Source organism: Triticum aestivum, chromosome 5B (assembly GCF_018294505.1).
Source record: "Triticum aestivum cultivar Chinese Spring chromosome 5B, IWGSC CS RefSeq v2.1, whole genome shotgun sequence".
In the NCBI taxonomy this organism is placed as follows: domain Eukaryota; kingdom Viridiplantae; phylum Streptophyta; class Magnoliopsida; order Poales; family Poaceae; genus Triticum; species Triticum aestivum.
In genome coordinates, this window is record NC_057807.1 from 491,052,026 (window position 1) to 491,196,204 (window position 144,179).

The 144,179-nt window shown below is 45.9% G+C and overlaps 6 protein-coding genes and 1 long non-coding RNA gene across 9 annotated transcripts; 3 read left to right on the forward strand and 4 right to left on the reverse strand.

Annotated features, from left to right (window-relative positions):
* Window positions 1-20,249: 20,249 nt before the first annotated feature.
* Window positions 20,250-22,659, forward strand: LOC123112726 (uncharacterized). 3 transcript variants are annotated; one of them, XR_006455653.1, is made up of 4 exons: window positions 20,250-20,500; window positions 20,593-20,759; window positions 21,068-22,287; window positions 22,403-22,659. It is a non-coding gene; the product is annotated as an uncharacterized lncRNA (long non-coding RNA). The 3 variants fall into 3 exon arrangements; XR_006455654.1 differs by having other exon boundaries at window positions 21,068-22,233; XR_006455652.1 differs by having other exon boundaries at window positions 21,068-22,659.
* Window positions 22,660-26,028: 3,369 nt separating this feature from the next.
* Window positions 26,029-28,145, forward strand: LOC123112724 (2-alkenal reductase (NADP(+)-dependent)). The gene is made up of 5 exons (XM_044533797.1): window positions 26,029-26,366; window positions 26,612-26,789; window positions 26,991-27,157; window positions 27,282-27,364; window positions 27,476-28,145. The coding sequence occupies exons 1-5, from the start codon at window positions 26,142-26,144 to the stop codon at window positions 27,852-27,854; spliced, it is 1,032 nt and encodes a 343-aa protein (XP_044389732.1). The 5' UTR covers window positions 26,029-26,141; the 3' UTR covers window positions 27,855-28,145.
* LOC123112725 (alanine--tRNA ligase-like) lies at window positions 28,134-29,051 on the forward strand. Its single transcript, XM_044533799.1, has one exon. The coding sequence runs from the start codon at window positions 28,440-28,442 to the stop codon at window positions 28,827-28,829; it is 390 nt and encodes a 129-aa protein (XP_044389734.1). The 5' UTR covers window positions 28,134-28,439; the 3' UTR covers window positions 28,830-29,051.
* Window positions 29,052-29,341: 290 nt separating this feature from the next.
* On the reverse strand, window positions 29,342-35,428 carry LOC123112727 (uncharacterized). The gene is made up of 5 exons (XM_044533800.1): window positions 35,106-35,428; window positions 34,323-34,426; window positions 30,681-31,514; window positions 30,437-30,580; window positions 29,342-30,342 (listed from the first exon to the last, which is right to left on the reverse strand). Exons 1-5 carry the CDS (start codon window positions 35,176-35,178, stop codon window positions 29,959-29,961), a joined length of 1,539 nt encoding a protein of 512 aa, XP_044389735.1. The 5' UTR covers window positions 35,179-35,428; the 3' UTR covers window positions 29,342-29,958.
* A 4,815-nt stretch (window positions 35,429-40,243) lies between these two features.
* LOC123116570 (ornithine decarboxylase) lies at window positions 40,244-41,656 on the reverse strand. Its single transcript, XM_044537512.1, has one exon. The coding sequence runs from the start codon at window positions 41,471-41,473 to the stop codon at window positions 40,244-40,246; it is 1,230 nt and encodes a 409-aa protein (XP_044393447.1). The 5' UTR covers window positions 41,474-41,656.
* A 52,678-nt stretch (window positions 41,657-94,334) lies between these two features.
* LOC123116571 (uncharacterized) lies at window positions 94,335-96,942 on the reverse strand. Its single transcript, XM_044537513.1, has 3 exons — window positions 96,786-96,942; window positions 96,069-96,172; window positions 94,335-95,121 (listed from the first exon to the last, which is right to left on the reverse strand). The coding sequence occupies exons 1-3, from the start codon at window positions 96,823-96,825 to the stop codon at window positions 94,336-94,338; spliced, it is 930 nt and encodes a 309-aa protein (XP_044393448.1). The 5' UTR covers window positions 96,826-96,942; the 3' UTR covers window position 94,335.
* A 6,586-nt stretch (window positions 96,943-103,528) lies between these two features.
* On the reverse strand, window positions 103,529-105,052 carry LOC123116572 (ornithine decarboxylase-like). Its single transcript, XM_044537514.1, has one exon. It carries the CDS (start codon window positions 104,861-104,863, stop codon window positions 103,634-103,636), a length of 1,230 nt encoding a protein of 409 aa, XP_044393449.1. The 5' UTR covers window positions 104,864-105,052; the 3' UTR covers window positions 103,529-103,633.
* Window positions 105,053-144,179: the final 39,127 nt, after the last annotated feature.

The following is a 144,179-nucleotide window of genomic DNA, read 5'->3' on the forward strand; positions in this document are numbered from 1 at the left end:
CGTCACCGTTGTCCAGCCGAAGCCTCTTCCCCGACGACGTCGTCCACCGCAACAGCTCGACGTCCCTCGTCCACCTCCCCGGATGAGGATTCGTCGTCCATCTCGCCGTCCAGCCGGTACAGCCGCCCCGTCCTCCACCTCCAAGGAGCTGCTCCAACGATCGCCTCATCTATCGCGGCTGCTCCATCCCCACAGCGCTGCCTTAACCTGCTCCACCAGAACCGCAGCATTCTCACCGACTCCTCGGACGAAGCTGAGGCCTACTCGGCACCACCAAAGAGGTTGTACACTCATCGCATCGCACCTTCTCCTTAACTCGACCTCCCGGCACCGACGGTGCTCCATCCTGCACCCCCATGGAGCGGCTACCTTGAAGCTGGCGCCACGGGCGACATCTCCACGATGGCTCTCCCCCAGTGCGAGGCCTCTTCGGCGGCGGCGTCCATACCAGCCGGATCTGCTGCTGCTGCTCCGGCTCTTGCTCGATCCCTCGCTCGCCCAGCTGCTGTTGTTCCCCCCCTCGCTCGTGCTGCTGCTCTGCTCCGATTAAGCCACACTTCAGTCGACTGAATCGACTTTTGGGTCAGCCAATTTTCAGGGGTTGGAGGGGGGGCTCGCCGGAGTTAAGGAAGAACCACCCGCAGTGGGAACGCGGGCTCGCCGGAGAGGTACCCCACTATCTATCTTAGGGTTCAGGGTGGGGGGCGGGGGGCCTAGAGGGCTGGCCGGGGTGGCGAGTTGTTTCGGGGCGGCGAGGCGGCGTTGGGGCCGGCGGTTCGGCCGGTGGTGGCTGGCGGCTCAGGGGGTGCAGGTTGAAGATGAACTGCAGGCCCTCCCTAAACTACATGTCAAGTGCCTCTCTGCTACGATTGCGTTCAGTTTCGACAATAGCATTCAGATTCCACAGTAAATTTCAGTTTCGATAGTTAAGTTCAGAGTCAACAGTTTTTACCTCATCTGTTCTAGTCAGGTGGTTTTTGGTGATGTTAACTTTACATCCATTTTACATCATCTATTGGAGATGCTATTAGATCCCACTTGATATTGGCGATGTCTATCTTGTGCTGCTTCAGCCTTGACGTCTTACGGCTCACCGGAGCTGCTCCAACGACAGAAAGATCCATCACAACAGAGCAGTGCCCTGGACGCCGTCTACAGATTCCTTAGATCTTCCTCCACACCTCCGACAGCCACGTCTGCCTCAACTGCTTCAGCGACCAACCCAATGATGCTGAGGTCAACACGGTTACGGCAAAGAGGTTGTACACTTGTTGCTTCACTTATTACTATACATTCACGTCGATCCATTAGGGCTATTTTGGTTCAACGGAAAAACATAGCAATAGGGAATTTTCCAATGGCACTCTACTATTCAATTATTCATGCATTTTGTTGAAAGGAATGAAGCAAAACATCCACCTGGACCTACTTTTCAAAATCCTATGCATGAAAACAAGACCAAGTGCATTAGTGCCAGAATAACATTCTAACTGTACACGCTTTCATATGGTTTCTCTTTGTTTTGGTCATGTTTCTTTGCATTCCTCTGCTCTTCCAATTCCTGTAAACGAAACACCCAAGTTGACAGAAATCCTGTGTTTACAAATGATCTGTTTACCATGTGCATTTTCCTATCCTATTCCGGTGTTTTTCCTATCCCTGCATTTTAAGAATCATGCAAGCAAATGAGCCCTTACAGAATTACTTCAGTCACAGGTACGTGTCGAAGGGAACTTTGTGTGGTTTGTCCTGCTCCTGCCGCGACGTTGTCCACCTCACCTGAGCTGCTCCATCGACAGAAGCATCCACCAAACCAGACATCACGACTCCTGACCATCTTTCGCCGCCTCAGATCTCCTTCCCTGCCGCCGGCACCCACCCCAATGGCGTCACCATCATCGACTCAGCAGATGAACCTGAGGAGTACACGGGTCCACAAGAGAGGTCGCACTCTTTTGTTTCTGCTTATGTTATGCATTGCTTAAACTTACCTGCTACTTTTCGTCCTGTTCAGCTCTTGGACTCCCAACTCAGATCCAAATTAATGTTCAAACTTGAGTTCTATATTAGTTGTGGGGCACATATCAAGGCAGCAATGAATAGTATGTCTGTCTAATATCTGGTTCACCTAGGGTATGCCTATGTTGTTCATCTTGGGTGGGAAACAAATAGTAAAGCATTCATCATCTGTCTTTTTATTAATTTAAAGCAATCATCAGCCTGCTATCATTATTTTTGGATCCATCCACTGGTTGTTACCATCACTCTAAATTTCTGCATGCCCTCTGAGGGAGTCCGGGACTAGGGGGTGTCCGGATAGCCGAACTATCATCATTGGCCGGACTCCAAGACTATGAAGATACAAGATTGAAGAATTCGTCCCGTGTCCGGATGGGACTTTCCTTGGCGTGGACGGCAAGCTTGGCGATACGGATATGTAGATCTCCTACCATTGTAACCGACTCTGTGTAACCCTAGCCCTCTCCGGTGTCTATATAAACCGGATGGCTTTAGTCCGTAGGATGAACAACAATCATACCGTAGGCTAGCTTCTAGGGTTTAGCCTCCTTGATCTCGTGGTAGATCCACTCTTGTAACACACATCATCAATATTAATCAAGCAGGACGTAGGGTTTTACCTCCATCAAGAGGGCCTGAACCTGGGTAAAACATCGAGTCCCTTGTCTCCTATTACCATCCGCCTAGACGCACAGTTTGGGACCCCCTACCCGAGATCCGCCGGTTTTGACACCGACATTGGTGCTTTCATTGAGAGTTCCTCTGTGTTGTCACCGATAGGCTTGATGGCTTCTTCGATCATCAACAATGACGCAGTCCAGGGTGAGACCTTCCTCCCCGGACAGATCTTTGTATTCGGCGGCTTCGCACTGCGGGCCAATTCGCTTGGCCATCTGGAGCAGATCGAAAGCTACGCCCCTGGCCGTTAGGTCAGATTTGGAAGTTTGAACTTCACGGCTGACATCCGCGAGGACTTGATCCTCGATGGATTCGAGCCACAGCCGAGCGTGCCGCACTGTCACGATGGGCATGATTTAGCTCTGTAGTCGGACAGTATCCTGGAGGCCGCACTTAAGTCTGCTCCGATCTTCAATTCGGAGCCGGCTGTGCAGATTGAGGATGGATGGCTAGACACCGTCTCGGGGGCTGCAATCTCTATGGCGATAGAGCCGAACACTAATCTGTCCCTCATGAAGCCCGTGACTCCGAGGTGCCGGACTCCTCGCCGGACTCCGAGCCTCCCGCACCCCCTCCAATCGAATCCGGTTGGGCGCCGATCATGGAGTTCACCGCCGCGGACATCTTTCAACGCTCACCTTTCGGCGACAACTTGAGTTCGCTAAAGTATCTCTCGTTATCAGGAGAGCCCTGGCCGGACTGCGGTCAGGACGGTTGGGATGCGGACGACGAAGAAATTCAAAGCCCACCCACCACCCACTTAGTAGCCACTGTCGACGATCTAACCGACATGCTAGACTTCGACTCCGAAGACATCGACGGTATGGACGACGATGCCGGAGACGACCAAGAACCAGCGCCTATCGGGCACGGGAAAGCCACCCCAACTCACAACGTATACATGGTGGATACACCAAAAGGAAGCGATAATGAGGAACGACGGGACGTGGCGGAGGACAACTCCCCCAACAAACAACCAAAACGGCGATGCAAGCGCCGCCCGAAGTCCCGCCTCGATAAAAACGGCACCCATACGGACCCGGCCCTAGAGCAGGGCGAAGTAGTGGACGGCGAACATGCCACCAAGCAACCATCCGAATATGACGAACTGGGCAAGCAACCCATCCCCGGCGAAAACAAGAGCCTAGACGACCTCACACCGAACACATCACCAGAGCATAAGAACCTTCATAAAAGGCTCGTCGCTACTGCAAGAAGTTTGAAGAAGCAAAAGCAGAAGCTCAAAACAGTGGAGGACGCACTCAGAATGAGATGGAGCAAAGTACTCAATACCGCAGATAAATATGGTGCCAGTCGCCAGGCAAAGAGCTACCCGAAGCGCAAGCTGTTGCCCGAATTCGACGAGGAGGCCTTAGAGCCCCCGCAGTCAAAAAAGAAAGAGGCCGCCTGGCCGGATAGATGACCAGATGACAGGCTAAGAGCAGCAAGGGGCTCCGCACACAAGCCGGCACACGATCAGCATAAAGATCCTCGGAAAAAGGATGACCCGGTCAGGTCTATCTATGGGCCAAAAAATAAGACTCCAAGAAGCAACACAACCCGCCGAGCGTTTGAAGACAATGGCACACCCAAATACAGGGGCGCCGCACACCCACTATGTTTCACCGACGAGGTACTGGATCATGAATTTCCAGCGGGATTCAAACCCGTAAACATAGAGGCATATGACGGAACAACAGACCCCGGAGTCTGGATTGAGGATTATATCCTACACATACATATGGCCAGAGGAAACGATCTCCATGCCATAAAATACCTACCCCTCAAGCTCAAAGGGCCAGCTCGGCATTGGCTCAAAAGCCTCCCAGAAAATACCATTGGAAGTTGGGAAGAGCTCGAGGATGCGTTTCGAGCAAATTTTCAGGGGACTTATGTTCGCCCTCTGGATGCAGACGATTTAAGTCACATAACTCAACAGCCCGGAGAGTCAGCATGCAAATTCTGGAACAGGTTCCTCACCAAAAAGAACCAAATAGTCGACTGTCCGGACGCCGAAGCCTTAGAAGCCTTTAAGCACAACGTCCGAGACGAATGGCTCGCCAGACACCTCGGCCAGGAAAAGCCAAGAACAATGGACGCACTAACAAGCCTCGTGACCCGCTTTTGCGCGGGGGAAGACAGCTGGCTAGCTAGATGCAGTACCAGCGACCCGAGTACATCCGAAGTCAGGGATGGAAATGGGAAATCACGACGCAGAAAAGATCAGCGCCGGAATAAGGAAAATGGCCCAAATAGCACGGCGGTCAACGCCGGATTCAAAAGCTCTCGGCCGAATAATAAAACACTGCCCCTCAAGGACAACAGTGACGAGCTATCCAACCTAAAAAAAATTCTGGATAGGCTATGTCAAATACATAGTACCTCCGGGAAGCCTGCAAACCATACCCACAGACATTGTTGGGTCTTCAAACAGTCCGGCCGACTTAATGTCGAACGCAAGGGGCTCGACACACCAAGCGAAGACGACGACGAACCCCACAAGCAGCACGCCGGAAAACATAAGACTTTCCCACTAGAAGTCAAAATAGTGAACTCACTTCATGTGATAACACGAAAACACAGTGCGGCACCTGCCATACCAGGACACCGTCCGCAGAATTGGGATAAACCCTACCAAAATTCGCCGTAGCAGCACTTCCTTCAAAGGAGTGACGCCAGGCCTTTAAGCCAATTGAACAGGCTTTGTACCACTAGAGGTTGTGTTCGGTTCATCCGACAACCTCCGTCGCGAAAAGCTCACTCCCCATATCGCCCCATTTCACAGTGGCCCTCAAGCACTACGGGAACGCGAAGCTTTCTCCCGCTTTAACACAATGACACATTACGCGTCTCTTACGCTTAAAATGCCCGGTCCACGCGGCATAATCTCATTAAAGAGTAACTCCGAGTGTTCCTCGACCACGGAGAACGTGAGGCCGCCTTGACAGCCACACACTAATCCGACCTTGCAGGTCAAAGCCCCTAAAAACAGGTCATTCAGACCATGGACACGGTTAGGCGAGTCCGGCGTAAATAAACAAGGGGCTTCCCAGCCGCATACCCCTTTACAAGGGGTTGCGCGTATAAACGATGAGAGCCAATAAAGCTCAACTTTATTCATCTTCCAAATTATACTTTATTTTAAATACATCCTTTGCACGCTATTTCTTCCAAACTAAGTCCTTCTCTTTTACAGATGAAGCACATGCTACACCCATCCAGGATACAGCACAACGGAGACACAGGCGCAGACGTGCAGCAGGGACCCGTTGCAAGGATTCTTTTCAGATTAAGACCCTGCGTAAATCTTTCTTACTGTCTCTTGTTGATACACATCCCCCGGTTTTCTACCATAACCGAGGAGGAGGCTGGCGTTTTGGCATCGGCCGCGTCAGAAGTTCCCACCCGTACCTAGACACTAGGGGCTTAGGGCATTGTTCTGCCCGGTATCATAAAGACCGAACACCTCAGGGAGTGTTCAGCGTCTCGAGTTAGGCCTTATATGCATCAGCTCCGAATCATGTCTTTGGTCAAATGTTGGGTTTGCCCGGCTCCTGTGTTTTGCTGCCTTACGTTCCGCTCCATCGGCTAACACGGCACCAGGAGAACTACTGCGATTGTGCCCCGGTTCGGCCGGGCGAGCACCTCAGTAGAGAAAGCCAAAAACTGACTGTCATGATATAGCGAGAGACTGGTCAATCACTCGATCGACTATTGGAATGTTTAGAATTCCTCCGCTTTGACGAAGGACCGCTTCCCAGTCAGGCACATACACGCCCCGAGTTCGGAGAGCGCGGTGCCTCTAGGGGCTATATAGTAGCCCCACCTTCGAACTCCTATGGCTAAGTGAAAGTGATAAAGCATTATAGTCCGGTTGCCTAGTTTGCTACGCTATCACCTCCTTCAAAAGGACCAAGACGTTGGATTAAGTGTGAAAAAGCGCTTTTCTTTTTGCAAACACCCCTGCACCATGTGCGTGGGGGCTGAAGCCAAAGACTGCCATCTTTCAGGTTATACATACATATACGGCCGCACAGGAGATAGTTCAATACTTGAACGCACAAGTATAAAAAGCTATTGCATTATAAACATGATCTCACAAATCATACACGTCATTTGAACATGAAATCTTTCGAGCACTGCGACTCTATTAAACGAGCGCCCTGCAGGACTTCCTCAAAATAGTGCTCGGCGGGTAATCGGCTTTTGTCCGAACCCCGGGATGCAACAGCGGTGGCATCCATGTCCACCCAGTATGTCTTCACACGGGCGAGAGCCATCCGTGCACCTTCTATGCATGCCAATCGCTTCATCGCCTTGATATGTGGCACCGCCCCAAGGAATTGCTGCAACAAGCCAAAATAACTCTTCGGCTTGGGCCTTTCCGGCCACAGACGAGCGACCACATCCGTCATGGCAAGTCCGGACAATCTATTCAGCTCAGCCCACTCAGCCAGCCGATCAGCCAACAGGAGTGGACGCTCCGGACTATGGAATTGAGACCAGAAAAGCTCTTCCATTTCGTGATCCTCCTGGCTTCAGAAGTGCACGACTGCGTCCGCCGCACTCACCGCCAAATCCAGATAAGGATCCTCCGCACCACACAATTGGCCCAACTGAGCATACTTCGGATCCGTAAACTTCCTACGCAGTAGAAAGGGCTTTCCAGCCGCAATGTCTCTGGCCTGACGCAGTTCCTCCTTCATAGCCCGCATCGCACCACGGGCATCCTTGGCTTCGGCGGCGGCCTTCTTCAGGTCCTCTTGCTCCACTCGGCGTTCTCCTTCAAGAACCTCACAGCGGTCGGTAGCATCTTTCAATTTCAAGGCCATTCCGGCCATCTCTTCCCTGCTTCGGCAGTGAGCAGCCTTTTCGGCTTTTAGCTCTTCCGCTGCCTTCGAGGCAGCCGCATCACTTTTCCTGGCTTGCTCCTTGGCTCGAGCAAGCTCTGCTCGAAGGTCTTCCACAGCAGCGGCACCATCTGCATCAAGCATACAAATTGTAAGGAATGAGCGTTAGCTCCCTTACTAGGCGACCGCGGAGCAACCACCTACCTTGTGACTCATCAAGTCGTTTATTGACCAGCGCGATGTCTGCATCCGCAACATCGAGTTGCCTCTTCAGCTCGGCAACTCCATAAGTCCGGCTGGCCACCGAACGTTTTGCCACCTGCATAGGAAAGGCGACATTCTATAACTGAGATTATGATCCTTGGCACGCTGTCGCTTTCGATAGCATACCAAGTCTCAGGGGCTACTATCTATACAGGGCGCACTTCATGTGCAAAACTGTCAAAAGGTATGTCATTTTTTGCGTACCTCAATCCCCATCAGCAAGCTTCCGACGGCCTCATACAACCCGCTCTCGGCGGATGAGATCGTTTCAATCACCATACTCATTAATGTGCGGTGATCTTCTGAGATAGACGCCCTCTTGAGCAAATCCTGCAGCTCCACCGGCCGTACTCCAATGGGTGCCGGACTCTCCGGCCCCGCCGGACTCGGGGAGACCCTCCGTGACGACACCTCAGGGTCGTCCGCCCCGCCCGACGGGGCGGCAGATGGAGGCGTTTCGCTCTCCATCATCTCCGGACGAAGGTCCCCCAAAGATGAGCTCTGCTGAGATGGGATGAGATTCGAACTACAAGGTGAAAACTTCGGTTACCTTAGAAATAAAGCAGGGGTGTCCCCTATTACAAAATCCCCCCTTTTTTTACTTACGGCTCGCTGGAGGGCTGATTCCTCTGGGGAGACTGTGCGGCTGGGGCTCTTCCCGGCGCAGGACCTTCCGACGCAGATTTCCTTCCCCGCTTTGAGGCCTTGGCCTTCGGGTCTTCGTAAGCGGTCCTCTTCTCCCCCTGGAAGGAGGAATTCTCGATTCCCCCCTTATTGAAGGCCTCCTTGGCAGAGGTGGTAGTTTCCCTGTGCCCCCCTTCGCTCTCCTCCAAAGGCGCAAACTCCAACATTTTGACTAACACGGGATCCGGCGTGGTCTCAGGGAGGGGGGGCGAACACCGTATCAGTTTTGCTTGCGCTATCCACTCCTGTCCGAGGGATAGCTGGTTAAAAGGCAAACCCATGATAAATAAATGGACAATATGTCCGAACACAGGGCTACTTACTTGAGTATCCGGGCGATTGCAGCTTAGGCCAGCGTCCTCGGTCAAGTCCGGACGCATCTCTTGTGATTCGAAGAACAGTTTGTACATCTCCGCGGGTGTCAAACCCATGAAGTGTTGGAGAGCTCGTGGCCCCTCCGGATTAAATTCCCACAGGTGGAGGGGGCGACGTTTGGAGGGCAGATGGCGCCAGATCAGCATAACCTGTGCCACTACGACCAGATTAATCTCCCTTTCTTGGAGGCCTCAAATCCGGTCCTGCAATAGGGGTACGTCTTTGGACGGCCCCCAGTTAAGCCCCTTGTTGACCCATGACATCAGCCGTTGTGGAGGGCCCGAGCGGAAGACGGGCGGCGGCCTCTGCCTGCTGCCCCTGGGAGCGGTGATATAGAACCACTCCTGTTGCCACATGCCGAGCTCCTCCTGAAAAGAGCCCTCGGGCCATGGAGCATCGGCCCTCTTACTTATAACCGCCCCGCTGCACTCTTCCTGACGCCCCTCGATCATCTTCCACCCCACGTTGAAGGTTTTGAGCCACAAGCCAAATTGAGGGGTAGTGCGGAGGAAGGCTTCGCAAACGACAATGAATGATGAGATGTGGAGGATGGACTCCGGAGCCAAGTCATGGAATTCCAGCCCATAGTAAAACATGAGCCCCCTCATGAAGGGATCCATCGGGAAGCCTAAACCCCGACGGAGGTGAGACACGAACACGATGCTCTCGCTGGGCTCGGGAGTAGGAATAACTTGCCCTCGGGCAGGCAACCTATGCGAAATCTCGTAGGTCAAGTACCTGGTGTCTCTCAGCTTTAGCACGTCCTCTTCCGTGACGGAAGAGGGCATCCACCGACATCGTAGGTAGGAGCCGGACATTATCGAAGGTCGAAGGTACCCGAATCTGGAGCCCTGGGTGTTGGAACTCAGGGCGAGGGGCGGATTCGATTGAGGATTGAAGAAAAAGAACGGGCCTTGGTCTCATTATAAAGAGGAAGAATACCAAGAGCCGTCCCCATGACCGTTTGGAGCCCGTCTTCGATGGAGGGGGCGTGGCATTGGGCGCGGTTGGGTTACCCACGTCCGTATTTATGAGAACCCCGGAATAAGGGGAACACGATCTCTGCTTCGACAAGACGTGCCAAGGAAACCGCTTCGCTAAACACGCTGAGAGCCGGACACTGTCCTGGTGTTCACAATCTTCCATAAATTATTCGGAGGAGGAACCCGCCTTGCAATGCCGAAGACAATATGCGCGCCGGACTCGTCGTCATTGAAGCCTGGTTCATGGGCTACTGAGGGAGTCCGGGACTAGGGGTTGTCCGGATAGCCGAACTATCATCATCGGCCGGACTCCAAGACTATGAAGATACAAGATTGAAGACTTCTCCCGTGTCCGGATGGGACTTTCCTTGGGGTGGAGGGCAAGCTTGGTGATATGGATATGTAGATCTCCTACCATTGTAACCGACTCTGTGTAACCCTAGCCCTCTCTGGTGTCTATATAAACCGGATGGCTTTAGTCCGTAGGACGAACAACAATCATACCATAGGCTAGCTTCTAGGGTTTAGCCTCCTTGATCTCGTGGTAGATCCACTCTTGTAACACACATCATCAATATTAATCAAGCAGGACGTAGGGTTTTACCTCCATCAAGAGGGCCCGAACCTGGGTAAAACATCATGTCCCTTGTCTCCTATTACCATCCGCCTAGACGCACAGTTCGGGACCCCCTACCCGAGATCCGCCGGTTTTGACACCGACACTCTCCTTACATAATCTCACCATATTTTTTCGTATGCATGTCATATATTGTACACAGTCATGTTGAACATGTAGAGAAAAAGAGAAGAGTTTTGCGCGGCAATACAATGTCATGCAGACATCGCTCCATGGTGGGTTCAATGGCAAACCCTCCCCACCCCTCTCCAGATTGTAATCCAGAGGAAGGTATCTTTTCTGAGGTGGATTCAGACGCCGCTGACCACTCCTATTTACCCCCCAAGGTGTTTGCTCTACCTTGGCATGATGATGTTAGTCATATCATGCATATGTTGCCTTGCAGTGCCTACTTTTCACATCATATATGACATCTGCTTAGTTTAGACATGTTCTGTAATGCCACCTATTTAGTTTCTATATCATATATGGGAATTATGCAGTCTCATGTCTTTTAGCCAGCCATAATATATGTGAAATGTGCAACGCCATCCTGTTTAACCAGGCATCATATATTAGAATGATATCTTGCCCATCTTTTTCTTCATTACATTTCCATTTGTCGATAATGTTTGTACATTAAACTACTCTTCCTGTGAATCGGCCATTTGGGTGGGAGATGGAAAAATCTAGAGTGAAAACAAGGCCTTCAGAGCAGACAGTGCTACCTGTCGAAGCAGATCTCTTGTTGGGTCCCGATAGCTCCTCAGAGATGGATTCAGAGACAGATGACCAGTCCTATTCCCCTACTGAGGTGTATGCTCTAACTTGGCACGGTTATACTGCTCATATCATGCATACGGTGTCTTGCATTGCATAGTTTAGACATCATATACACAATATTCAACACCATGTTCTTAGTTCAGACATCATATCGAATGCCCTCTGTTTAGCATATAAATCACATATGTGAATTAAATGATGCGATCCTGATTACTTAGATAACATGTAGGTGAATTATTTCATGCGATCCTGTTTAGTTATTCATCATATTTTTGAATTATGTTATGCTATGCTATCCAGTTTAGATATACATCATATATGTGAAATTATGTCATGCTATCCGTTTTAGTTAAACAATATACATGTCAACTATTTCATGCCCTCTTTTTTCCACACTATCTATTGCATCTGTCTCTCATACAATGCCTGTACATTCAACTATGTTTCTTGTTTATCAGCCATTTGAATTGGAGCGGGTGATGCCAGTATCTAGTGGAATAAAAACACGGTCTTCAAATAAAACAGTGCTACCTCTTGGTGGAGATAGCACCCCGGTTGTACATGCACAAGAACTAGCCCTACCACACATAACCCAAACTCTCGCAGATTGTACCCCTACTGCGATGGACAGAGAACCATCTTCACCCAATCTAACCCCAACCCCAGCCGATAGTAACCCAGTTCCTGTTGACACAACACCATCTCCACCACAGAGATCCCAAACAAGAGCAGTTAGTAAGGCAGCTCCAGTGCCCAAAGGGCCAGTACTATCATGGCGAACCCCAACTCCACCAGTTAGTATCCTGTGGAGGAAGCACAACCAGCCAGTCGTAGTTTAGCATCTATCGCATTTGATGTTGTTAAATCATATGTGCGTATCTTCCCATCTTGGAAATATTATACTGAAGATGAAGGAAAATGCCAGTTGCAGGTGTTTGTCCAGGAGTTATGTGTAAGTAATGTTATTCATGGCAATTACTTTGCTTCGTCCCATACATCCTACCTACATGATGGTTATAATACAGCAAATTTTCTCATTTTTCTCTATAGAGAAGGACCGATTTGGAAACTCAGGATGAGGTAACCTGTGCTAATACCTCTACTATCTTCAAGAATGCTTGGCGGCAGTATCGGAATTACCTGAAGAAAACGTACTTCACCGGCAAAGAAACTCATCAAATTCCCTTATGTTCTCCTGAGACACATTTACTGGACGATGACTGGGAACGCCTTGTTCGGTACTGGTCCCGAACCAAGAATGTGGTAAGGTTTATGAGCTCAATTTCTATTTTTAAGTATTATATTCTTGCGTCTTACTGTACTCTGTTCATGTAGAACAAGTGCCTAAACCTGAAGAACAATTGTTCTAATTTAAGATTCCATTGCTATCATAGTTCAAAGAAGCGCTAGGCGTTAATTGTGCGTTTTGCCACCGCCTTGCACTTTACTGACCAAAGCACATGCTTATGCGTAGTTATGCACAGATTAAGCGTAGTTATGCGCAATGCGTTTTGCCAATGCCTAGAGCCTAGGCGCACTTAAGCGCTCGCTTAGGCGCGCCTTTTTTAACTATGATTGCTTTGCTCTTGTATCACTGTATTTACTGATACAAACTTATTTTTAAATTGAAGGATCCAATCGAAACTCCAATGGCACAGCAGGTATGTTCACGCATGTTTCGTTAACAGGTTTGCTCTTATCAATAGCTCTTTTGATTTCAATTTCAATTGTGTATACAGTTGACTTTCATACCATGCACATTACTAGCATCACAACAGAGCCACTAGTGTTGTTGTACATGTAGACCCGTGGTACCCATCTGAAATCTTGTTGTGCCGTGTAGTTTCCCATGCTTTGTATTCTTTCACTGCTGCTTTGTCTGGAACTGATATGATTTGAACCGTGTCTCTATTTTGATTTGGAAAGACAATGCAGTGACCATAGGACATAGATATATGTTTGTTTGATGCTTTTATTATGTACTAGTACTTGGCAATAGAAGACTTGGTAGTTTAATCCTGTCCACCTTACTAATGAACTAGTTCACCGAAATGAGTTTCATATACTAGTACATGCTAAACTTGTTATGTGTCTGCTTGTTTCTTCTTTTAGAATGCTGACAGAATATTGGGGAAGAGTGCCTTATTAAGCAATGGTAAAGGAAGTAATGCAGATAAGGTTCAGGATAGTGACACATCCTTGTTGGTCTCCAACAAAGCTGATAAAACAGCTAAGGAAGACTATCTTGAAGACAGCGAGACAACCCCAAAGTCCTGTCTTGGTTTAGTGTTCGAGTTACTGGCCACTACCGCATGCACAAGCTATTCAAACTCACTGTCTGAATCAGTTCGGTTTCTTGAGTCTCAACTACAAGCTGAAAGACATCGATCAGCTGTGCTGTGACAAGAAGCGGAAGGACTGCGGAAGTCCCTGGAGCATTCAGATGCATACTTTCTGGTGCAACAGCAAGCGTTGGAGGATTTTAGCGCCAAACAGGACAAAGCTAATCAGCTTGCTAAGCTTATTGCCAGCATGGTGGATACCCAGGATAACGTTTCTTGAGCTCTTCTGAAGTTGTTTCAGTTATGCTCTTGTTTTGCTGCCGTGTTTATTTGCACTGGTGGCCAATTTTGATGGCCAGTGTATGTAATATGCTGCTTTTTTCCCTATATTTGCACTAGTGGCGAACTTTGATGCCCAGTGGATGTAATATGTGTAATAGCGGTAATAGGCTAGCCTTACTTGCTTGCTTATTTATTTCCTTTATTGTCTTGTTTAGTTGTTTGCTTGTAGTCACTGAAGTTCTTTTTCTGTGTTTTTCTAGTGGCCACAATAGCCTATTTTTGGTAACTAGGCCAAAATAATCATGGCAACACATGGACTGTTGTAACTATAGGCCTCCTGCAGGCCGTATGATCCATGGGCCTTCGTTCCGCCGTAGGACCATTGGCCTTCTATATGGGCCGTAGGATCCATCGGCCTTCTATACGGGCCATAGGGATCAATGGGCCTTCTACGAGCCGTAGGGTCCATGGGCCTTCTACAGGTCGTACGATCCATGGGCCTTCTACGGGTCGTACTATCCATGGGCCTCATACGGACCGTAGGATCCATGGGCCTTCTACGGGGCGTATCATCATTTCGACAATCATGGGCCGTACTATTCGTGGACCATAACGGCCCGTTAATAGGCCGTATTTGATAACTCTATGAAAACAGCCCAACGAGTTTTTTTACATGAAAACGGCCCAACTTATTAACGGTCCGCAAATGGGCCGACTGTAACGACAGACTGAATTTGGCCCACAAACATAAAATGACAGTAACGGGCCGTATGTAACCGAATGTTGCAAGTGAGCCCAAGAATCAATGGGCCCTGAGAAGGCCGGAAGATAACTTGGGCTGGAAACGGTCCAATGGAATAACGGGCCATTAATGGGTATAAAGTGATACACTGTTCATTACGGGCCAGTTTCACCATGGGTCGTTAATGGGCCAAGAGTTACAAAGGTCCTCATATGGGCCAAAAGAAGTCATGGGCCACACATGGGCCGAAAGTTAAAACGGTCTGAATCATATAGGAGAGCCCAAATGACGCTACTGGGCCTAATTCGGATAGGGCGTAATGGGCCCTGGGTTAGCAGGCTGTAAATGGGCTATATGCGAACAGGCCATTAACAGGCTTTCCGTGGGCCGGCCCGCCACCTTTTGACCAAGTCAAACGGGTCGGCCTTTTCACAGGAATGGGCCTCTATTGGGCCATGCCACATGTCGCTGTATCATAGGCACCTTCGGTCCAATGAGCGGATGACATCTGTCCCAACGGTGAGCCGACACGTGTTTCCTCCAGCCAATGATGATTTTACACGTGGAAAATCCCCATTGGTCAGGGCTGTTAATGGGTTATCGGATCCAAAACCCGACCCGATAGATTAACGGCGTTCCGTTACGGTGGATGCCACATGTCGGTCACCCTTGACGAAAGCACTTATGTGACGCGCGATTTATTGTCATGGAAGTGGACACTTCCATGATGATAATTTTGGTAATGTCATGGAACACTTCTACGACAGCACAAGTATGACTATCTTGATTCTGTCATAAATTTGTCATGGATGTACATGCATGACAAAAAACTTGACCTACTGTGACAAACACGTATCATCACGGAAGTGTATTTTTTTGTAGTATAGGGTCGAAGATGAGGGAGATCTTCGGGGAGAATAGCATCTTGGATGATGAAGAGAGCATTCTCATTGAATTGATTATCCATGGCTTCTCTAGGGGTGAAGTTGCTTCGGTCATTTGGATAGAAACCTTCTTCAATGATTCTCCAAATATTAGTATTCACATGATTTAAATGACGCTTGAAGCGATACACCCAAGAATCAAAGTCCTCATTTTTCACAATCTTAGGAGGAGGGCCGGCATGATTTAAATGAGTAGAGGGAATTGGTCCTCCATAAGTTGGAGGTTCCACATGGCCAAAGATGTCGGTGCCATTTTGACCACTAGTAGAAGGACCCTTTTCACTATTAGCTTCCCCCTTGTCGGAGTTAGCATCTGTCACCTTGTTAGTGGGATCATCCACTTTCATAGGCGAGGTAGATAGTTTAAGTCCTTCTAAGAATTTATTAAACATGCTTTCAACCTCGGTCATCATGGAGGTTTTCAATGTGTCCAAAGCCACATTAAATTCCTCACGAGAGACCGCGGTTCCCCCATCGGTCATAGACGAGCTTGAATTCACACCGGAGTGCTCCTCCCCCCATCTACGGTGTCAACCATACTCTTCGGACAGAAAAGTCCTTAATAAAGAGACGAGGCTCTGATACCAATTGAAAGGATTGATATAGTTGACTAGAGGGGGGGTGAGTAGGCAACTAACACTATTTAATCTTTTCTTTACCAAATTAAACTTTGCATCAAAGTAGGTTGTCTAGATATGCAAGTAGGTGAGCAACCTATATGATGCAACAACAATTAGCACACAAGCAAGCATGGGATATAACACAAAAAGCTTGCACAAGTAAAGGCACAATATAACCAAGAGTGGAGCAAGTGAAGACGAGGATGTGTTACCGAAGTTCCTTCCTTTTGAGGGGAAGTACGTCTCCGTTAGAGCGGTGTGGAGGCACAATGCTCCCCAAGAGGCCACTAGGGCCACCGTATTCTCCTCATGCCCTCACACAATGCGAGATGCCGTGATTCCACTATTGGTGCCCTTGAAGGCGGCGACCGAACCTTTACAAACAAGGTTGGGGCTATCTCCACAAATTAATTGGAGGCTCCCAATGACACCACGAAGCTTCACCACAATGGACTATGGCTCCGCGGTGACCTCAGCCGTCTAGGATGCTCAAACACCCAAGAGTAACAAGATCCGCTAGGGATTAGTGGGGGGAATCAAACTTATCTTGGTGGAAGTGTAGATCGGGGCCTTCTCACCCAATCCCGAGCAAATCAACAAGTTTGATTGGCTAGGGAGAGAGATCGGGCGAAAATGGAGCTTGGAGCAACAATGGAGCTTAGGGTTGGAAGAGGTAGTCAACTAGAGGAAGAAGACACCCCTTATATAGTGGAGAGACAAATCCAACCGTTATCCACTTAGCCAACCCGTGACTTGTGGTACTACCGCCCCAGACCAGCGGTACTACCGCAAGGGATCACGGTACTACCATGATGGACTATGGTACTACCGCTGCTACAGCAGGCGCTAGTCCAGGCCAGAGCCGCAAGGGCTGAGAGCGGTATTGCCGCTGGCGCGGTACTACCGCTCCCCCTAGCGGTACTACCGCAAGGCTGGAATGGACTAGCCTGGGAAGGGCGCGGATGAATAAAAATACATCCGTGCCTACTTCCGCTAAAAATCAGATCGTGCAAAAATCCGACACGGTACTACTACACCTGACGTGCGGTACTACCGCACAGGGAGCGGATGTAAAAAATTACATCCGCCCCTACTTCCGCTCATGTTGTTGTGCTAGATCAGAACCACGGTACTACCGCGCGCATGGGGCGGTACTACCGCGCAAGGGCGCGAATGTAAAAAATTACATCTGCCCCTACAGCCGCACAAGCGGCTGGGTCTGGTCAGAGGCCACGGTACTACCGCTCCTTACGAGCGGTACTACCGTGGGCACCTACGGTACTACCGCAACGGCGTGTGGTACTACCGTGGGGGCCTGCGGTACTACCGCTCTTAAGAGCACTAGTACCGCATGCCTCAGAACAGCAACACTAGGAATCCTTCTTTTTGCAAAAATGAAGAAAATGGAAGATGCTCCAAAGTGCAGAGGGAAAGGCGGTGTAAAGGAAGAAAACGTGTACGTGATGATTCCATCCGAACCTTTCCAACGCGGACCCCCTCTTAATAGTACGACTTTCCTACGACTCACACCACCGAAAAGAACCGTAGAAAAGCGCCGTCTTCAATAGTCTTCGAGGGGCACCAAACCATCTTGTGCCTAGTGACGAATTGTCTGAGATACTCAAGGCACACGATTAGTCTGCAAAAGCATTGTCATCAATCACCAAAACACCTTAGGGATAAATATGCCCTTACACTTGGGATCTCGAATGACCAGACCTTGGTCTACGACAAGATCGGATGGAAAGTTGATGGTAGGGAAATTTATATCCCACCCACCTAGCCGCTACGGTCGAAGATTTAACCGACATACTCGACTACGCCTCCAATGAGGCAACCGACATGGATGCATATTTCGGTGATCTGCCTGGCGCTCCCAAATCCAACACCGACAACTGGACGACTACCTCCACCTATGACATCTACATGGTGGACACACACAAGAACGATGAGTAAAAGGAGGGGAAAAGGATGCCTCCAGATGCTGACAAAAGCGTGGTAAACGCACTGGTAGAGGAGACGCCGGTAACAACAATATGGGCAGTGGCACTCCTGGCAATAAATACCATCTCGGATGGTGCCGGAGACTAGGACACTAGCGATGGCGCCAATGGCCTGGCCAATGGCGACGACCCCATGCCCGATCAGGGCGACGACACCACAAGAATGGAGGACTCCGAGAACCTTTATGATCCCAATGATAGCAACTATATGCCTGAATCAAAGAGAATGTTAGCCTGGGTCTGGATGAGTTCGTGGTCCTCGAGGATTTCCTCGCTTTAGAAGCTTTGCATCGGATGCTCATTGCTTCTGCCCACAGCATCAAGAAGGGGCATGAGAAGCTTAAAGCCAATCAGGATACACTCAATGACAAGTAGGTGGAGGTCCTAGCAATCGAGGAAGATATCGAGAAAAGACATGCGGACCAAAACAAATCCTACCCATGACGTTGTCTACTTCCAGCATTCGATGGCGAAGTGGACGACAACCTACCCTATCAGCATAATCAAGCTGATTAGCTGAACCGCCCTCCTTGGGGGCGGAATAGACCTAGGGGCGGGCTTCGAGACCCCCCTGCAATCCCTCACCGTGAAGGCAGAAATCTGATCCCGTCCGCTCCACCATATGATTTGCGCGGTAAATTGACCGCACAGCCTGCTCCGTCACGATCCATTTATGGGCCGAGAGACCGCACACTACGCCGAATATCAAGCATGGCTTGACAAGCATGACAGGACCCGAGATGATAGCCATGCTCAGACAACAACAAACATCCGACAAGCCGTAGCTCGGGTCCGAGGATCGGCACACCCGATGTGTTTCACAGACAAGGCCATGCAACATCAGTTCCCTGAGGGCTTTAAACCCGTCAACATCAAGCAATATGACAAAACAACTAACCCAGCTGTGTGGATCAAAAACTTCCTTCTCCACATCCATATGGATTGAGGAGATGACCTCCACGCCATCAAATACCTACTATTGAAGCTTAAAGGACCAGCGAGGCATTGGCTCAATAGCTTGCCCGAGAACTCTATCGGCAGCTGGGAGGAGAACCAACTTCCAGGGGCCCTACATTCGGCCTTCGGATACCGACAACCTGAGTCACATCAAACAACAACCTGGCAAATCTGCCAGGAAATTTTGGAATCGGTTCTTGACCAAGAAAAAATCAAATCGTTGACTGTCCAGATGAGGAAGCAATTGCTGCTTTCAAGCACAATGTTCAGATGAGTGGCTGGCCTGACAGCTCAGACAAGATAAGCCAATAACCATGGCGGCTCTCACCGCTTGCATGATACGGTTCTGCGTAGGAGAAGACAGCTGGTTGGCCCGCAACGCTAGCCATGTCGACGACCCTGGCATCTCCGAAGTGTGCGATGAGAATGGGAAGCAGAGACGCAACAAGGACAACAAGCGTCGGCATAAAGGCAACAATAGTGACACTGATGAGGTGACTGTGAACAGGGGCGGAGCCAGGATTTGGACATGAGGGGGGGCGAAAAGCCGACGTTCACAAAATTCATGGACTATCACAATATTTTAAGTCTCACGATAGCGTTGATGACAAATCATAGAATATTTGTTTGAAACTACAAAAGAATAGTACATTTTTTTTAGGGGAGAATAGTACATTTCTATTAACTTACTAAGCTCTACGACCACCAATGTTGAACAAATTGATAACGTGAACTCCTGTATGTTCCTTACCATTATAGAAAATCATGCAATGTCGAAGAAAATCATTTTGTTTCAAAAACCTGTGTTGACTAGGCGAAGAAGTTCGTTCGGTTGTCACGGCCTACACTAGAAGATTTATGACCAACCATAGTAATCTATCAACAAGTTAGTATGTTGTAGTTTTACTTGTTTAAAATTATCCAACGGTCAAATCGGCAACCGAAGACGAGATTTTTAGCTTTAAATGGTTGCAAACATCTAGCTAGAAATGGGCAAGTTGATGGACGTGGAGTAATTAAGCTCGAGCTCAAATGAGCTCGTTATCCTGGACGTTCGACAGTGCATCTGGATCTGAGCCATCTGTTTATACGAGCGTTGGAGTGGCGCTAGAAAAATGCACACTGTAGATAAATACATTCGCAACAGGGCTGAGGTTGGGCCAGAGTTAACATTGGGGTCGGCGTCCGTTAGTCCCAGCGGAGGTGGGACGTGGATCAGAATCTCGTGTCCCTGCTTGGTCCATGGCCCTGGAAGTTAGCTTTTCCGTCGGGTGGGGACAGGCAGACAAATTGATTGCAGGATCCAGAGTGTTCTCTGCCCAGAGCGGTGCTCATTTGGAAACAGGGGAGTCTTCGGCGGAGAGAGAAGAGCGCCGGCGGCGATCCACCATGGAGTTTCCGATGCATTCAAGCGGCAGGTACGTAGATCTTTGTTTCCCTGGTGGTTTCGTCGCAAATCTTACCCGTATGGCTTTGGTGGCTGAAAGGATTTGATTTTGGCTTGAATCAGATCCAGTGTCCTTGAGGAACTAGGAGAGAGCTTGGTGCAATGGTGCCGGCCGCTGTAGCGCCTGGGCTGAGGGGAGGTGCTACGGTGGAAGAGCAACAGGTGTAGCAGCCAGGAGCGGTGGATAGCGCTGGTGTGCAGGAGGGATAACCGCCTGGTTGGACCAAGAGGTTAGTGTTGGATTTGTATTTCAATCAGTAAAATAGGAATTTACATAATAGTTGGAATGAGTGGGTAAATCCTGCCATTAGAACAACTAGTGATGTTGCTGTCAGCAAGCAGAACCGTGTTTACTGAACCCAGGCAGTTCATATGAGAAAAATGTTGATTGTCGATTTGAGGGAGTTAATATGTGAATTTGCTACGTTTGCAGTGATATTCAGGGAATCATGCTTACTGCCCATGAGACATTTCATATAAGGAAATGCTGGTTACTGAAATCCAGGCAATTAATATGTGAAGTTTGATGCGTTTGCAGGCTGGGGATTAGGGCTGAGGCACCGAGAAGAACACCCTGCCCAAATCGCGTCAGTGTGTTTGAGAAGGCTATTCGGAGTTATGCCGACAACCCAGCCGAGAATGTGATCACACCAGTGCTTGGCACTACTTTCAGACTCTTTAGGTTAGGCTTATGACTTCTATAATTTGTACTCATGGGCGAAAGGCTTCGGCATCCGATATGAGAAGAGCCGGCTGAATGTCGAGAGGACGAATGCATGCAGGAAATAGTGTTAATTTAGTTAATCTCAGGAAGGGAGTGTCGTGCGGATGGCTTTAGGGAGGGACAGATCCCCACAAGTCTCAGAACTCTCCACGGTGAAGATGAATCCACATGCCCCTGGATGGAACAAGAGGTAAGCCTGATGCTTGTTAGTTCATTCCACCGTAGGACATAGGAGGCGAATTCAGTATGACAGGCAGGTGGGATGATTTAGCGTAGTAATGGATGTGCAAAAAGAATTTAGGTATGGCCAGGTAGTTGGTGTTGAAAAACCATCATGTGGAATGGAAAGGAAGTTTGTGTGGGTTGTAGTATGGTGAAGCACATGCCAGTTCCTGGGCTGAAAAAATTGTACAGATGTAGATGCAGGCAAGTTCTGGCATTCCTGTAGGTAAGAGCCACAAAATTTTAGTTGCATTGCTAAGGCATGTTTTGATTGATCGTATTTGCTGTCAAATTTAGTATGTTCGGCCGTAATGAAGCAAAAAAAAAGCGGCTGTTGCAGATTGAGGACTGGATGGAGCTGTTGCACCTAGTAGAGCCCCGTGTCCATCGCACGTCAGTGCTTTCGAGAAGGCAGTGCGCGGTTATGCTGAGAACCCCAGTGCTGCCGTATCTTTGAGTATGATTCTCTTTGAATAATCATAGGTTTGGTCTAACTGAGGAGTTCCCAGACTACGCTCGTTGTAGCTAAGAGTGGCAGACTGTCATCATGCTGACAGAGGATGGACGGCTTTGTTTGGCCAGAGTCGAAGGACTCAATCTCCATCTGTTGTCACTGATGGCGAGCATCGATGGGCTCGTAATATGGACACATGAAAGGCTCCTAGATCTCGAGAAGTTTCTTGCGCCGGAAGTGGTGGCGACATGTATCTATGGAGTACAGTATTCACCTCTGGCAGCCTATGGTTCTATGGTCTGCTGTAAGTCATTTTTATACTGAGATGGGCAAAGAAATGCGAGAACATGTTTAACTGGTAGAAACTGTTCTCCTAGTGTTGTTTGAACTTGCAGATATGTTTTTGCTGATTTTTTTGCCTAACGAGTAGCTAAAATTGGCTCCGCTGATGAAGTTTACAACCGCCTGTGCAGGTACCTAGGTCATGTTCTTCGTCATCGTGAAGCACAACTTACTCATGCAGGGTGCTCAATCTCTTGCCATGCCTGGTGATGCCGTAAATGCTAGGCAGTCAGTGTGGCTGAAACAAACTTGTACTGCCAAATATCAGCATCAACTTGCAAAAATGCGACAAAATAATCATGCGATGTCATCTTTAGTGATTTCTACAGATGTTATCCGACTGTGAGTTGCTTGGTATAATGCATGTCATCATGTCAGATCGTGTTGATGAGAAGTGCCTGTTCAATTTCAATGGATATTTGTTTATGCATTGTGCTTTCTAGATATGTGTTGTTCTATACTCTGCCATTGTGATGGCGAGGCAGTTCTGATGCCAAAAATTTGTGCTGCTGATTAAAATCCTATGAGGATGTTACACTATGCTCTGCTATCCGAGGGTTCGAAAATGTGATGGTTTTTTTTTTTCTCCAAAGATTTAAAACTATGTTTCAGGCTTTCAGCCGGATTTAGAGTTTTGGGTCCATCCCGAGGAGTGCTAGCATTCCAACTTCAGGAATATATCCCCACCTGCATCAGGAATCAACAGATAGCAAAGATGTTTGTGATCCATCCCGACTGATGGTGTTCGTTTACTTGTGTCTCTGTCCTCCCTATATTTCAGTGAACAATTTTGCATATTTCTTGTTGTGCAAAATGGATCCAGGTGCCCGTGGGCTAAAATTGTGATAATATTCAACACAAATAGATGTCGAGAGGTAGAGGTAGTGTTCCAAATGGAACTAAGAGGAGATCGCGACAGCACCACCATTGCTGGCACACAATCAACTCATGATTTCAGCACACATGGATATTATATTTTTGCTAATTTTCCTTTTATCAATCCTACACCCAAGGCAAAAATTGCCGTCTCTAACTCGCCTAAGTCGTAACAGCCATTTCTTGCTGAAAATTATTAGCAATAGCGACGTCCAAAACTACATCAAGCAGTACAGCTATGAGGTTGATTGCCACCAAAGCAGGCCGCGCATGCTGGAGGTTCGTCAGTGCTGCTTGCCTGGCGGTGAACATGGTGCTCCGGTGAGAAGATTGCTTCAGGCTCCTGAAAAGATCTGTCCCATGAAAGCCTACGCTGGAGAAAGTTGGCACCAGGAGGGCTTGAAGATCGTACTGAGGACCCACGGAGAACTGAGCGAGCTACTTAAGTATCAGTAAATTTCAGGAAGCCGCAGAGCTCAGCCTGCGAAAAATGCGAATCGGCTAAAAGGGGTCAAAAGTGTTGATCGAAAAAAGCATATAAAAAAACAGTCAATTTTTTAATTCAACATTACCACTTTGATGACGCACTTGTAGAAACGAGATCCAGGTCTGGCGCCGTCGACGGAGACGAAGGAGATGGCGCGCCGGCCGCAATCTGGGCATGGCACCACCGCACCAGCGGCAGGATTTCTTCAGGTGCTGACGACGGAATCAGTTGAGCTGTTGGTGCAGACGGGCGGGGATCGCCATTACGGGTCCGAACTGGAACAGAATCCATGTACGCGGTACAGGACGTGGGCCCCGACCTGAGCCATCAACCACAATCCCTACGCCGTCTATGCACGGTTACTGCCATGTGTGGGCCAGGATCAGAAAACAAATTTCTTTACGTTGCTCATACGGAGAAGTATACACACGGGAGCGTGGATCTCGGTGACTGCGGAGGGATGGGATATCGGTCGCATATGAGCTCGAGCGCAGGTAGGCACTTTCGCAAGTTGATACTCTAGTTGAGTCCGTTCTTGACTAGAAAATACTATATGATAAAAAAATCCATCATTGTGCATGTATTAGACACATCAAATAAGTCATTTTTTTAGAATACACACAAACATGTCATTTATTAAAGAGCAGAAAGGTCACACAAATAAGTCATGTCGTGGGTTGAAAATGCACAAGATACTACAGTTCATGAAAGCATGATAATTATTAATACATACGTGTGCGTAGTGTTACCTGCTGCCAATATATTAATCATGGTCATCTAGCTCCGACTTCTAGCTGTATTCATATTCAATCCTGCCCATCGACATTGGACAAGATCCTCGATAGGCCTTGGCGCCTTGCCAAATTAATGGCACCTCAGATAAACCCGCAAATCACTCAACCCAGAACTTATGGGTTATAAAGCAGGCCGACAAGATCGCAGCCGATAACCCAGGCAAGGGCCAGCCTCGTAGTGAGGATGAGGATGAACCCCCAAGGCCAAACAATGGAGGCCAAAATAATTCCCTCCCAAAGTAAAGGATGTAAACATGATTTATGTTACTCACATGCCTAAGGAGAGGAAGCGAGCACTAGGTGATGTTTACGCATTGGAGCCCGTAGCGCCAAAATTCAACGCCTGGTCGGCTTGCCTGATCACTTTTGACCGATGAGACCATTGACGAGTGATATTTTTACACTCATTCACCTTTGTTCAAACCAAGATATTTTATTTAAAAAGAGGTATTCGCTCTGACGACTAATGAATGCAAGGGCTCCACAAATCCTCTCTTTGATGTGTTTTCATAGGAAATGGGCTAGAAAGGGAAGAAGTCACGTGTGGAAAAGGAAAGGAAGGAGAATGGAGGAAGAAGGAATCCACAAAAGGCGTTTATGCGGAAACAGAGCAAAAGACGGTGTTCCATGCGCGCTTGTATGAGCACCCGTATGGCATGAAAACTGAGGCAGGTCATCCACCTGAGCAACTTTTATAAAGGGGACCATCTTAAAATACAACGAGGGAGGCCAGAACGGAGCGTCTACAACAACCACATCACCATCATCTTCATCCCTAGCCGCGGCCATCTCCATAGCCACCATCACCACTATAGTGCTTCCTCATTTAGTTCATACTTGTAATCGTGCATCGCACAATTCATCCATTGTATGATTTGCAATCAATCAATCTTCAAGATGTGTCCTTTAGTGTTTTCTTCTTGCGATCTGATCTACATGCTTGAGTAGTTCGGTAAGGTATGGAATGAGGCATGAGCCTTGCAACTCTCTATATTAGTCTCTTTTCTCTTGTTTGATTTTGTGCAAAGGAGCATATACTCAGATAAAACTACTCTACCTTTGGTTGAAGATAATCTTGACGTCCATACAAGGCTCACGTGAACACCATCAATGTTTGACGTGTCACAACATCACAACAATCGTATACCAGATGGTCCAGGTGAAACGCATCGTGAACCAGCCACAGTAGATCGAGTACAAAATAGAAAGACAAGAGTTAACTCGTGAATGAAGAACGGTGCGGCAAGACGCGCGTCACACTCTGGCCCCCTCTTCTTCACGCCGCACGCATTAACACACGTGACTGCTGTGTGGCTCGCATGAACACCACCGGTGGACACCAATACTGCGACGTGTAACAACGTCACAACAAGCTCCGGCCAGATGGTCCAGATAGGACGCACCGGGAGCCAGCCACATTAGACCGCGGGAGCCAGCCACATTGGACCGCGTACCAAAATAGAAAGAGAAGAGACGAAGAGCGGCGCGGCAAAGACGCGCGTCACGGTCTGGTGTCGTCCAACGCACAACGTATACCTCACAAGTCCGGCCCGCTGACAAATCTCCGGTGCGGTCCGGTCCGGTCCGGTCTTCCCCGGCCCGCGCCTCACGCATTAAAAGCGCGCGCGGCTGCTCCCTCACTTTCATAGTACTCCATATCTACGTAGACTACTGCAGATCACCAACTCATCGGCGCGTCCGAGGAAGGAAGCAATGGCGGAGGTGAGCAACAAGAGGGTGATCCTGAAGCGCTACGTGACGGGGTTCCCCTCCGAGGAAGACATGGAGCTCGTCCCCGCGACGGCGCGCCTGGCCGTGCCGCCGGGGTCGGCCGCCGTGGTGGTCAAGAACCTCTACCTCTCCTGCGACCCCTACCTGCGCAGCCGGATGTCCGGGAACGACGAGCCCAGCCACGTGCCGGACTTCGTCCAGGGGGAGGTACTGCCGTCCTTTAATTTGTTTTAACCTAGCATCAAACTTGTTGGATCTGTAGCTTGTGGTTCGCATGAGCAGAACTTGCAATAGCTACTCTGTTACTGTTTCACGGAACAAGGGACAGCCGACAGTAATCTGATCGGCAGTTCTGTACATGGATTCAGCCTTTTCTTTTTCTAATCTGAATTTTTCCCCACCTGAAGCTGAAGGCATGACAATTTGCTGCCTCCGTACGTGAACCCTGCCAGGTTTTAACTACTTTAGGCGTGAGCAAGGTGGTGGAATCCGGGCACCAGGATTACAAGCCCGGTGATCTGGTGTGGGGATTGACAGGATGTGAAGAGTACACTTTGATCACGGACCTGCAGTCACATTTCAAGATCAACCATCCTGAATTGCCGCTTTCATACTACACAGGAGTTCTTGGTGAGTTCACTTTTATTTGTCACAAGTTAACCAGGTCTGGTTATCATTATACTCCAGTAATTTATTTGCTATTCTGAAACCGGAAAGTTATGGTTTCATTTCTTCGTAGACCTTAGTCTGCTATAGAATCAATCAAATGTAACCTTGGCTGCTATACTGGCTAGTATATTTTCTCTGACTGCTGGAAACTTGATAATTCAGGCATGCCTGGCCTTACTGCCTATGTTGGATTTTTTGACGTGGCCAAGGCAAAGAAGGGCGACTATGTCTTTGTGTCGGCAGCGTCAGGTGCCGTTGGACAGCTTGTCGGGCAGCTTGCCAAGATCTCTGGCTGCTACGTGGTTGGTAGTGCCGGTTCTGATGAGAAGGTTTGTGCCTACTCATTTGAGCACATCGCCAGACAATGAGTAGTTCTGTTCATACTGATGTAATTATGTCACTGCTGTTGGCAAAACTTTCTATTTTGTTGGAATAAATTTGCCTTCTCCTCAGGTCAACCTCCTAAAAACAAAGTTCGGGTTTGACGATGCCTTCAACTACAAGAAGGAGCAGGACCTGGACGCCACACTGAAGAGGTTAATTGCAGGGCCCTTCCCTAGCTACCATATACTCTTGCGATTCTTCTAACTTCCAATGAACAGGGCCAGATAATAAAGAGTTCTGCGTGCCATGATACTTGCTTTCAGGTGCTTCCCGGAGGGCATCGACATCTACTTCGAGAACGTGGGCGGCGCAATGCTGGACGCGGTGCTTCTCAACATGAGGATGCACGGGCGGGTGTCGGTGTGCGGGATGATCTCGCAGTACAACCTGGAGCAGCGCGAGGGCGTGCGCAACCTCTTCTGCATCATCACCAAGCGCATCCGCATGGAGGGGTTCATCGTGAGGGATCACTACGGCAGCTACAGAAAGTTCGAAGAGGAGATGGCCGGCTACCTCAAGGAAGGGAAGATCACCTACGTGGAGGACGTCGCCGAGGGCATCGAGAGCTTCCCGGCGGCGCTCATCGGGCTCTTCTACGGGCGCAACATCGGAAAGCAGCTGGTGGCCGTCGCACGAGAGTGACGTCGCATGCCAGGAGCCCTCCTGGATCGAGAAGTACTGCTGCGCGTTCAGAGACCAGAATTCAGATACAGTATATGTAGAGAAGTACTTGGTCCGGCTTTGCTGGATTCAGGTGAACCAGGAAGCTGGAATGAACTATAATCTTTGCTAGCTACTACTATATTAAATAAAAATAGGGATTGATGGTACTCATCCTGCACTCTTGCCGCAGCCCAGCAAAGGGCCAGTTTAGGCGACGCATTGTATAACACACAAATTTTGAATTACAGAAGGGATCCCATTACAGAAACATAACAAGTGCTTCATCTGCACCGCCCAATCTTCACAGAGAAATCAATGACCATGACTTGCAGGGCCGGGTTAGCTACCGAAGAGAACCTTCAGAATCCGAGTACGTCCCGTCGGCCGTCTCCAGAATCCGAGATTGTATAGTATGCGTTTCCCCGGCTTCCGTTTTCAACTGGGTTTTTTAAGGGTCAAGAAAGAAAAAGAAAAACTAGGGTTTTGCCTGCCGACACCGCCGCCATCCACCTCTCCTCCTTCCGAGCATCTACGGTCGCCGTCGCCGCCACCGCCGGCCCTCCGATGGAGGGGCCGCCAGATTGGACGGCCGCCCGGGACCGGGAGGTTTTCATCAACTACTTCGAGTCCAAGTCATGGCCGTCGTCGTCGAGCCCCTTGGTACCCGTCGACGACCCCGCGACCTTGTTCGCCAACGCCGGGATGAACCAGTTCAAGCCGGTATTCCTCGGCACCGCCGCCCCCGATTCGCAGCTTGGCAGCCTGCGCGGCGCCTGCAACAGCCAGAAGCGCATCCGCGCCGAAGCACAACGACCTCGACGACGTGGGGAAGGAGGAGGCCATCGGGTATGCGTGGGAGCACCTGTCGGATTCTTGCCTTCGCTCCCCCTTTTGATGCTAGTTTCTACCACACTGCTGTACCTCTGCAGCAGATTATGGATCGGTAAAGTTTAAGTGAAAAGTTTAGGTTCTCTTTGGTGGTTTCAATGGTGAGTGAGATTAAGCTTGTGTTTTTGTGATGATGATGTAAGTAGACAGTAAGCACGAGATGATGCAAGACGAGGGTCTGTGACTTATGTGGTAATCTTGTAGTAGTTTTTAGTTTGTCTTTCGCACATGTTAATCCATTGGAGAGAGCTGATATGCGATGATATATACAAAGTTGCAGTGAGATTTTCATGTCAATCAGTTTTCGGTTTGTCTAACTCGCCGTCAAATTTATGCCTATGGCCAGTCCTGTGTTGGTCAGTATCATTGCGCGCGTTCATCGGTCTATATGCATATGCGCCTTCTATCTTTGTTTAGTGTGCAGTTTCTATTTTTTTTTTATTCTAGAAGCATGCGACTTGTAGCCTATGTGCATGACGTTGTGGCACACACTATGTACTACTATGTTTCATAGCTTTGAACACAAGATGCATATTTTGGTAAGGCAGAGAGGCAGGTAGGGTTCTTTCTATAGGTTACCAAAGAGGATACATGTACAAATGTCTTCTGCATATGAACATAGACGAATAGGCCATGTGGGGCTACGAATCAAGCATCAACCTTCCATCGTGGCCAACTGATACATGAGCAAAATATATCCTCACAAGACTATGAACTTGAACTAATATCGTTTCTACACAGCCAAACAGACTTGAGAACAACAGTGGCACCAACATAATGTGCATAATAAGAGAACAACAAGACTTAAGAGTACCCACTGGCCACTGTATAACAAAAAAAATGCAAAAATATGCAGTAAAAAATAAAAAATGTGACAAGCTATGAGAAGGTATTCAAGGAAAGCAATCCTAGAACAGTCACAACCATAACATGTTTACAACAGACGATATCAAACTAAACAGAGTAATCACGCTCATATCAGATCACATCTAACCAGTTGTTCTCCCGAAACCGCACTTTTGTCTCACTTCATGTTTGAAAACACCCATATTCGAGAAAGGAATCCTTGACCCTCATCAAGCCCTTCAAAAAGTGGGAGTGTATAGGTTTTACCTTCACCTAAAGCATTTTAACGTAGTAGAAATTAACATATAAGTAGGACACTGTGTTACTATATCGTCAGATAACCTGGCATCTAAAGCTCAACAACATGGCACTGGCTGCAAGGCTCCACAACAGTGAACTTCACTTTCGGTGGAACAATTCCCTCGATGTATGTCTTGATAGCCAAGAGCCCGCGACGAGCTTCCAAGATGGCATCCCTGCGCATGCGGAAGCATTTGCCAGATCTGTTGACAGAACACCTAAGGTAATCATATCCTTCCGTGGTGTCCAATGTAAGACACTCAAGTGACTCTGAACTCTCAAGAATATGACAGGTTAGCTCAACCAAGCTCTTTGCAGAGGAGAAACCAGCAATAGTCACATTCTTGAGCTTGTCATGGCGGTGCTTCGGCATCTGCCTCCGACCTGAAGGATCTGCCAAAATGGATGGATGTTGCATGCTCCCCTGGAACCCCTAAAGATGACAAGCAGTTCTACCATAGTTAAGTGATCTATTTGAAGCGCAGGATCTGGAAAGGAAGATATCTTTGCAGGGTGAACAAACTTACATTCAAGAAGAACGTCTCCAATGAAGGAGAAGCATCAAAAAATGATATCAGAGAACAATAATCATAGGCTGGGGCCGCAGCAAGTTTAACAGTCAAGTGCTTGAGGAATGGAAATTTGCTACCGACCATCGGTGTATTGACCGTCTGCATAAATAACTCAGATTAAAAATGCAAGTGCATGGCTACTGTAATATCATAATACCCATTTCAGTAGTCCATTGTCACCAGAAAATTCGTAGTATACCTCAAAATATGAAAATACAGAAAGTGTTTCAAGATTTGGCAAGGTGGACGGAAGATTGGCACGAGCCTCACAGACAGCACCATGACAGTGCATGTCTAGGGTCTTCAATTGCAATGCTTCTCCAAACGAGAGTTGTACTAGCCGCTCACCACTAAACCAAAATTTGGACAAACATTGAGCTTCAATCTCTATTGTCTGCAGCCTCTTACATGCAGACACTTCAAGGGTGATGAGCCGCTGCAGCAGGGAAGGTATCTTCAGTCTAATTATCTTGCTGCAATGGCTGAGTCCCAACTGCTGCAAAGCAAAAGAATTGTCCAGAAGGCAGGCTAGCTCATTTCCTGTAATATGGACATAACACAGCGTAATTTGAGTCAAACTTCTCAAGCCAAGTCCGACTGTTGGACAGAACACACACCTGGAAAGGAACAGACACCGAATCGAGTTTCCACTTCCTTCAGATAAAAGTGACCATGGGAAGTTGTACCTTTTATGGCCCACAGAAGGAATAACAATGAGTTCTTCAATCCCAGGTGTGACGGCAATCTGAAGCCAGCGATCAAGAAAACAGACCCTGGTCTTGTTATCATAGAACTCAATTCTGACTTCCTTCACACCAATGCCTGGGTGTTCTATCCAAATTCTGTCAACTTTGTAGGTGAGATCTCTTGCTTTACCATCCTTTTCACACACATCTTCATCAATGCCTAGTGTTTTTTTACTGAAGGTGAGGCTGGTATGGCGTCTCCAGGAATGCATAAAGGTACGAGAAACGCAGGCAGCTCGAGCAGCATCTTGCATTGGCATTAGTGAATGTATATGCCACCAGATGTCCTGCATGTCATGCACACATGCGGAGACAGAAACAGAACATAAGCAAATGATTATTTCAATTGGGGAAAGAAAAACAATACGACCATTTGATGTACATTGTACCCTAGTTGGTTGCACAATGTGCAATGCAATACAGAGTGAAACTATTGTCCTTTTTGTATAATTGACATACAAAAAGAAAATCATTTAGAGACTAGTTTAAAACAAAGTACTTCAACAGTGCAGCAAAGTATCCCACTTATGCCTTTCGTGAAATGGATCGTTTTCCAACTTATGCTATCCTAAGAGCAACTCCAACACGCCGACCCATTTCGTCTGCGTGCGTCCGTTTGGGTCGGCGGGGATAGAAAAGTGGGCCCAACGCACTGACCCAAACAGACACGCGTCCGCTTTTCGTCCGCCTGCCGACCCATTCCCGGCCCAATTTTGAGCCTCATTTGCGTCGGCGCGGACACGAAATGGACGCGCGCGGCGCCCACCTACTCCTCCCTTGGCCCGCTAGTTGGTGGCATATTGGCCCTCCTCTCCCACCCAATATCGACAGCAAACCCTCGCCCTCCTCAGCCACGTCGCCGCCGCCGCCCATTTCCGGTGCCTCTGCCAGCAACCTGTGCCGACACACCTCCCCCCAACGCCGCCACCTCCCAAGTCGCCGCCAACACCGTCTAGCCGCCGGGGCACCGAAGCTTCCCACCCCCACCTCCCGACGCCACCGCGAGCAGGAAGTCGCGTCGCCGCCCCGGCCAGCTCCTTCGTCCTGACGCCGGGACGCTCGTCGGATGCCAGCAGGCTCATCGGACGCCTCCAGCCAGCCACCTAGTCCAAGGGAGGCGCGCGTCTCTTCGCCGGCCAGCTCCTTCGTCAACGCCCAAAAACTGTTCGACAGTTTGCCAAGGTACAAAATGGACTCCGCCGATGAGTTCTTTTTCCACAATTTCCTTTGCGACTCCGTTGATTCCTCGTCCGACGATGAGGAGGAGATCTTGGCTGCCGTGTTGGTCCATCACCACCTTAATAGCCAACGGCCGTTGTTTCGTGGCTCGATCCTGGGGCACCTTCCGGCGTTGAATCGCAACCGAGAGAGCGGGCATTTCCTTCTTTGGAACGACTACTTTGACACAACCAACCCGTTGTTCAAACATCAGAAATTCCAGCGGCGTTTTCGTATGAGTAGGAATCTTTTCAACCGTATTAGAGAGGGGGTAGTCGGATACGATGACTATTTCGAGTGCAAAGAGGATGCCCTTGGAAAGATTGGCTTCTCATCTTATTGGAAATGCACTGGAGCCGTCCGGATGCTTGCATACGGAGTGCCCGGTGATCTCATTGATGAGTACGTCCGTATGAGCGATTCTACATGCCTACACTCCATGTACAAGTTCTGCAAGGTTGTGATTGTTGTGTTTGGCACTGAGTACTTGAGAGAGGCGACTACTCAAGATAGAGCCCACTTGTTGGCGCTGAATGCCAGCAGGGGCTTCCCAGGGATGCTGGGCAGCATAGACTGCATGCACTGGGAGTGGAAGAACTACCCTTCTTCTTGGCAAGGGCAGTATAAGGGCCATGTCAGGGCTTGCACTGTCATACTTGAGGCCGTGGCCTCACAAGATCTCTGGATTTGGCACTCTTTCTTCGGCATGGCCGGATCACACCATGATATCAACGCGCTTCAACGCTCGCCGGTGTTTGCAAGGCTTGCCGAAGGCAACAGCCCGTTGGTGAATGTTACCATCAACGGCCACAACTACAACAAAGGATACTACCTAGGTGACAGTATCTATCCTCAGTGGACCACTATTGTGAAGACAATCCCCAACCCTGTCGGAGAGAAGAGGAAAAGATTTACCCAAGAGCAAGAGAGTGCTAGAAAGGACGTCGAGCGTGCCTTTGGTGTTTTGCAATCTCGATGGGGCATCGTTTCCTGCTAGGACTTGGAGCACCAAGAAGTTGTGGGAGGTGATGACTGCTTGTGTGATCATGCACAATATGATCGTAGAAGATGAGCGTCCGGAACGTATGTACGATCAAGGGTTTGAGTTTCAGGGTGAGAATGTTGTGCCTGAGCATAGAGGAGCGGCAACGTTTGAACAGTTCACCCAATTTCATCATGAAATGCATGATTGGAAACTCACATGCAGCTGCAAAATGATTTGGTTGAGCATATGTGGGCTCATGTTGGCAACCAATAGATGTATCTTCTTTTCACATGTATTTGAGACAATTTAATTTTTATTCGGCTTGTAAAACTATGCTTGCATCATTTGGTTTTGAAACTATGTTTTATTTGGTTGTGAAACTATGTTATTTTTTATATGTTTGCTTGTGAAACAATGAAATATGTGTGCATATTTGTTGAAAAAAGGGCGGCCAGCCGGCCACGCCGACAAATATGGGTTGGCGTGTTGGGCACATTGCCGACCCAAATCAAAAAGAGGGCGGACGCCGAGCGGACGGCCGACCCAAACGGACAAATAGCGGACAAAAGCGTCATCCGTTTGGGTCGGCGCGTTGGAGTTGCTCTAAACATGCATACTTGCCATGGTTCTATGTTCACTCATATGTGGCTATGATCATGTGTTTTAGGCTTTTAGAAAAATCCAAAGGACAGTACAGAAATCTCATATGTAGCTTTTCACCTTTTTCTACAAAAGAAGAATATACGCAAAGAGAAGGAATGTTCTAATCGTGTTACTTGCCAGCAGATTTATGTTTCATCACTATAAATTAAACGTACAAAAAAACAAAATGTTCGACATTGATAATTTACTTGCAGCACAGTTCTTCTGTCATCAGCATCTTATCACATACCTCCGGAAGACTCGGCAGATATTTCATTCTTCTGCCACCTTCAGAATTACCATCTTGCTGGAGGGCTGGTGACTTTCTTTTAGGCACTGAAGAAATCAATCCACCTGCAACGCACGATGCATAGTCATAGACAGCTTGCGCATTGACAGAAGAAATCAGCAAACTCAAAACACATGGAAGCACATGGCGAAATCCACTGTGTTTCTCTCATTCAATTTTGGTCAACAATAGTAATGGTTTCAGTAATATCCTGGTACTCCAATCCCTTCAAATCCCCATTTATCCTCAACCCACTAGGTAGGGGTAGTGTATTGGGTATTGAGAAAAATGCACTAGAGTTTGGGGATTTGTGGGGAAATATGGGGATGAAACATGTGAAATACACTAGAACCAAATGGTGTTTTGGGATATGTGGGGATTTAGGGGTTTGATCGGGATAATCCCCACCAATTCCCTAAAATACACTATTACCAAACAAGGCCTTAATTTGTTGCTGCTGACAACCCAAATTTTATTTGTTCGGAAGTAAACAGGCATACGAACTAAACGAGAGAATAATCTTGCTATCACCAAAGCAAGAATTCACGCCCAAACGCGAACGGAATCTGGCATTGCCAGCCGTGGAGCAATATTGAATAAGACTATCCCCTTCTCGGAAGGGGGACAGCATACGAGGGCACGCATGTACAGAATATCGGGGGAGGGGGGCGAGGAGCTGAGAGAGAGGCGGCGGAGGCGGCGGCGGCGGCGGAGGCGGCGGCGGCGGCGGAGGCGGCGGCTTACCACGGACTCGCGTTTGCCGGCGGCGCCGCTCCCGCTGCATGGAGATGATCCGCTGCAGCGCCGGAAGCCCCATGATCGATTCGACGCCGACGACGCCGCCCTTGGCCGGGGCACGAAAATCGTTCCCCTCTCTCACCCACCGCCGGCGTCGATCACGCGATTTGTTTTTCACCGGAAAAAGAAGAGCCCGAATCTAAACCTCGACTCTGAATCCAGAAAGCGCGAGGTGGATGAAATCCCTGCCACGACCACGAGTCCAGGAAGAACGCGAGGCGTTTGGCCGCTGCACAAGTGGGTCCTCCCAAAACATGTGAGCAGACGATAGTTTGGCTTCTCCCTACGGGTAAAACACATGGGCTGTCACTGAAAATTCACATATGGATTTAGTTTGATCGCTCAATTATGGCTAAGCTAGGTCTTACTTTAACAAAAGGTTAATAATTTGTCACTAAAAAGGTACTCTCTTTGTCTCATAATATAACATGTTTTTTGACACTACACTAAGTAAAAAAACATCTTACATTATGGGACGGAGGGAGTAGAATAGAGTTGTCCGGTTAATTAACGGAAATCCGGGCGAAAACCGTTACAACACACCCACAAGAAAGGGTACCCGGGCGACCTGACACCAACAAGATCACACACACCATCAAGAAGAGGGCACCGTCGAGGTTGCATGCATTGTCATCGTCATCACCTCTCCCCGAGCAAGCGACTCCGACTTCGCCGCAGACGACCCGTCAAGACCCCTTCGAACGAACAACACACGGCGACAACTCCAATTTTTCTGATGCGCTTCATTGGAGAAAGTTGCACGCCTCGCACCAACCTAGCCCGACACAACCTCCAAAGAGCACCGTCCGCTCAAACCACCCTCATGGGGTCATCGTTGCCGCAAGGGCCCCGCTGCACACAGCTCCAACTTCTCTGTCATAGTGAGAAGCAAGCATACACACACTAGTTTGCGAATCGGGCCGCCGACATCAGAAGGACAAGCAGCGACCCGGCTCCACACTCCATCATCGTCGTCGCCACACACGTCGCAACACCAACCACTCGCATCACCGGCTGGGCACCTGCCACCCGTGAGCCGTGCAAGTTCATCCCAATTGAAGGGCGGGGAAGAATCACCGGCCTTCAAAGCAACAACAAGAATGCAGGCACGGAAGCGGGACCGCCACCCCGCCCCGACTCGTCGAGAAGGATCTGCAAGACCGTGGCCCCGAAGCCTACCGACGACGTCGCCGCGGCTGCCACTCGTCGGAGACTCAGCCTCGTGGTCGCCACACCCCGTAGCCGTAGTGCCGCGCCACAAGGAGGCGAGCCTCCCCACCGCGAGATCTTGCCGCTGCAGAGAGGCCCCGCCGCCGCCATCCGTCGGCCGAGCTTAGCCCGACGGACTCCTCCGACAACGGCGAGGGAAGGTAGGGAGGCGGAGAGGGTTGGAGACGGCGCTCGATTTGGATCCGCTCGTGCTGTCGTGGAGGCAACGCGGGAGACGGGTGTTTTGGGACACTCGATCTGCACAAACCGGCATCGCCATTCTTGCTACAATCTGCGTCACGCCTTTGAATGAATTGCTACAACCGGTAACACAGCGAGGTGCAACAGGCAGCATGGCGAGCTGAATGAATTGCTACAACGGGTAACATGGCGAGCTGCAACGGGCAGCATGGCAAGCTGCGTTGGCTCAGCAGCAAGACGTTTTTTTATGGAACCAGTCGATTTTGTTGTAACCGACAAGCCAAGATGTTGCAACGGCGAGCTGCGGCTGACAGGCTGCAACCAACGAGCGTCAGCACCAGCGAATGGCATAACAGTTCAAAATGGTGAACGGCATAAAGAGAACAAATTAAAGGAGTAAAGAGTACTCGCCGTAACCAAAAAACAAAAATATGCAGTTCAAAAAAATGTGACAGGCTATGAGATGGGATTCAAGGAAACCAATCCTAAAACAATCACAACACCACAAACCAGTTGTTCTCCCAATACCACACTTAAGTCTCACTTCCCATTTGAAAACACCCAGATTTGAGAAAGGAATCCCTGGCCCTCATCAGGCCCTTCATAAAAGTGAGGGTCTACAGGTTTCACCTTCACCTAAAGCCGTTGCATCTAGCCCTCAACATGGCACTGGCTGCAAGGCCCCACAACAGTGAACTTCACTTTAGACGGAACAATTCCCTCGATGTATGTCCTGATGGCCAAGAGCCCTTGCCGAGCTTCGACGATGGCATCCCTGCCCATGGGGCAGCCATAGCATTTGTCTGATCCGTTGACAGAACACCTAGAGACACTATCTCCGTTGGTGGTGTCCAGTGTAAGATATTCAAGTGACTTTGTACTCTCAAGAATGTGACATGTTAGCTTAACCAAGCACTTTGCAGAGGAGAAACCAGTAATAGTCACACTCTTTAGCTTGTCATGGTGGTGCTCCGGCATCTGCCTCCGACCTGAAGGATCTGCAAAAATGGATGGATGCCGCATGCTGTTCCACACCGCCTAAATATGAGTTAACAGTTCCACCATAGTTAAGTGATATATTCGAAGGGCGAGATCTGAAAAGGGAGATATCTTTACAGGGCGAAGAGACTTACATTCAGGATGAATGTCTCCAATGAAGGAGAAGCATCAAAAAATGATATGAGAGAACAATAATCATAGGCTGGGGGCGCAGCAAGAACAACAGTCAAGTGCTTGAGGAATGGAAATTTGCTACCAATCATTGGTGTACTGAGCATCTGCGTAAAGATCTTGGATTAAAATTATGCAAGTGCATGGCTACTGTTGTAATATCATGATACACAATTTCAGTAGTCTATAGTCACCAGAAAATTCGCAGTATACCTCACTGTGTGAACATATAGAAATAGTTTCAAGATTTGGCAAGCTGGATGGAAGATTGGCACGAGCATAACAGAGAGCACCACGACACTGCATGACTAGGGTCTTCAATTGTAATGCTTCTCCAAACGAGAGATGTGCTAGGTGGTCACTGATAAACCGAAAATTGGAGAGACATTGAGCTTCAATCTCTATCGCTTGCAGCCTCTTACAGTTAGACACCTCAAGGGTGATGAGCCACTGCAGCAGGGAAGGTATCTTCAGTCTAATAATCTTACTGCAATACATGAGTGCCAACTGCTGCAAAGCAACAGAATTTTCTAGAAGGCAAGCTAACTCATTTCCTGTAATACGGACATCAAACAGCTCAAGTTGAGTCAAACTACTCAAACCAAGTCTGACTGTAGGACAGAACACACACTGGTAAAGATTCAGACACCGAATCGAGTTTCCACCTCCTTCAGATAGAAGTGAACATGGGAAGTTGAACTTTTTTTTTGCTCACAGAAGGAATAACAGTGAGTTCTTCAATCCCAGGTGTGACGGCAATCTGAAGCCAACGATCAAGATAATAGCCCTGTTAATAGGCCCTGTTAATACAATCCCTTTTCTGCCATGTAACACCTGCAAAATTTTCTACCAACAATCTGAAGCCAACGATCAAGATAAACAGCTCTAACAAAGCGTGCCTCTAGAGAGAAATCTTGCGTGACCTATACTCTATTATTCATTTGATTTTGTTGTCTTACAAAAGGAAACAGTAGTGGTGGCTCTCCGGCAAGGATCGGCAAAACAAATAGAGGTAGCAATCGAGGTGTTTGATCGTGCAAGAGGATAGGCACGTCTAGAGCGACGCGTCACAAACACCTGATGGAGCACATCAGTGGAAAAGCTCTAGCGGTGCAGTTGCTTCAGCCGCCTGTGAAACAAAATGCTTCTTTAGTATGTTTGAAAACTATGTAGTTTTATGATATCACATGGGAAGTTGTTTTGTATGTAGGTGTTTCCCTCCACCTTGCTATTTCGAGTTTTACTTTATTTTGATGTTTAGTTGGTGACTGTTGTATCAAGCTTTGAATGATTTCAATGACGAAAACGAGGATCAATCCCTTTCTTCAAGAAAAAAATGGGGAGTTTGGTCGCCACATTTACCCCACGTGGTAGATCGGAGGTGATCTACCGAAAGGTGGCATGCAAGTGAAACTTACAGTGTGGCGCGGGATACACATGATATCAATACTTACCCCACCTCCCCTACAACATCAAGTAGACCAAGGGCGAGGAAAAACCACATTAAGAAGGCAAGGAGAGAAGGTGTTTGCGCTGCCATTGCCTGGATGGCCCTACCAACCATACTACTGAAACTAATAAAGAAGATAATCATTTAGACTACTACATGCCAACAATTATTCCCTAATCCAAACTCGTCGGCCCTAGTAGAGTAGACCCAACCCAACATATCAACCAACCTAACAAGCACACCTTTCACGTAATCATGCTTTATGCCGACTAAACATTTGCTAATGTGGAAAGTTATATAATATATATATATATATGTATATATATATATATATATATATATATATATATATATATATATATATATATTATGTGCTCTTTCCACTTTTGTGATGTTCTTAGCTGGTTTTATGTACGGGCTATTGACCATAAGATTGCTCCAGGTCTTAGGTGCTAGTTTTATCCTAATCATGCCATTTCCAATTTAATTATTCAAAGTTACATATTATGTGCAGTTGCCAACTTGCCATGTTGTGAGAGGGTGGATCTTTGTATTATTGACAATGAGATTGGTCGGTGGTTAATAATGTACAAGTTGACGGTTTCTTTTTATCTTTAATTTAACTTTCAATGGGCTTGCACCGGATGAATGTGAGGGAAAAGAGAAATATACTCTACTTATTATCTCTTAGTCAGATTTGTGAACAATTAGTTCGTTTATTTAGACTATGTCATTTTCACCTTAATAATTCAAGGCTATATGGATTTGTATATGACACTGAGCTTGGTCCGTGTTTGTTAGTTTATTCAGATCATGCCATTTCCTCCTTTATCCAAAGTTATATATTATATATTATCCATAATCCGTCGGCTGTCAAACAAACGTGAGCCCTTAAAGCTTGGAGGAGACATGAGCTTAATTACAAGCAACTCCGTTTATACGAATAAAAATTACAAAAATACATGAAACTTATTAACAACATGTATGGCACGTTCATTCGCCAAAAAAAAGAAAACATGTGTGGCACGTTGTCCATATTTTAGTTGTTTCTGACCTAGCTAGAGTAGGCTAAGAATATTGTAAGGTCGGACATGGAGAAGCCGTTGAAATGAGAGCCGGAGCCGATCGAGTAGGCGCCCATGTCGTCGAACACGAGCCAGTCCCCCACGCTCATCTCCGGTAGCCGGTACCCTGTCACGACGGTGTCAAGTGAGTCGCCCGTCGGTCCGAACACCGTTGAAGTGTACGTCTCCTCGCCGGTGCTTGGGGCGGCGAGCGGTCTTGGGCGCGGCACGTAGTCGTCCATGAGGACGCAGTTGAGGGAGCCGTAGAGTCCATCGTCGATCCAGTACTCCCGCACCTCGCCGCGCGTGCGCTTGCCGATGACCCGCGCCGCCAGCGTGAAGGCCGTCTCAGCAAAGTACCGTCCCGGCTCGCCGATGACCTCCACGCACGGGAGGTCGCCGAAGTGCTCCGCCAGCGCGTCGCGGATGACCGCCGCCGCCTCTTCGAAAGTGGTGCCTCCTGCCATGAAGCCGCCGCCGACGTCGAGCACGCGCATTGCCGGCATGCCGAGCGCGGCGGCCGCGTCGAACGCCGCGCGCGCGGCCTCGATGGCCCCGCGGTACACGTCGGTGCGGGTCCCTCCGCTGCCGATGTGGAAGGACACGCCGGCCACGCCGAGGCCCGCGCGCTGCGCGGCGCGGAGCAACGGCACCACCTCGTCGGCGTGCGCGCCGTATTTAGTGCCGAGGTCGACCTTGGCGTCGCCGTTGTCGGGGCCCTTGATGCGGAGGATGAGCTCGCAGCCGGGATGGCAGCGCTTCACCTTGGCCACCTCCTCCTCGGAGTCGTACGTGGTGAGGTTGACGCCCACCTGCGCCGCGTACTCGATGTGCTCCTCGGGCTTGCACGGGTTGGCGTACACGATGCTGCCCTGCTCCACGCCGAGTGCGAGCACGGCCTCGATCTCCCTGCGGCTGGCGCAGTCGAACCCGGCGCCGAGGGCGGCCAGCGCGCCGAGCAGCGCCGGCTCCGGATTGCACTTGACGGCGTAGTACGCCCGCACGTCCGGGAGTGCGCGGCGCCAGCGCATGTACAGGTCGACGACCCTGGCGAGGTCGAGGACGTAGAAGGCGCTGCGCACGCCCGAGCCGGCGATGGAGCGCATGAGGCTGACGGCGGCGTGCTTCTCCATGAGCGCGTCCCGCTTGTAAGGGAGTACTTGCTTGTCCTTCACCCCCGGCGCCACCAGCACCGCCTGCATGGGACTGCTTCCAACCATGTCGACGGCGACGACGTGATCACACACTTAAATACGTAGTGAAAGAGTGTGATCACGCGCGCGTACGAGTACTTCAAGGTTTCTCAACCTAGCTTGCTAACCTGAGGTTGCTCGAGCTAGACGCCAACGCGATCGAGCAATGCAAGTCGACTACCGATGCCAAATGCAGATCGAGGAGGTGGATCGATGGCTTGGTCGAATGCTTGTGTTGCCTGGCTGAGATGAACTCGGCGTGGGTGGGTTATATATAGTGCGCGGGGCCGGGGCTAGAGCATATCCAACATGCGCCGGATTTTAGCAGCGCGCTGGAAAAATCGCTTTTTTTTTAAGCGCGCGCAGCCGGAATGGGCGCTCTAACAGACACGCAAAAAACGCGCGCGCTAGCAAAACGGCACCGCGCGTCGCTTATTTCGTGCGTCCGCTTCCACGCGCTGGATAGGAGAGAGAGAGAGAGAGAGAGAGAGAGAGAGAGAGAGAGAGAGAGAGAGGTGGTGACGCCGCGACGACTTACCACGGGCTCGCGTTTGCCGGCGGTGTTGCTCCGGCTGCATAGAGATGATCCGCTCTAGCGCCGGAAGCCCCATGGTCGATAGGACACCGCCGCTGACGCCCTTGGTCGAGGCACGAAATCAGTCTCCCTCTCTCCCCTCTGCCTGTTTCGATCGTGCGATCTGCTTTCACCAGCAAAAAAAGAAAAACTGCCAATGTGTATGTCGTACTGATTTTTTCCTGGTGTAAGTCACTTTTTTGGGTGATCAGATCTTCATCCAACGGCCAAGATCATGATGCCACTATTCACTGATTCCTCCTTGTCGGCCGCCATCTCTCAGCCCAGCGCTAACAGCAGGCCTCCACCACCCGCACCGGTAGTGCTCACGCGACCGCCTCGCCACCCGGCCCAACCCTCAACCCCCCCCCCCCCCCCCGGCACCGCAGTGCTTGCCACCGCCCTCAAGGCCATCCCTCTATGCCCCTCTCCCCAACCTCCTGTTTTGGCGTCGGCAGCCCCCGCACCTGTTAATCTCCTTTTTCACTATCGTTCTCAGTGTCGTCCCTGTCTTCGATGAGGTCCCGGTTCGGCTTTATCGTCAACAACGCAACTCGTGCTTCCTTCTTCCTTCGCAGTCAAAATTGACTTACACAGAAAAAATCCAGTCCATGTACATATAATTTGTTCACCACGAAGGAACCCTAGTATGTTATGAAGTTGAACTTCTATAGGATTTTGACACTATTATTAATGATGTTTAGCGAATAAACTAGACTTATCCACGTACTTTCAAATACTCCCTCCGTCCAAAAATACTTGGCACATAAATGGATAAAAATGGATGTATCTAAAACTAAAATATGTCTAAATACATTTATTTTGCTGATAAATATTTTCAGACGGAGGGAGTACCTTGGAACAACAACAACGCCAAGACGTCGAAAATGAGCAAAATCGGCGGAATTGTGCAAGTGGCTAGACACGTCGCCGAGTAGGTGTATGTCCGACTGGATGTCGGACCACCACAGAGCTGTCACACTTTCTATTTTGATTTTTTTAAAGATCATATCTATTATAAAATTTCATCAGAAGTACAAAGCATCCCAAGCATAATAAAAATTACATGGAGATTCCAAGTCCACCGAACGACCGGTATTGCCGCCAGAATGAGTCACCGACACGTCACTGTCGTCACTCCCCTACCGGAGCCGGCTTGACCTTGTCGATGACAGTCGAAAAGTCTTCGTGCATGTGCCCCTAATGAAGGACCAGCACCCTGGAGTCGTAGTCGCCGCCGTGGAACCCTTGCATAGATTACAAGCACCCGACACCAAATCTCACCACATGACGAGAAATCCTACCTCGCAACTCCAAGGACGGCAAGAATCTACGACGGAGCTCCGTCGACCACCTCCAGACGGATAAACTCGAGGAGGACTGGAGCCTAGAGGAAAAACTGAAAGAAGAAGTGACGCCATCCATCCAAGCGCTGCACCTGCAAGGACTAAAAACTCTAAGCTAAACTACTAACAGGAGCGAAGGCACCGAGATTCTCCTCCCAGCCACCGACTGCCGAAGTGGTAGGCAGACGGGAGGCAAATCAATTTGCCATAGCCGTCTAGGGTTAGGGGAGGAAAACCAGGAGAGAGTCTTCTGTTATGAATTTTATGTTGAATTAACACTAGTGGAAAAAGGCCAATTTGTCCCGGTTCCAGAGGCCCATTCGTCCCGGTTCTGGATCCGAGACTAAAGGGTCGGGACTAAAGCCCATGACCTTTAGTCCCGGTTTGCTCATGAACCGGGACATGTGGGGCTCCACGTGGCCGCTGCGGCTAGCCCCGGCAGGAGGGCCTTTGGTCCCGGTTGGTAACACCAACCGGGACCAAAAGGCATCTACGCGTCAGCGGCTCAGGAGCTCGGGTTTTTGTTTTTTTAGGGGGGGGGGGGGTTGGGGGTTTTGGAGGGTTAATTTAATTAGGGGTTTCATATATTGTGTTACTAGCTAATAGAGAGAAGTGACCTCTCTTATCTCCGTGCTTGGTCGACGCTACGTACTATACGTATAGAGGACTCGACACGCTAGCTAGTAAGAAAATGAAGGAAATCATTAAGTACATAAGATCGTCATGAACATATACAGAGAGAAGTGATCGACCTCTCCTTCTCCGAGAGATTGGTCGAACAACAAGTTTTCGTATATCTATCCGACGCTACTAGCTACATATATACAATATAAGATCTGTTATAATCCTTAATATCTGAAGTCAAGTTCCACATGGTATCCTCCGGCTTTATTGATGACGTGGTCAAGAGAGAATCCCGCCAATTCCTCTTGAATTGCTTTTATGCGATCATGTGGTAGGAGCTCATCCCGCAGCTGCCAGATCTAAATCGAAGAAGAGGGTCAATACATGTGTATGAATGAAACTCAACACAAATGATGGTAATAAAATACAATTGTGAATATTTTTGCTTACGCACTTGATATTGTTTTTCAGAGTAGCCCCGCTTATTCTTGGCCATCTCGTTGTAAATGAACTCGCAAATGTAGTATCCACAGAAATCATTTCCTTGTTCCTGCCACAAGCATTTTACAAGAAATAGAGGTCAATGAAACTGATAAGCAAGCATGCTAAATGGTATTGATGAAACTAGCTAGAATCAATGGGAGATGCGCGGAACTAGGTAGCAGTACTTACTTTCGGGTGTTTAAATGTCAGTTCGGTCGGCAGTCCTGGAGAAATTGCGGTGAACTCTTTCCAAAACCTGTCAGACAAAGAAAATAATTACTTGATATCAGGAAATGAACAAAGTTGCCGATATGGTGCGATAATGATTGATTGAACTTACTTCTGGAGTATTCGAGTCATGTCTGCATAGTCCTCAAGATCTTTTCGTCTCGAGTCTAAGACGGTTACTTCTCCCTTCTCAAGCTTAATCACTAGGAGAATAAAGTGGAAGCTACGCACGCATGCACAACTCATCAGTTACATGACTATAACCTCAATTAATAATGAAAACAGAATATGCACAAGACAGTAACACTCACTTGAAGTTGTAAGGAAAGAATATTTTATCTTTGGTTTGATTTTTGAGCAACGATTTTAGCAAGTGGTCCTTGGTTTCTGTGACATTCTTTTGAACCATCCATTCATGTATGACATTTGGGTTAATGAACCCAATGTCATAGATTTGTGCTTTTCTGCATTCGAGGATCTTCAATCTGCATAATATAGTGAGAATAATTATATATACATGCAATGAAAGAGCTGAGATGTATATAGAGAGACTTAATTACAGAAAGTAGTACTTACAGACAGTAGCAAGCCAGAAGTGATTTGTCGAGGGCCTTTTGATTGTAGAACTGGAAAAACTCGTCAAAATCAACAGTTAATAGTTCTTGGCCAATGAAGTCGTGGTCCTCTTTAATTCTCATCGACAAAGCATCCTTCCCAGACTCGCTGCAGGTTTTCATGTACCAATTATGGAGTCTTCGCATCATCATTGTTACAGCAAGAGTTCCATCTTTGACGAGAGGCTTCTCGTAATGGTATTTGAATTCGTCCACCTCCATTGTATCAAAATCTACATCGTCGGGCAAGTAATCACCAGGATTGGTACCGGGCAGCAGCGGCTGATTTGCGACGATATCGCTAGACACCTTGAGCGGGGGGAATGATTGGTTCTCCTGTTCTTTGAGCTGGGGAATTTTTTTTCCCACTTCTTCGGTATTTTAACCTTTTGTCAGTTGAAGTACTTCCCGACTGGCGTGCTTCTTGCAATGTCTTTTTAAGACAGCGGAGATGGTTGTTATCCGGCGAACACGATGGTGGTCGCTTCATGGCATTGATAGTGCGCTTCGCTTTCACCAAATCTATCTTCTCCTCCGGAGGTGGATGTTTCATAGCTCTTCGTGTTTCAAAAAAGTCCTTCACTTGGGCTTGAACAATCTTCGCGTTTTCCTCCACGGTCATCTTGTATGGTAACTTCTCTACAGGCTTGAGAGATGGACCGAATCTGTATTGCCTCCCGCCTCTGGCTGTACTGCTAGACGCCGGAGTGGCAGCGGCTCTCTTCCGTTGCTGCCGACGAGTAGTAGAAGGAGGCAGAGTGGTCCGGCGCGCCGGAGCAGCCGGAGCGGCGGCGTTTGTGTTCTGCCGTTGCCGACGAGGCAGAGGAGGAGGCAGGCTGCTCGGACGCGCCAAAGCAGGCGGAGAAGGAGGCGGAGTGCCGCCCTCACACGCCGGAGAAGGAGGCAGAGTGCGCTGATCACTCGCCGGAGGAGGAGGAGGCGGAGGCGGAGGCGGAGGCGTGAAGTTCCGAAGCTTGATGTGCTCCTTCCTCCATAGACATGGAGTCTTCAGAGCAAGACCCAGTGATACGTCCATTTTGCATCATGTTTTCCTATTGTTATTTATGTTGTTTTATTGTATAATAATGCTTTTTTGAGTAATTCTAATGCCTTTTCTCTCATAATATGCATGGTATGTACCAAGGGGGAGAATTCTGGCTGCTGGAAATCTGGACCTGAAAAAGCTACGTCAAGCTACCTATTCTGCACAACTCCAAATGAGCTGAAACTCCCCGAGGATTTTTATGGAATATTTAAGGAATATTGGAGCAAATAAGTACCACAGGAGGGCCACCAGGTGGGCACAACCCACCTGGGCGCGCCAGGAGGCCCAGGCGCGCCCTGGTGGGTGTTGCGCTCCTCGGCCCACCTCCGGTGTCCATCTTATGGTATATAAGTCATTTTGACCTAGAAAAAACAGGGGAGTACATTCGAGACGAAGCGCTGCCGCCTCGAGGCGGAACTTGGGCAGGAGCACTTTTATCCTCCGGCGGAACGATTCCGCCGGGGGAACTTCTCTCCCGGAGGGGGAAATCATCGTCATCATCATCACCAACAACTCTCCCATCTTGGGGAGGGCTATCTTCATCAACATTTTCACAACACCAACTCCTCTCAAACCCTAGTTCATCTCTCGCGTTCAATCTTTGTATCAAAACTATAGATTGGTGCCCGTGACTAGTAGTGTTGATTACATCTTATAGTTGATTACTATATGGTTTATTTGGTGGAAGATTATATGTTCAGATCCATTATGCTATTCAATACCCCTCTGATCTTGAGCATGTTTATCATTTGTGAGTAGTTACTTTTGTTCTTGAGGTCACGGGAGAAATCATGTAGTAAGTAATCATGTGAACTTGATATGTGTTCGGTATTTTGATGGTATGTATGTTGCCATTCTCTTAGTGGTGTCATGTGAACGTCGAATACATGACACTTCACCATATTTGGGCCTAAGGGAATGCATTGTGGAGTAGTTATTAGATGGTGGGTTGCGAGAGTGACATAAGCTTAAACTCCAGTTTATGCGTGATGTCTACTACACAACCTTCTTCTTGTAGACGTTGTTGGGTCTCAAAGTGCAGAGGTTTGTAGAACAGTAGAAAATTTCCCTCAAGTGGATGACCTAAGGTTTATCAATCCATGGGAGGCATAGGATGAAGATGGTCTCTCTCAAACAACCCTGCAACCAAATAACAAAGAGTCTCTTGGGTCCCCAACACACCCTGCAATGGTAAATTGTATAGGTGCACTAGTTCAGCGAAGAGATGGTGATACAAGTGCACTATGGATGGTAGATATAGGTTTTTGTAATCTGAAATTATAAAAACAGCAAGGTAGCAAGTAATAAAAGTGAGCGGAATCGGTATTGCAATGCTAGGAAACAAGGCCTAGGGTTTATACTTTCACTAGTGCAAGTTCTCTCAACAATAATAACATAATTAGATCATATAACAATCCCTCAACATGCAACAAAGAGTCACTCCAAAGTCACTAATAGCGGAGAACAAACGAAGAGATTATTGCAGGGTACAAAACCACCTCAAAGATATTCTTTCTGATCAATTCATTGGGCTCTTCCTATAAGTGTCACAAACAACCCTAGAGTTTGTAGTAAAATAACACCTTAAGACACACATCAACCAAAACCCTAATGTCACCTAGATACTCCAATGTCACCTCAAGTATCCATGGGTATGATTATACGATATGCATCACACAATCTCAGATTCATCTATTCAAACCAACACAAAGTACTTCAAAGAGTGCCCCAAAGTTTCTACCGGAGAGTCAAGACGAAAACATGTGCCAACCCCTATGAATAGATTCCCAAGGTCACGGAACCCGCAACTTGATCACCAAAACATACATCAAGTGGATCAATAGAATACCCCATTGTCACCACGGGTATCACATGCAAGACATACATCAAGTGTTCTCAAATCCTTAAAGACTCAATCCAATAAGATAACTTCAAAGGGAAAACTCAATCCATTACAAGAAGATAGAGGGGGAGAAACATCATATGATCCAACTATAATAGCAAAGCTCGCGATACATCAAGATCGTGTCGACTCAAGAACACGAGAGAGAGAGAGAGTGAGAGAGAGAGAGAGAGAGAGAGAACACATAGCTACTGGTACATACCCTCAGCCCCGAGGGTGAACTACTCCCTCCTCGTCATGGAGAGCGCCGGGATGATGAAGATGGCCACCGGTGATGGACCCCCCCTCCGGCAGGGTGCCGGAACATGGCCCCGATTGGTTTTTGGTGGCTACAGAGGCTTGTGGCGGCAGAACTCCCGATCTAGATTATTTTCTGGGGGTTTTGTATTTATAGGAGAGGTTGGCGTCGAGAACAAATTAGGAGGACCCACGGGGAGTCCACGAGGCACAGGGGCGTGCACTCCACCCTTGTGGGCCCCACGGGACTCCCCTTTGATAAATTTTTTCCAGTATTTTTTTTATTTTCCAGAAAAAATCTCCGTTGATTTTTAGCGCATTCCGAGAACTTTTATTTCCGCACAAAAACAACACCACGGTAGTTCTGCTGAAAACAACGTCAGTCCGGGTTAGTTCTAACCAAATCATACCAAAATCATGTAAAAGTATTATAAACATGGCATGAATACATCAAAATTATAAATACGTTGGAGACATATCAGCATCCCAAGCTTAATTCCTACTTGTCCTCGAGTAGGTAAATGATAAAAACAGAATTTTTGATGTGGAATGCTACCTAACATATTTATCAATCTAATCTTCTTTATTGTGGCAAGAATATTTAGATCCATAAGGTTCAAAACAAAAGTTTAATATTGACATAAAAATAATAATACTTCAAGCATACTAACAAAGTAATTATGCCTTCTCAAAATAACATGGCCAAAGAAAGCTTATCCCTACAAAATCATATAGTTTGGCTATGCTCCATCTTCATCATACAAAATATTCAAATCATGCACAACCCCGGTTTAAGCCAAGCAATTGTTTCATACTTTAGTATTCTCAAACTTTTTCAACTTTCGTGCAATACATGAGCGTGAGCCATGGACATAACACTATAGGCGGAATAGAATGGTGGTTGTGGATAAGACAAAAAGAGGAGATAGTCTCACATCAACTAGGCGTATCAATGGGCTATGGAGATGCCCATCAATAGATATCAATGTGAGTGAGTAGGGATTGCCATGCAACGGATGCACTAGAGCTATAAGTGTATGAAAGCTCAAAAAGAAACTAAGTGGTTGTGCATCCAACTTGCTTGCTCATGAAGACCTAGGGCATTTGAGGAAGCCCATCGTTGGAATATACAAGCCAAGTTCTATAATGAAAAATTCCCACTAGTATATGAAAGTGAAGAAATAGGAGACTCTCTATCATGAAGATCATGGTGCTAATTTGAAGCACAAGTGTGGTCAAAGGATAGTAGCATTGCCCCTTCTCTCTTTTTCTCTCATTTTTTTGATTGGCTTCTTTGTCCTCTCTTTTTTTGATTGGCTTATTTGGCCTTTTTTTATTTCCTCACATGGGACAATGCTCTAATAATGATGATCATCACACTTTTATTTACTTACAACTCGATATTTAGAAAAAAATATGACTCTATATGAATGCCTCCGACGGTGTACTGGGATGTGCAATGAATCAAGAGTGACATGTATGAAAGAAGCATGAAAGGTGGCTTTGCCACAAATACGATGTCAACTACATGATCATGCAAAGCAATATGACAATGATGAAGCGTGTCATAATAAACGGAACGGTGGAAAGTTGCATGGCAATATATCTCGGAATGGCTATGCAAATGCCATAATAGGTAGGTATGGTGGCTGTTTTGAGGAAGGTAAATGATGGGTGTATGGTACCGGCGAAAGTTGCGCGGCACAAGAGAGGCTAGCAATGGTGGAAGGGTGAGAGTGCGTATAATCCATGGACTCAACATTCGTCATAGAGAACTCACATACTTATTGCAAAAATCTACAAGTCATCAAAACCAAGCACTACACACATGCTCCAAGGGGAAGGGTTGGTTGGAGTTAACCATCGCGCGATCCCGACCTCCACACATAAGGAGGACAATCAAAGAGATACCTTATGCTTCAAATTTGTTACACAATGGTTACCATACGTGCATGCTATGGGACTCACAATCCTCAACACAAGTATTTCTCAAATTCACAATTACACCACTAGCAAGACTCTAATATCACCATCTTCATATCTCAAAACAATCATAAAGAATCAAACTTCTCAAAGTATTCAATGCACTTTATATGAAATTTTTTCTTATATCCCTCTTGGATGCCCATCATATTAGGACTAAAATCATAACCAAAGCAAATTACCATGCTGTTTAAGACTCTAAAAATAATATAAGTGAAGCATAAGAGTTCATCTATTTCTTCAAAATAAAACCACCATCGTGCTCTAAAAGATATAAGTGAAGCACTAGAGCAAACGACAAACCACTCCAAAAGATATAAGTGAAGATCAATGAGTAGTCGAATAATTATGCAACTATGTGAAGACTCTCTAACATTTAATAATTTCAGATCTTGGGATATTATTCAAACAGCAAGCAAAAAAAATGACGCTCCAAGCAAAACACATATCATGTGGTGAATAAAAATATAGCCTCAAGTAAACTTACCGATGAACGAAGACGCAAGAGGGGATGCCATCCGGGGCATCCCAAAGCTTAGGCTCTTGGTTGTCCTTGAATATTACCTTGGGGTGCCTTGGGCATCCCCAAGCTTAGGCTCTTGCCACTCCTTATTCCATAGTCCATCGAATCTTTACCCAAAACTTGAAAACTTCACAACACAAAACTCAACAGAAAACTCGTAAGCTCCGTTAGTATAAGAAAATAAATCACCACTTTTGGTACTATTGTGAACTCATTATAAATTTATATTGGTGTAATATCTACTGTATTGTAACTTCTCTATGGTTCATACCCTCCGATACTACTCATAGATTCATCAAAATAAGCAAACAACACATAGAAAACAGAATCTGTCAAAAACAGAACAATCTGTAGTAATCTGTAACTCTCGAATACTTCTGTAACTCCAAAAAATCTGAAATAAATTGGTGGACGTGAGGAATTTGTCTATTAATCTTGTTCCAAAATAATCAACTTAAAACATCTCTTCTGTTAAAAATGAAAATATTCTCGTTAGTGCAAAGTTTCTGTTTCTTACAGCAAGATCGCATTAACTTTCACCCAAGTCTTCCCAAAGGTTCTACTTGGCACTTTATTGAAACAAAAGCTATAAAACATGATTACTACAGTAGCTTAATCATGTGGACACACAAAAACAGTAGGGGTAAATATTGGGTTGTCTCCCAACAAGCTCTTTGCTTTAATGCCTTTTTAAGCTAGGCATGATGATTTCAATGATGCTCACATAAAAGATAAGAATTGAAACATAAAAAGAGCATCATGAAGAATATGACTAAAACATTTAAGCCTAACCCACTTCCTATGCATAGGGATTTTGTGAGAAAACAACTTATGGGAACAAGAATCAACTAGCATAGGAAAGCAAAACAAGCATAACTTCAAGATTTTCAACACATAGAGAGGAAACTTGATATTATTGCAATTCCTACAAGCATATATTCCTCCCTCATAATAATTTTCAGTAGCATCATGAATGAATTCAACACTATAACTATCACATAAAGAACTATTTTCATGATGTACAAGCATAGAAATTGTATTACTCTCCACATAAGCAAATTTATTCTCATAAATAGTAGTGCAAGCAAACTCAACGGAATAACTATCATGTGATACTTTATTCACATAATCAATTTGAGCATTAGAATCATGATGACAAGTTTCATGGATATCATTACTCTTTATAGCATAAATGTCATCACAATAATCATCATAGATAGGAGGCATGCTATCATCATAATATATTTTCTCATCAAAACATGGGGGACTAAAAATATCATATTTCTTAAACATAGCATCCCCAAGCTTGTGGCTTTGCATATCATTAGCATCATGGATATTCAAGGAATTCATACTAACAACATTGCAATCATGCTCATCATTCAAATATTTAGTGCCAAACAATTTAGTGCATTCTTCTTCTAACACTTTGGCACAATTATCAGAATCCTTATTTTCACGAAAGACATTAAAGAGATTAAGCATATGAGGAAACCTCAATTCCATTTTTTTATAGTTTTCTTTTATAGACTAAACTAGTGATAAAATAAGAAACAAAAAGATTCAATTGCAAGATCTAAAGATATACCTTCAAGCACTCACCTCCCCGGCAACGGCGCCAGAAAAGAGCTTGATGTCTACTATACAACCTTCTTCTTGTAGACGTTATTGGGCCTCCAAGTGTAGAGGTTTGTAGGACAGTAGAAAATTTCCCTCAAGTGGATGACCTAAGATTTATCAATCCGTGGGAGGCGTAGGATGAAGATGGTCTCTCTCAAACAACCCTGCAACCAAATTACAAAGAGTCTCTTGTGTCCCCAACACACCCAATACAATGGTAAATTGTATAGGTGCACTAGTTCAGCGAAGAGATGGTGATACAAGTGCAATATGGATGGTAGATATAGGTTGTTGTAATCTGAAATTATAAAAACAGCAAGGTAGCAAGTAATAAAAGTGAGCGGAAACGGTATTGCAATGCTAGGAAACAAGGCCTAGGGTTCATACTTTCACTAGTGCAAGTTCTCTCAACAATAATAACATAATTAGATCATATAACAACCCCTCAACATGCAACAGAGTCACTCGAAAGTCACTAATAGCGGAGAACAAATGAAGAGATTATTGTAGGGTACAAAACCACCTCAAATTATTCTTTCCGGTCAATCCATTGGGCTATTCCTGTAAGTGTCACAAACAGCCCTAGAGTTCATAGTAAAATAACACCTTAATACACACATCAACCAAAACCCTTATGTCACCTAGATACTCCAATGTCACCTCAAGTATTCATGGGTATGATTATACGATATGCATCACACAATCTCAGATTCATCTATTCAAACCAACACAAAGTACTTCAAAGAGTGCCCCAAAGTTTCTACCGGAGAGTTAAGATGAAAACGTGTGCCAACCCCTATGCATAGATTCCCAATGTCACGGAACCCGCAAGTTGATCACCAAAACATACATCAAGTGGATCAATAGAATACCCCATTGTCACCACGGGTATCCCACGCAAGACATACATCAAGTGTTCTTAAATCCTTAAAGACTCAATCCAATAAGATAACTTCAAAGGGAAAACTCAATCCATTACAAGAAGATAGAAGGGGAGAAACATCATATGATCCAACTATAATAGCAAAGCTCGTGATACATAAAGATCGTGCAGACTCAAGAACACGAGAGAGAGAGAGAGAGAGAGAGAGAGAGAGAGAGATCAAACACATAGCTACTGGTACATACCCTCAGCCCCGAGGGTGAACTACTCCCTCCTCATTGTGGAGAGCGTCGGGATGATGAAGATGGCCACCGATGGTGGATCCCCCCTCCGGCAGGGTGCTGGAACAGGGTCCCGATTGGTTTTTGGTGGCTACAAAGGCTTGCGGTGGCGGAACTCCCGATCTAGGTTATTTTCTAGGGGTTTCTGTATTTATAGAAGAGGTTGGTGTCGAGAAAAAGTTAGGAGGACCCACGGGGAGTCCACAAGGCATAGGGGCACGCCCCAGGGGTTGGGCGTGCCCTCCACCCTCGTGGCCCCCACGGGACTCCCCTCTGATAACTTTTTGTTCCATTATTTTTTATATTTTATAGAAAAAATCTCCATTGATATTCAGCACATTCCGAGAACTTTTATTTCTGCACAAAAACAACACCATGGTAGTTCTGCAGAAAACAGATTCAGTCCGGGTTAGTTCTAACCAAATCATACCAAAAGCTTGTAAAAATATTATAAACATGGCATGAATACATAAAAAATTATAGATACGTTGGAGACGTATCAATGTGCTATTCCGTAAGGGACTGATTGGATCCAAAAGTTGAATGCTATGGTTAGAATTTATTCTTAATACTTTTCTCGTAGTTGCGGATGCTTGCGAGTGGGTTAATCATAAGTAGGAGGTATGTTCAAGTAAGAACAACACCTAAGCACCAGTCCACCCACATATCAAATTATCAAAGTACCGAACACGAATTAAGTCAACATGATGAAAGTGGCTAGATGAAATTCTCGTGTACCCTCAAGAACACTTTGCTTATCATAAGAAACCGCTTTGGCCTGTCCTTTGCCTCAAAAGGATTGGGCTAGCTTGCTGCACTTTTGTTACTACTATTGTTACTTGCTCGTTACCAAATATCTTGCTACCAAACTACTCCACTATTTACGATTTTAGCACTTGTAGACATTACCTTGCTGAAAACCACTTGTCATTTCCTTCTGATCCTCGTTGGGTTCGACACTCTTACTTATCAAAAAGGGCTACAATTGACCCCATACACTTGTGGGTCATCAAGGCAATTTTCTGGCGCCGTTGCCAGGGAGTGAAGCGCTCTTGGTAAGTGGAAATTGGTAAGGAAAAAATTATTACTACGTGCTGAAATTTATTGTCACTTGCTACTATGGAAAACAATTGTTTGAGGGGTTTGTTCGGGGTATCTTGACCTCGACCAGAACCACAATTAGTCACCCCTCAACCTACTACACCTACTAAAAATATTGAATATGAAATTCCTTTAGGTATGTTAGAATAACTGCTAGCTAATCCTTATGCAGGAGATGGAACCGAACATCCTAATATGCACTTGATATATGTGGATGAAATTTGTGGATTATTTAAGCTTGCAGGTTTGCTAGGAGATGAAGCTAAGAAGAAGGTTTTCCCTTTATCTTTGAAGGGAAAAGCATTGACATGGTATAGGCTATGCGATGATATTGTATCTTGGAATTGGAACCGTTTGAAACTGGAATTTCATCAGAAATTTTATCCTATGCATCTAGTTCATCGTGATCAGAATTATATATATAATTTTTGGCCTCGTGAAGGATAAAGTATCGCTCTAGCTTGGTGGAGGCTTAAGTCAATGTTATATTCATGCCCCAATCATGAGCTCTCGAGAGAAATTATTATTCAGAATTTTTATGCTTGGCTTTCTCGTAATGATCAATCCATACTCGATACTTCTTGTACTGGTTCTTTTATGAAGAAGACTATTGAATTCTGGTGGGATATTTTAGAAAGAATTAAATGCAACTCTGAAGATTGGGAACTCGATGAAGGTAAAGAGTCAAGTATTGAACCTAAGTTTGATTGTGTTAAATCCTTTATGAATACCAATGCCTTTCGAAAGTTTAGCACTAAATATGGACTTGACTCTGAGATAGTAGCTTCCTTTTTTGAATCTTTTGCTACTCATGTTGATCTCCCTAAGGAGAAGTGGTTTAAATATCACCCACCAATTAAAGAAGAAATTAAAGAACCGGTAAAAGCTAAAGAAGAAACTATCATTTACAATGTTGATCCAGTTGTTCCCACTGCTTATATTGAAAAACCACCTTTTCCTGTTAGGATGAAGGAACATGCTAAAGCTTCAACTGTGGTTAACAAAAGTTATGTTAGAGCACCCAAACCATCTGAACAAATCAAAGTTGAACCTAGTGTTGCTATGATTAAAGATCTCTTAGTTGATAATATTGATGGGCATGTTATTTATTTCTGTGATGAAGCTTCTAGAATGGCCAAACCTGAAGGAAAAGATAAACATAGACCAGTTGTGGGCATGCATGTTGTCTCAGTTAAGATAGGAGATCACTGTTATCATGGGTTATGTGACCTAGGTGCTAGTGTAAGTGCTATTCCTTTCTCACTATATCAAGAAATTAAAGATGAAATAGCACCTACTGAGATAGAAGATATAGATGTTACTATTAAACTTGCTAATAGAGATACTATATCACCAATTGGGATCCTTAGAGATGTTGAAGTCTTGTGTGGGAACATAAAATACCCTACTGATTTTCTTGTTCTTAGCACCCCACAAGATGAATTTTGTCCCATTATATTTGGTAGACCTTTCTTGAACACCGTCAATGCTAAAATAGACTGTAAGAAACAAACTGTCGGTGTTAGCTTTGGTGATGAATCTCATGAGTTTAATTTTTTCAAGTTTAGTAAACAACCTCATAAGAAAGATTTGCCTAGTAAGGATGAAGTTATTGGTCTTGCTTCTATTCTTGTGCCTCCTACTGATCCTTTGGAAAAAATATATGCTAGACGATGAAAATGATTTGCATATGCGTGAAAGAAATGAAGTAGATAGAATCTTTTTCCAACAACAACCTCTGCTTAAACACAATTTGCCTATTAAAACTCTAGGAGGTCCTCATCCACCTAAAGGTGATCCTGTGTTTGAACTAAAACAATTACCAGACACTTTGAAATATGCTTATCTTGATGAAAAGAAGATATATCCTGTTATTATCAGTGCTAACCTTTCAGAACATGAAGAGGAAAGATTATTGGAAGTTCTAAGGAAGCACAGGGCTGCTATTGGATATACTCTTGATGATCTTAAGGGCATTAGTCCCACTCTATGTCAGCACAAGATTAATGTAGAACCTAATGCTAAATCCGTTGTTGATCACCAACGTCGGTTAAATCCGAAAATGAAAGAAGTGGTAAGAACGGAAATATTAAAACTTCTGGAAGCAGGTATAATCTATCATATAGCTGATAGTAGATGGGTAAATCTTGTTCATTGTGTCCCTAAGAAGGGAGGTATTACTGTTGTTCCTAATGATAAGAATAAGCTTATTCCGCAAAGAATTGTCACAGGCTATAGAATGGTAATTGATTATAGAAAATTAAATAAAGCTACTAGAAAAGATCATTACCCTCTGCCTTTTATTGATCAAATGTTGGAAAGATTATCTAAGCACACACATTTTTGCTTCGTTGATGGATACTCCGTCTTTTCAAAATACCTGTTTTACAATCTGATCAAGAAAAGACCACTTTTACTTGTCCTTTTGGAACATTTGCTTATAGACTATGCCTTTCGGTTTATGTAATGCACCTGCTACCTTTCAAAGATGTATGACTGCTATCTTCTCTGATTTTTTTGAAAAGATTGTTGAAGTTTTTATGGATGACTTTTCTGCCTATGGGAAGTCTTTTGATGATTGTTTAAGCAATCTTGATCGAGTTTTGCAGAGATGTGAACAAACAAATCTTGTCTTGAATTGGGAGAAGTGCCACTTTATGGTTAATGGGTATTGTCTTGGGCCACAAAATTTCTGAAAGAGGCATTGAGGTGGATAAAGCCAAGGTTGATGCAATTGAGAAAATGCCATGTCCTAAAGATATCAAAGGCATTCTCAGTTTCCTTGGTCATGCTGGTTTCTATAGAAGGTTTATCAAAGACTTTTCTAAAATTTCTAGGCCTCTTACTAATCTTTTGCAAAAGGATATTCCTTTTGTGTTTGATGATGATTGCATGGAAGACTTTGAAACACTAAAGAAAGCCTTAATCACAGCACCTATTGTTCAACCACCTGACTGAAACTTGCCTTTTGAGATTCTGTGTGATGCTAGTGATTATTCTGTTAGTGTTGTTCTAGGACAAAGAGTTGACAAGAAACTAAATGTTATTCATTATGCTAGTAAAACTCTAGACAGTGCTCAACGAAACTATGCTACTACTGAAAAGGAACTCTTGGCAGTGGTGTTTGCTTGTGATAAATTCAGATCTTACATTTTTGATTCTAAAGTAATAGTTCACACCGATCATGCTGCTATAAAATATCTTATGGAAAAGAAAGATGTTAAACCTAGACTCATTAGTGGGTTCTTCTGCTACAAGAATTTGATTTGCAGATCACTGATAGAAAAGGAGCAGAGAACCCCGTATCTGATAACTTGTCTAGACTTGACACTACAAAAAAAAGACACAAACGTGACATTTTGGGCCGAACGAAATTTTTTCTGTCATACTTATGACACTTCTACGATGATAATTGTGACAAAACCCGGTATCATCGTACATGTGGTGGGCTCCTACTTCTATGACAAAAAATCATGACTGAAAATGCGCTTTTCGTCCTGGGCGGGTGCTACCTCTTGAGCACTGTGTTGGTTTTCCCTTGAAGAGGAAAGGGTGATGCAGCAAAGAAGCGCAAATATTTCCCTCAGTTTTTGAGAACCAAGGTATCAATCCAGTAGGAGGCTGCACGCAAGTCCCTCGTACCTACACAAACAAACAAGAACCTCGCAACCAACGCGATAAAGGGGTTGTCAATCCCTTCACGACCACTTGCCGAAGTGAGATCTGATAGAGATAATAAGATAAGATAAATATTTTTGGTATTTTTATGATATAGATTGAAAAGTAAATATTGCAAAATAAAGTAGATCGGAAACTGATATGATGAGAAATAGACCCGGGGGCCATAGGTTTCACTAGTGGCTTCTCTCAAGATAGCATAAGTATTACGGTGGGTGAACAAGTTACTGTCGAGCAATTGATAGAAAAGTGCATAGTTATGAGAATATCTAGGCATGATCATGTATATAGGCATCACGTCCGTGACAAGTAGATCGAAACGATTCTGCATCTACTACTGTTACTCCACACATCGACCGCTGTCTAGCATGCATCTAGAGTATTAAGTTCATAAGAACAGAGTAACGCATTAGGCAAGATGACATGATGTAGAGGGATAAACTCAAGCAATATGATATAAACCCCATCTTTTTATCCTCGATGGCAACAATACAATACGTGCCTTGTTGCCCCTGCTGTCACTGGGAAAGGACACCACAAGATTGAACCCAAAGCTAAGCACTTCTCCCATTGCAAGAAAGATCAATCAAGTAGGAGAAACCAAATTGATAATTCGAAGAGACTTGCAAAGATAACCAATCATACATAAAAGAATTCAGAGGAGATTCAAATATTTCTCATAGATAGACTTGATCATAAACCCACAATTCATCAGATCTCGACAAACACACCACAAAAAGAGCTACATCGAATAGATCTCCAAGAAAATCAAGGAGAACATTGTATTGAGATTCAAAGAGAGAGAAGAAGTCATCTAGCTAATAACTATGGACCCGAAGGTCTGTGGTAAACTACTCACAACTCATCGGAGAGGCCTTGATGTTGATGTAGAAGCCCTCCGTGATCGATGCCCCCTCCGGCGGAGCGTCGGAAAAGGTTCCAAGATGGGATCTCACGGGTACAGAAGGTTGCGCCAGTGGAAATAGGGTTTCGTGGTGCTCCAGGATGTTTTTGGGGTACGTAGATATATATAGGCGAAGGAAGTCAGTCAGGGGAGCCACGAGGGGCCCACGAGGGTGGGGGGCGTGCCCACCCCTCTAGGGCACGCACTGGACCCTCGTGGACGCCTTAGCTGTTTCTTGACGTCCACTCCAAGTCTCCTAGATTGCGTTTGTTCCAAAAAGATCGCTCCAGAAGGTTTCATTCCATTTGGACTCCGTTTGATATTCCTTTTCCTCGAAACACTGAAATAGAAAAAAAAACAATTTGGGCTGGGCCGCTGGTTAATAGGTTAGTCCCAAAAATGATATAAAAGTGTATAGTAAAGCCCATAAACATCTAAAACGGGTAATATAATAGAATGGAACAATAAAAAATTATAGATACGTTGGAGACGTATTAAGCATCCCCAGGCTTAATTCCTGCTCGTCCTCGAGTAGGTAAATGATAAAAACAGAATTTTTGATGTGGAATGCTACCTAGCATATTTCTCAATGTAATTTTCTTTATTGTGGCATGAATGTTCAGATCCAAATGATTCAAGATGCAAGTTTATATTGACATAAAAATAGTAATACTTCAAGCATACTAACAAAGCAATCATGTCTTCTCAAAATAACATGGCCAAAGAAAGTTATCCCTACAAAATCATATAGTCTGGCTATGCTCTATCTTCATCACACAAAATATTTAAATCATGCACAACCCCGATGACAAGCCAAGCAATTGTTTCATACTTTTTTGTTCTCAAACTTTTTAAACTTTCATGCAATACATGAGCGTGAGCCATGGACATGGCACTATAAGTGGAATAGAATGGTGGTTGCGGAGAAGACAGAAAAAGGAGAAGATAGTCTCAGACCAACTAGGCATATGAACGGGCTATGGAGATGCCCATTAATATATATCAATGTGAGTGAGTAGGGATTGCCATGCAACGGATGCACTAGAGTTATAAGTGTTTGAAAGCTCAACAAAAGAAACTAAGTGGGTGTGCATAAAACTTTCTTGCTCACGAAGACATAGGGAAATTTGAGGAAGCCTATGATACATCTCCAGCGTATCTATAATTTTTTATTGTTCCATGCTATTATATTACCCGTTTTGGATGTTTATGGGTTTTCCTTTACACATTTATATCATTTCTGGGACTAACCTACTAACCGGAGGCCCAGCCCGTATTGCTATTTTTTTGCCTATTTTAGTATTTCAAAGAAAATGAATATCAAACGGAGTCCAAACAGAATGAAACCTTCGAGAGCGTGATTTTTGGAACAAACATGATCCAGAGGACTTGGAGTGCAAGCCAAAAAGCAGCCGAGGCGGCCACGAGGGTGGAGGGCGCGCCCACCCCTATAGGGCGCACCCCCTATCTCGTGGGCCCCTCGGGCTTCCTACGACGTACTTCTTCCTCCTATATATACCTACGTACCCTGAAAACATCCACGGAGCCAATGAAACAAAAGTTCCACCGCCGTAACCTTCTGTATCCGCGAGATCCCATCTTGGAGCCTTCGTCGGTGCTCCGTAGGAGGGGGAATAGACCATGGAGGGCTTCTACATCAACGCCATAGCCCCTCCGATGAGTTGTGAGTAGTTTACCACAGACCTTCGGGTCCATAGTTATTAGCTAGATGGCTTCTTCTCTCTTTTGGATCTCAATACCATGTTCTCCCCCTCTCTTGTGGAGATCTATTTGATGTAACTCTTTTTGCGGTGTGTCTGTCGAGATCCGATGAATTGTGGGTTTATGATCAAGTTTATCTATGAGAAATATTTGAATCTTCTCTGAATTCTTTTATGTATGATTGAGTTATCTTTGCAAGTCTCTTCAAATTATCAGTTTGGTTTGGCCTACTAGATTGATCTTTCTTGCAATAGAAGTGCTTAGCTTTGGGTTCAATCTTGCGGTGTCCTTTCCCAGTGACATTAGGGGAAACAAGGCACGTATTGTATTGTTGCCATCGAGGATAAAAAGATGGGGTTTATATCATATTGCATGAGTTTATCCCTCTACATCATGTCATCTTTCTTAATGCGTTACTCTGTTCTTATGAACTTAATACTCTAGATGCATGCTGGATAGCGGTCGATGTGTGGAGTAATAGTAGTAGATGCAGGTAGGAGTCGGTCTACTTGTCGCGGACGTGATGCCTATATACATGATCATGCCTAGATAATCTCATAATTATTCGCTTTTCTATCAATTGCTCGACAGTAATTTGTTCACCCACCGTAATACTTATGCTATCTTGAGAGAAGCCACTAGTGAAACCTATGGCCCCCGGGTCTATCTTTTATCATAAAAGCTTTCAATCTACTTTTATTTGCATCTTTACTTTTCCAATCTATATTATAAAATACCAAAAATATATTTATCCTATCATAATATCTCTATCAGATCTCACTTTCGCAAGTGGCCGTGAAGGGATTGACAACCCCTTTATTGCGTTGGTTGCGAGTTCTTTGTTTGTTTGTGTAGGTGCGTGGGACTTTTGAGGAGCCGCCTACTAGATTGATACCTTGGTTCTCAAAAACTGAGGGAAATACTTACGCTACTATTGCTGCATCACCCTTTCCTCTTCAAGGAAAACCAACGCAAGCTCAAGATGTAGCAAGAAGGATTTCTAGCGCCGTTGCCGGGAGAGTCTTCGCTCAAGTCAAGACATACCAAGTACCCATCACAAACTCATCTCACTCGCATTTACATTATTTGCCATTTGCCTCTCGTTTTCCTCTCCCCACTTCACCCTTGCCGGTTTATTCGCCCCTCTTCCGTTCGATCTTGTGACACCATGTACCTTCTTTTTGCTTGCAGCTTTGCTTGCTAAAAGTTTATGGATCCTCATCCACTTGCTAATCTCTTTAAAAGATCCAATTATGTTGAACCTATTGCTAGTGAGTTAAGTGCACTAGATTATCTTTTTGAGGTTTTGCTTGAAATTTGTGAATCTGAAAATTGTGATGAAGTACTTTATGAAGCAATTCATGATAGATCTTTGAATAAAAAGCATGATTGCAATGATTTTATTATAAATTCTATTGATGTCAATTGTGCTAATAATATGCAAAACCCTAAGCTTGGGGATGCTATTTTTCTATGTCTACTACTTGTTGCAATAATCATGATTGGGGTGATTCTTCTTATGATCTTGAAAATTTATTTAAGCCCCATGATGAATATGAGATTGATAATAGTGTTTGCAATATTATTGAAAGTGGGTTTGGAAGAGTGTCAACTTTAGATCCCACATATTTGGAGTATGTTCAATCTTATGATATTTTTGATAAAAGTGGGTTTGGAGAGGTCATGACTTTAGTTAATGTTGATCCCACTATCTTGGAAGAGTGTCAACTTTGCATGCATGTGGATCTTGTTAAAAATATGTTTTGTGATAGCTATATTGTTGAATTTTCTTATGATCCTACATGTAATTATTATGAGAGAGGAAACTATGGTTGTAGAAATTTTCATGTTACTAAATTATCTCTCGTTATGTTGAGATTGCTATTGTTTCTTTCCGCTTCCTTGCATATGCTAGTTTTTGCTTGCCTTGATAATTTGTTTGCCTATAAGATGCCTATGCATAGGAATTATGTTAGACTTAGATGTGTTTGTCATGTGTTTTATGATGCTCTCTTTATGCTTCAATTCTTGTCTTTCATGTGAGCATCATTGAAATCTCAATGCCTAGCTCAGGGTGTTAAACGATAACGCTAGTTGGGAGGCAACCCAATTTTATTTTTGCTTTTGTTTTTGTTTTTGCTTCTGTTTAGTAATAAATTTTGCATCTTCCTTCTGTTTAGATGTGTTTTCATGTTTTAATTAGTGTTTGTGCCAAGTAGAACCTATAGGATAACCTATGATGATAGTTAATTTGATTCTGCTGAAAAACAGAAACTTTGCGCTCATGAGAAAAAATTCAATAAATCACAGAAACGTGCTTTCTCATTGATTCCTTTTTCTGTAGATCAATAGACAAATTTTCCAGGACTTCCTATTTTGGTAGGATTTTTAGAGTTCCAGAAGTTTGCGTTAGTTACAGATTTCTACAGATTGTTCTGTTTTTGACAGGTTCTGCCTTTCGTGTGTTGTTTGCTTATTTTGATGCATCTATGGCTAGTATTAAGTGGTATGAACCATAAAGAACTTGTAATACAGTACGTTTACACCAATATAAATAAAGAATGAGTTCATTACAGTACTTTATGTGGTGGTTTTGCTTTCTTTCACTAACGGAGCTTATGAGATTTCCTGTTGAGTTTTGTGTTGTGAAGTTTTCAAGTTTTGGGTAAAGATTTGATGGACTATGGAATAAGGAGTGGCAAAAGCCTAAGCTTGGGGATGCCCATGGCACCCCAAGATATTCAAGAATAGCCAAAATCCTAAGCTTGGGGATGCCCCCGGAAGGCATCCCCTCTTTCGTCTTCGTTCATTGGTAAGTTTACTTGGAGCTATATTTTTATTCGCCACATGATATGTGTTTTGTCTTGGAGCGTCATGTATGATATTAGTATTTGATTTTTAGTTTACCACAATCATCCTTGCTGTACACACCTTTTGGGAGAAGCCCACTTGATTGAAATTTATTAGAATACTCTATGTGCTTCACTTATATCTTTTGAGCTAGATAGTTTTTGCTCTAGTGCTTCACTTATATCTTTTAGAGCACGGCGGTGGCTTAATTTTGTAGAAATTTCTAGTCTCTCATGCTTCACTTATATTATTTTGAGAGTCTCTTAGAACAACATGGTATTTGCTATGGTTATAAAATTGGTCCTAGAATGGTAGGCATCCAAGTTGGGTATAATAAAAACTATCATAGGAAGTGAATTAGATGCTATGATCAATTTGATACTTGATAATTGTTTTGAGATATGGAGGTGGTGATATTAAAGTCATGCTAGTTGGGTGATTATGAATTTAAAGAGTACATGTGCTGAAGTTAGCAAGTCTCGTAGCATGCACGTATGGTTAAAGTTGTGTAACAAATTTGAAACATGAAGTGTCCTTGGATTGTGCATCCTTATGAGTGGCGGTCGGGGACGAGCGATGGTCTTTTCCTACCAATCTATCCCTCTAGGAGCATGCGCGTAGTGCTTGGTTTTTGATGACTTCTAAGTTTTTGCAATAAGTATATGAGTTCTTTTGACTAATGTTGAGTCCATGGATTATACGCACTTTTACCTTTCCATCATTGCTAGCCTCTTCGGTACCGTGCATTGCCCTTTCTCACCTTGAGAGTTAGTGCAAACTTCGTCGGTACATCCAAACCCCGTGATATGATACGCTCTATCACACATAAACATCCTTATATCTTCCTCAAAATAACCACCATACCTACCTATTATGGCATTTCCATAGCCATTCCGAGATATATTGCCATGCAACTTTCCACCGTTCTGTTTATCATCATGACACGCATTACTTTTGTCATATTGCCATTGCATGATCATGTAGTTGACATCGTATTTGTGGCAAGGCCACTTTGCATAATTTTTCATACATGTCACTCTTGATTCATTGCCCATCCCGGTACACCGCTGGAGGCATTCATATAGAGTCATACCTTGTTCTAGTTTCGAGTTGTAATTCATGAGTTGTAACTCAATACAAGTATGATGATCATCATTATTTGAGCATTATCCCCAGAAAAAAAGGCCAAAAGAAAAAAAAAGAAAGGCCAAAGAAAAAAAGAAAAAAATAAAAAAAGGGAAAGGCCAAAAAGAAAAAGAAAAAGAAAGGCCCAAAAAAAGAAAATAAATAAAAAGGGGGCAATGTTACTATCTCTTTTTCCATACTTGTGCTTCAAAGTAGCACCATGTTCTTCATATAGAGAGTCTCATATGTTGTCACTTTCATATACTAGTGGGAATTTTTCATTATAGAACTTGGCTTGTATATTCCTATGATGGGCTTCCTCAAAATGCCCTAGGTCTTCATGAGCAAGCAAGTTGGATGCACACCCACTAGTTTTTCTTTTGTTGAGCTTTCATACATTTGTAGCTCTAGTGCATCCGTTGCATGGCAATCCCTACTCCTCATGTTGACATCAATTGATGGGCATCTCCATAGCCCGTTAATTATCCTCGTCAATGTGAGACTTTCTCCTTTTTTGTCTTCTCCACACAATCCCCATTATCATATTCTATTCCACCCATAGTGCTATATCCATGGCTCATGCTCATGTATTGCGTGAAAGCTGAAAAAGTTTGAGATTATTGAAGTACTCCCTCTGTTCCTTGATATAAGGTGTATAGGTTTTTGAGAAAAAAAACCAAAATATAAGGTGTATTGTGTTGCACCACTCGTTTGGATAAACTTTTTAGGGATTTGATTACATTTCCTTATATCAAGCAACCTCCTCTATTTTCTCATGTCAATTAGTCAGGTGCAATCTTGCCCAAAACATGTGAAAATTTCCCTTCATGTGCGTTCTTTAATTTCCATGCCAAAAACTATACACCCTATATTTAGGAACCGAGTGAGTATGAAAAAATTGCTTGGCTTGTCATCGGGGGTGTAGAATTTGGGAACATTTTTGTGTGACGGAAATGAAGCATAACCTAACTATATGATTTTGTAGGGATGAACTTTCTTAAGCCATGTTATTTTGAGAAGACATAATTGCTTTTATTAGTATGCTTGAAGTATTACTATTTCTTATGTCAATATGAACTTTTATTTTGAATTATTTGGATCTGAACATTCATGCCACAATAAAGAAAATTACATTGAGAATTATCCTAGGTAGAGTTCCACATAAAAAATTCTGTTTTTATCATTTAGCTACTCGAGGACGAGCGGGAATTAAGCTTGGGGATGCTTGATATGTCTCCAATGTATCTATAATTTTTTATTGTTCCATGCTATTATATTACCCGTTTTGGATGTTTATGGGCTTTACTTTACACATTTATATCATTTTTGGGACTAACCTACTAACCGGAGGCCCAACCCGTATTGTTGTTTTTTTTGCCTATTTCAGTATTTCGAAGAAAAGGAATATCAAACGGAGTCCAAACGGAATGAAACCTTTGCGAGCGTGATTTTTGGAACGAACATGATCCAGAGGACTTGGAGTGCAAGCCAAGAAGCAGCCAAGGCGGCCACGAGGGTGGAGGGCACGCCCACCCCTATAGGGCGCGCCCCCTGTCTCGTGGGCCCCTCGGGCTTCCACCGACGTACTTCTTCCTCCTATATATACCTGCTACCTCTTGAGCACTGTGTTGGTTTCCCCCGAAGAGGAGAGGATGATGCAGTAAAGTAGCGTAAGTATTTCCCTCAGTTTTTGAGAACCAAGGTATCAATCCAGTAGGAGGCTACAGGAAAGTCCCTCGTACCTACACAAACAAACAAGAACCTCGCAACCAACGTGATAAAGGGGTTATCAATCCCTTCACGTCCACTTGCGAAAGTGAGATCTAATAGAGATAATAAGATAAGATAAATATTTTTGGTATTTTTATGATATAGATTGAAAAGTAAATATTGCAAAATAAAGTAGACCGAAAACTTATATGATGAGAAATAGACCCGAGGGCCATAGGTTTCACTAGTGGCTTCTCTCAAGATAGCATAAGTATTACGGTGGGTGAACAAGCTACTATCGAGCAATTGATAGAAAAGCGAATAATTATGAGAATATCTAGGCATGATCATGTATATAGGCATCACGTCCGCGACAAGTAGATCGAAGCGATTCTGCATCTACTACTATTAATCCACACATCGACCGCTATCCAGCATGCATCTAGAGTATTAAGTTCATAAGAACAGAGTAACGCATTAGGCAAGATGACATGATGTAGAGGGATAAACTCAAGCAATATGATATAAACCCCATCTTTTTATCCTCGATGGCAACAATACAATACGTACCTTGCTACCCCTGCTGTCACTGGGAAAGGACACCGCAAGATTGAACCCAAAGCTAAGCAGTTCTCCCATTGCAAGAAAGATCGATCTAGTAGGCCAAACCAAACTGATAATTCAAAGAGACTTGTAAAGATGACCAATCATACATAAAAGAATTCAGAGGAGATTCAAATATTTCTCACAGATAAACTTCATCATAAACCCACAATTCATCGGATCTCGACAAACACACCACAAAAAGAGTTACATTGAATAGGTCTCCAGGAAAATCAAGGAGAGCATTGTATTGAGATTCAAACAGAGAGAAGAAGTCATCTAGCTAATAACTATGGACCCGAAGGTCCGTGGTAAACTACTCACAACTCATCGGAGAGGCCTTGGTGTTGATGTAGAAGTCCTCCGTGATCGATGCCCCCTCCGGCGGAGCGTTGGAAAAGGCTCCAAGATGGGATCTCACGGCTACAGAAGGTTGCGGCGGTGGAAATAGGGTTTCGTGGTGCTCCTGGATGTTTTTGGGGTACGTAGATATATATAGGCGAAGGAAGTCGGTCAGGGGAGCCACGAGGGGCCCACGAGGGTGGGGGCGTGCCCACCCCCTAGGGCGCGCCCTGGACCCTCGTGGCCGCCTCAGCTGCTTCTTGACGTCCACTCCAAGTCTCCTGGATTGCGTTTACTCCAAAAAGATCGCTCCTGAAGGTTTCATTCCGTTTGGACTCCGTTTGATATTGCTTTTCTTCGAAACACTGAAATAGGGAAAAACAACAATTTGGGTTGGGCCTACGGTTAATAGGTTAGTCCCAAAAATGATATAAAAATGTATAGTAAAGCCCATTAACATCCAAAACGGGTAATATAATAGCATGGAACAATAAAAACTTATAGATACGTTGGAGCCATATCAAGCATCCCCAAGCTTAATTCTTGCTCGTCCTCGAGTAGGTAAATGATAAAAACAGAATTTTTGATGTGGAATGCTACCTAGCATATTTCTCAATGTAATTTTCTTTATATTGGCATGAATGTTCAAATACAAATGATTCAAGATGAAAGTTTATATTGACATAAAAATAGTAATACTTCAAGCATACTAACAAAGCAATCGTGTCTTCTCAAAATAACATGGCCAAAGAAAGTTATCCCTACAAAATCATATAGTCTGGCTATGCTCTATCTTCATCACACAAAATATTTAAATCATGCACAACCCCGATGACAACCAAGCAATTGTTCCATACTTTTATGTTCTCGAACTTTTTCAACTTTCACGCAATACATGAGCGTGAGCCATGGACATGGCACTATAAGTGGAATAGAATGGTGGTTGTGGAGAAGACAAAAAAGGAGAAGATAGTCTCACATCAACTAGGCGTATCAACAGGCTATGGAGATGCGCATTAATAGATATCAATGTGTGTGAGTAGGGATTGACATGCAACGGATGCACTAGAGTTATAAGTGTATGAAAGCTCAACAAAAGAAAGTAAGTGGGTACACTTTGGTGTACACTATGCTGGGTGCGCCTAGCATTTTAGCATTTATTTTCGTATTAAAATTAATTTCAGATTATTAATAAAACTTTGAAAATTAATAGAAATTAAACTGTACCTCGGATGAAAATGTTTTCTACATGAAAGTTGCTCAGAATTTCGAGACGAATCCGGATGCGCGGTCCGTTCGTCTGCCACACGTCTCTAGCATAGTGAACCTGCAACCTTTTCCCTCCGGTTCATTTGTCCGACAGACGTCGAGAACCGGGAAAACATTCCCGGATGTTTCCTCCCTTCGCCGGTAGCGTGTAGCACCGCGTTAGAACACGTCTAGCTCTGTCTGTTGTCCTGTTATGCACTTGCATGCTATGTATTTACTGTTTCTTCCCCCTCTTCTCTCCGGTAGACCTCGAGACCATTGCTGAGGCCACTGTGATCGAATACGTCGACGACGACCCTCCTTCTTGTCTGAGCAACCAGGCAAGCCCCCCCCCTATCATCTCGATATCGCCCATTCTATACTCTCATGCTTGCATTAGATTTTGCTACTGTTATGTATTGCTCCTATTCTGATGCATAGCCTGCTTTTGTAACCTACTATTGTACCTTACCTGCTTATCCTAAACTGCTTAGTATAGGTTGGTAAGTGATCCATCAGTGACCCCCACTTGTCCTTGTTGCCCCTGCTTCATCTTCGATGACTCGATCAACATGATCGACGACCAGAGCCCGACACCTCACATCACATCACGCCCCTTTTGTTGCTCGACTCTGCAGAGCTACTATCGAGTGCCAAGGGTGATCCCTCATAACGCACTCCTGGTAATAATTCTGTAGTGTAGCTATTCGTCCGTGGTCATCAAGGGTGATTTCCTCTTTCACCATTCCTGATACGGCTCTGTCATTCAACACCTCAAGTGTGAACCTCGAGGGTGGTCCCTCTTATGTTCACCTTGATGATTACATTGAGTGGAATCCTCCGTGGGTGATTCCTCGGGTTTTCCCCTTGATGTTTGGACACATAGTTACAATGACTTTACTTGAGACCTTGGTGAAAGACGGGCGGGCCCGGAGAGCACCCGCAAGATAATGACGTGGCATGGCCGGGCATTCTGAGCCCTTGTCGTAAGTCCACGAGACGGGGCGACAGGGTCACTTTCGATCGTGAGTCTCTTCTCATCTCCGCAAGCTAATAATACACTATGGTTTGGGTATTTGTTCTGAGTTGGCCTCTGGCCTTTACGCACTAACCACCACGCGATAATAGATATGGGCCTCGACGTCGCAGTATCAGCTGAAGCTTTGTCAGACGTCTAGTTCAGTAGTGCGGCACGGCTGGGCCGGCACCATCCATGTAGAAGTGGAGCCTGGACCCGCCCTGCACGCAACGACCCGGAGTGCAAGGGGCGATGGGCCCAGACCCCGGAGTGCTTAGGAGGTAGACCGACGGGGACCTCTCTGCTGAGCCTAGGTAGGGCTGCGACGTGTTGATCTTCCGAGGGCGGGCATTGACCCCAGAAAGGTGTGTCCGGCCAGAGTGATCGAGCGTGTTGGGTAACATGGTGCACCCCTGCAGGGAAGTTATATATTCGAATACCGTGTCCACGGTACTGGACGTTCAGACTTATATCCTGATCTTATACAACTACAAATGGATACTTAAGATATGTGGCCCCGGGATTGCTTTCTCGCAGGAGTCGAGGAAGGATCTCTGGGCATTAATGTTACAACATGTTTGTTAAATATTGAACTGTTATTCTTTACTCTACATGCCGCAAGATGCTCGGAGCTGCGTGAAGATGCTAGTCTTTGATAGGCTAGGCCTTCCCCCTCTATTCTGGCATTCTGAAGTGCAGTCCATAGATACAACCCTTCCATTTGATACAAATGCATACTTAGTATAGATCTGATGCTTGCGGGTACTTTGGATGAGTACTCACGGTTGCTTTGCTACCCCTTTTACCCCTTCTTTCTTCTTTCCGGTTGATGCAACCAAATGGTGGATCCTTGGAGCCAGATGCCACCGCCGATGGACGCTACTACATGGAGGCCGTCGACGACCAAGAGTAGTTAGGAGGTCACAGGCAGGAGGCCTTGCCTCTTCGATCGTTGTTGCTTTTGTGCTAGCCTTCTTAAGGCATCCTTGTTTAACTTATGTCTGAACTCAAATATTGTTGCTTCCGCTGACTCGCTTTTGTATCGAGCTTATGTATTCGAGCCCTTGAGGCCCCTGGCTTGTAATATAAAGCTTGCATTATTTTGATTTGTGTCTAGAGTTGTGTTGTGATATCTTCCCATGAGTCCCTGATCTTGATCGTACACATTTGCGTGTATGATTCATGTACGATTGAATCGGGGGCGTCACAGGTGCCATGGGCATCCCCAAGCTTAGGCTCTTGTCAGTCCTTATTCCATAGTCCATCAAATCTTTACCCAGAACTTGAAAACTTCACAACACAAAACTCAACAGGAAATCTGTAGGATCGGAAGTATGTCTAGAGGGGGGGGTGATTAGACTACTTGACCAAATAAAAACTTATCCTTTTCCCTATTTTATTCTTTGGTAGATTTTAGCTAACTTAGCACAAGTCAAGAAATCTTAACACAATTCAAGCAAGCATGCAAAGAGTATATGAGCAGCGGAATGTAAAGCATGCAACTTGCAAGAATGTAAACGGAAGGGTTTGGAGAATTCAAACGCAAGTGGAGACACGGATGTTTTTGTCGTGGTTCTGATAGGTGGTGCTATCTTACATCCACGTTGATGAAGACTTCAACCCATGAAGGGTAACGGCTGCGCGAGTCCACGGAGGGCTCCACCCAAGAAGGGTCCACGAAGAAGCAACCTTGTCTATCCCACCATGGCCGCCGCCAATGAAGGACTTGCCTCACTAGCGGTAGATCTTCACGAAGTAGGCGATCTCTTTGCCCTTACAAACTCCTTGGTTCAACTCCATAATCTTGTCGGAGGCTCCGAAGTGACACCTAGCCAATCTAGGAGACACCACTCTCCAAGAAGTAACCAATGGTGTGTTGATGATGAACTCCTTGCTCTTGTGCTTCAAATGATAGTCTCCCCAAAACTCAACTCTCTCTCACAGGATTTGGATTTGGTGGAAAGAAGATTTGAGTGGAAAGCAACTTGGGGAAGGCTAGAGATCAAGATTCATAGGGTAGGAATGGAATATCTTGGTCTCAACACATGAGTAGGTGGTTCTCTCTCAGAAAATGTAAGTTGGAAGTGTAGGTTCGTTCTGATGGCTCTCTCCACGAATGAAGAGGAGGTGGAGGGGTATATATAGCCTCCACACAAAATCTAACCATTACACACAACTTGCCAATCTCGGTGGGACCGAATTGAGAAACTCGGTCGGACCGATTCAACAAATCTAGTGACCGTTAGGATTTTTGGTGGGACCGACATGCAACTCGGTAGGACCGATATGGTTAGGGTTAGGGCATAACGTAATCTCGGTGAGACCGATTACACAAACTCGGTAAGACCAATTTTGGTAATAAGCTAACCAAAGAGTTGGTCAGGTAAACTCGATGGGACCGATTCGCTCATTCCGGTGAGACCGAAATGTTACGAAAGGGAAACAGAGAGTTTACATTGCAATCTCGGTGGGATCGATCGCTCATCTCGGTGGTACCGAAACGTTACGAAGGGAAACAAAGAGATTACAATCCCATCTCGGTGAGACCGAGATCCCTATCGGTGAGACCGATTTGCCTAGGGTTTGTGGCAGTGGCTATGACATCTGAACTCGGTGGCGCCGGATAGAAAGAATCGGCAGGGCCAAGTTTGACTTTTGGTTTAGGTCATATGTGGATGTGAGAAGGTAGTTGAGGGCTTTGGAGCATATCACTAAGCATTTTGAAGCAAGAACCTCATTAAGCAACACCCCATCCCTCCTTGGTAGTATTGGCTTTTCCTATAGACTCAATGTGATCTTGGATCACTAAAATATAAAATGTAGAGTCTTGAGCTTTGCGCTTGAGCCAATCCTTTTGTCCTTAGCATTTTGAGGGGTCCACTTTTCTCATCCATGCCATGCCATTCATTGAGCTTTCCTGAAATATTTATCTTGGAATAGCATTAGCTCAATGAGCTATATGTTGTTAGGAATTACCAAAACCACCTAGGGATAGTTGCACTTTCAATCTCCCCCTTTTTGGTAATTGATGACAACATATAGATCAAAGCTTCGACAAATGATAATAAGATTGAAAATCGACAAATGATAATAAGATTGAAAAACATTGTCGCTTTGAGAAGTATGTGAAATGTAAGAGCTCCCCCTAAATTTGTGCATAGTTTAAGATTTGCTTTGGACTGCAAATGCACAATGAGTTAGGATCATGAGTTACTCTCCCATGTCACATACATCTTGGTGAAGCACTCAAAATGATAATAATTAAATACATGCACTCATCACCAAGCAAAGTGAATGATCATATAGAGATAAAAGGATAATGTCATCCAACAAGCATTAATGTAGCATAGCATATGATCAAACACATGATCATCCAAGTATCACACATGCATAAATTATATCAAACAAGCAAACAAAGTTCAACCACCAAAACAAGAGAGAATAAAAAGCAACACTCTCTCTCGAAGCCTATGATCTATACATTTTTCTCCCCCTTTGGCAACAAGTTAGCAAAAAGTTTATAGAAAATGCATAGTACTAAATCGACTCTCAGGCTTGGTCTTCAGCTGGTGGTGTAGAAATAACGCCAAGGACGAAAGCATCAGTTGATGAAGATGGAGCTGGTGGAGTAGGTGCTGGAGCTAGTGGCACTGAAGTTGTAGCTGGTGCAGATGAAGTTGCTCTGGTGTCTGGAACAGCCACTACAGCAGATCTCTATGCTCTGGGCACTCTAGCAAACGCATCAGCGGTAGTCTTGCCCTTCCTCTCCTGCATGTCATCCTGAAGTTGCTCAACAACTGACTGTGTCTTAGTGACTTTCACATCCAAGTCATAGAACTTCTGCTCCATGATCCTCTCCAGGCTCTCCTGGTTTTGAGTCAGAGTGGCCAATCCCTTCTCAATCCTCAGAGTGGAGGCAATCAAGTAGCCAAGCTGATCTTACTTGCTCTTCAGGAAATACTGAGATGCCTCATCAATGGTTGGCATCTTTGTAGCCTTTTCAGTCCTTGCCTTCTCCTTCTTCGCTTGTGCTTGCACAAAAGATGGTTCATTTTCATCCATAACCACTGTGTTGTCCTCAAAATATGGGTAGATGGGCATGTGTTCCTTGTCCAAGAGGTATGTGCCTGTGCCCATCTTGGAGTTGATGAGCTCCTAGATCTGTGGGGCATACCCGCAACTTCTCTTTTGGTCAGCAACAGTCCTCTTGATAGTCTCAATAATTAAGCTCATGACCTTGAACTTCTGAGGCACATCAAATATGTGAAGAAGGTTGATAGCATGGCCTCTGGTCATCTTGTGATCACCTGACTTAGGCAAAAGAGTGTGCCTGAGGATCCACTTGATTGTTGGCAATCCTGATAGAAGGTAATGTACTGATCCAAACTTGTGTGTTTCAATAGCAGCATCTGGGATCTCTCTGTACATATGTGCCATGGAGTTGTGATCCTTCTTCTTCTTAGCATAGACATCCAAGTCATCCTCTTCCTCCTTAGGTGCATTGATCAGATTTGCCCATTCTTCAACTGTTGATTGATACCTAGTACCTTCAGACATCCACACAATCTTTCCATCTGGATAGAAGTGAGATGTGGAGTAGAACTGCATTATAAGCTCATCATTCCACTTTGTGAGTGAGGGAGTCCTGGACTAGGGGTGTCCGGATAGCCGAACTATCATCATCGGCCGGACTCCAAGACTATGAAGATACAAGATTGAAGACTTCGTCCCGTGTCCGGATGGGACTTTCCTTGGCGTCGAAGGCAAGCTTGGCGATACGGATATGTAGATCTCCTACCATTGTAACCGACTCTATGTAACCCTAGCCCTCTCCGGTGTCTATATAAACCGGATGGTTTTAGTCCGTAGGACATAACAACAATCATACCATAGGCTAGCTTCTAGGGTTTAGCATCCTTGATCTCGTGGTAGATCTACTCTTGTAATACCCACATCATCAATATCAATCAAGCAGGACGTAGGGTTTTACCTCCATCAAGAGGGCCCGAACCTGGGTAAAACATCGTGTCCCTTGTCTCCTGTTACCATCCGCCTAGACGAACAGTTTGGGACCCCCTACCCGAGATCCGCCGGTTTTGACACCGACATTGGTGCTTTCATTGAGAGTTCCTCTGTGTCGTCACCGATAGGCTCGATGGCTCCTTCGATCATCAACAACGACGCGGTCCAGGGTGAGACTTTTCTCCCCGGACAGATCTTCGTATTCGGCGGCTTTGCACTGCGTGCCAATTGGTTTGGCCATCTGGAGCAGATCGAAAGCTACGCCCCTTGCCGTCAGGTCAGATTTGGAAGTATGAACTTCACGGCTGACATCCGCGGAGACTTGATCTTCAATGGATTCGAGCCACAGCCGAGCGCGCCGCACTGTCACGATGGGCATGATTTAGCTCTGCTGCCGGACAGTGCCTTGGAGGCCGCACACGAGCCCGCTCCGACCCTCGATTCGGAGCCGGCTGTGCAGATCGAGGACGGGTGGTTAGACACCGCCTCGGGGGCTGCAACCTCTACGGCGATAGAGCCGAATACTGACTTTGTCCCTTCTGAAGCTCGTGACTCGAAGGTGTCGGACTCCTTGCCGGACTCCAAACCTCCCGCGCCCCCTCCAATCGAATCCGACTAGGCGTCGATTATGGAGTTCACCTCTGCGGACATCTTTCAGCACTCACCTTTCAGCGACATCCTGAGTTCGCTACAGTATCTCTCATTATCAGGAGAGCCCTGGCCGGACTGCGGTCAGGACGGTTGGGATGCGGACGACGAAGAAATTCAAGACCCACCCACCACCCACTTAGTAGCCACTGTCGACGATCTAACCGACATGCTAGACTTCGACTCCGAAGACATCGACGGTATGGACGACAATGCCGGAGACGACCAAGAACTAGCGCCTACTGGGCACTGGAAAGCCACCTCGTCATACGACATATACATGGTGGATATCCCAAAGGATGGGAATGGTGAAGGAACAGCGGAGGAAGACCCCTCCAAGAAACAGCCCAAGCGTCGGCGTCAGCGGCGCCGCTCTAAATCCCGCCACAGCAAGAATGGCGATTCCGGCACCGGAGATAATAATACCCCAGACAGTGCCGAAGACAACCCCCTCCAGCAAGATTCAGCGCAGGAGGACGGAGATGCCAGCCCTCATGAGAGAGCGGCAAACGAAGAGGTAGAGGATGATAATTACATGCCTCCCTCCGGAGACGAGGCAAGCCTCGACGACGACGAATTTGTCGTGCCTGAGGATCCCGTCGAACAAGAGCGTTTTAAATGCAGGCTTATGGCCATGGCAAACAGCCTCAAGAAAAAATAGCAACAGCTTAGAGCTGAGCAGGATCTGCTAGCCGACAGATGGACTGAAGTCCTTGCGTCCAAAGAGCATGAGCTCGAACGCCCCTCCAAAAGCTACCCCAAACGCAAGTTGCTCGCCCGATTAGAGGAGGAGGCATATAAACCTGCATCACCAGAGCACAATGCGGCTGACCGTCCACCTCGTGGCCGCGACAGAGAGGCCTCTAGGCCCTCCACTAGAACCGTACCCCGGCATCGCTCGAAAAGCACAAGGCCACAGGGGAACGCTCCGGACTTGCCAGATATATTGGAGGATAAGGCAAGACAATCAAGATCGATCTACGGATCGCGTGGGCGCCCCATGATACGCGACGACAATCGTCGCGCCGGACACAGGAAGTCCGGCCGGGCCGAGCACAGTAGACAAAGCTCGTTGGAGCTCCGTCGCGATATAGCCCAATACAGAGGCGCCGCACACCCACTATGCTTCACAGATGAAGTAATGGATCATCAAATCCCCGAAGGGTTTAAACCCGTGAATATTGAATCCTATGATGGCACAACAGACCCCACGGTTTCGATCGAAGACTATCTCCTTCATATCCACATGGCCCGCGGTGACGGTCTTCACGCCATCAAATACCTCCCACTCAAGCTTAAAGGACCAGCTCGGCATTGGCTTAACAGCTTGCCAGCAGAATCAATTGGATGTTGGGAGGACCTGGAAGCCGCATTCCTTGATAACTTCCAGGGCACGTATGTGCGACCACCAGACGCTGACGACCTAAGCCACATAATTCAGCAGCCAGACGAATCGGCCAGACAATTCTGGACACGGTTCTTAACTAAGAAAAATCAAATCATCGACTGTCCGGATGCGGAGGCCCTCGCGGCCTTCAAACATAACATCCGTGACGAGTGGCTTGCCCGGCACCTGGGACAGGAAAAGCCAAAATCCATGGCAGCCCTCACATCACTCATGACCCGCTTCTGCGCGGGAGAGGATAGCTAGCTAGCCCGCAGCAACAACCTCAGCAAAAATTCTGGCAGTCCGGATACAAAGGACCGCAATGGCAGGTCGCGTCGCAACAAGAACAAACGCCGCATTAACAGCGACAATAATGAGGACACGGCAGTCAATGCCGAATTCAGAGGCTCCAAACCCGATCAGCGGAAAAAGCCATTCAAAAGAACTACTACGGGTCCGTCCAATTTGGACCTAATACTCGATCGCTCGTGCCAGATACACGGCACCCCCGAAAAGCCAGCCAACCACGCCAACAGGGACTGTTGGGTATTCAAGCAGGCAGGCAAGCTAATTACCGAAAACAATGGCAAGGGGTGCATAGCGATGACGAAGAAGAGACCCGACCACCAAACAATAGAGGATAGAAGGGTTTCCCCCCACAAGTGCGGACGGTGAATATGATATACGCAACCCACATACCCAAGAGGGAGCGGAAGCGTGCACTCAGGGACGTATACGCGATGGAGCCAGTCGCCCCGAAGTTCAACCCATGGTCCTCCTGCCCGATCACTTTTGATCGAAGGGACCACCCCACCAGCATCCGCCACGGCGGATTCGCCGCATTGGTTTTAGACCCAATCGTCGATGGATTTCACCTCACCAGAGTCCTGATGGACGGCGGCAGCAGCCTAAACCTGCTTTATCAGGACACAGTGCGCAAGATGGGCATAGACCCCTCAAGGATTAAACCCACAAAGACGACCTTCAAAGGCGTCATACCAGGTGTAGAGGCCAATTGTACGGGCTCAGTTACACTGGAAGTGGTCTTCGGATCCCCGGATAACTTCCGAAGCGAGGAGTTAATCTTTGACATAGTTCCGTTCCGCAGCGGCTATCATGCTCTGCTCGGACGGACCGCGTTTCCAAAGTTCAACGCGGTGCCGCACTACACATACCTCAAGCTCAAGATGCCAGGCCCTCGAGGAGTCATCACGGTCAACGGAAACACCGAACGCTCCTTCCGAACGGAGGAACATACAGCGGCTCTCGCGGCAAAAGTACAATGCAGCCTCTTAAGGTAATTCTCGAGTCCGGCCGTTAAGCGACCGGACACGGCTAAACGCGCCCGGAGTAACCTACAACAAGACTACCTGGCACGCTCCGAGCACGCGTGGCAATGCGGCCCCAACCCCAGCCCTCGCAAGATCGCAAGACTGGTTCTTCGCGTACATCATTACGCTCTGGAGATACCATGGGCATAGGGGAAGGGGCACGAGCACGACAGGCCCAGAATGCGGCTTAACCACATCAAGGGCTCCCAAGTGTGTCATTCCTTTTTTTCTTTTTCTTTCTTACCCACAGGACTCCGTTCACCAGAGGCCCTGTCCGGCAGTAGACCGGCCGAACTCACGATCCAACAGCCAGGGAAGGAGAAAGGCTACGACGAATATCCAGGTGGTCTCCATTACGAGCACTAAATCTATTTTATACACCATTCCGCAGCCTACCCCTAGAGGGGGACATGTTTAATAGTCCCATCCCTTGCTCATCGCACTATTTGTATCGTTCTGCATTCATGGCAGTATTTCTTGAATAAACAATGCAGCACCTTTTTGCTTATAATTGCATTCCTTTCTTATACATATGTTCATTTATGACATGTCGCATCCGTACATTTTGGTACGGCTAAATACACCAGGGGCTTAAGTTCCCCACATTATGGTGTGATAAGTCCGAACACTTTTACAAGTACGACACCCCGAACTTATAGCATTATATGCATCGGCTCCGAATCATGTCATGGGTCAATAGTTGGGTTTGCCCGGCTCCCATGTTTTGGTACCTTACGTTCCGTTCTATCGGCTAAGGTAGCACTGGGAGAACCACTGCGATTGCGCCCCAGTTGAGCTGGGCGAGCGCCTCAGTGGAGAAAGCTAAAACTGACCGTCATGATGAGGCGAGAGCCGGTCGCTGTTCGAGAGGTTTTTTCGAGTCCCTAAAGACTTATGCCGCTTAGAGCGAGGAACCGGCTTTGTCCGGCCCAGGCGTGGATAGCGCCCCGAATTCGGCCTTCCGAACACTAGGGGCTTCGCCAAAATTTAAAATTATAGAATTCTATGGCTAAGTGAGAGTGTTCAAGCATTATAAGTCTGGTTGCCTAGTTCGTTGTGTTGAGCGCCTCCCTAGATGGACCCATATATGGGAACAAGAGTGCTCAAATTTATCCCGAACACCCCAGCACTCGTGGCATGGGGGCTGAAGCCGACGACTTGCCATCTCTCAAATTTGATAAACAGCCGCACAGAAGGTAATATTTTAAATCAACAAGCGTTGCTTAGCGCATATGAACAAACTTTTCAGCGCGCAGGATAACAAAATGCGAGTCTACTCAAATATTACATTATTGGAGCACTCACCCGCAATAGTGCAGGCACCCTTCAGGACACTCTTGTAATACATCTCGGGCGTGCAATACTCCTTGCCTGGCGGTGGCGCGTCTGTCACAAGCTTCTCAGCATCCATCTTGCCCCAGTGCACCTTAGCACGGGCAAGGGCCCGACGGGCACCATCAATACAGGTGGATCGCTTGATGACCTCAACCCATGGACAAACATCCACCAGCCGCCGCACCAGGCCGAAGTAGCTCCCAAGCATGGCCTCATTGGGCCACAGCCGAACTATGAGGCCCTTCATGGCCTATTCGGCCACCTTGTGGAGCTCGACCAGCTGCTTCAGCTGGTCGCTAAGGGGCATCGGATGTCCGGCCTCAGCATACTGAGACCAGAAGACCTTCTCCGTCGAGCTCCCCTCCTCGGCCCTGTAGAAAGCGGCAGCATCGAACACGCTGCGGGGCAGATCTGCGAACGCTCCTGGAGAGCTCCGAATTCGGGTAAGTAACAGGTAATTCACATTCACATGCTTGCTTTGCATGAAAAATGCCTTACCCGCCGCTATTTTCTTCAACGCCTCGATTTCCTGAAGGGCCTTGTGGGCTTCGGCCTTAGCGGCTTTGGCGCTCTCAAGAGCCGAGGCAAGCTCGGACTCTCGAGTCTTCGAGTCGCGCTCCATACTCTCATGCTTTTCCACGAGAGCCTGGAGCTCTTGCTGTACTTCCGCCACCCGTGCCTCTTGCTTCTCTCGCCCGGCGCGCTCCACGGCCGCATTACGTTCGGCCGCGGACACCGCCTCCTTCAGGGTCGCCACCTCATTCATGGCCCCTGAAGTACCCACGTTATCCTTGTCATTTCTCTTGCAACCAAATCCTTTTCTGTAAGGTACAACTTTAGTAAGGTGTTACTCACCTTCCTTGTCCTCGAGCTGCTTCTTGGCATGGCCGAGCTCGTTCTCGGACCGCTCGAGGTTTTGCTTCAAAGCATTGACCTCCGCAGTCAGTGCGGCAGAGGTCAGCAGCGCAGCCTGCAATCCCATATTGACATATTTATTAAGACTCCTGCATATATCTTTTTAGGTCCTCAGTCCGGCTTTTCTTTCCGAACACCGAACCGGGCATCAGGGGCTACTGTCTATGCGGTACTATTTTACATATATTAATATTCTTACCTCAAAGCCTGATAGAAGGCTACTGCAGGCTTCGGTCAGCCCACTTTTGGCGAGCTGAACCTTCTAAATCACCGAACTCATGACAGTGCGGTGTTCCTCCTCGATGGAAGCGCCGTTGAGCGCCTCCAGCAAGTTATTCGGCGCCTCCGGTTGGACGGAGGCCGCCGGCGTCACGGTCTTGCCCTTCTTACAAAGGGGCCGCCCGCCGGACTCCGGAACCACTGCAGGTTCCAGTGCGGAGTCCGGTACGAAGTCCGGGAGGTCGCCCTGTGGCACCTCCGGGTCCTCCTCCTCCGGGTGGGTCCTTCTCTGGGATCCCACCTCGGCGTCGTCAGCGTCACGGGGGGAGGAGGCGGTTGGAAGTGAAGTACTGTTCACATCCGACGTGCCCAAGGACCCGCTCGACGAAGCGGGAAGATCGTCCTTGGGCGGACTGCAGGGTTGTATGCGGCGTTAGAAAGACACCATGTGGCAGAAAGAAAAATCATGAAGTCATTCGGGAGTCCAGATACTTACGATCTCGCCAGGGGCTTGGCCCTCGGAGGCCAATCCTCGTCGTCATCACCGGCATGGGCGGAACAGTCCGGGGGAAGAGTCCTTCCCTTCTTGGACCCTTCGGCCTCCCTCGTTGGGGAAGCCTTCCTTTTCTTCCCTCCCCCCGGTGGGGGAGAGGCCTTTTTCTTCTCCTCCTCGTCCTCGTGGGAGGAGTCCGCCTCGGAGTCATCGGACACCTGAAAACGGGAACTCTTTCGAGTGCCCGTGGCCTCCTTCTTGGCCTTCTTCTCCGGCACCACGTGGGGTGCCGGAACCAGCAGCCCCGCTAAACGGGCGTCCGCTGGGTCTTCTGGCAAAGGGGCCGGATAGTTAGTCTACTCGGCCTTCTTCAGCCAGTCCTGTCAAAGGAGAGGGAGTTTAGATCCCGCATGGAGTCAAACTATGGAAAACAAGTGTCCCGTAAAGGGTAAAATCGCTTACCTCGCTAGCCTGGCGCTGCGAGCTGAATCTGCAATCTTCGGTAGCGGATGCAGGAGCCTCGACGCCCTTAAACAGCACCTTCCAGGCATCTTCGTACCTAGTGTCGAAGAGCCCACTCATGGTTCGGTGCTGGGCCGGATCGAACTCCGGCGGATGAGCATGACCCGGACTACGTTGACAAGCTTGAGCTTCTTGTTCACTAGCTTTTGGATGCAGGCTTGGAGTCCGGTCAGCTCCTCCGAATCGCCCCAAGTCAGGCCACTCTCTTTCCAAGAGGTGAGCCGTGTGGGGATGCCAGATCTGAATCCGGGGGCCGCTGCCCATTTAGGGTCACGCGGCTCGGTGATGTAGAACCACCCCGATTGCCACCCCTTGATGGTTTCCACGAAGGCACCCTCGAGCCAAGTAACGTTGGGTATCTTGCCCACCATGGCGCCTCCGCACTCCGCTTGACTGTCCTTCACAACCTTCGGCTTGACATTGAAGGTCTTGAGCCACAAGCCGAAGTGGGGCTGGATGCAGAGGAAAGCCTCGCAGACGACGATAAACACCGAGATGTTGAGGATGAAATTCGGGGCCAGATCATGGAAATCCAGGCCGTAGTAGAACATGAGCCCCCGGACAAAGGGGTGAAGTGGGAAGCCCAGTCCGCGGAGGAAATGGGGAAGGAATACCACCCTCTCATGGGGCCTGGGGGTGGGGATGGGCTGCCCCTCGTTGGGGAGCCGGTGCGCGATGTCGCTGGACAGATAACCGGCGCTGCGCAGCTTCTTGATGTGCCCCTCTGTAACGGAGGAGGCCATCCACTTACCTCCCGCTCCGGACATAGTTGGAGAAGGTTGAGGTGAGATGTGCGGACTTGGGCGCTGGAGCTCGAGTGCGCGGAGATGGATAAGCAAAGGAGGAAGAAGGCGTAGGTAAAAAGGTGGATCCTTATCCCCTTATATATGGGCGGACGAAACTATGCGTCCCCACCGGCCAGATAAAACTCGCTTTTCTCCCAAGCGCCGCAATCAATGGCGCGGTTGGGTTACCCACGTCCGTATTGATGGGAATCCCGGAATAAGGGGAACACGATCTCTGCTTCGACAAGACGTGCCAAGGAAACCGCTTCGCTAAACACGCTGAGGTGGTATAATAAAAACGATTCAAGTAAAGGCTTGGTTGTGGTGTGACGTCACGCCACGAAACACGTCAGCAGATTGAACTTGTGTTAATATTATTCTCTCTACGGTGGAATGTGGAATTTATTTTGCAGAGCCGGACAGTATCCTGGTGTTCACAATCTTCTATAAATTATTCAGAGGAGGAACCCGCCTTGCAATGCCGAAGACAATATGCGCGCCGGACTCGTCGTCATTAAAGCCTGGTTCAGGGGCTACTGAGGGAGTCCTGGACTAGGGGGTGTCCGGATAGCCGAACTATCATCATCGGCCGGACTCCAAGACTATGAAGATACAAGATTGAAGACTTCGTCCCGTGTCCGGATGGGACTTTCCTTGGCGTGGAAGGCAAGCTTGGCGATACGGATATGTAGATCTCCTACCATTGTAACCGACTCTGTGTAACCCTAGCCCTCTCCGGTGTCTATATAAATCGGATGGTTTTAGTCTGTAGGACATAACAACAATCATACCATAGGCTAGCTTCTAGGGTTTAGCCTCCTTGATCTCGTGGTAGATCTACTCTTGTAATACCCACATCATCAATATCAATCAAGCAGGACGTAGGGTTTTACCTCCATCAAGAGGGCCCGAACCTGGGTAAAACATTGTGCCCCTTGTCTCCTGTTACCATCCGCCTAGATGCACAGTTCGGGACCCCCTACCCGAGATCCGCCGGTTTTGACACCGACAATGAGCTTCTGCCCAACAAAGTCATCCACTCCACAAGCATTGAAACTGTCATACACTCCTGGATAATGCTCTTCATTTTCCCTGATATATTTCCAGTCCACCAATCTCATATCATAGATAATTGGCTTCTTATCAAGCAGCACTATCTCATAGAAGTCCTGTTGTTCCTTTGTATGGAACCTGTAGTCCACAATAGTCCTTCTCCTGACAGCATAGGGATCTGTCAATCTCCATTGTCTGAGACATGCATCCTTCCTGAGCTTCATATCCTCAGCGACTGGGTGAGCATCATTGTGACCTGGAATTTTGGGCTTCAACTTCCTCAAGACATGTTCCTCATCATCTTCTTCTTCAACAGGAGCTTCAGGAACTGGGGCCTTGTTCTTCTCTCCAGCAGGAATGTTCCTTGTATTCCTCTTGGGTGCAGCTTTAGGCTTTGGAGCAGCTGCCTTGGGAGCTTCTTTGGGCTTTGATGAAGCAACCCCTCACCTGATGGCATCGCCCATAAGCTTCTGAGCTTTAGGTGCTGGTGCAGCAACCTCTTCCTCTTCTTCTTCTTCCATCATGGAAGGCTTTCCAACAACCCTGGCCATGGTCTTCTTGACCCTTTCCTTCCTCTTCTTCCCTTCTGCAGCAACCTCTTTGGGTTCAGATTCCAAGGGTACTTGAGTGGAGGCTCTGGCTTTAGACATGGGAATTCTTCTTGCAGGTGCTTTGGTCCTCATGCCAGGCTTAGTGGCAGCAGGTGTGCCATATTCCTTCTTGAGCACCTTCTTCTTGGAAGTGGCCTCATCCTCAACAGCCACATAGTCTTCATCCTCAGACTCTGAGGTTTTCTTCTTTCTGGCCCTGGTGGCTGCCTTAGGCAAGTTGCTGGGTGTGCTTCTGCTACCATCATAGCTGTTAGAGGGACTAGTGCCCTCACTCATGTGAACGTGTTCCTCAGACTTGTTCTGACTGTCACTTTGATCAGACATGTTGCAAATACTAACAGCAGTCCCTGTGAATAGATATAGATGAGGTAGATAGGATGAGCACCACAAAATACAGAGGTTTTTGCAAAAGAATGAGTCAAAAACTTAGTTTTAGTTTTCCACAGAAAGCATTTCGGATCTACCGATTTGTAAACTCGATGATACCGAAGCAGATTTTGGAACCTAAACTAGTGAACTCGGTCAGACCGAGTCACAGTTTGGTGGCACCGAGACTGCTAGGGTTTCACAAAGTCATGAACTCGGTCACACCGATTTGCAATTCTCGGTCAGACTGAGAATCACATGTGCAATGGCCTTGGCCAAATCGGTGGAGCCGTTTCTACAACTCGGTTGGTCTGAGATGGTTTCGGCGGAAACCTAACCCTAAATTTTCAATCCACAACTAAACTACGAAGTGTTTTCGCTGGATAATATGATCTCAATCGTGGCAAGATACATGGCAAAACAATGTGCTAGGAATCAGAGTGAGATTAGCACAAGGATCAAGTCCATACCCTAGTTCGGCGATGGACTTGCTACGGCGGCAACGACGGAGACGATTCCCGTTGACAGCGGCGGAGACCAGCGACGGGAGGCACCTGGCGACGACGAGACGATCCGGAGACCCAGGGAGGTAGAGCAGGCTGAGCGCGGGCGAACGAGTTTGGAGAAATTTCCAAATTTTGGCTCATGGATATATATAGCCTGACCCTGTCAGTGTGACCGAGTGGAACAACTCGGTGTGACCGAAAAGTTCAAATTGGTTGCACCGAGATTGAAAACCTAGATCGAGTTAGTGATCTTGGTATGACCGAAATGGAGGAATCGGTCAGACCGAAACACACAAAGAAGTTTTGTAAGTTTAAGTCTATGACGAATCAGGGACTCCGAGTGCTCCTCACACAGAGTGGTTCGAATCTGACTTAATCAAACTTTGTGATGTAGCATGAACAGAGTTTGAGAGAAGAAAAGCATAGATAGCTATAGAAGGTTCTTAGGCATTCTTGTCCATCCACTTGGCAAAAGAAAAGGAATCAACCAATCAAAACTACAAGTGGATGTCCTCGAATGAGTGAAATATGCAACCAACATGCTCACACGATAAAATGACAAATAAAATATGTGGCAAAGCACGCACAACCATTCTAGCATCTATCAAGCAATTTGCGATGACTAGGTCATCTATATATGAGTATATTGACTTAGGAGTCAAATGAGAACATTTGATCATAGGTCATACTCATCGTTTAAGCTCAAGTGGGGTTACCACTTTTACATAATGCATTGATGTGTTCACATCATTAGAGTTGCTTTAACTCAATTCTTAGAGTAAAGCTCCCCCTAGATGTGAGATCCCCCCTAAGAGGGATGAACTAACCTTGGGTTTTGTCGATGATGACTTCATGTAGGTGTTGAAGATGTGGATGCTCTATGTTGATGTAGATCTTTTGGAGCAATCCTTTGGAGTGAGTTGCACTTTCAATACCTACACGGGTTAGTCCCACAAGGAACAAACAAGGATATCCATAGACATAGAGTGATGCACACACAAAATGATGTCTATGAAAGCATTAGGTTACCTTGTCCCTTGTCTTACCAACAAGAGGGTTTGTGACTCCATGAACTAGTGCAAGATGTGGAAGTTGATTGCACTTGTCCTCGCCAAAATGATATGAGTGAAGTATGTTGGCGGCGTCACCCTCAAGAACTCTCTAGTTCTTCTTATTCGGGATCCACATCATCTTGATGGGAATCCTTGGAGTTGTAGTCGTACTTGATGAAGTAGAACTTAACATAGTCTTGGGAACCCACTTGATCAAGGCCTTAGGAGCTTCTTCAAATGCATCAATCTCCTCTTGAAGCTTATCCTTGCCTTTTTGCTTGTGGTCTTGTGGTGGAAGATCATCTTGAGCTTGTGTTCCTTTGAAGGAAGTAGGATCATACTTCTCTTGTTGAGGAACAAACTTCGTCTTGGGGTATTGATCTTCATCCCACTCAACTCCATTGCATTGAACTTTCGTTCAAAACCAACACCTTGGTTCTTCCGGTGCCTTCCTTGCTTGCGTACAATTTCCTCGAATTGCTTACTCCCGGCAAGGCTCTTGTAAACACCTTTCTCTATAACTCCCTTCATAAGCTATTTTCTTGCTCAAGTGTAACTTGGCTAAGAGAATCATTAGTGGAATCAAGAGAACTATTAGAAGCAACAACATTGGATTTAACATGATTATTGTTACTACTAGAGGAAGAATCCTTCTTGTTCTTGTTACTAGACTTGACTTGAGGCATGTAAGTAGATAAGAGTAAACGCTTGGCAATGTAAGAAGAACTTTTCTTGCGAAGATCATCATTGATTGACTTTAAGAACTCATGCTCTTGCTCAAAGTTGAGCTTTTCAAAGCGTAACTTCTCATGAGTCCTTAAAAGTTCTCGATGATCCCCTAAGATAGTTTCATGAGCTAACTTAAGAGTGTTTAGTTCTTTAGTTAGAAGCTCAATCTTCTCCTTATCATTGTCATTCGTTTTATCTTGATTAGCATGATTAATTGACGTTTCATCATAGTATTCATCACTAGAGTTGTCAATAAGAAAATCATCATCACCTAGCAAGTCATCTTCATCACTATTGAAATCAACATACTCGGGGTGTGTTACCTTTGGGCCTTTAGCCATGAAGCATCTTCCAAGTCCTTCATTTGGTGAATCAAATATGTCGTAGGAGTTGGTTTACACAAGTGCTAGACCGGCAACACCTTCATCTTGAGTATGTTCGGAGTCAGAGTGATAGCTTCTCTCGGAGTGATTGTCGGAGTCGGAGCCGGATACCCATTCACCAACATGAGCTTGATGTCTTTGTTTTGTGTAGCTCCTTGATGACTTGTCCTTCCTTTCTGAATCCTTGCTTCTCCGGGATGTTCTTCGTTCATAACGATCATCTCTACTCCTTCTCTCTCTTGGTGGTGATTCTTCTCTTCTACTTCTCCTCTTAGGTGATTCTTCTCTTCTTTTGTAGGGAGCCGTACACTCATTGGAATAGTGTCCGGGTCTTCCACAATTGTAGCAATTACGCTCTCGACTAGAAGATCTTTTGTCATTGTAGGACCTTGACTTGGAGCTTCTCTCTTTGCTTCTACTCTTGTAGAACTTGTTGAAGTTCTTCACCATTAGGCTCAATTCTTCATTGAAGGTTTGTTTCTCACTTGATGATGTGGGGGCTTCACATGAGGCTTTGTAAGGACCACTTGACTTGTTGTGGAGCTCCTCCTTATTCTTGAGTGACATCTCATGAGCAACAATTCTTCCAATGACTTCCGTTGGCTTGAGATTTTTGTAATTGGGCATCATTTGGATCAATGTGCACACGGTATCATATTTTCCATCCAAAGCTCTTAGGATCTTCTTGATGATGAATTTGTTGGTCATCTCTTCACTTCCCAAGCCGGCAATCTCATTTGTAATGAGAGCAAGCCTAGAGTACATTTCAGCGACGCCTTCACCATCCTTCATCTTGAACTTGTCAAGTTGACTTTGAAGCACATCCAACTTGGATTCCTTGACGGAGTCGGTACCTTCGTGCATATCAATCAAAGTATCCCAAATTTCCTTTGCATTCTCAAGATGGCTGATTTTGTTGAATTCTTCGGGGCACAATCCGTTGAAGAGGATATCACAAGCTTGAGTATTGTATTGCAGCATCTTCAACTCATCCGCGCTAGCTTCACGGTTCGGTTCTCTCCCAACAAAGAATTCACCTTGCAAGTCAATACACAATAGCCCAAACGACGGGGTTATGTCCAAGAATATGCATTTTCATCTTATGCTTCCAACTAGCAAAATTAATACCATCAAAGTAAGGACCTCTATGGTGATAGTTTCCCTCGCTAGACGTCATACTCTCCTAGGTTGTGAAACCAAGGCTATGACCACCAAAGGCTATGGAAATCAAAGCAAATAGAGACCAAAGCTCTGATACCACTTGTAGGATCGGAAGTATGTCTAGAGGGGGGGGTGATTAGACTACTTGACCAAATAAAAACTTATCCCTTTCCCAATTTTAGTCTTTGGCAGATTTTGGCTAACTTAGCACAAGTCAAGCAAGCATGCAAAGAGTATATGAGCAGCGGAATGTAAAGCATGCAACTTGCAAGAATGTAAATGGAAGGGTTTGGAGAATTCAAATGCAAGTGGACACACAGATGTTTTTGTCGTGGTTCCGATAGGTGGTGCTATCGTACATCCATGTTGATGAAGACTTCAACCCACGAAGGGTAACGGCTGCGCGAGTCCACAGAGGGCTCCACCCAAGAAGGGTCCACAAAGAAGCAACCTTGTCTATACCACCATGGCCGTCACCCACGAAGGACTTGCCTCACTAGTGGTAGATCTTCACGAAGTAGGCGATCTCCTTGCCCTTACAAACTCCTTGGTTCAACTCCACAATCTTGTCGGAGGCTCCGAAGTGACACCTAGCCAATCTAGGAGACACCACTCTCCAAGAAGTAACAAATGGTGTGTTGATGATGAACTCCTTGCTCTTGTGCTTCAAATGATAGTCTCCCCAACACTCAACTCTCTCTCATAGGATTTGGATTTGGTGGAAAGAAGATTTGAGTGGAAAACAACTTGGGGAAGGCTAGAGATCAAGATTCATAGGGTAGGAATGGAATATCTTGGTCTCAACACATGAGTAGGTGGTTTTCTCTCAGAAAATGTAAGTTGGAAATGTAGGTTCATTCTGATGGCTCTCTCCACGAATGAAGAGGAGGTGGAGGGGTATATATAGCCTCCACACAAAATCTAACCGTTACACACAACTTGCCAATCTCAGTGGGACCGAATTGAGAAACTCGGTCGGACCGATTCAACAAATCTAGTGACCGTTAGGATTTTTGGTGGGACCGACATGCAACTCGGTAGGACCGATATGGTTAGGGTTAGGGCATAACGTAATCTCGGTGAGACCGATTACACAAACTCGGTGATACCAATTTTGGTAATAAGCTAACCAGAGAGTTGGTCAGGTAAACTCAATGGGACCGGTTCGCTCATTCCGATGAGACCGAAATGTTATGAAAGGGAAATAGAGAGTTTACACTGCAATCTCGGTGGGACCGATCGCTCACCTCGGTGGTACCGAAACGTTACGAAGGGAAACAGAGAGATTACAATCCCATCTCGGTGAGACCGAGATCCCTATCGGTGAGACCGTTTTGCCTAGGGTTTGTGGCAATGGCTATGACATTTGAACTCGATGGCGTCGGATAGAAAGAATCGATAGGGCCGAGTTTGACTTTTGGTTTAGGTCATATGTGGATGTGAGAAGGTAGTTGAGGGCTTTGGAACATATCACTAAGCACTTTGAAGCAAGAACCTCATTAAGCAACACCTCATCCCTCCTTGATAGTATTGGCTTTTTCTATAGACTCAATGTGATCTTGGATCACTAAAATATGAAATGTAGAGCCATGAGCTTTGAGTTTGAGCCAATCCTTTTGTCCTTAGCATTTTGAGGGGTCCACTTTTCTCATCATTGCCATGCCATTCATTGAGCTTTCCTGAAATATTTATCTTCGAATAGCATTAGCTCAATGAGCTATATGTTGTTAGGAATTACCGAAACCACCTAGGGATAGTTGCACTTTTAAAATCTCATAAGCTCCGTTAGTGCAAGAAAGCAAACCACCATTTTAAGGTACTGTAATGAACTCATTATTTATTTATATTGGTGTTAAACCTACTGTATTCCAACTTCTCTATGGTTCATACCCCCCCCCCCCCCGATACTAGCCATAGATTCATCAAAATAAGCAAACAACACACGAAAAACAGAATCTGTCAAAAACAGAACAGTCTGTAGTAATATGTAACTTTCGAATACTTATGGAAACTAAAAATCCTACCAAAATAGGAAGTCCTAGGAAATTTGTCTATTAACCTACTTCAAAAAGAATCAACTCAAAAGCACGTTTCTGTGATTTATTAAAACTATTCTCGTGCGCGCAAATGTTTTTGTTTTTCAGCAAGATCAAATTAACTATCACCCAAGATGATCCTATAGGTTCTACTTGGCACAAACACTAATTAAAACATAAAACCACATCTAAACAGAAGCTAGATGAATTATTTATTACTAACTAGGATAAAAAAGCAAGGAACAAAAATAAAATTGGTTGCCTCCCAACAAGCGCTATCCTTTAATGCCCCTAGCTAGGCATAAAAGCGAGAATAGATCTAGCATTGCCATCTTTGGTATTCAAATCATAAGTAGCTCTCATAATAGATTCATAAGGTAGTTTCATTTTCTTTCTAGGAAAGTTTTCCATGCCTTTCCTTAACAGAAATTAGAATCCAATATTTGCTTCCTTCATATCAATAATTGCACCAATCGTTTTAAGGAAAGATCTACCAAAAATAATAGAACATGAAAGATTGCAATCTATATCAAGAACGATAAAATAAACAGGCACATAATTCCTATTTGCAACAATAAGAACATCATTAATCCTTCCCATAGGTTTCTTAATGGTGGAATCCGCAAGGTGCAAGTTTAAAGAGTTATCATCAAAATCACGAAAACCTAACACATCACACAAAGCTTTTGGAATCGTGGAAACACTAGCACCCAAATCACACAAAGCATAGCATTCATGATCTTTAATTTTAATTTTAGTAGTAGGTTCCCACTCATCATAAAGTTTTCTAGGGATAGAAACTTCCAGTTCAAGTTTTTCTTCATAAGATTGCATCAAAGCAACAACGATATGTTTAGTAAAAGCTTTATTTTGACTATAAGCATGAGGAGAATTCAACACGGATTGCAACAAGGAAATACAATCTACTAAAAAACAATTCTCATAATTAAATTCCTTAAAATCCAAAATAGTGGGTTCATTGCTATGTAAAGTTTTGACCTCTCCAATCCCACTTTTACCAAATTTAGCATCAAAATCTAAAAACTCCGAATCATTGGGACGCCTTTTAACTAAAGTTCACTCATCTCCAGTCCCATCATTATCAAGATTCATATTGCAAAACAAAGATTTAATAGGGGACACATCAATCACTTTTAGATCTTCATCATTATTTTCATGGAAACTAGAAGAACACACTCTTACAAAGCAATCTTTCTTAGCACGCATCCTAGCGGTTCTTTCTTTGCACTCATCAATGGAAATTCTCATGGATTTGAGAGACTCATTGATATCATGCTTAGGTGGAATAGATCTAAGATTCAAAGAATCAACATCAAGAGAAATTCTATCCACGTTCCTAGCCAACTCATCAATCTTAAGCATTTTTTCTTCAAGCAAAGCATTGAAATTCTTTTGGGAAATCGTAAATTCTTTGACACTAATCTCAAAATCAGAGGGCATCTTATTAAAATTTCCATAAGAGTTGTTGTGGGAATTACCATAATTATTAGAGGAATTACTAGGGAACGGTCTAGGACTAAAGTTTCCTCTATAAGCATTGTTACCAAAATTATTCCTACCAACAAAATTCACATCCATAGATTCATTATTATTCTCAATCAAAGTAGACAAAGGCATATCATTAGGATCAAAAGGAGCACTCTTACTAGCAAACAATTTTATAAGTTTATCCATCTTTCCACTAAAAACATTAATCTCTTCTATCGCATGAACTTTTTTATTGGTAGATCTCTCGGTGTGCCATTGAGAATAATTAACCATAATATTATCTAGGATTTAGTAGCTTCTCCTAAAGTGATTTCCATAAAAGTGCCTCCCGCGGTCGAATCTAAAAGATTTCTAGAAGCAAAATTCAATCCGGCATAAAAACTTTGTATGATCATCCATAAATTTAATCCATGTGTAGGGCAATTGCGAATCTTAATTTCATCCTCTCCCAAGATTGTGCAACATGCTCATGATCAAGTTGCTTAAAATTCATAATATCGTTTCTAAGAGAGATGATCTTAGCGGGAGGAAAATACTTAGAGATAAAAACATCTTTGCACTGATTCCACGAATCAATACTATTTTCAGGCAAAGACGAAAACCAAGTTTTAGCACGTTCTCTAAGCGAAAACGGAAATAACTTTAATTTAACAATGTCATTATCCATGTCTTTCTTCTTTTGCATATCGCACAAATCAACAAAATAGTTTAGATGAGTAGTCGCATCTTCACTAGGAAGGCCAGAGAATTGATCTTTCATGACAAGATTCAACAAAATGAACGCAGCCCAAGCAGCTCGAGTGCAACCCTCAAATTGAATTGTGTAAGCCGATCTTGCCATGTACATGCCATTTGCTGTCCACTTCCAACGAACCCGATCAGGCTCTTCTGTTAGGTGTAAATTTTGGACTCCTTCCCACAGCGTCAGGAATTCCCTTGTTGCCTGTGCAGATAGGTTTGTTTTGAGGTGTCTAATCCATCTGTTGTTCTCCATGGCTTGCGCAACAGTGAGGTTTTTCCTGGTGCAATGTTGAAACAGCGTCAGGAAGGCATCCTGGAGGTTGATGCCCTTAAACCACGGCTCCTTCCAAAAGAGAATGCGGTCACCCTTGCCCAGCTGGAAGTCAACTGAGGCGTTGAAGAGCGATCTGACCGCAGGATCGATAGGCAGCTCCAGCCCCTGGCATGCCTTGTTGCTGTCGGTCCAGGAAAGCCACAGCCACCTCATCCGTAGGGCGCGACTTTGGGTTGTCAGGTTGATGATGCCAAGCCCACCGTAATCCTTTGGCCGACATATTGTACCCCAGTTGACAAGGCATTTCCCTCCGACCGCCACCTCGCTGCCCCCCCCCCCCAGAGGAACCCACGTCGAACCTTATCAATCAGCTTAGCCAGCCAAGCCGACAATATCAAGGCGAGCATTTGGAAGATCGGCATCGCCGAGAGCACGGTTCTGACAAGATCCAACCGTCCATCAAGAATGTGACATGTTAGCTCAACCAAGAACTTCGCAGAAGAGAAACCGGTAATGGTCACACTCTTGAGCTTGTCATGGCGGTGCTCCGGCATCTGCCTCCGACCTGAAGGATCTCCAAAAATGGATGGATGCCGCATGTTGTTCCACAACGCCAAAATATGAGAGGGAAAGATGTATGAATTAACGGTTCCACCATATTTAAGTGATACTCCCTCCGTTCCTAAATATAAGTCTATTTAGATATTTTAATATGAACTGCATACGGATGTATATAGACATATTTTAGAATGTAGATTCATTCATTTTGCTCCGTATGTAGTCTGCATTAGAATCTCTAAAAAGACTTATATTTAGGAACAGAGGAAGTATATTTGAAGGGCGGAATCTGAAAAGGGAGATATCTTTACAGGGCGAAGAGACTTACGCATTCAGGTTGAATGTCTCCAATGAAGGAGAAGCATCAAAAAATGGTATGAGAGAACAATAATCATAGGCTGGGGGCGCAGCAAGAACAACAGTCAAGTGCTTGAGGAATGGAAATTTGCTACCAATCATTGGTGTACTGACCATCTGCATAAAGATCTTGGATTAAAATTATGCAAGTGCATGGCTACTGTTGTAATATCATGATACACAATTTCAGTAGTCTATAGTCACCAGAAAATTCGCAGTATACCTCACAATGTGAATATACAGAAAGAGCTTCAAGATTTGGCACGAGCATAACAGAGAGCACCACGACACTGCTTGACTAGGGTCTTCAACTGTAATGCTTCTCCAAACGAGAGTTGTACTAGGTGGTCACTGATAAACCGAAAATTGGAGAGACATTGAGCTTCGATCTCTACCAGTTGCAGCCTCTTACAGTTAGACACCTCAAGGGTGATGAGCCGCTGCAGCAGGGAAGGTGTCTTCAGTCTAATAATCTTACTGCAATACATGAGTGCCAACTGCTGCAAAGCAACAGAATTGTCTAGAAGGCAGGCTAACTCATTTCCTGTAATACGGACATCAAACAGCTCAAGTTGAGTCAAACTTCTCAAACCAAGTCTGACTGTAGGACAGAACACACACTGGTAAAGATTCAGACACCGAATCGAGTTTCCACCTCCTTCAGACAGAAGTGAACATGGGAAGTCGAACTTTTGTTTGCTCACAGAAGGAATAACAGTGAGTTCTTCAATCCCAGGCGTGACGGCAATCTGAAGCCAACGATCAAGATAATAGGCCCTGGTCTTGTTATCATACAACTCAATTCTGACTTCCTTCACACCAATTCCTGGGTGTTCTATCCAAATTTTGTCAACTTTGCCGGTGAGATCTCTTGCTTTTCCATCCATTTCACATACATTATCATCCATGCCTAGTGTTTTTCTACTGAAGGTGAGGCTGGTATGGCGTCTCCAGGAACGCATAAAGGTACGAGAAACGCAGGCAGCTCGGGCAGCATCTCGCATTGGCATTAGTGAATGTATATGCCACAAGATGTCCTGCATGCACACACGCGGGGACAAAAATAGAACTTAGGGAAATTGTTATTTCAATCGGGCAAAGAAAACACAATTAGACACTTCAATTCCAATGCCCTATCTACCTTTGTACTCCCTCCGTTTCTTTTTACTTCGCATACAAGATTTATCTTAAGTCAAACATCGTAAAGTTTGAGCAAATTTAAAGTAAAAAATATCAACATCTACAATACTAAAGATATAAAACATAAAAGTTTATTCCATGATGCATCTAATGACATTGAACTGATATTGTGAATGTTAAATTTTTTTCTCCATATTCTTGGTCAAACTAGATCAAGTTTGACTTAAGACAAAAATTATATGCAGAGTAAAAAGAAACGGAGGGAGTATTGCATTGCACATTGTGCAACCACGTGTATGAAGTTACTCTGCTAAAAGTCCAACTAACACAACAAAGATAGTGGACTTGTAGCGGTCCGTACTTATTTACTATGAATGAAACTATTGCCCTTTTTTGTAGAATTGAAATATAAAAAGAAAATCATGTAGAAACTTGTTTACAGCAAAGTACTTCAATAGTGCACCAAAAGTATCCCACTTTTATGCCCTTTCATGAAAAATGATCGTTTTCCAGTTATGCTATTCTAAACATGCATAGTTGCCATGACTCTATGTTTCACTCATCTGTGGCTATGATCATGTGTTCTAGCTAAATTCAAATGATGGTAGAGAAAGCCCCAATGTCTATGCAGTTTTCGCCCTTTTCTACAAAGAGTATGCCCAAAGAAAAGGGATGTTTTGACCATGTTACATGGCAGCAAATTTAAGTTTCATGTTTATAATTTAACCGTACGAAAAAGAAAAGGCTAGATAGAGAACCTTACTCAGCCCTATATATTTTTTATCCATAAAATGATAATTTATGTGCAGCATAGGTCTTCCGTCATTAGCATCTTATCACGTACCTCCGGAAGATCTGGCAGATATTTCATTCTTTTGCCACCTTTCGAATTACCATCTTGTTGGAGGGCTGGTGACCTTCGTTTAGGAACGGAAGGGATCGATCCATCTGCAACACACGACACATGGTCATACCCCCATAACCAGCACTCGCATTGAAATAAGAAAAACAGCAAACTCAAACAAATTGAGGTATGTGCAGAAAATCCAATTTGTTTCTCTCATCCAACTTAATTATGCTCAACAGTACAAATGAATTCAGAGATTTCATTTTGCTGTTTCCAAGGATCCGAATTTTATTTGCTCAAAAGTAAGCAGGTGTACTGAACAAGCAGTAACTTCAGAGCAAGAAACCCCAAAGGGGAAACATTAAGTTGACCATACATAACCCTAGAGATCTCGTCGATGCTGTCCAAGCAAACAGAACACTAGTTCGTCAGACTTGGTATTTCATTTTCCTAGCAATCTCCTCCACTTTATTCTTCTTAAAAGAAGAAACATGTGGGCATTTTGGAACCAAAAGTTGCTACCATAATCAACCAAGCGAGAGAATAATCTTGCTATCCACCAAAGCAAGACTGCACGCCCAAACGAACAGAACCTGGCATGCCAGCCGTGGAGAAATACTGAATCCTCTTCTCGGGCGTGTGAGAGCCTCACAGGACACGCGCATACAGCATATCATTCGGCAGAGAGAGGCGGCGGCGGCGGCGGCGGCTTACCACGGGCTCGCGTTTGCCGGCGGCGCTGCTCCCGCTGCATGGAGATGATCCGCTCCGGCGCCGGAGGCCCCGTGATGGATCCGACGCCGACGTCGACGCCGCCGGTGGAGGCACGGAATCCGTTTTCCCCTCTCCCCTGCCCGTGTCGATCGCGCGATTTGCTTTCACCAGAAAAAATAAAATAAGCGGACGAATCTGAACCTCGAGTTGAATCCAGGAAGCGCGAGGCGGACGAAATCGCGGCGGCAGGAGTTTGGTCACTGACAAGTGGGTCCTCCTAAAACATGTGAGTAGGCAAATATTTTGGCTTCTCCCTGTGTGTAAAATGCATGGGCTGTCACTGGAAATTAAGATATGATGGATTTAGTTTGATCCTTACGTGATCTTGGCTAATTTAGGTTAAACAAAATTTAACAAAATGCAGAGAGACGTTCATATATACGCACATACACTCCACCTATGAACGTACGCACGTGTACAAACTATCCATATGAACACCTTCGAAAGACTGAGCCGACACATCATCTTGAGATATACACAAGTGGGTCCTCCTAAAATATGTGAGTAGACAAGCAATAAAAAAATAGATCTATAGATTAAACAAAGTGGTATGCACAAAACTGCAGATAAAGAAATAATTCATCACAAGATAAACATCACCGTTCGGAATACATCAGATAAACAATAATCATGTAGGGCACCTTATATGTCCATTGTGCCGAACATTTAAAATACCAAGATGAAGAGAATACAATTTTGGCAACTATCATGAACACGTAGTTCATAGGGTGGATTACTCACAACTCATCTTGGGGTGTGAGGATCTTGTTGATGATGATGGAGATGGCTTCTCCCATCGGCAGAGTTTCGGATCAAAGCTGGGAACGAAGATCGCCTTTGAAATGCGATGTAGCAGTGGCGAAAAATGCTCGATAAGTAGGTTGAAATTTTGGGGGTATATGTGGACCATTGGGCACTCGAGGCGAGCCATGGGGTGCCACATGCCAAAGAGGCCCCATGTAGACACCTAGGGCCGAGGGGCATCTGCACCAGGTGCCTAGGCACCTGGGAGGCCCTCAGGTGCCAACCTCTGGCTCCTGGGTCTCTTCTGGTGTGAAATTTCCCAAACTATTTTCGTTCTTTTTTCTTGGACTTCTTTTCAGGATTTTCCTAAATTAAAAAAATAAAAAAGAACAAATACTCGGCACTTGATTAATATTCTCATAGTGTATGTAATTGATAGCAAAACATCATGAACCATATAAAAATTATCGATGCATTTGAGATGTATAAGGTATTTGGAGCAGATGCTTGCATTGAGGTGTCTTAACTAAAATGATTATCTTTCTACACATAGGAATGTTATGATATAGGTCCCCAATCCTGCCAAAGGTTTTATGGTTAAATCCTTATATCAACAATTGTATTCTCATCTTCCCTTTGATGGTATAGCTATTGTGGAAAATAAATATTCCACCTAGGATAAGAGTGTTCTCTTGGTTGATGCTAAAACATAGTATTTTTTTCGAGATTGACGCGGGGGGGCGGGGGCAAAAACCCCACCGCTTGTTATATTCCAACTCGAAGGAGACTTGGCAGTCAGTACAAGTACGTAAAGCGCACACGAGGCGCAAAAGAAAATTACAAAGGAAGGCACTCAAGAGGATAGCCCAACACTAGAAGAAAGAAAGAAAGAAACGGGAGAGAAGGCTGGTTACAGAGACCAAACCGAAGCCCCCGGAAGCCGACACCTCCAGAGCGAGCCCCGCAAAGCAACTCATACCACCATCGACAAAGAACCACAAACAGGCCTAGGGAGAAAATGATAGGCACCAAAACAACAGCTCGCAGGGAAACATCACTGGCACGTACGAAGGGCGTCGGATAGCCGAGTTCGTGCGGCGACACCGGTGTGCCGCTGGAGAAGCCGAAAGACATCAACCGAGACCGAAAGGCATGACACGGGTGTACCGTCGCCGAGGTCGAAGGGTAGAGTGCCGCCGAGGCCACCCCCAAGATGTCCACGCAAATGTCGCTCGAGCCACTATCAAACACAACCCTATTGGAAAAGGGACACCAAAGTAGAAGCATACCAAGAATCGTCAATGGCGCGAACGAAGGGCGTCAGATAGCCGAGTTTGAGCGGCGGCACTGGTGTGCCGCCGGCGAAGCCGAAAGGCAACGCGCCACCAAGACCGAAGGGCGCAGTACCCGGTGTACTACCACTGAGGTCGAAGGGCAGCGTGCCTCCAAGGCCACCCCAGGACGTCCAGGCAAGCTCCACCCGAGTCGCCAAGACGAAGGCCAGCCGGGGATCAAAGTTAAGGTGAAGATGGAGCTGCTAGAGACGAGTCCACCCGAAGTAGAAGTAATCCAAGATGATGCCTCCAAGGAGGAAACGGTGTAAAGACGTCGACACCATCCGACTCAGGGAACCCCGGGTCCGAGATTTCTCTCAGGATCTAAGAGCATGGGGGGATGGGGACAATACCAAAAATCGACGCCTTCAAGAAGGAAAATGGCACCCACAGGCGTCAACGTCGCTGAAGATTTTCACTTGGCAGTGCCTGCATCTCCTCGCACCCAGAGCACGTTAGCCGCCCACCACCGTAGCCCATCAGCCGCGAGCTGAGATACGGGGTGCCGAAGAAGCAGCAGGACGCCGGGACGCCCTGGACGAGGCCCACCTGAACTCGCGGGGACAAGCCAGAGACCAGCGACGGCCTCGCGAAGGTAGCCAACCGGGACCCCACACCAAGAGGCGCCGTCGACAAGCACTGATGCGGAAGTTTGGATCTGAGGGAGAGAAGCTACCCACGACGAGGCCGCGCAGCAACCACCGTCGGGAGAGCCGTCAGCACCCCAGACCAGGGGCAGGCTCGCGTGCCCTGGCCAGATCCGGCCCGCGCGTCACGCCCCAGCAACCTCCATGCACCACCGAACAGATCTAGGCCGCGCTGCTGAGAGGAGCGACCGCCGAAGAAGGGCACGACCACGCCGCAGTACGCGAAGGAGGCCAGCAGCGGGACAGTGCAGCCGAAGGGCGGGACTTCAGGAAGAAGTGGATCTGGAGGTGGAAGGGGAGAGGAGCTCGCATGCTAGAGGGCAGGACCCCGCCGCCACCGTCCGTCGCACAGGGCTTAGCCCGGCGACCTCACCCGACGACGGCAAGAGCGGGGAGCGGCGGGGGGAGGTGGCTAGGAGGTGGTGGCGGGGGGCCTCCGGAGCCGCCGAGAGCGACCCGGGAGGCGACCGTCTGGCACCTCCGAGGGTTCGGGCATAGTGGGTGGGTGAAAATAAATGTCTCATTTGTGCTCGTGATGAATCAATTGCTCACCTCTTCTTTTGATATCGTTGGCTAGGTTCATTTGAAGTGTTATTCAGTGTGGTTTTCAACTTCCTATGCTTTCATCCAACTTAAATCAATATGTTACATTGCTTGCAGGCCTCCCTCCAGGATGGAGGAAAACAATGGCTATTGGGTTTGCCGCAGTGATATGGGTTATTTAGAAGATACACAACAAAGTGTGCATCATGCAGTGGTTTGTCGATCGCTGTTTTGATCGCTTCCTTTTTTTCCATCGCTCAGGCATAGCTTTGGTCTTCTATGACTTTGCACTTGCCGGTGTGTATGCGTAAGTGTTGGTCATGCGCATCGTAACTGTGCAGAGGCCGGGTGTGTGCTCATCGTGTTTGTATCCGCTTGATACTTCATTTTGAGTAAATAAAATCCACCCTTTGTCGAAAACACAACAAAGCATGCCTCTAGAGAGAAATCTTGCGTGGCCTATACTCTATTATTCATTTGATTTGTTGTTTTGCAAAAGGAAACAATAGTGGTGGCTCTCCGGCAAGGATTGACAAAACACATAGACGTGGAAATCGTGGTGTTTGATCGTACAAGAGGATGGGCGCGTCTGGAGCGACGCGTCACAAACACCTGATGGAGCACATCGGTGGAAAAACTCTGGCGGTGCAGTTGCTTTAGCCGCATGTGAAACAAAATGCTTCTTTAGTATGTTTGAAAACTATGTGGTTTCATCATATGGAAAGTTGTTTTGTATGTAGGTGTTTCCCTCCACCTTGATATTTCGAGCTTTACTCTATTTTGATGTTTAGTTGGTGACTGTTGTATCAACCTTCGAATGATTTCAATGACGAAACCGGGGAGCAATCCCTTTCTTCAACAAAAAAAAATGAGGAGTTTTGTCGCCACACTTACCCCACGTGGCAGATCGGGCGTGATCTACCGAAAGATGGCATGCAAGTGAAACTTATAGTGTGGCGCAGGGTACATCTGATATCAATAGTTACCCCACCTCCCCTACGACATCAAGTAGACCAAGAGCGAGGAAAAGTCACATTAAGAAAGCAAGGAGAGAAGATGTTTGCGCTGCCATGGCCTGGATGGTCCTAACAACCATATTACCGAAACTAATAATGGAGGTAATCGTTTAGACTGCTATACACCAACAATTATTCCCTAATCCAAACTCATCGGCCCTGGTAGACTGGACCCAACCCAACATATCAACCAAACTAACAACTACACCTTTCATGCAAGTGTGCTTCATGTCGACTAAACATTTGCTAGTCGAGTGGAGCAAACAGCAACATCTATGTTCTATCTCAACCATAATTAGATATAAGCCATCACATCTCTTTCCTCCTCCACAACAAAAGCTCTTCTCCTCCTGTCGGCGCCGCTGTCAGTCCGTCCCATCTCCGATGGCCTCTAGGACATGGAGGTGCGAACGATCTCGGCACCCCGCCGGCAGGAGGGACCCCGTTCTTGTTCTTGTTTGAGTCAGCATCTTGGTTGGGGCTGTGTGACGGCAGTGATGTCCCTTAGTAGGAATAATGTCTTCCACATCCTATCCCCGTCTTGATGGTGTGTCTAGCATCGTCGAAGGGCGTGTGGAGGTTTATCTCCGTCGGATCTTGCAGGATTAGGTAGGTGCTGGTCTTCGGTGGATCTATTTGGATCCGGTCTTCGTTCGTCTTCGTTTAGGTGTGTACAGGTTTGATCCTTCTGATCTACGACTTTCTTCATCGACGATGATTGCTACTCTGGTGCGCTGGTCCTATGGGGTCTTAGCACGACGACTTCCCTACTGTCTACTACAACAGGGGTTGCCCTTCTTCGGTGAGGGAGGGGCGATGATGGCGGCGCGCCTTCGGCTTGCTCCAGTGCTTGTAGTCGTCGCTAGGTGGTCCACAGACATGGTTGTTATTTAAAAAAAGACTATTTTACTACCCTGAACAAAGTTGGTGGTTTACATTACCCCCCGATCTATTTTTCTGTTCCTTTACCCCTGAACAATCCCAAACCAAACAAAAATCAACTTGCCTGGTTTGCCTGCTGATTTGGACAAGGTCAAAGGTTGTATTTGACCAGTGGGCCCAAGGCCCACACCCCACACGACCTCTCATGTCCAGCGCTGCTTCGTCGCCAGCCGCTTCACCACTTCTGCTCCGACTAGGAGCTCGCCGCCGGCCACCTTCTGGCCTCCTATAGCACGTCCCCACAGTCTGTGCCCTTAGATGCTTCTCCGGTCAGCCACGCCATCACACCCCGTACGACGCCATCGAGAGACACTCATGGGTCGCTGACGAGGGGCCCCCACTGGTCAAATACCGCTTTGACCTCATCCACGTCAGCATCCGACCAGGGAAAACCAGCCAGGGATGTTTTTTAACCGGTATGAAATAGTTGAAGGGGCGGGGGGGGGGGGGGGGGGGTAAAGTAGCAGAAAATAGATCGGGGGTAATGTGAACCGCCAACTTTGTTCATGATATTAAAATGGACTTTTTTCCAATTTTTATTACCTCTGTTGTTTTTTGTACTGCCATGACTGAAGATGAATATATTGGAAGTTTCTCGCAAAAAAGAAGACTAAACATTTGCTAAACTGGGAAGTTATATATATTATGTGCTCTTTCCAATTTTGTGATGTTCTTAGCTACTCCCTCCGTTACAAAATAGATGACTCAACTTTGTACTAACTTTAGTACAAAATTAGTATAAAGTTGAATCATTTATTTTAGAATGGAGGGAGTAGTTTTTTGTACGACCTATTGACCATGAGCTTGGTCCAGGTCTTAATGCTAGTTTTATCCGAATCATGCCATTTCCACTAAATTATTCAGAGTTACTTATTATGTGCAGTTGCCAACTTTCCATGTTGTGAGAGGGTGGATCTTTGTATTATTGACAATGAGCTTGGTCGGTGGTTAATAATGTACAAGTTTTGACGGTTTGTTTTTACAGTTTTGCTAGAACTCATCTAGATGAGATATAGTTTGGTCTCATTCACCTTTTATAGCCATTGGACGTGATGCTATAAGATACGTGTGTGCTGACATGGGTTGTATCTGTTCTTGTTTTCAAAGTGAATGAGACCAAATTATATCTCATCTGAATGAGTTCTAGATACTCTCTTGTTTTTATCTTTAACTTAACTTTCAATGGGCTTGCACCGGATGGATGTGGGGGAAAGAGAAATATACTCTACTTGTTGTCTCTTAGTCGGGTTTGTGAACAATTAGTTTGTTTATTTAGACTATGCCATTTTCACCTTAATAATTCAAAGTTATATGGATTTGTGTATGACACTGAGCTTGATCAGTGTGTGTTAGTTTTGTTCAGATCATGCCATTTCCTCCTTTATCCAAAGTTATATGTTATCCGTCGTTGGCTGTCAAACGAATGTGAGCCCTTAAAGTTTGGAGGGGAGACGAGCTTCGTTATAAGCAACTCTCTTTATATACAAATAAATTACAAAAATACATGAAACTTTATTAAAAAACATGTGTGGCACGTTGTCCATATCTTAATTGTTTCTGACCTAGCTAGAGTAGGCCAAGAATGTCGCAATGTCGGACATGGAGAAGCCGTTGAAATGGGAGCCGGAGCCGATGGAGTAGGCGCCCATGTCGTCGAACACGAGCCAGTCCCCCAGGCTCATCTCCGGCAGCCGGTAGCCGGTGACCACCGTGTCGAGCGAGTCGCAGGTCGGCCCGAACACCGTCGACGTGTACGCCTCCTCGCCGGTGCGTGGGGTGGCGAGCGGCCTCGGGCGGGGCACGTAGTCGTCCATGAGGACGCAGTTGAGGGAGCCGTAGAGGCCATCGTCGATCCAGTACTCCCGCACCTCCCCGCGCGTGCGCTTCCCGATGACGCGCGCCGCCAGCGTGAAGGCCGTCTCGGCGAAGTACCGCCCCGGCTCTCCGAGGACCTCCACGCACGGGAGGTCGCCGAAGTGCTCCGCCAGCGCGTCGCGGATGACCACCGCCGCCTCGTCAAACGCGGTGCCTCCTGCCATGAAGCCGCCACCGACGTCGAGCACGCGCATGGGCGGCATGCCGAGGGTGGCGGCCGCGTCGAACGCCGCGCGCGCGGCCTCGATGGCCCCGCGGTACACGTCGGTGCGGGTCCCGCCGCTGCCGATGTGGAAGGACACGCCGGCCACGCCGAGGCCCGCGCGCTGCGCGGCGCGGAGCAGCGGCACCACCTCGTCGGCGTGCGCGCCGTACTTGGTGCCGAGGTCGACCTTGGCGTCGCCGTTGTCGGGGCCCTTGATGCGGAGGATGAGCTCGCAGTTCGGGTGGCAGCGCTTCACCTTGGCCACCTCCTCCTCGGAGTCGTACGTGGTGAGGTTGACGCCCACCCGCGCCGCGTACTCGATGTGCGCCTCGGGCTTGCACGGGTTGGCGTACACGATGCTGCCCGGCTCGACCCCGAGCGCGAGCACGGCCTCGATCTCCCTGCGGCTGGCGCAGTCGAACCCGGCGCCGAGCGCCGCTAGCGCGCCGAGCAGCGCCGGCTCCGGGTTGCACTTGACGGCGTAGTATGCCCGCACGTCCGGCAGCGCGCGGTGCCAGCGCATGTACAGGTCGACGACCCTGGCGAGGTCGAGGACGTAGAAGGCGCTGCGCACGCCGGAGCCGGCGATGGAGCGCATGAGGCCGGCGATGGCGTGCTTCTCCTTGAGCGCGTCCCGCTTGTAGGGGAGCACCTGCTTGCCCTTCACCCCCGGCGCCACCAGCACCGCCTGCATGGGGCTGCTTCCGACCATGTCGACGACGACGACGACGACGTGATCACACCACACGTGAGTACGTAGTGCAAAGTGTGTGTACTATAGCCCTAGAAGATTTCTGAGCCTAGCTAGCTTGCTAACTTAAGGTTGCTTGAGCTAGACGTCGGCGCGATCGAGCAATGCAAGTTGACCACCGATGCCAAATGCAGATCGAGGAGGTCGATCGATGGCTTGGTCGAATGCTTAATACTGTTGCCTGGCTGAGATGAACTGGGTGGGTGTGGGTTATATATAGTGTACGCGGCCGGGGTTAGGTGGCGGCGTGGTCAAATGGACCATATAGACGAGCCATGCGACGCTGCGGCCGCATTTCCAGAGCGTGCGACGCTGCGGCTGGGGCAGTTCCAGCTCGCACGTACCTACGGTAGGTAGAGCCGTAGAGATAGAGAGGCGGGGCGTTCTGATTCGGTCAGCCCGGTCATTTTTCTTGCTACACTCTGTTCCTTTTTAAGACGGAAGCGAGACTAGGTACATGCACCCCATTCCAACCACTACAAAAACACATGAGCTAGCATCTCGTCTTTTCCACTGCTGTTCCTTTCGTTCTTGAACAAGAAATAATTCTTTAGTACCATTGGCACGTTTAAAATGATTTCTGAGGCCATTCCCAGTGCTCCTTGGTGTATAGGTGTTTTTTACTTGTAGTTTTCCGGATCTTTATTTGGAACTTGGATACTCAGCCGTTCGCATTAATAAATGGTTGTTTGCATCATGTGATGCAGATGCCTGGTGTACTTCTCCTTTTCAAAAAAAAAAAGAAGTGCTAAGAATGCCACATTGTCAAAAAAAAAAAAAACTGATGTGGCAAAGCAATTAAGGTGAAGATAGATCACTTTGGTGACCATGCATTTAATTGTTTATGCATTTTATAGTGGGTAGTGTCATAAGTGTGATAACATAGAGACCCTCATTTATTACTTTATAGAGTCGTTTTGTATTGGGAAGTGCTATGTGATGGTAAGACTAGCCACAATGGGTAGTACTCCCTCCGTCTATGTGAGTAAGTCATTTTAGGTTGTGCACCGTGACCAAGGAGGAGGGGAAAACAAGAAAACTTAATGTTCATTTGCTAATTAATAGCATTGCATGCAATGAACTAACCACTGCATGTCGTGTTTGGTAGTCTCAAGTCATTAAAAACATGCAAACCTTACTTGTCTTATTGGTTGATATGTCAAGAAACAAGAAACGAGGTAGAATTTAATGCACCGCGCCTAAGTATTTTGGGATTATTTGGTTTTTGTAAGATGACTTACACACCTAGACGGAGGGAGTAACATACATTAGTAACATACACATACCCCTAGACTATGTTACTACCTTCATAGTGGGTAGTAACATAGGTGTGGTAACATGCAAAGCTTCATTTATTAGGTTATAGACTCATATTGCATTGGGACATGATGTTACAGTAACTAGCTAAGTTACTATAACTATCTCTCTCCTCATTAACTCACTGCCACATAAGCAAATTTGCTGAGTTGGACTCGATGTTACTGCTGAAGTTACTCCCACTATGGCTAGTCTAACATACTCCCTCCGTCTAGGTGTGTAAGTCATCTTACGAAAACCAAATAATCTCAAAACACTTAGGCGCGGTGCATTAAATTCTACCTCGTTTCTTATTTCTTGACATATCAACCAATAAGAGAAGTAAGGTGTGCATGCTTTTAATGACTTGAGACTACCAAACACGACATGCAGTGGTTAGTTCATTGCATGCAATGCTATTAATTAGCAAATGAACATTAAGTTTTCTTGTTTTTCCCTTCTCCTTGGTCACGGTGCACAACCTAAAATGACTTACTCACCTAGACGGAGGGAGTATTATGTTACTACTCTATTTCTCTCTCTTTCCTCCTTAACTACTTGCCAGATTATTTTTTTGCTTATGAGGCATGCATGTTACTACCTCCATCCGGGTTTACAGGGCCGCCCGACCGAAATGCAGATGCCAAGGCAGGGATTAATTCTGACTGCGCGCGATTTCCTAGCGATGTATCCTTGCGCAGTAGTTGCATGCAATGCTTCGGTTTCGCCTCCCAGCACGCTTGCATGCAGATGCACTCGCCCAGAATTAGTACTTTTCTCTCCCACGACCCAATCAGCGAGCACCCGTCGCATGCATTGGCCCACATTAAAGTCTGGGAATTAATTGCACGCATGCTGGGAGACGTACCGATGCGGTGGCCCTCGAGACGTTCGTTGACAGATTTCACTTTTCACAGCACCACCGAGGAAGCGGCCTTGTAAACGCGTACACACGGACGGTGCTGAGGGGCCCAATAATTCCGGACGGAGGTAGTATTAGCTATGTTACTCTCCCACTATGACCAGCCTAAAAGTATGCTTGGATACGTTTTAGTCCCATAACTAAAAATAGTGGGACTAAAACTTGCTAGTCTCACCCATGCTTGGATTCAAATACTAAAGAGACTAAAATCTAGTTATTGAGCATTTATTATCCTTCAAACCCTCCAATCCAGAACTAAGGAGAGGAATTAAATGAGGAGAGAGAGAGCTAATACATATTTTAGTAGGTTTTCCATGACTAAAAGATTTTAGCCTCAAGACTAGTCGTAGCCTCTCTTTAGTCAAGGGTGCTTGGAACTTTAGCCTCTAAAAGGAACTATTTTTAGTCAGACTAAAAATAGTCCCTTGTATCCAAGCGCCCTCTAAACACATATGCGTTGGAGAGATAGGTTGCTAAGTCTTTTAATGCACTTAGCACACCGCCTATGCTTAAAAGTTATAGTTGTATATGCCAATGCAATGCATGGTGCATTTGGGCTCCCAATTGAACCCTTGCTGGCTCAGTCCACTGGTTGCTTAGTGTTGGGCCTTGCACCCATTGCATTGCATGGGTCAGGCCCACTTTTTCGTATGATAGGTGTTGGGTCTCTTTCTGGGTATGGAGAAACTTGTCATTTTCAATTTTGGGTTTAGGAACTCTTCTAAAGTAACAGAATTTGCCAAGTTCAAAAGCTTTGACCTTTTTTGCGGGTAAAATCTTTGATAAATCTACTAGTTGTTCTCTTATGTGCTCATAACTCTTCCTTTCGTTATAAAATCTAAAACAATATCACTCAAGTGTCACAATTTCCACAGAACGACATATGCCATGCACACTTGGTGCTGAAAAGGGTAAGCCTGGAGTGCTAGAGGTTGTCAAATGGTTGACCAACTTGGAATGCTAACTATTGATTGCAATTATAATGTTCCAAGTACAAATGGCAAAAAAAAAAAAACTAGCCATAACTGACCCAAGAGCATTCATTCTCCATTTTCCGACTAGTAATCTGGCTGGTTCCTCTCACATAAGAAAAATGTACGGCTTCTGGAACCAATCGATATTGCCAACACAACATGCGTGTGGGAGGTACATCATTGTCATGCTTAGGTTGACGGTGAGGGCCACATCTTCATGGTCAACTTCTATGAGGGGCAGAGGGGCAAACAAGTTCAAGGGTGTGTTTTCATGCTCTACCCCAAAAAGGAGGAGCTCGAGATCTAGCAAGTATGCAATTGACAATTTAACACTACTTTATTATGTTCAGATGAGACTATGGGATGCTCTATCTACTGCAATCTCTCAAGAGCTAGCTGAGCATTCATATCTTGTTATACTTATATCTCTCCATGATAAATCTTGCACATGTACCGTTTCATATCTATGACATGTCGACACACTCTGTGCAAAGTTCTATTCATATTCTTACCTTCTCATTTCACTTCTAATTTGTGCATTTTGCATTCAAAAGAAGAAGAAGAAAAATCTAAACAATGCACATGCTTAGGGGGGGGGGGGGGGCTCTATACCAGCTTTCTTAAAATACTATTACTATTTTACAAATTTCCGCAACTAGGGGTTGAAAGCCAAAAATTATATATATAGTACCATGTCATTGTCGGTAGCAATGAAAAAAGACTTTCCATTGTTGTCTCGGACAGAAAAATCATTTTTGTTGTTAGACCAAACGGAAATTGTGCTTTTGGAACTTTCTCTTGGCAACCCCAACCAAAATGGACATTTCTCATTCCATGCAACCCTGCAGCTGAACATCTCCTACATACCCGAGCTCCTCATGGTCAAACATTGGTGACATAAAGACTATATCGATGACGAGAATCCATTGAGGCAAAGAAGAACTCGAATCATTCATCGTGGGAAACGACGTTCAATCTACACTGACCATCGTAAGTCTATGTCGCACTCGATGAGAAAATTTTCAATTAATCCACCCGTCTACTCATCTAGATGCCGCCAACATTCTAGACAATGCCCCTCATTCTATTGTTGTCATTGGTCATGCGCACCATGACCCATTTCTAATTAATACCACCTATCTACTCATCTAGATGCCGCCAACATTCTATATATTCTCCCTTGTCCTATTGTTGTCATTGGTAACATCCACCATGACCCATGCCATCCATGTGCATGAATCAGATATTGTCAACTCCGGCATTACCTCGACATGGTTATCGGAATGTAGTTCCAAGGTGAACTTTCCATGTCATTTTGTTAGCCTCAATCATCCGAGTTCAGCCAAGTGATACTCTAGTCAATTCAATCAGGCTCACAAGAGATAATTGACCCTGCTCGACATTCCCAAACAGTAGGCGGCTGTCCTGCCAGGGCATGATTGGCGACCTCCTGACCCTGAGCACTTAAACATCGATCAGCACGGATGCGACTGTCGCTGCTACTGAGGAGTAAAGTGGAGCTGAAGGTGTTGGGGAACGTTGCAGAAAATTAAAATTTTTCCTACGGTTTCACCAAGATCCATCTATGAGTTCATCTAAGCAACGAGTCTAGGGAGAGAGTTTGCATCTACATACCACTTGTAGATCGCGTGCGGAAGCTTGCAAGGTGATGATGTAGTCGTACTCGACGTGATCCAAATCACCGATGACCAGCGCCGAACGGACGGCACCTCCGCGTTCAACACACGCACGGGACGGGAGACGTCTCCTCCTTCTTGATCCAGCAAGGGGGAAGGAGAGGTTGATGAAGATCCAGCAGCACGACGGCGTGGTGGTGGATGCAGGGCGTCACAGCAGCAGGGCTTCGCCGAGACTACGAGGGAGAGACGTAACGGGGGGAGGTGGAGGCGCCAGGGGCTGGTGTATGAAGTCCCTCCTCTCCCCCACTATATATAGGGGTGCCAGGGGGGCGCCGGCCCTAGTAGATGAGATCTACTAGGGGGGCGGCGGCCTAGGGGAGGTTTCCCTCCCCCCAAGGCACCTAGGGGTGCCTTCCACCACTAGGACTCCTCCTAGGGGGAAACCCTAGGCGCATGGGCCTATAGGGGCTGGTGCCCTTGGCCCATGATGGCCAAGGCGCACCCCCTACAGCCCATGTGGCCCCCCGGGACAGGTGGCCCCACCCGGTGGACCCCCGGGACCCTTCCGGTGGTCCCGGTACAATACCGATAACCCCGAAACTTGTCCCGATGCCCGAAATAGCACTTCCTATATATAATTCTTTACCTCCGGACCATTCCGGAACTCCTCGTGACGTCCGGGATCTCATCCGGGACTCCGAACAACATTCGGGTTTCTGCATATACATATCTTCATAACCCTAGCGTCACCGAACCTTAAGTGTGTAGACCCTACGGGTTCGGGAGACATGCAGACATGACCGAGACGCTCTCAGTCAATAACCATCAGCGGGATCTGGATACCCATGATGGCTCCCACATGCTCCTCGATGTTGTCATCGGATGAACCACTATGTCGAGGATTCGATCAAACCCTGTATGCAATTCCCTTTGTCAATCGGTACGTTACTTGCCCGAGACTCGATCGTCGGTATCCCAATACCTTGTTCAGTCTCGTTACCGGCAAGTCACTTTACTCGTACCGTAATGCATGATCCCGTGTCCAACACCTTGGTCACATTGAGCTCAATATGATGATGCATTACCGAGTGGGCCCAGAGATACCTCTCCGTCATACGGAGTGACAAATCCCAGTCTCGATCCGTGTCAACCCAACAGCTACTTTCGGAGATACCTGTAATGCACCTTTATAGTCACCCAGTTACGTTGTGACGTTTGATACACCCAAGGCACTCTTACGGTATCCGGGAGTTACACGATCTCATGGTCGAAGGAAGAGATACTTGACACTTGCAAAGCTCTAGCAAAACGAACTACACGATCTTTTATGCTATGCTTAGGATTGGGTCTTGTCCATCACATCATTCTCCTAATGATGTGATCCCGTTATCAACGACATCCAATGTCCATAGTCAGGAAACCATGACTATCTGTTGATCACAACGAGCTGGTCAACTAGAGGCTTACCAGGGACATAGTGTGGTCTAAGTATTCACACGTGTATTACGATTTCCGGATAATACAGTTATAGCATGAATAAAAGACAATTATCATGAACAATGAAATATAATAATACTTTTATTATTGCCTCTAGGGCATATTTCCAACAGTCTCCCACTTGCACTAGAGTCACCAATCTAGTTACATTGTGATGAATCGAACACCCATAGAGTTCTGGTGTTGATCATGTTTTGCACGCGAGAGAGGTTTAGTCAGCGGATCTGCGACATTCAGATCCGTGTGCACTTTGCAAATCTCTATGTCTCCATCTTGAACATTTTCACGGATGGAGTTGAAACGACGCTTGATGTGCCTGGTCTTCTTGTGAAACCTGGGCTCCTTTGCGAGGGCAATAGCTCCAGTGTTGTCACAGAAGAGTTTGATCGGCCCCGACGCATTGGGTATGACTCCTAGGTCGGTGATGAACTCCTTCACCCAAATCGCTTCATGTGCTGCCTCCGAGGCTGCCATGTACTCCGCTTCACACGTAGATCCCGCCACGACGCTCTGCTTGCAGCTGCACCAGCTTACTGCTCCACCATTCAACATATACACGTATCCGGTTTGTGACTTAGAGTCATCCAGATCTGAGTCGAAGCTAGCGTCGACGTAACCCTTTACGACGAGCTCTTCGTCTCCTCCATAAACGAGAAACATGTCCTTTGTCCTTTTCAGGTACTTCAGGATATTCTTGACCGCTGTCCAGTGTTCCTTGCCGGGATTACTTTGGTATCTTGCTACCAAACTTACGGCAAGGTTTACATCGGGTCTGGTACACAGCATGGCATACATAATAGATCCTATGGCTGAAGCATAGGGGATGACACTCATCTCTTCTTTATCTTTTGCCGTGGTCGGTGACTGAGCTGAGCTCAGTCTCATACCTTGTAACATAGGCAAGAACCCCTTCTTGGACTGATCCATTCTGAATCTCTTCAAAATCTTATCAAGGTATGTGCTTTGTGAAAGACCTATGAGGCGTCTCGATCTATCTCTATAGATCTTGATGCCTAATATATAAGCAGCTTCTCCAAGGTCCTTCATTGAAAAACACTTATTCAAGTAGGCCTTAATGCTGTCCAGAAATTCTATATTATTTCCCATCAGGAGTATGTCATCTACATATAATATGAGAAATGCTACAGAGCTCCCACTCACTTTCTTGTAAACGCAGGCTTCTCCATAAGTCTGCATAAACCCAAACGCTTTGATCATCTCATCAAAGCGAATGTTCCAACTCCGAGATGCTTGCACCAGTCCATAAATGGATCGCTGGAGCTTGCATACTTTGTTAGCGTTCCGAGGATCGACAAAACCTTCCGGCTGCATCATATACAGTTCTTCCTTAAGATGCCCGTTAAGGAATGCTGTTTTGACGTCCATCTGCCATATCTCATAATCATAGTATGCGGCAATTGCTAACATGATTCGGACGGACTTTAGCTTCGCTACGGGAGAGAATGTCTCGTCGTAGTCAATCCCTTGAACCTGTCGATAACCCTTAGCGACAAGTCGAGCTTTATAGATGGTAACATTACCATCCGCGTCCGTCTTCTTCTTAAAGATCCATTTGTTTTCTATCGCTCGCCGATCATCGGGCAAGTCTGTCAAAGTCCATACTTTGTTTTCATACATGGATTCTATCTCGGATTTCATGGCTTCAAGCCATTTGTTGGAATCCGGGCCCGCCATTGCTTCTTCATAGTTCGAAGGTTCATTGTTGTCTAACAACATGATTTCCAGGACAGGGTTGCCGTACCACTCTGGTGCGGAACGTGTCCTTGTGGACCTACGAAGTTCAGCAGTAACTTGATCCGAAGTACCTTGATCATTATCATGGTTTTCCTCTTCAGTTGGTGTGGGCATCACAGGAACGGTTTCCTGTGCTGCGTCACTATCCCGCTCAAGAGGTAGTACTTCATCGAGTTCTACTTTCCTCCCACTTACTTCTTTCGAGAGAAACTCTTTTTCCAGAAAGCATCCGTTCTTGGCAACAAAGATCTTGCCTTCGGATCTTAAGTAGAAGGTATACCCTACAGTTTCCTTAGGGTATCCTATGAATACGCATTTTTCCGACTTGGGTTCGAGCTTTTCAGGTTGAAGTTTCTTGACATAAGCTTCGCATCCCCAAACTTTTAGAAACGACAGCTTAGGTTTCTTTCCAAACCATAATTCATACGGTGTCGTCTCAACGGATTTAGACGGTGCCCTATTTAAAGTGAATGTAGCTGTCTCTAGAGCGTATCCCCAAAATGATAGCGGTAAATCGGTAAGAGACATCATAGACCGCACCATATCCAATAGAGTGCGATTACGACGTTCGGACACACCGTTTCGCTGAGGTGTTCCAGGCGGCGTGAGCTGTGAAACGATTCCACATTTCTTTAAGTGTGTACCAAATTCGTGACTTAAGTATTCTCCTCCACGATCTGATCGTAAGAATTTTATCTTTCGGTCACGTTGATTCTCCACCTCATTCTGAAATTCCTTGAACTTTTCAAAGGTCTCAGACTTGTGTTTCATTAAGTAGACATACCCATATCTACTCAAGTCATCTGTGAGAGTGAGAACATAACGATATCCTCCGCGAGCCTCAACGCTCATTGGACCGCACACATCGGTATGTATGATTTCCAACAAGTTGGTTGCTCGCTCCATTGTTCCGGAGAACGGAGTCTTGGTCATTTTGCCCAAGAGGCATGGTTCGCACGTGTCAAACGATTCATAATCAAGAGACTCTAAAAGTCCATCGGCATGGAGCTTCTTCATGCGCTTGACACCAATGTGACCAAGGCGGCAGTGCCACAAGTATGTGGGACTATCGTTATCAACTTTAAATCTTTTGGCATCTACACTATGAACATGTGTAATATTACGCTCGAGATTCATTAAGAATAAACCATTGACCATCGGAGCATGACCATAAAACATATCTCTCATATAAATCGAACAACCATTATTCTCAGACTTAAATGAGTAGCCATCTCGTATTAAACGAGATCCTGATACAATGTTCATGCTCAAACTTGGCACTAAATAACAATTATTAAGGTTCAAAACTAATCCCGTAGGTAAATGTAGAGGCAGCGTGCCGACGGCGATCACATCGACTCTGGAACCATTCCCGACGCGCATCGTCACCTCGTCCTTTGCCAGTCTCCGTTTATTCCGCAGCTCCTGCTGTGAGTTACAAATATGAGCAACGGCACCGGTATCAAATACCCAGGAGTTACTACGATTACTGGTAAGGTACACATCAATCACATGTATATCAAATATACCTTTGGTGTTGCCGGCCTTCTTATCCGCTAAGTATTTGGGGCAGTTCCGCTTCCAGTGACCCTTCCCCTTGCAATAAAAGCACTCAGTCTCAGGCTTGGGTCCATTCTTTGACTTCTTCCCGGTAACTGGCTTACCAGGCGCGGCAACATCTTTGCCGTCCTTCTTGAAGTTCTTCTTACCCTTGCCCTTCTTGAACTTAGTGGTCTTATTGACCATCAACACTTGATGTTCTTTCTTGATTTCAGCCTCTGCTGACTTCAGCATCGAGAACACTTCAGGAATGGTCTTTTCCATTCCCTGCATGTTGTAGTTCATCACAAAGCTCTTGTAGCTTGGTGGGAGCGACTGGAGGATTCTGTCAATGACCGCCTCATCTGGGAGGTTAATGTTCAGCTGGGTCATACGGTTGTGCAACCCAGACATCTTCAGGATGTGCTCACTGACAGAACTGTTTTCCTCCATCTTACAACTGTAGAACTTGTCGGAGACATCATATCTCTCGACCCGGGCATGAGCTTGAAAAACTAGTTTCAGCTCTTCGAACATCTCATATGCTCCGTGATGCTCAAAACGCTTTTGGAGCCCCGGTTCTAAGCTGTAAAGCATGCCGCACTGAACGAGGGAGTAATCATCAGCGCGAGACTGCCAAGCATTCATAATGTCTTGGTTCTCTGGGACGGGAGCGTCACCTAGCGGTCCTTCTAGGACATATTGTTTCCTGGCAGCTATGAGGATGATCCTCAGGTTCCGGACCCAGTCCGTATAGTTGCTGCCATCATCTTTCAGCTTGGTTTTCTCTAGGAACGCGTTGAAGTTCATGTTGACATTAGCGTTGGCCATTGATCTACAAGACATATTTGCAAAGGTTTTAGACTAAGTTCATGATAATAAAGTTCTAATCAAATTATGAACTCCCACTTAGATTAGACATCCCTTTAGTCATCTAAGTGTTACACGATCCGAGTCGACTAGCCCGTGTCCGATCATCACGTGAGACGGACTAGTCATCGTCGGTGAACATTTTCATGTTGATCGTATCTTCCATACGACTCGTGTTCGACCTTTCGGTCTCCGTGTTCCGAGGCCATGTCTGCACATGCTAGGCTCGTCAAGTTAACCCTAAGTGTTTTCGCTGTGTAAAACTGTCTTACACCCGTTGTATGTGAACGTAAGAATCCATCACACCCGATCATCACGTGGTGCTTAGAAACGACGAACTGTAGCAACGGTGCACAGTTAGGGGAGAACACTTCTTGAAATTTTATAAGGGATCATCTTATTTACTACCGTCGTCCTAAGTAAACAAGATGCATAATACATAATAAACATCACATGCAATTATATAGTTGTGACATGATATGGCCAATATCATATAGCTCCATTGATCTTCATCTTCGGGGCTCCATGATCATCTTGTCACCGGCTTGACACCATGATCTCCATCATCATGATCTCCATCATCGTGTCTTCATGAAGTTGTCACGCCAACGACTACTTCTACTTCTATGACTAACGTTTAGCAATAAAGTAAAGTAGTTTACATGACGTTATTCAATGACACGCAGGTCATACAAAAAATAATGACAACTCCTATGGCTCCTGCCGGTTGTCATACTCATCGACATGCAAGTCGTGAATCCTATTACAAAGAACATGATCTCATACATCACAATTCATCATTCATCACAACTTCTGGCCATATCACATCACATGATCAATCGCTGCAAAAACAAGTTAGACGTCCTCTAATTGTTGTTGCATCTTTTACGTGGCTGCAATTGGGTTCTAGCAAGAACGTTTTCTTACCTACGAATCACCACAACGTGATTTTGTCAACTTCTATTTACCCTTCATAAGGGCCCTGTTCATCGATTCCGCTCCAACTAAGGTGGGAGAGACAGACACCCGCCAGCCACCTTATGCAACTTGTGCATGTCAGTCGGTGGAACCGGTCTCACGTAAGTGTACGTGTAAGGTTGGTCCGGGCCGCTTCATCCCACAATACCGTTGAGCAAGAAAAGACTAGTAGAGGCAAGTAAGATGACAAAATCCACGCCCACAACAAAGTTGTGTTCTACTCGTGCAAAGAGAACTACGCATAGACCTAGCTCATGATGCCACTGTTGGGGAACGTTGCAGAAAATTAAAATTTTTCCTACGGTTTCACCAAGATCCATCTATGAGTTCATCTAAGCAACGAGTCTAGGGAGAGAGTTTGCATCTACATACCACTTGTAGATCGCGTGCGGAAGCTTGCAAGGTGATGATGTAGTCGTACTCGACGTGATCCAAATCACCGATGACCAGCGCCGAACGGACGGCACCTCCGCGTTCAACACACGTACGGGACGGGAGACGTCTCCTCCTTCTTGATCCAGCAAGGGGAAGGAGAGGTTGATGAAGATCCAGCAGCACGACGGCGTGGTGGTGGATGCAGGGCGTCACAGCAGCAGGGCTTCGCCGAGACTACGAGGGAGAGACGTAACGGGGGGAGGTGGAGGCGCCAGGGGCTGGTGTATGAAGTCCCTCCTCTCCCCCACTATATATAGGGTGCCAGGGGGGCGCCGGCCCTAGTAGATGAGATCTACTAGGGGGGCGGCGGCCTAGGGGAGGTTTCCCTCCCCCCCAAGGCACCTAGGGGTGCCTTCCACCACTAGGACTCCTCCTAGGGGAAACCCTAGGCGCATGGGCCTATAGGGGCTGGTGCCCTTGGCCCATGATGGCCAAGGCGCACCCCCTACAGCCCATGTGGCCCCCCGGGACAGGTGGCCCCACCCGGTGGACCCCCGGGACCCTTCCGGTGGTCCCGGTACAATACCGATAACCCCGAAACTTGTCCCGATGCCCGAAATAGCACTTCCTATATATAATTCTTTACCTCCGGACCATTCCGGAACTCCTCGTGACGTCCGGGATCTCATCCGGGACTCCGAACAACATTCGGGTTTCTGCATATACATATCTTCATAACCCTAGCGTCACCGAACCTTAAGTGTGTAGACCCTACGGGTTCGGGAGACATGCAGACATGACCGAGACGCTCTCAGTCAATAACCATCAGCGGGATCTGGATACCCATGATGGCTCCCACATGCTCCTCGATGTTGTCATCGGATGAACCACTATGTCGAGGATTCGATCAAACCCTGTATGCAATTCCCTTTGTCAATCGGTACGTTACTTGCCCGAGACTCGATCGTCGGTATCCCAATACCTTGTTCAGTCTCGTTACCGGCAAGTCACTTTACTCGTACCGTAATGCATGATCCCGTGTCCAACACCTTGGTCACATTGAGCTCAATATGATGATGCATTACCGAGTGGGCCCAGAGATACCTCTCCGTCATACGGAGTGACAAATCCCAGTCTCGATCCGTGTCAACCCAACAGCTACTTTCGGAGATACCTGTAATGCACCTTTATAGTCACCCAGTTACGTTGTGACGTTTGATACACCCAAGGCACTCTTACGGTATCCGGGAGTTACACGATCTCATGGTCGAAGGAAGAGATACTTGACACTTGCAAAGCTCTAGCAAAACGAACTACACGATCTTTTATGCTATGCTTAGGATTGGGTCTTGTCCATCACATCATTCTCCTAATGATGTGATCCCGTTATCAACGACATCCAATGTCCATAGTCAGGAAACCATGACTATCTGTTGATCACAACGAGCTGGTCAACTAGAGGCTTACCAGGGACATAGTGTGGTCTAAGTATTCACACGTGTATTACGATTTCCGGATAATACAGTTATAGCATGAATAAAAGACAATTATCATGAACAATGAAATATAATAATACTTTTATTATTGCCTCTAGGGCATATTTCCAACAGAAGGTGGAGGTGTCGTCCGCTCCCAAAAAACCTTGTTGGGTGCATCGTGGAAATCTGACCTGGGGGTAACTGATCCAATGATCACAGAAGCTTTAGCCCTTCAAGATGGAGTAATCCTTGCAAACCTTCAGGGTTTTGCTAATGTGGTGTTGGAGACCGATATTCTGGATATTGCTAATCTCTGGAACACTCGCCTCAATAGCCGTTCTGTGGTGGCATCGGTTTTTGTAATCCAGCATGTAAATTAGGCCAGCAAATGGTCCAACGCATTTGCGTGCTAGACGTGCTTGAGTTGTGTGTCACCTAGAGTTGGCTTACTGAAACTCCAAGTTTTCCGATCAACAGACAACAATCTCTTGGATGACTGCTCAAAGAACACTCTTGTTTGAATATCAATTTTGCTAAGCCTCAATCGATGCTATATTCCTTCAATCTTACATGGAGATTCGTAGAAAAAAAATTATTTTCAAATTTTTTATATGCTCGGTCACTTGACTGAGACTTGCTCAGTCGACCGAGGCGTAACCACACCCTTTGAATATTATATATACTAGAAGGGTTGGGCGCGATTTGTTGCGCCGTTAGTAGTTTCTTAAAAAATTACACACTCTGTTTCAAAATATTAGGTGTATTACTTATTTTTTTTGAAAAGTCAAAATTTTAAGTTTGATCAAGTTTGTAGAGAAATATATCAAAATTTATAATATCAAATCGGTATGATTAGATTCATCATGCAATGATTTTTCATATCTTTTTAAATATTGTGGATGTCGATATTTTTTGCTTTGGATTTGGTCAAAATTAAAGAAATTTGAGTTCCCAACAAACTAATACACCTTATATTTAGGAGTTGATGGAATATTTAGTTTGGACGGGGGAGATGATGGAGTGTGGTTCTATTTTTTATTTATAATACACCGATTTGATGGGCCTTTGATGGTGTGCTTCCGTGTTATCCGCTAACCAACGTATATTTATGTGGGGAAGTTTTTTAGTCGGTGGCTGCATATATTATATTGATGTTGCAGTATCATTTGGTGGTGCTTTTTTCTAGATGGTGAGAGGGTGTGTGGAATTGATGTGTTTTATAAACCGGTTGCTGATGATTGGTTTGAAAAATCGTTGGCCCGGTCAAAATCGTATACCAAATCCAAAATTGAATACCTTAATTGCATGAAAGAATTGAATAAGAGAGCTCCTTGAGAAAATGTTGACTCGGTCAACAATTAGGGAGCATAGGAAATTAAAAGAATTGAATGCGAGAGCTTCCTGAGAAATTGTTGACCTGATCAAAATTCGTGACTCAATTCTAAATTGGACACCTCGATTAATTATGAGGCCTTAAAAATTAGAAAGCTAATGTGAGTTAATAGTATAAAATAATTGAATGAAAAAGATTTGAGAAATTATTGACCCGATTGACTTCAATTTTAATTGAAGACCTCAATTGAACGTAGGATCTTCCAAACTAGTGACCATAGTGTTATAAGGATATAAAGCTCCAAGTTCGCCGGAAAAAAGCAGTTTAGAGATAGAATTAGGAGTTATGCCTCTAGTTTAAATTAGATCTTGTTGACATGCAAGTCGATCGATCTCGTTGGAACGTTCAACCTGTCATCTCGGCCTTGTTCGGCACCTATATCTAGAACGGATTTGCTATTTCACATCTAGATGTAAAATAACTATCTCACATCTAAGTTCCTCATCGTTGGATTTGTTTTGTCTTTAAAATTCGTGCACCGATGATCTGCTGATTTGTTCGAGTTTGATTGTATGATCTGCCGATTTGTAGCGTGGGCTCGTGCAGCCCCCCTACAGCGTGCCAGCGTGGGCTGCCTTTCCTTTCTGTTTTTTTTCCTTCTATTTGTCTATTGTTGTATTGTCTCCATACACACTGCAGCTGTTGCAGTTTGTGAGGTTTTTTTTTTTTGTCTTTTTTCACTTCTTTTTTCTCCATCTTACGATACTATGATATGTGTATATATCAGATGACGTGTGCATGCATCTCCATTGTGCGTGTATATACCGTACGATATTCATGCATATTTTTCCGTTGTCTTGATTTGTATTCATCTCTGCAACGTGTCCACGGAATAGTAAATCATGTATCGAAATTGTTAAAACTCATATAGATGAGTGTGATGTCTCATCTAAGTTTCAGTCCATTTGATCTGTCTATATAAATTTTGTGCAATTCTTTGATCGGGGTTGTTTTGTCCTGCACGTCTGGTGTTGCTCGTCTGTTGTTCATTTTACAGCCCATCACACCATGCCTCTTTCTTTTTGGGTCCGTTTTTCGTGGTCTTTTTTTTCTTTGTTGTAGTTGAAGATAGGTGTTGACTGTATAAGTTGAAGAGGCGAGCTGACCGCTGGCTCGTCGGCTGTTTCTTCGCTCTCTCTCTATCCCATTGCTCTTTATCTAAGGAGTAGAGGCGACCCGACCAAGTTTCTAAACAGTACAATGACGGGCAACGGCCAATTTCTTGTTTGTATTTTTGTTCTCATGTCTAACTCTAATATGTAAGAACCTTGTGTCTTCTTATTATTGTTGTTGCAGTTGCAAGTCGATCACTGACATGCATTTGGCTCCAAACTGTTTTGGTATTTCATGCAAGTGTACTCCTAACTGGGTTCGCCTTTTTATTTTTTATTCTAGTTGCAAGTTGACCACCAACATGCAAACTGGAGCTCGTCTCTTTAATTTTTATTGTCGCAGTTGCAAGTAGACAACCAAGATGCAACTTAGCCCAACATATTTTTATATTATGTTGCAAGTGCACCCTTGTCATGCAACTAGTCACTATCACCGTTGCATCTTCTTGTTGTAATTTTCGCCTAAACATTTGATATCCTGCCATTGGATCATGTATTCCTGTGTCTCCTTGTTATGTTTTGTCTACTTGTCCCTAACTTTTGTTCTAGGTGCAAGTCCAACCACACACTAACATGCAACAGAGGTCCCATTTTTTTTTAAATTTTGTTTTTTTCTCTTTTTTAGTCTTTTAAATCCATGATTTTTAAAATTTTATAAGTACTTTTTTAAATTCACCATTTGATTTATTTTTTTGTCATTTTCCCGCAAGCTCTACCTTCTGTCTCCCTTGTTGTTGTTTGTTTATTGTGTATCATGTTGTTGGCCTAGGCCTGTTCGACTGCACTTTTGTTGGCCCACAACTCATAACTGGAGTCTGGCCTTTTTTTGTCCTAGTTGTAAGTCCACCCTCGACTCGCAACTGTGACCCGTTCTTTTTTTGTCCCATTTGCAAGTCGGCCCTTGACTCGCAACTGGGGTTTGCCATTTTTTTGTCCTAGTTGAAAGTCCACCCTCGACTCGCAACTGGGACCGGTTCTTTTTTTTGTCCCAGTTGCAAGTCCGTCCTCGACTCGCAACTCGGCCCGACATTTTTTCCTCCAAATTGCAGGCCCCCTCTCGACTCTGGGACCGGAACTTTGTTTGTCTTAGTTGCAAGTCCATCGTCAACTCGCAACGGGGCCTGGCTTTTATTTCTATTTACAAGTCCACCCTCTACTCACAGTTAGGGACCGAACCTTTTTGTCCGAGTTGCAATACCCCCTTTGACTTGTAACTCGGACCTGGCCCTTTTTTGTCCCAGTTGCAATCCACCCTCGAGTCGCAGCTAGGCCTGACCCTTTTTTCCTGGTTGCAATTGCACTCTTAACTCGCAACTGGGTCTCAATATTTTTTTGTCCTAATTGCAAGTCCACCCTCGACACACAACTGGGGTCCGGCCTTTTCTTTCCAGTTGAAAGTCCAACTGTGACCAAACCATTTTTGTCCTAGTTGCAAGTCCACTCTCGACACAAATGGGGCTAGACTTTCTTTCCAAGTTGCAAGTTCACCCTCCACTCGCAACTGCGGCCCAACATTTTTTTCTGAGTTGCATCCACCCTAAATCGTAACTAGGGCACAACCTTTTTGGTTCGAGTTGCAAGTGCGTCCTCAACTCGCAACTGGGGCCCAACCATTTTTGTCCTAGTTGCAAGTCCACTGTCCTTTTTTGTCTGAGTTGCAAGTTCGTCCTTGACTCGCAACCGGGACCCAACCTTTTTTGTCCGAGTTACAAGTTCGTCCTCGACTCGCAACTGGGGCCCAACCTTTTTTGTCCGAGTTTCAAGTCCATCATCGACTCGAAACTAGGGTCCAACCTTTTTTGTCTGAGTTGCAAGTTCGTCCTCGACTCACAGCTGGGGCCCAACCTTTTTTGTCCGAGCTGCAAGTCCACCCTCGACTCGCAACTAGGGTCCAACCCTTTTTGTCCCACTTGCAAGTTTTTTCTCGACTCGCAACTGGGGCCCAATATTTTTTGTCCGTGTTGCAAGTCCACTCTTGACTCGCAACTAGAGCTCAACCTTTTTTGTCTGAGTTGCAAGTTCACCCTCTACTCGCAACTGGTGCCCGACATTTTTCAGTCCCAATTGCAAGTCCACCCTTGATTCGCAATTGGGACCGACCTTTTTCCCCAGTTGCAAGTCCACTGTCGACTCGCAACTGGAGCTCGACCCTTTCTAGTCCCAGCTGCAAGTCCACCCATGACTCGCAATTAGGGTCCAACAATTTGTGTCCCCAGTTGCAAGTCCAAACTCGATTCGGCAATTGGGGCCCGACCTTTTTTTATTCCAAATTGAGAGTCCACCCTCGACTTCCCATTGGGGGTCCAACATTTTTTTCCTAGCTTCAAGTCGGCCCTAGTCAGCGAACAAACTGAAGATGAGCTGCCCAAGTAGCTAGGATACCTTTTTTTGTTTTGTTTAATTTTCTTTACGTTCCTTTTTCTTTTTTATTTATCATTTTTCTTCATTGTTTTTCATCTACTTTTTATTTTTCTATTTTTCAAAAGATGATCTCATTTTTTTCACATTCTGATAATTTTTTGTTTGTTCATAAATTCACAAGTTTCAATACATGTTCCTAAATTTGTAAACTAGTTCAATTTTCTAAAATTGTTCATGTGGATCAATTTTTTTAAAGAAAATAAAAAACAATGTTCTGTGTGTATTGGAAAAAATAGTGTGTATTCAGCAGATGATTATCATATATTAAAGTATTGTTCACCATATATTAGAACATTTTTGGTATTCGTTAACATTTTTTATAATTTACAAAAATTATGTAAATTCGTGAACATGTTTTTGAAATATGTGTTGATGAAATTTTGTTATTTACTAAAAATTAATTATAAAATACAATAGTGAAAAATGCAAAATCAAAAGGCAAAAAATAAAATAAATCGTTGGTAGCCTAGAATCCTTTTTTTTGCGGGTAAGGTAGCCTAGAAGCTAGCTATGTGATCAGGGACAAAAGCTAGCTAAGTCGATTTAGCACTAGCAATCATTTTGTTTTCCAGATAAAGCTAGCGATCAGGTTCCTTAAAAAAAAGGTTCCTTGTACGTAGCTAGCAACCAGATTTTTTTTATGAAGGGAACTAGTGAACCGATTTGCGTATAGGCCGGTCACCAAGGCAGAGGCACGACAAGGTTGTTTTTAGTTTCAGACTTTGACAAATTAAAATCAAACAAACATGACAAACAAACAGAAAAAAACCCTTAGATGTGAGATATTATCTCACATCTAGATGTGACATAGACATACCCAGAACTATCTAGAAACTACGCGGCCTCCCCAAGGAGGTACAAATCGCTTACCAAATTCTTACAATCATAAGGTCGCCCGATATATTATGTATTCTCACGTAAATCAATCCTGAATCAACCAAGCACTCTCGTCCAAAACCAGGCGATGGCCGGCGATTCCAACGATGCTATCCCGCGAGACGTCCTGGCCAGCGTCCTGCTCCGCTTCCCGGCGAGCGACCTCCGGCGCTTCCGCCGGGTCTGCAAGGAGTGGTGCGAGGTTATCTCCGACCCTGCCTTCATCGATGCGCACACGATCCACGGACCGCGGCCCCTGACGCACACCATCGTGTTTTTTCTTGGACGCAAGGGAGGCGAAGCCGACGAGGCCATAGAGCCGCGAAGCGGCGACGGGTACCTATTCGACGAACACTGGCGACTCGTGGCCAGGTTCACGGCCGGCGAGTCAGAAAACATGGTGGGCACGTGCAACGGCCTGCTCTGCTTCCTCGACTTTCACCAGGCGGACATCAGGGTGGTAGAGCCCTTCACCGGCGAATCGCTCGTCCTACCGCCGCCGGAGACGCAGAGGCGGTGCGAGCCTACCGCCTACTGTTTTGGCTTCGACCCCAGTTCGAGGAGATACAAGATCTTGCACCAGGGCCGCGACTTACATAAGGGTGACGCTACGGAGAAAGATCTTTACGTGTACACGATCGGAGGAGGCGAGAAAGAGCGCATGCGGCCGCAACCGGGCCCTACGACGGCCCCGTATTCGCTGACGGATCGGCGTGGTCCGTTGGCACGGATCAGCATCAGCTAGCGAAGGTCGTCCGCTTCGATCTGGCGACGGAGGAGGAGATCACGTCGGAGCCCATCGAGTTGGCCGACTCGGGTGCAGCTTCGCCCGAGATGACGACGGGGTCCGACGCGCGGGTGTACGTGGTTTACTGGCGCCGCGCGGGGACGGAAGTGCTGTTCATGGGGGAGTGCGGCCGCTGGGCGCAGCACAGCAGCGCCGTGAGGGCGCCTCGCATGCGGTTTCCGGCGTGGCCGCATCCCCTGCAACGGGGGCACCTGCTGCTGCAGGACTTTGACTGGGAGTCGCGGCGTGGCGTGTACGCTCATCCGATTACGCCGGCGAGCAATGATCTGGGCGCGGGGAAGCTGCTGCTTGACATGCCAAAGGACTGGCCGGGAGCTGACGGGACACCCCGATGCGATAATGCGCGATGGCTGTTTGTACCTGTCCCGTTGGAGGAGGAGACGGCGGCCAGGGTAAGACGAGCCCCACCAGAAAAGGGCCCTGCAATTGCAAGGGTGTTCTGCTATGCCCCACCGGTGTCTCCTCCTTCCTTGGCACGCTACTTTGAAGGCCTGCCCAAGTTATAAAGCCACAAATCGGTGTTTACTTGTATATCAGTTTTTTGTTGGCTGGTACTTGTATCGGTTTCTATTTGATTCTGCAACTTTTTTCTTTAAGGTCTAAATTTCATGAGAATATATACAATTCCCTTAATCCATTCATTCTGGGCAGGTCTCTCAAGAGTTAGCCATTTGACTTATCCTTTTCTTTTGCAAAAGAAACTTAGGGCATCTCCAGCGCTATACATCCGGACCTGTTTTGCCATCTAACGCAGGCTTGTATCGATCCGCCAAGCGGTCTGGGCGCATTTCCCCCCGCAAAGTGGAAGTAAAGTTGGGGGGCTTTGCGATAGTCAGGCACATAGGACTCCGACCATTGTTGAGGTAATCATTAACTAGTAGCTTCAATCTTTGACCAAATTTGTAGAATATATATATGGATTGTGCTAACTACCAACTAGTCTGTATTTAAGCAACAGGTACGTACGATCTCTCGTCAATCTAACCACCCATCGAAAATGAGCACATGCACACCCACGCATGCACCCGTCACATGCAGACTTTTTTTTGCCAAACACATTGATTAAGCATGCATACAAAGTAATAAAGAAGATGATATCAGCAAAAGATTCTCTCTATTTTAAAATTTTAAAATGCTTTGTAGCTCAAACCGTCGCTCCGATGAAAAAACTATTTTCATATAAAAGATTCGTCACGATGAGACCTTCGAAACTAGATCCCATGTTAGTATGTTCTGATGACTTTTTTTGGGTAAAAGTTACCAAGTGTGTGCTATGCAAATTATCATGCTAGTTAAGCAGAAGTTATCATGTTGTTTACACTGAAGATATCAAGCACAAAAATGGCTCCTCCAACCTTCTCTTCACATGCACATGTGTCCATGTAGGGGGGAATTGATGCCATCCTAGATTCTCCCTATTTCAAAACTTCAAAATATTTTATAGCTCAAATCGTTGGTCCGACCGAAAAATTGTTTCCACATAAAAAATCCGTCACGGGGGACCTATGAAACTAAATGGCATGTTGATATATTATGATGAATTTTTTCATGCAAAAAGTTATCAGCTCTTATGTGTGTATATTATCATGCTACTTAGACACGCGTTACCGTAGTATATTTTCAACAAAAAAACTAGGATAAAGTTACGGCAACGTTTGTGCATGAGTTATCACGCCCGTGGTCTGTATGTTACCACACTATTTACACATAAGGCATCAGGGTATGTTTTCAAACAACCTCCTCTCCCAGGGTTAAAGTTATCACGGTGTTTGTATGTGTGTTATCAAGTCTATGGTACATACATTACCGTGCTATTTACACGAAGGTTATCGGGAGGGGGGGGGAGGTAACTTCCTCCCATGCCCCCATCCCCAGGTCAAAGTTACTGCGGTGTTTGTGCGTGAGTTATCACGTATACGATGTGTATAGTACCAAACTATTTACACAAAAGTTAGGGAAGGGGGAGGGCTGTAAACAACCACCTCACCAAAGTTATCAGGATCGAGGCACATAAGCTATCAGGTCTACGATGTGTGAGTTACCATGCTATTCATACGAAACTTACTGGGAGGATATTTCATCCCCCCCCGGGCGCTAAAGTTACCAGGACCGGGTCTGTGATGTGTGAGTTATCATGCTATTCAGACAGAAGTTACCAGAGGTACATTACATCAACCACCCCTGCCCCCACTCCCGCGGCGCCAAAGTTATCAGGACCGGGGTACATAAGTTATCAGGTCTGCGATGTGTAAGTTACCATGCTATTTTCACATAAAGGTTATCAGGGGTATATTTCATCACCCACCCCGCAGCTCCCGCCCCGCCCGCGAAATTTCCATGAGGGTGTACATAAGTTATCATGTCTTCGGAGCGTAAAACATATCGTGTTATTTGCAGGGAAGTTATTGTGGTATGTTTCAACAACTCCCCCCATCTCCACCCCCGTCGCTTACCAAGACTAGGGTACATAAGTTATCAGTTTTGCAGTATGTGAGTTACTATGATATTCATGCAAAAGTTACCGGGGGATATATTATCAACCCCCTCCTTCCCCCGGTCGCCAAAGTTACCAAGACCAGGGTACTTAAGTTATCAGGTCTGCGGTGTGTGAGTTACCGTGTGTATTAGCATTAGAGTTATCAAGGGTGTATTTCATCACCCCCTCGCCAACACTACGACCGATGAAAACATTCGCTGTTAACAATTTCCGCAAGTATAAAATACAGAAAATTAGTATGTTTGGATTTACTGGACAACAACTATGGCCAATGTGACTAGAGGCCTTAATTGTTGGACTTTTTTTACCCGCATAGAGTAAAGTACAAAACTAATCTAACCTGTGTCTAGTCAACAAAAAGGAGCTAGCCTAGGTGGTTCACGGGACTGTGTAGCAACCATTGGTCATGGGTTCAACTCGTGTGAACGCACTTATTTTTGCATTGTGTAGTCGGGCGATTTGTCGTTTGGTGAAACAAAGTTGTTGACAAATATAGTATCATCACCTCACTCAAAAGTCCATGCTTTTTTTAAGAACATGCATGCGGGAGAACATATACACGTGAGCCAAGCGTTGCACAAAAAAGCACCCAAAAATAGGTCTGTACTAATGCACGGGTCAAAACAGGTAAAAGGAGTAACTTTCCAATATCAAACACGAACTCTGTTTGGTTTAGTTAGTTGTCGTGTTAAGGTTGGATAGGGGAGGCGCGGGTTCGATTCCTGCATCCTGCGCTCGCGATTGTAAACCATTTATACTGTTTTTGTTTTTTATCCATTATTATACTGTTTCGAGCGAAAGAAATCTGGGCGCATGATCTGAAATCGATGGCAATTAATGCGTTCGGATCTGTAGCTAAAATCCGTACGGCAGGATTTTAGCTTTTCCGTATATATATATATATATACCAAAATACATATCATTAGATGCAACACAAGATGTATTTTTATATTATACTAGAACAATGCCCATGCGTTGTAATGGGATATAAATATTCTATTATATTACGTTGGGATTTACCTCTTAATAATAATGCGATTGTGTAAACAAATGTTCATCAAATTCTGACCGTGGATTACCTCTATTTTGATTAGAAGTTTGGTAAGTAAATTAAGGTCATTGATTATTATTATTTCGAAACGGAGGCAAATTTTTTGCCTCATCGATTAATCAAGAAGAAGAGAATTACCCAATTAATTATGAAAAATCGGGCGAAAACCATTACAAACGTACCACAGACGAACTACTCACATAACATGAAACCCCACAACAACACATACGTGTTGGGGAACGTTGCATAAAATAAAAAATTTCCTACGTTCACCAAGATCAATCTATGAGTTCATCTAGCAACGAGAGAGGGGAGTGCATCTACATACCCTTGTAAATCGCGAGCGGAAGCGTTCAAGAGAACGGGGTTGAGAGAGTCGTTCTCGTCGTGATCCAAATCACCAGAGATCCTAGCATCGAACGGACGGCACCTCCGCGTTCAACACACGTACGGTCAGCATGACGTCTCCTCCTTGATCCAGCAAGGGGGAAGGAGAGGTTGATGAAGATGCAGCAGCACAACGGCGTGGTGGTGGATGCAGCAGGGCTCCGGCAGGGCTTCGCCAAGCAACTACGGGAGGAGGAGGTGTAGCGGGGAGGGGAGGGAGGCGCCAGGGTGTTGGGTGCGGCTGCCCTCCCACCCCCCTCTTTATATAGGGACCCCAGGGGGGGCGCCGGCCCTAGAGATGGGATCTCTAGGGGGGGCGGCCAAGGGGGGTGGAGTGCCCCCCAAGGCAAGTGGAGGCGCCCCCTCCCCTAGGGTTCCCAACCCTAGGCGCAGAGGGGGGCCCAGGGGGGCGCACCAGCCCACTAGGGGCTGGTTCCCCTCCCACTTCAGCCCATGGGGCCCTCTGGGATAGGTGGCCCCACCCGGTGGACCCCCGGGACCCTTCCGGTGGTCCCGGTACAATACCGGTGGACCCGAAACTTTCTCGATGGCCGAAACTCGACTTCCCATATATAATTCTTTACCTCCGGACCATTCTCGAACTCCTCGTGACGTCCGGGATCTCATCCGGGACTCCGAACAACTTTCATTTTGCTGCATACTCATATTCATACAACCCTAGCGTCACCGAACCTTAAGTGTGTAGACCCTACGGGTTCGGGAGACATGCAGACATGACCGAGACGGCTCTCCGGTCAATAACCAATAGCGGGATCTGGATACCCATGTTGGCTCCCACATGCTCCTCGATGATCTCATCGGATGAACCACGATGTCGAGGATTTAAGCAACCCCGTATACAATTCCCTTTGTCAATCGGTATGTTACTTGCCCGAGATTCGATCGTCGGTATCCCAATACCTCATTCAATCTCGTTACCGGCAAGCCACTTTACTCGTACCGTAATGCATGATCCCGTGACCAGACACTTGGTCACTTTGAGCTCATTATGATGATGCACTACCGAGTGGGCCCAGTGATACCTCTCCGTCATACGGAGTGACAAATCCCAGTCTCGATCCGTGTCAACCCAACAGACACTTTCGGAGATACCTGTAGTGCACCTTTATAGTCACCCAGTTACGTTGTGACGTTTGGTACACCCAAAGCACTCCTACGGTATCCGGGAGTTACACGATCTCATGGTCTAAGGAAAAGATACTTGACATTGGAAAAGCTCTAGCGAACGAACTACACGATCTTTGTGCTATGCTTAGGATTTGGTCTTGTCCATCACATCATTGTCCTAATGATGTGATCCCGTTATCAATGACATCCAATGTCCATAGTCAGGAAACCATGACTATCTGTTGATCAACGAGCTAGTCAACTAGAGGCTCACTAGGGACATGTTGTGATCTTAGTATTCACACGTGTATTACGATTTCCGGATAATACAATTATAGCATGAATAAAAGACAATTATCATGAACAAGGAAATATAATAATAATCATTTTATTATTGCCTCTAGGGTATATTTCCAACAGTCTCCCACTTGCACTAGAGTCAATAATCTAGTTACATTGTGATGAATCGAACACCCATAGAGTTCTGGTGTTGATCATGTTTTGCTCGCGGAAGAGGTTTAGTCAACGGATCTGCGGCATTTAGATTCGTATGTATTTTGCAAATATCTATGTCTCCATCTGAACATTTTCGCGGATGGAGTTGAAACGATGCTTGATGTGCCTGGTCTTCTTGTGAAACCTGGGCTCCTTGGCAAGGGCAATAGCTCCAGTGTTGTCACAGAAGAGAGTGATTGCCCCCGACGCATTGGGTATGACTCCTAGGTCGGTGATGAACTCCTTCATCCATATTGCTTCATGTGCTGCCTCCGAGGCTGCCATGTACTTCGCTTCACATGTAGATCCCGCCACGACGCTCTGCTTGCAACTGCACCAGCTTACTGCTCCACGATTCAACATATACACGTATCCGGTTTGTGACTTAGAGTCATCCAGATCTGTGTCGAAGCTAGCGTCGACGTAACCCTTTACGACGAGCTCTTTGTCACCTCCATAAACGAGAAACATGTCCTTTGTCCTTTTGAGGTACTTCAGGATATTCTTGACCGCTATCCAGTGTTCCTTGTCGGGATTACTTTGGTATCTTCCTACCAAACTTACGGTAAGATTTACATCAGGTCTGGTACACAGCATGGCATACATAATAGATCCTATGGCCGAGGCATAGGGGATGACACTCATCTCTTCTTTATCTTTTGCCGTGGTCGGGCATTGAGCCAAGCTCAATCTCACACCTTGCAATACAGGCAAGAACCCTTTCTTGGACTGATCCATTTTGAACTTCTTTAAAATCTTATCAAGGTATGTGCTTTGTGGAAGACCTATGAGGCGTCTCGATCTATCCCTATAGATCTTGATGCCTAATATGTAAGCAGCTTCTCCAAGGTCCTTCATTGAAAAATACTTATTCAAGTAGGCCTTAATGCTGTCCAAAAGTACTATATCATTTCCCATCAAAAGTATGTCATCTACATATAATATGAGAAATGCTACAGAGCTCCCACTCACTTTCTTGTAAACGCAGGCTTCTCCATAAGTCTGCATAAACCCAAACGCTTTGATCATCTCATCAAAGCGAATGTTCCAACTCCGAGATGCTTGCGCCAGCCCATAAATGGATCGCTGGAGCTTTCATACCTTGTTAGCATTCCTAGGATCGACAAAACCCTCCGGCTGCATCATATACATTTCTTCCTTAAGATAGCCGTTAAGGAATGCCGTTTTGACGCCCATCTGCCATATCTCATAATCATAGTATGCGGCAATTGCTAACATGATTCGGACGGACTTCAGCTTCGCTATGGGAGAGAAAGTCTCATCGTAGTCAACCCCTTGAACTTGTCGATAACCCTTAGCGACAAGTCGAGCTTTATAGATGGTAACATTAGCATCCACGTCCGTCTTCTTCTTAAAGATCCATTTGTTTTCTATCGCTCGCCGATCATCGGGCAAGTCTGTCAAAGTCCATACTTTGTTTTTATACATGGATTCTATCTCGGATTGCATGGATTCAAGCCATTTGTTGGAATCTAGGCCCACCATCGCTTCTTCATAGTTCGAAGGTTCACCGTTGTCTAACAACATGATTTCCAGGACAGGGTTGCCATACCACTCTGGTGTGGAACGTGTCCTTGTGGACCTACGAAGTTCAGTAGCAACTTGATCCGAAGTACCTTGATCATCATCATTAATTTCCTCTCCAGTCGGTGTAGGCACCATAGGAACATTTTCCTGAGTTGCACTACTTTCCGGTTCAAGAGGTAGTACTTCATCGAGTTCTACTTTCCTCCCACTTACTCCTTTCGAGAGAAACTCTTTTTCCAGAAAGGATCTGTTCTTGGCAACAAAGATCTTGCCTTCGGATCTAAGGTAGAAGGTATACCCAGTGGTTTCCTTAGGGTATCCTATGAAGACGCATTTTTCCGACTTGGGTTCGAGCCTTCCAGGTTGAAGTTTCTTAACATAAGCATCGCATCCCCAAACTTTTAGAAACGACAGCTTAGGTTTCTTCCCAAACCATAATTCATACGGTGTTGTCTCAAGGGATTTAGACGGTGCCCTATTTAAAGTGAATGTAGCTGTCTCTATAGCGTATCCCCAAAATGATAGCGGTAAATCGGTAAGAGACATCATAGATCGCACCATATCTAATAGAGTGCGATTACGACGTTCGGACACACCGTTACACTGAGGTGTTCCAGGCGGGGTGAGTTGTGGAACGATTCCACATTTTCTTAAGTGCGTACCAAATTCGTGACTTAAATATTCTCCTCCACGATCTGATCGTAAGAACTTTATTTTTCGATCATGTTGATTCTCTACTTCATTCTGAAATTTCTTGAACTTTTCAAAGGTCTCAGACTTGTGTTTCATCAAGTAGACATACCCATATCTACTTAAGTCATCAGTGAGAGTGAGAACATAACGATATCCTCCGCGAGCCTCAACGCTCATTGGACCACACACATCAGTATGTATGATTTCCAATAAGTTGGTTGCTCGCTCCATTGTTTCGGAGAACAGAGTCTTGGTCATTTTGCGCATGAGGCATGGTTCGCATGTGTCAAATGATTCATAATCGAGAGACTCTAAAAGTCCATCAGCATGGAGCTTCTTCATGCGCTTGACACCAATGTAACCAAGGCGGCAGTGCCACAAGTATGTGGGACTATCGTTATCAACTTTACATCTTTTGGTATTCACACTATGAATATGTGTAACATTACGTTCGAGATTCATTAAGAATAAACCATTGACCATCGGGGCATGACCATAAAACATATCTCTCATATAAACAGAACAACCATTATTCTTGGATTTAAATGAGTAGCCATCTCGCCTTAAACGAGATCCAGATACAATGTTCATGCTCAAACTTGGCACTAAATAACAATTATTGCGGTTTAAAACTAATCCCGTAGGTAAATGTAGAGGTAGCATGCCGACGGCGATCACATCGACCTTGGAACCATTCCCGACGCGCATCGTCACCTCGTCCTTCGCCAGTCTCCGCTTATTCCGCAGCTCCTGCTGTGAGTTACAAATGTGAGCAATGGCACCGGTATCAAATACCTAGGAGTTACTACGAGTACCGGATAGGTACACATCAATTACATGTATATCAAATATACCTTTAGTGTTGCCGGCCTTCTTGTCCGCGAAGTATTTGGGGCAGTTCCGCTTCCAGTGACCCTTCCCTTTGCAATAAAAGCACTCAGTCTCAGGCTTGGGTCCATTCTTTGACTTCTTCCCGGCAACTGGCTTACCGGGTGCGGTAACATCTTTGTCGTCCTTCTTGAAGTTCTTCTTACCCTTGTCCTTCTTGAACTTGGTGGTTTTATTGACCATCAACACTTGATGTTCTTTCTTGATTTCTACCTCTGCTGACTTTAGCATTGAAAATACTTCAGGAATAGTTTTCACCATCCCCTGCATATTGTAGTTCATCCCAAAGCTCTTGTAGCTCGGTGGGAGCGACTGAAGGATTCTGTCAATGACCGCCTCGTCCGGGAGGTTAATGTCCAGCTGGGACAGGCGGTTGTGCAACCCAGACATTTTGAGTATGTGCTCACTGACAGAACTGTTTTCCTCCATCTTACAACTATAGAACTTGTCGGAGACTTCATATCTCTCGACCCGGGCATGAGCTTGGAAAACCATTTTCAGCTCCTCGAACATCTCATATGCTCCGTGTTGCTCAAAACGCTTTTGGAGCCCCGGTTCTAAGCTGTAAAGCATGCCACACTAAACGAGGGAGTAATCATCAGCACGTGACTACCAAGCGTTCATAACGTCTTGGTTCTCTGGGATGGGTGCTTCACCTAGCGGTCCTTCTAGGACATATGCTTTCTTGGCAGCTATGAGGATGATCCTTAGGTTCCGGACCCAATTCGAATAGTTGCTGCCATCATCTTTCAGCTTGGTTTTCTCTAGGAACGCGTTGAAGTTCATGTTGACATGAGCGTTGGCCATTTGATCTACAAAACATATTTTGCAAAGATTTTAGACTAAGTTCATGATAATTAAGTTCATCTAATCAAATTATTTAATGAACTCCCACTCAAATTTGACACCCCTCTAGTCATCTAAGTGTTACATGATCCGAGTCGACTAGGCCGTGTCCGATCATCACGTGAGACAGACTAGTCATCATCGGTGAACATCTCCATGTTGATCGTATCTTCCATACGACTCATGTTCGACCTTTCGGTCTCTGTGTTCTGAGGCCATGTCTGTACATGCTAGGCTCGTCAAGTTAACCCTAAGTGTTTTTGCATGTGTAAAACTGTCTTACACCCGTTGTATGTGAACGTAAGGATCTATCACACCCGATCATCACGTGGTGCTTCGAAACACGAACTTTAGCAATGGCGCACAGTTAGGGGAAACACTTTCTTGAAATTATTATAAGGGATCATCTTATTTACTACCGCCGTTCTAAGTAAACAAGATGCATAAACATAATAAACATCACATGCAATTATATAGTAGTGATATGATATGGCCAATATCATATAGCTCCTTTGATCTCCATCTTCGGGGCTCCATGATCATCTTCATCACCGGCATGACACCATGATCTCCATCATCATGATCTCCATCATCGTGTCTCCATGAAGTTGCTCGCCAACTATTACTTCTACTACTATGGCTAACGGTTTAGCAATAAAGTAAAGTAATTACATGGCATTAAATCATTGACACGCAAGTCATACAATAATTAAGACAACTCCTATGGCTCCTGCCGGTTGTCATACTCATCGACATGCAAGTCGTGATTCCTATTACAAGAACATGATCTCATACATCTCAATATATCATTCATCATTCATCACAACTTTTGGCCATATCACATCACATAGCAATTGCTGCAAAAACAAGTTAGACGTCCTCTAATTGTTGTTGCATCTTTTACGTGGCTGCAATTGGGTTCTAGCAAGAACGTTTTCTTACCTACGAATAACCACAATGTGATTTTGTCAACTTCTATTTACCCTTCATAAGGACCCTTTTCATCGAATCCGCTCCAACTAAAGTGGGAGAGACAGACACCCGCTAGCCACCTTATGCAACTAGTGCATGTCATCCAATGGAACCTGTCTCACGTAAGCGTACGTGTAAGGTCGGTCCGGGCAGGTTCATCCCACAATACCGCTGAAGCAAAATAAGAGTAGTAGTGGCAAGCAAGTTGACAAGATCTACGCCCACAAAGATTTGTGTTCTACTCGTGCAATAGAGAACTACGCATAGACCTAGCTCATGATGCCACTGTTGGGGAACATTGCATAAAATAAAAAATTTCCTACGTTCACCAAGATCAATCTATGAGTTCATCTAGCAACATGAGAGGGGAGTGCATCTACATACCCTTGTAGATCGCAAGCGGAAGCATTCAAGAGAACGGGGTTGAGGGAGTCGTTCTCGTCGTGATCCAAATCACCGGAGATCGTAGCGCCGAACGGACGGCACCTCCGCGTTCAACACACGTACGGTCAGCGTGACGTCTCCTCCTTCTTGATCCAGAAAGGGGGAAGGAGAGGTTGATGAAGATCCAGCAGCACGACGGCGTGGTGGTGGATGCAGCAGGGCTCCGGCAGGGCTTCGCCAAGCAACTACGGGAGGAGGAGGTGTAGCAGGGAGGGGAGGGAGGCGCCAGGGTGTTGGGTGCGGCTGCCCTCCCACCCCCCTCTTTATATAGGGACCCCAGGGGGGGCGCCGGACCTAGAGATGGGATCTCTAGGGGGGGCAAGGGGGGTGGAGTGCCCCCCAAGGCAAGTGGAGGCGCCCCCTCCCCTAGGGTTCCCAACCCTAGGCGTAGAGGGGGGCCCAGGGGGAGGGGGGGACCAGCCCACTAGGGGCTGGTTCCCCTCCCACTTCAGCCCATGGGGACCTCCGGGATAGGTGGCCCCACCCGGTGGACCCCTGGGACCCTTCCGGTGGTCCCAGTACAATACCGGTGGACCCCGAAACTTTCCCGATGGCCGAAACTCGACTTCCCATATATAATTCTTTACCTCCGGACCATTCCAGAACTCCTCGTGACGTACGGGATCTCATCCGGGACTCCGAACAACTTTCGGTTTGCTGCATACTCATATTCATACAACCCTAGCGTCACCGAACCTTAAGTGTGTAGACCCTACGGGTTTGGGAGACATGCAGACATGACCGAGACGGCTCACCGGTCAATAACCAACAGCGGGATCTGGATACCCATATTGGCTCCCACATGCTCCTCGATGATCTCATCGGATGAACCACGTTGTCGAGGATTTAAGCAACCCCGTATACAATTCCCTTTGTCAATCGGTATGTTACTTGCCCGAGATTCGATCGTTGGTATCCCAATACCTCGTTCAATCTCGTTACCGGCAAGTCACTTTAATCGTACCATAATGCATGATCCCGTGACCAGACACTTGGTCACTTTGAGCTCATTATGATGATGCACTACTGAGTGGACCCAGTGATACCTCTCCGTCATACGGAGTGACAAATCCCAGTCTCGATCCATGTCAACCCAACAGACACTTTCAAAGATACCTGTAGTGCACCTTTATAGTCACCCAGTTACGTTGTGACGTTTGGTACACCCAAAGCACTCCTACGGTATCCGGGAGTTACACGATCTCATGGTCTAAGGAAAAGATACTTGACATTGGAAAAGCTCTAGCAAACGAACTACACGATCTTTGTGCTATGCTTAGGATTGGGTCTTGTCCATCAGATCATTCTCCTAATGATGTGATCCATAGTCAGGAAACCATGACTATCTGTTGATCAACGAGTTAGTCAACTAGAGGCTCACTAGGGACATGTTGTGGTCTTAGTATTCACATGTGTATTACGATTTCCGGATAATACAATTATAGCATGAATAAAAGACAATTATCATGAACAAGGAAATATAATAATAATCATTTTATTATTGCCTCTAGGGCATATTTCCAACAATACGCCCCTCCAAACTAACAACGACCAACCTCGACATTGCTACCACTCCAAGTGACCCAAGAAGAACACCTCAACACAAGACATCATGCTCCTCCCAAACCACGAGGGCAACCCAGTCCAAGAGGACGAGCCGAGAGATCGGAGATCATCCATCAAGCAAGCACATTCGTCTTGCCTATGGCACCACTCTTGCCTTTGCCAACCTTCTTTGATTTGCCCCTTATTGGCATCCCAGATAGGAGGCAAGAAATTGACCTACCCAAACCAGGTCTAGCAACCTCCACGCTGGCAAGCAAGTCACAAAGCTCCTTTGTGAAGAGAGCATTAGAATTTGGAGCAGGTGCCGACACACTTGACTCTATGGTCATGCCACTCACAGACACCACTTGCTTGATGGTCACAGGTGAGGGAAGGGCAGCAACATCTGAAGCTCCATGCTCCACGAAGCTGAGTGATAGGCCATCTGACACTTGACAAGGCTCCACGGGGTGTAGTGAGGGCACCGGGGCCACCTCTGAAGCCTGGAGAGATCCCAATTTGAGCTGCTCCGTCGGCAGAGGCGAAGCAGGTTCCCCACACAATATATGTAGCTCGGGCATGATCTGCAGCACTGGAGACACAACCTCGGTACAGGCCTCACCCTCAAAGCCTCTTGTCGGTGTCAAAACCGGCGGATCTCGGGTAGGGGGTCCCGAACTGTGCGTCTAGGCGGATGGTAACAGGAGACAAGGGACACGATGTTTTACCCAGGTTCGGGCCCTCTTGATGGAGGTAAAACCCTATGTCCTGCTTGATTAATATTGATGATGTGTGTTACAAGAGTAGATCTACCACGAGATCAAGGAGGCTAAACCCTAGAAGCTAGCCTATGGTATGATTGTTCTTCGTCCTACGGACTAAAGCCATCCGGTTTATATAGACACCAGAGAGGGCTAGGGTTACACAGAGTCGGTTACAATGGTAGGAGATCTACATATCCGTATCGCCAAGCTTGCCTTCCACGCCAAGGAAAGTCCCATCCAGACACGGGACGAAGTCTTCAATCTTGTATCTTCATAGTCTTGGAGTCCGGCCGATGATGATAGTTCGGCTATCCAGACACCCCCTAGTCCAGGACTCCCTCAGTAGCCCCTGAACCAGGCTTCAATGACGACGAGTCCAGCGCGCATATTGTCTTCGGCATTGCAAGGCGGGTTCCTCCTTCGAATAATTTATAAACGATTGTGAACACCAGGATAGTGTCTGGCTCTGCAAAATAAATTCCACATACCACCGTAGAGAGAATAATATTTACACAAGTTCAATCTGCTGACGTATTTCGTGGCGTGACGTCACACCACTACCAAGCCTTTACTCGAATTGTTTTTATTGTACCACCTCAGCGCGTTTAGCGTAGCGGTTTCCTTGGCACGTCTTGTCGAAGCAGAGATCGCGTTCCCCTTATTCCGGGATTCCCATCAATACGGACGTGGGTAACCCAACCGCACCGTTGATTGCGGCGCTTGGGGGATAAGCGAGTTTTATTAGGCCGGTGGGGACGCATGTTTGTGTCCGCCCATATAAGGGGATAAAGATCCAACCCTTTTACCTGCGCCTTCTTCCTCCTTGGCTTATCCATCTCTGCGAACTCGAGCTCCAGCGCCCAAGTCCGCACATCTCACCTCAACCTCCTCCAACTATGTCCGGAGCGGGAGGCAAGTGGATGGCCTCCTCCGTCACGGAGGGGCGGATCCAGAAGCTGCGCAGCACCGGATATTTGTCCAGCTACATCGCGCACCGGCTCCCCGACGAGGGAGAGCTCATTCCCACCCCAGGCCCCATGATAGGGTAGTATTTCTTCCCCATTTCCTCCGCGGACTGGGCTTCCCACTCCATCCCTTTGTCCGGGGGCTCATGTTCTACTACGGCCTGGATTTCCATGAGCTGGCCCCGAATTTCATTCTCAACATCTCGGCGTTTATCGTCGTGTGTGAGGCCTTCGTTGAAGGAAATATGCCCTAGAGGCAATAATAAAGTTATTATTTATTTCCTTATATCATGATAAATGTTTATTATTCATGCTAGAATTGTATTAACCAGAAACATAATACATGTGTGAATACATAGACAAACATAGTGTCACTAGTATGCCTCTACTTGACTAGCTCGTTTATCAAAGATGGTTATGTTTCCTAACCATGGACAAAAGAGTTGTCGTTTGATTAACGGGATCACATCATTAGGAGAATGATGTGATTGACTTGACCCATTCCGTTAGCTTAGCACTTGATCATTTAGTATGTTGCTATTGCTTTCTTCATGACTTATACATGTTCCTATAACTATGAGATTATGCAACTCCCGTTTACCGGAGGAACACTTTGGGTGCTACCAAACGTCACAACGTAACTGGGTGATTATAAAGGAGTACTACAGGTGTCTCCAAAGGTACATGTTGGGTTGGCGTATTTCGAGATTAGGTTTTGTCACTCCGATTGTCGGAGAGGTATCTCTGGGCCCTCTCGGTAATGCACATCACTATAAGCCTTGCAAGCAAAGTAACTAATGAGTTAGTTATGGAATGATGCATTACGTAACGAGTAAAGAGACTTGCCAGTAACGAGATTGAACTAGGTATTGGATACCGACGATCGAATCTCGGGCAAGTAACATACCGATGACAAAGGGAACAACGTATGTTGTTATGCGGTTTTACCGATAAAGATCTTCGTAGAATATGTGGGAGCCAATATGAGCATCCAGGTTCCACTATTTGTTATTGATCGGAGACGTGTCTCGGTCATGTCTACATTGTTCTCGAACCCGTAGGGTCCGCACGCTTAAGGTTTCGATGACAGTTATATTATGAGTTTATGAGTTTTGATGTACCGAAGGAGTTCGGAGTCCCGGATGAGATCGGGGACATGACGAGGAGTCTCAAAATGGTCGAGACGTAAAGATCGATATATTGGACGACTATATTCAGAGTTCGGAAAGGTTCCGAATGATTCGGGTATTTTTCGAAGTACCGGAGAGTTACGGGAATTCGCCGGGGAGTATATGGGTCTTATTGGGCCATACGGAAATAGAGGAGAGAGGCCAAAAGGAAGGAGGCCTGCGCCCCCTCGCTGGTCCGAATTGGACAAGGGGGGAGCCCACTTTTCCTTCTCCCTCTCCTCCTCTTTCCTTCTCCAACAAGGAAAGGAGGAGTCCTACTAATCCTCTTTTCTTCTCCAACAAGGAAAGGAGGAGTCCTACTCCCGGTGGGAGTAGGACTCCCCCCTTGGCGCGCCTCCTCCATAGGCCGGCCGCCTCCCCCCTTGCTCCTATATATATGGGGGCAGGGGGGCACCCCAAAGACACAACAACAATTGATCCTTGAGATCTATTAGCCGTGTGCGGTGCCCCCCTCCACCATAGTCCTCCTCGATAATATTGTAGCAGTGCTTAGACGAAGCCCTGTGACGGTAGAACATCAAGATCGTCACCACACCGTCGTGCTGACGGAACTCTCCCTCGACACTCGGCTGGATCGGAGTTCGAGGGACGTCATCGAGCTGAACGTGTGCTAGAACTCGGAGGTGCCGTAGTTTCAGTGCTTGATCGGGCGGGCCGTGAAGACGTACGACTACATCAACCGCGTTGTGCTAATGCTTCCGCTTTCGGTCTACGAGGGTACGTGGACAATACTCTCCCCTCTCGTTGCTATGCATCACCATGATCTTGCGTGTGCGTAGGAAATTTTTGAAATTACTACGTTCCCCAACAGTGGTATCAGAGCCTAGGTTTTATGCGTTGATGTTATTTGCACGAGTAGAACACAAGTGAGTTGTGGGCGATACAAGTCATACTGCTTACTAGTATGTCATACTTTGGTTCAGCGGTATTGTTGGATGAAGCGGCCCGGACCGACATTACGCGTACACTTACGCGAGACTGGTTTTACCGCCGTGCTTCGCACACAGGTGACTAGCGGGTGTCTGTTTCTCCAACTTTAGTTAAACCGAGTGTGGCTACGCCCGGTCCTTGAGAAGGTTAAAACAGCACTAACTTGATGAACTATCGTTGTGGTTTTGATGCGTAGGTAAGAACGGTTCTTGCTCAGCCCGTTGCAGCCACGTAAAATTTGCAACAACAAAGTAGAGGACGTCTAACTTGTTTTTGCAGGGCATGTTGTGATGTGATATGGTCAAGATGTGATGAGATATAAGTTGTTATATGAGATGATCATGTTTTGTTGAAGTTATCGGCAACTGGCAGAAGCCCTATGGTTGTCTCTTTGTTGCATAAGATGCAAGTGCCAAATAATTGCTTCACTTTATCGCTATACGATAGCAATAGTTGCAAGAGCAATAGTTGGCGAGACGACCATGTGACGACACATTGATATAGATCAAGAAGATGAAGATCATGGTGTAGTGCCGGTAACGGTATAGATCATGACAGTACTTTGGAGATGGAGATCACAAGCACAAGATGATGATGGCCATATCATATCACTTATATTGATTGCATGTGATGTTTATCTTTTATACATCTTATTTTGCTTAGTTTGACGGTAGCATTTTAAGATGATCTCTCACTAAATTATCAAGAAGTGTTCTCCCTGAGTATGCACCGTTGCGAAAGTTCTTCGTGCTGAGACACCACGTGATGATCGGGTGTGATAGGCTCTACGTTCAAATACAACGGGTGCAAAACAGTTGCACACGCGGAATACTCAGGTTAAACTTGACGAGCCTAGCATATAACAGATATGGCCTCGGAACACGGAGACCGAAAGGTCGAGCGTGAATCATATAGTAGATATGATCAACATAGTGATGTTCACCATTGAAACTACTCCATCTCACGTGATGATCGGACATGGTGTAGTTGATATGGATCACGTAATCACTTAGAGGATTAGAGGGATGTCTATCTAAGTGGGAGTTCTTAAGTAATATGATTAATTGAACTTAAATTTATCATGAACTTAGTCCTGGTAGTATTTTGCAAATTATGTTGTAGATCAATAGCTTGCATTGTTGCTTTCATATGTTTATTTTGATATGTTCCTAGAGAAAATTGTGTTGAAAGATGTTGGTAGCAATGATGCGGATTGGATCCATGATCTGAGGTTTATCCTCATTGCTGCATAGAAGAATTATGTCCTTAATGCACCACTAGGTGACAGACCTATTGCAGGAGCAGATGCAGATGTTATGAACGTTTGGCTAGCTCAATATGATGACTACTTGATAGTTTAAGTGCACCATGCTTAAACGGCTTAGAATCGGGACTTCAAAGACGTTTTGAACGTCATGGACCATATGAGATGTTCCAGGAGTTGAAGTTAATATTTCAAGCAAATACCCGAGTTGAGAGATATGAAGTCTCCAACAAGTTCTATGGCTAAAAGATGGAGGAGAATCGCTTAACTAGTGAGCATGTGCTCAGGTTGTCTGGGTACTACAATCGCTTGAATCAAGTGGGAGTTAATCTTCCAGATAAGATAGTGATTGACAGAGTTCTCTAGTCACCCTCACCAAGTTAGTAGAACTTTGTGATGAACTACAGTATGCAAGGGATGACGAAAACAATTCCCGAGCTCTTCATGATGTTGAAATCGACGAAGGTAGAAATCAAGAAAGAGCATCAAGTGTTGATGATTGACAAGATCACTAGTTTCAAGAAAAGGGCAAAGGGAAAGAAAGGGAACTTCAAGCAGAATGGCAAGCAAGTTGTTACTCCCGCGAAGAAGACCAAAGCTGGACCAAAGCCTGAAACCGAGTGCTTACACTGCAAAGGAAATGGTCACTAGAAGCGGAAATGCCCTGAATATTTGGTGGATAAGAAGAATGGCAAAGTGAACAAGGGTATATTTGATATACATGTTATTGATGTGTACTTTACTAGTGTTTATAGTAACCCCTGAGTATTTGATACTTGTTCGGTTGCTAAGATTAGTAACTCGAAACAGGAGTTACAGAATAAACAGAGACTAGTTGAGGGTGAAGTGACGATGAGTGTTGGAAGTAGTTCCAATATTGATATGATCATCATCGCACACTCTCTATACTTTCGGGATTAGTGTTAAACCTAAATAAATGTTATTTGGCGTTTGCGTTGAGCATGAATATGATTCGATCATGTTTATTGCAATACGGTTATTCATTTAAAGTTAGAGAATAAATTGTTATTCTGTTTACATGAATAAGACCTTCGATGGTCATACACCCAATAAACATAATTTGTTGGATCTCGATCGTAGTAATACACATATTCATAATATTGATGCCAAAAGATGAAAAGTTAATAATGATAGTGCAACTTATTTGTGGCACTGCCGTTTGGGTCATATCGGTGTAAAGCGCGTGAAGAAACTCCATAAAGATGGATTTTGGAATCACTTGATTATGAATCACTTGGTACTTGCGAACCGTGCCTCATGGGCAAGATGACAAAACGCCGTTCTCCGGAACTATGGAGCGAGCAACTGATTTATTGGAAATCATACATACTGATGTTTGTGGTCCAATGAATGTTGAGGCTCGCGACGGATACCATTATTTTCCGACCTTCACAAGATGATTTGAGCAGATATGGGTATATCTACTTGATGAAACACAAGTCTGAAATAGTTGAAAGGTTCAAAGAATTTCAGAGTGAAGTGGAAAAATCATCGTAACAAGAAAATAAAATTTCTGTGATCTGATTGCGGAGACGAATATTTGAGTTACGAGTTTTGTCTTCAATTAAAACAATGTGGAATAGTTTCACAGCTCACGCCACCTGGAACACCACAACGTTATGGTGTGTCCGAACATCGTAACCGCACTTTATTGGATATGGTGCGATCTATGATGTCTCTTACTGATTTACCACTATTGTTTTGGGGTTATGCAT

Coding starts and splice junctions, on each gene's coding strand:
- LOC123112727 (XM_044533800.1), bottom strand. CDS start 35,178: ATGGGGCTTCCGGCGCTGCAGCGGATCATCTCCATGCAGCGGGAGCGG. Junction 34,427..35,105: donor CCGGCAAACGCGAGTCCGTG/GTAAGCCGCCGC, acceptor CGTGCGTTGCAG/GTGGATTGATTTCTTCAGTG. Junction 31,515..34,322: donor ATCTGCCGAGTCTTCCGGAG/GTATGTGATAAG, acceptor CATGACATGCAG/GACATCTGGTGGCATATACA.
- LOC123112725 (XM_044533799.1), top strand. CDS start 28,440: ATGGAGGGGCCGCCAGATTGGACGGCCGCCCGGGACCGGGAGGTTTTC.
- LOC123116570 (XM_044537512.1), bottom strand. CDS start 41,473: ATGGTTGGAAGCAGTCCCATGCAGGCGGTGCTGGTGGCGCCGGGGGTG.
- LOC123116571 (XM_044537513.1), bottom strand. CDS start 96,825: ATGCAGCGGGAGCAGCGCCGCCGGCAAACGCGAGCCCGTG. Junction 96,173..96,785: donor CCGGCAAACGCGAGCCCGTG/GTAAGCCGCCGC, acceptor CGTGTGTTGCAG/ATGGATCGATCCCTTCCGTT. Junction 95,122..96,068: donor ATCTGCCAGATCTTCCGGAG/GTACGTGATAAG, acceptor GTGTGCATGCAG/GACATCTTGTGGCATATACA.
- LOC123116572 (XM_044537514.1), bottom strand. CDS start 104,863: ATGGTCGGAAGCAGCCCCATGCAGGCGGTGCTGGTGGCGCCGGGGGTG.
- LOC123112724 (XM_044533797.1), top strand. CDS start 26,142: ATGGCGGAGGTGAGCAACAAGAGGGTGATCCTGAAGCGCTACGTGACG. Junction 27,158..27,281: donor GTGCCGGTTCTGATGAGAAG/GTTTGTGCCTAC, acceptor CCTTCTCCTCAG/GTCAACCTCCTAAAAACAAA. Junction 27,365..27,475: donor CTGGACGCCACACTGAAGAG/GTTAATTGCAGG, acceptor ACTTGCTTTCAG/GTGCTTCCCGGAGGGCATCG.